This window comes from Diospyros lotus, chromosome 11 (assembly GCF_014633365.1).
Source record: "Diospyros lotus cultivar Yz01 chromosome 11, ASM1463336v1, whole genome shotgun sequence".
NCBI classification, from domain to species: Eukaryota; Viridiplantae; Streptophyta; class Magnoliopsida; order Ericales; family Ebenaceae; genus Diospyros; species Diospyros lotus.
Genome location: NC_068348.1, coordinates 5788601 through 5932779, shown reverse-complemented (window position 1 = coordinate 5932779; position 144179 = coordinate 5788601). Strand labels below are relative to the sequence as shown.

Below are 144179 nucleotides of genomic sequence, written 5' to 3'. Positions count from 1 at the left end.
GTCCTTGTGGTAAAACAAATCGAACACAATCTATTGATGCACCCAAATGAATTCGATAGTCATTTTGTGTTTGTTGTAATTGCTTCAAGAAAATTACTCGAATATCTTTCTCTTGATATATAAAGGCTTCAAACTTAATTCGAGATTTATTGTGTGGACTATTGTGACTTCCAACGTCCTCTTGAAATTTTTCTTTCATTTTTCAATTTGAGAACCCCCTCTCAACAAAAGTGTCACTACCTTCTCGATCCACAATTGGTTAGAAAAGATAACAATAGAAACAAAATGTTGCATCTTTTTTAATGCTATATTCTAACCAAGAAGAAAATTCATTAAACCAAAAAGCTTGGAAACGTCTGAATGTTGATTTTTCAATTTTTTGTCTGTGAAAATTTATGGTTACAAGGTTGACAAGGACCTAATTGTATGTATTGTAATACCCAAGAACTTTAGGTTATTATTTTAAGGGAAAAATAGAAACTAGGAGAAAAATGGTATCTGAAAAGCCTGAAAAATTTACCGAATCAGCCGAAGGGAGGACCCTAAAGTTTAAATGTCTAAGGAAATAGGAACGCCTCTAACGAGCATATCGAGGCATGATTTTTAGGACCGAAAGAAATGGAATCAGGAACCGTTTTTGGTACAGCTAGGAATTGGGTTTAAAAATTGAATTCTCGCAGGAGACTCCCAAAAAGATGATGGAAGCCTCAGGAAGCTTCGGTTTATCGAGCAGAACAACCCTTCAAAAGTTTCAGGAAGAAATGAATAGGTTTAGGGTCAAAACGAAGAAATAGGCCTAAGTGTAATTTTCCAAAGTTACCCGAGGGGGTTAAAATGTCATTTTTCCCAAAGTTTCAAAAGGAAAATTGAAAGATTTGAACTTGAGGGACTCAATAGCAATTAAGGAAAGTCCAGGGGTTGTGAGAAAAATGGGCAAATTGAGAAAACCAAAACAATTTGGGTCAAAGTGCAAAACAATGAAAACCTTGGCCATGGAATCCGACCAAGCCACGAGGGGTCGCCGAAAGCTTTTAGGGTTGCATGGGCAGTGGTCAGGGAGGGCCAATGAGTGATGATGAGCCGACAATGGCCACGGGAGTGGCCGGATTTTTGAAAACATCGGCCAAAAAAGTTGGCCGAAAAGTCAAGCCCTGCAACTAGCTTTTGCAGCCGATTATTGAGGCCTTTAGATCGATCTAGGGGTGGTGAAGAGTCTTAAGGCAATGGGAAAGGCGGCCAAGGCCATTTGGAGCTTCAACATCGCATATAAATAGAGCTCTTTGGTGGCAAAAAATTTCAAAAATGGGAGGCTCAAATCGAAGGTGTTTTTGAACGAATTGGCCGACCAAAATAAGGGGCTTTTGTTACAAATAAGGTAAGGATTATTTATGTGCATTTTGAAGCATTTTGGTTGAGAAATGAAGGGGTTTCGAGACTCGTCGGAGGTGGGTGGCAGACCGCCTGGCCGAGAGTTTGGCCGGCCTGTTGAGGGCCTTGCGGTGGTTCTTTCAGGTTGAAACCTATGCCATTAGAATTGATTCAGCATAGGCTTCATCGTGGTGTAAAAAGCCAAATTTTTCAGCAAGCCATCGCTAGTCTCACACGCCCTACCAAGTGCCGACACGTGCGGGCTTGGAATTTTTTGAATTTTTTTTAATATTCTTGAAAAAATATTTTAGAATTTTCTATGTAAAAATATTTTGAAAATCAGTGACGTAGGTATTTATTTTGGTTTATTATAGAGAAATAATTGAAGAAAAATAGGGAAAAAGGCAAGAAAATTAAAGAAAATAGGTTTTATTGATTATTTAAATAAATATGTTGCCTAGGGTGCTTTTGGACTTGAGGTGAAACATTTGGTGCAAGTTTGAAAGTTGGCACGCAAATTGAGGCAGTTTGCACGCTTTTCGAGATATCCCGATTTTCGTGTAAGGTGAGTGGTTTTATCCCTATAACCCATATTTTATATGATTACCTTTCTATGCATGATATTTACATATGTTATGATCAATTTCGTCATATTTGTTCATATACTGTTGCATGGAAAGTCGTGATATTCATATGGCATGATATTATCGTCATATTGAAACTCGTGCATGGGATTGGGATGTTGCCCTAAGAGTGTAGCGTAATTCCCCTAAGGCAATTGATGGAACAACGTTAGGGTTATCCTACAGAGGTTCGGGATTTTGCCTAGGGTTCCGTGCCGGGCTGGTAGGCCAGGGAAGTTACACTAAGGGTATCTGCTTATAAATGTCCATGCATCATTCATTCATTCCTGCCTATCTAACCCTCGCTTAGAAGATTTTATCTTCTAATATTGGACTATGTCCCTGGAATATTTCACATTCCAGGCTAGGCAAGCGGCCGGAAAGGCAAGGAGATGATCGAGGCCTGATCGCGACGAAAATTTTGTGGGTCCCATATGGGACTAGGACCATATATTTTATTCGGCTGTATTATTTAGATTTTAAATAAATGTGTTGGGTAAATGATGTTTATGAACCCATGTTATGTTTTCGAGGTTTCATGCAGGTTCTGATCTTGCTTCCGCTTATGTTTAAATTGTATAATTCATTCGCTATGGTTGAGAGTGTTATATATAAAGGTTATGTTGAGGATTTATTTTTGATTTGTGTTGGTGTATATTTAAAAAAAAAAAATATTAGCATATATTTTAATGCCCTGGAAGGCGGGGTGTTACTGTTGGTATCAGAGTCAAAGTTTTATTTGGAGATTTAGGATAGATCATTTAGGATCTATGAAACCGAGGTTTAGAAAAACTTAGATTAAGAAATCCTTATCTAGGGATTATGGACTTAAGTGTGCTATAGTGAAAGTACATGTCTAGGAAAGTTCTGGCTAAGGAAAGATTTGGTACTTAAGTGCATTCGTTTGTGACCCACCTCTCTTTCCTGGGAGCTTACCTGGTGTACTATCCATGTACAGACACTATGTGTCTACTATTCCCGGTGAATAATGGAAATCTAATCGGTTTTTCAATGTCAGAATGGAAGGAGATTACCTTGAGCAATTCTGGGTGACCCATTAGACCAGCTGATGGGTGGATAACGAACCAATAATGGTAGACATCTTCGCTCGCCTTGATCTTGTCGAAGGTATACTAAGAGATGTGCCGCCGAGCAGTTTCGTGCGGCTAACCCTGATACATGCCTAAGTGGAATTTTTGATAAATCACATGAAAGGGGTTTGGAGAGACCTCGCTGAATGACTTCACCTTCAGGGCAATTACGCATCCTTATACTTTTATTGCCAACAGTTTTGCGACCATGCCACCAACATGTATGAGGGGATTGAAGTAGAAGGAGACGAAATATTGGACTCAGATTGGGATTGGGATGACATCGAGGCAGTCGAAGCCAATATGATAAGGGCTGGCTACCTTGACTTGGATGATGAAGAAAAAGAAGCAACTGTGCACGACGACCTCGAGGGACTTGCAGCCGAGTTTGAAGATGACACAGCGAACGAAGATGCTTGGGTCTGGAAGTCAGCCAGCCCATAGGAAGAATCATGAACGATTTTATTTCGCTTATTAGTGTGTCAGATGTGTGATGTGTGCTTTTCTTAAACGATGTTATATATATCGTGTTTTGAAATAAAATTCCATTTTGAAGAAATTCTCGTGGAATGAGATTTTGTCTTGTCTTTCAGATGGTAATTACAAGACAACAAAGGAACATGATTCCTGTCAACCCCAATCGGGAAATCGAGGATGTAAGACACAATGGGAATCGCCGCTACAGTCACATCGATAGTAGTAGCAACCGGACTGAGGAACAAGAAACAGAATCAACAGTTCCTGAAGGACAATTGGATCGGATTGAGAAGATTTTAGAGAATCTCGTAACCTACACAACTAGGGGAGAACCGGCCAGACACACTGATAATGTGCCGGAACAATACTGACAATAGCGACCACCAACGTTCAAGGGAAAACCCAATGATGACCCCAGCATGGCCGAGTACTGGTTGGAGCAGACAGAGAAGTTGCTTCGACATATGTAGTACAATGATGAGGACAAATTGAATTATGCCACTTTCATGTTGGAGAAAGAAGCTGGAAGATGGTGGCAGACAGCAGAACGAGCTTTACAACGGTCCCACTTGAAGCATGGATCAGAATCCGATGAGACTCCGATATCAGTCTGGGAGGCATTTAAGAAGGCCTTCAACGATAAGTACTTTCCTCTTAGCTGGAAACAGGAAAAGAGCTAGGAGTTTACAAACCTAAAGCAGACCGGGGAAATGTCTGTGGCTCAATATGACACCCGATTCACTCAACTCATTAAATACGTGCCCATGTATGATGTCAATGAATGGCAAAAGGCACAGAAGTTTATGTCAGGGCTTCAAGTAGAGCTGTTGCAGGCTTTGAGCACTTAGTCGATCGACTTCTATGAAGAAGCCTTGAGCAAAGCTTTGATAACAGAAAGGAATCTTTTCCAAGTGAAGCTCATTAGGTCTGGTGAAACGAAGGGAAACCCGGAACAAAAATCGGGAAATAAAAGTTCCCAAACAGCAGGCAATGCGCCAAATGTAAGAAGAACCATCCAGGAAAGAAATGCTTGGCAGGGACATCTAGCTGTTACTCATGCGGAGAACGAGGACACATAAGTAGAGATTGTTGCAAGAGAAAAGAAACACCTCCAGTGAAAGACTTAACGAATGTGGTGTGTTTCCAGTGCAATCAACCAGGGCACTATTCCAGGAACTGCTCGAAGAAGCCGAAACTCGAACAAGTAGATGGACCAGCTAAAAGAGCAGGGGAGATGTGTGGGACTCGTCAGGGACGCATCTACAACCTCACCAAGGAAGATGTGGGGATAGATCTGGCAGTCGTACAAGGTACGCTCTTTATATTGGATACCCCTGTGCATGCATTGACAGACCCTGGATCAATGCATTCATTTATGTCATATGCTTTGGCTGAAAGTTTGGGGGTAGACACTAAACCTATGGAGTTTCCAATAGTAATTTCAACGCCCATGGGTAAAAGTGCAATGTCTACAAAAGTATTAGAGGGACGTGAAATTAGTTTAAGTGATGCTCAGTTTCAAGTTGATCTAATTTTGCTAGAAGTATATGACTTCGACATAATCTTAGGAATGAATTTCTTGTCTAGATACAATGCCAGTATAGATTGTCGAAGAAAAATAATGACCATAAAGAAAATCGAAGGTGAATGGGTTAAATTTCGAGGTCAGGGTGACCCTAAGAATGGGAAAATGATTTCGGTCGAGAAGGCAGAAAAGTTGATAACCCAAGGAGCCCATGGATGTATAGCTTATGCTCGTTTGGAAGAGAAAGAAGTACCAGAACTCAAGGAGGTGCGGATAGTACGAGAGTATGAGGATGTGTTTCTGGAAGAGCTACCAGGATAACTGCCACATCGAGAGATCAAATTCTCAATTAAGCTAATGCCAGGAACCAAACCGATATCAATTCCTCCATATCGAATGGCTTCGGCAGAAATGAAGGAATTAAGGAGTCAGCTTCAGGAACTAACAGATAAGGGATTCATTAGGCCGAGCACATTGTCGTGGGGCGCGCCGGTGCTATTTGTAAAAAAGAAGGACAAAAGTTTGAGAATGTGCATTAACTATCGTCAGTTGAATAACGCCACGGTAAAGAATAAGTATCCACTTCCAAGGATCGATAAGCTATTCGATCAACTGCAAGGAGCAAAGATATTTTCAAAAATTGACTTAAGGTTTGGATGTTACCAATTGAGGATTAAGCCTGATGATATTTCGAAAATGGCTTTTCAGTCAAGGTATGGCCATTTTGAGTATTTTGTGATGCCATTTAGGTTAACAAATGCTCCACCAGCATTTATGGATCTCATGAACAGGGTGTTCAAACCCTATTTGGATAAGTTCATAATTGTATTTATAGATGATATATTGATCTATTCCTCGAATGAGAGCGATCATGAGGAGCACTTAAGGATAGTGCTAGGAACTCCTAGGAAGCATCAGTTGTACGCTAAGTTCTCAAAGTGCGAGTTCTAGCTACCCCAAGTTGCGTTTCTTGGACACGTGATCTCTGCTGAAGGAATCTCGGTAGATCCGGCAAAAGTTGAGGGATGGAAGCAGCCAATGAGCGTCATGGAGGTACGAAGCTTTTTGGGATTGGCAGGCTACTATTGAAGATTCGTGGAGGGATTTTTGAAATTAGCCGCACCTATAACAAGACTTATTCGAAAAGATGTCAAGTTTGAATGGACTGCCAAGTGCGATGAAAGTTTTCAAGAGCTCAAAAATCGTCTAACCACAGCACCTGTTTTAGTAATGCCAGGTGGGACTGGAGGATTCGTTGTGTATACGGATGCCTATAAGATAGGTTTAGCTTGCGTGTTAATGCAACACAGACGAGTGATCGCATATGGATCGCGATAGTTAAAGAGTCACGAAGTAAACTACCCAACGCATGATCTAGAATTGATAGCTGTAATATATGCTCTGAAACTATGGAGACATTACCTGTATGGTGAAACCTTTGAGGTGTTTACGGACCACAAGAGCCTGAAGTATGTGCTCTTACAAAAGGAGTTGAACCTTCGACAAAGACAGTGGATGGAGTTTCTTAAGGACTACGACTGCACCATACAGTATCACTCGGGGCGTGCCAATGTTGTGGCTGACGCACTGAGTAGGAATGTGCCTATCTCAATGGCCGGGATGATGGCCCATGAGTGGCAGATGATAGAGGCTTTTAGCCATCTGACGGTGAGTATAGTGCCGAAGGAATCGTCCATTCTTATCGCTGGTATGGTAGTTTAGCTAGATTTGGTGAACGAAATACGAGAGGCATATGTGGATGATAAGCAAATACATCTATGGGTGAACGAGCATGGCCAACCTAAGAGATCTGACTTTGAAATCCATGATGGCATATTGAGATTTCGGGGAAGGATTTACGTGCCAAACTTGAAAGACTTGAGACAAAGGATTTTAAATGAAGCCCACATAACTCGTTATACAGTACACCTGGGAGTCACGAAGATGTATAGAGATCTCCGAGAAGTCTATTGATGGCCAGGAATGAAAACAACTGTGGCAAGGAAAGTAGCTCAATGTGATACATGCCCGAGGGTAAAGATCGAGCACCAGAGATTAGTTGGGCTCATGAGACCATTAGATGTCCCAGAATGTGAAATAGGAGCATGTCACGATGGATTTTGTGACAGGGTTTCCCAAGGGTCAGAAAGGTAACGATGCAATTTGGGTCATCGTAGATAGGCTAACGAAGTTAGCACACTTCTTGCCTACGCGAATGGATAGGCCAGTACGAAAGTTTGCGAGGCAGTATATTGGAGAGATAATCAGACTTCATGGCACACCGGTAAGCATAGTCTCCAATCGAGATCCAAGGTTTACCTCAAGATTTTGGGGAAGCCTGCAGGAGTGCATGGGGACCCAACTGAATCTTAGTATGGCTTATCACCTGCAAACGGATAGACAATCTAAAAAGACCATTCAAACACTATAAGACATGCTAAGGTCATGTGCCTTGGATTTTGAGGGTAACTGGGAAGAGCATTTATCCTTGGTGGAGTTCGCTTATAACAACAATTACCATAGCAGTATAGGAATGGCACCCTATGAGGCTCTGTATGGAAGAAAATATCGATCACCTATCCGTTGGACTGAGGTAGGAGAGAGACAAATATTAGGACCTGAGTTGGTTCAGCAAACTACAGAAAAGATTAAGAAGATACAAGAGAGAATTCAAACTACGCAAAGTCGACAAAAGTCTTATGCAGACAAAAGGAGGCGAGATCTAGAATTCGAGGTAAGAGATCATGTGTATCTAAAGGTATCGCCCTAGCATTTGGCAATGCGGGGAAAGAAGAAAGGTAAGTTGAGACACCGATTTATAGGACCTTATCTGGTCAAAGGACGAGTTGGACCATTGGCTTACCGTTTAGAACTCCCTATTAGCCTGTCCAACATCCACGATGTCTTCCATGTGTCTCAGCTTCGAAGACATATACAAATCCGACCCAAGAAATTCGTGTGGAAGTAATCAAGTTAAGAGACGATTTGACTTATCCAGAGTCACCCGAGCGAATCTTAGATCGGCGTGACCAAGTTCTGAGGAATAAGTCATCCCGTTGGTAAAGATTCAATGGAGAAATCACACTGAGGAAGATGCTACGTGGGAGCTCGAGGATACGATTAACGAAAAATATCCCCAGTTGTTCGAAGAAATATAACAAGAGTAGCAAAACTTTGTGGCTTTTGTATAATGTACCAAGAGTATTGTGAAATAATGGGATAATTTTAAATAGTACATTTACATTTGAGGAAATATAGACTATTATTGATGTATGTGGCCGATGGTAGAGAGCTACAACGGGATATTCTGAGCAAAAAAAAAAACCAATATGCCCGATAGGCATTATTTGTGTAAGTGATGCAATTAATATGTTTACAAAGGGATTAATGATAATGCTTAACTAAGAGATAAAAGTCGTTACTCTTATATGTTATTAGCCAGATATTGATAATTTAGTTGGTAAGAAGGTAAAAATTTCGAGGATGAAATTTCTTTAAGGGGGAGAGAATGTAGTACCCAAGAACTTTGGGTTATTATTTTAAGGGAAAAATATAAATTCGGAGAAAAATGGTATTGAAAGGCCTAAAAAATTTACCGAATCAGCCGAAGGGAGGACTCTAAAGCTTAAATGTCTAAGGAAATAGGAACGCCTCTAACTAGTATATCGAGGCATGATTTTTAGGACCAAAAGAAATGGAATCAAGAACCGTTTTTGGTACAGCTAGGAATCTAGCTGAAAAACTGAATTCTCCCAGGAGACTCCCGAAAAGATGACAGAACCCTCAAGAAGCTTCGGTTTATCGAGCAGAACAACCCTTCAAAAGTTTCAGGAAGAAACGAATAGGTTTAGGGTCAAAACGAAGAAACGGGCCTAAGTATAATTTTCCAAAGTTGCCCAAGGGGGTCAAAATATCATTTTTTCCAAATGTTTCAAAAGGGAAATTGAAATATTTGAACTTGAGGGACTCAATAGCAATTAAGGAAAGTTCGAGGGTTGTGAGAAAAAAAGGGCAAATTGAGAAAACCAAAACAATTTGGGGTAAAGTGAAAAACAATGAAAACCTTGGCCATGGAATCCGACCAAGCCACGAGGGGTCTCCAAAATCTTCTGGGGTTGCATAGGCAGTGGTCAGGAAGGGCCAAGGAGTGATGATGAGCCGACAATGGCCACCGAAGTGGCCGAATTTTTGAAAAAATTAGCCAAGAAAGCTGGCCGAAAAGTTGAGCCTTACAACTAGCTTTTGCAGCCGATTATTGAAGCCTTTAGGTCGATCTAGGGGTGGTGAAGACGCTTCAGGAAATGGGCAAGGCGGCCAAGGCTATTTGGAGCTTTAACACTACCTATAAACAGAGCTCTTTTATGGCTAAAAATTTCAAAAATGAGAGGCTCAAATCGAAGGTGTTTTTGAATGAATTGGTCGACCAAAATAAGGGGCTTTTGTTGCCCATAAGGTAAGGATTATTTCTGTGCATTTTGAAGCATTTTGGTTGAGAAATGAAGGGGTTTCGAAGTTCACCGGAGGTGGGTGGCAGACCGCCTGGTCGAGAGTTTGGCCGGCTTGTTGAGGGCCTTGCGGTGGTTCTTTCGGGCTGAAACCTATGCCATTAGGATCGATTCGACATAGGCTTCGTCGTGGTGTAAAAAGCCATATTTTTCGGCAAGCTGTCGCTAGAGAAGATGACCGGCGCATGGGCTTCACGTGCTAGTCTCAAACGCCCTACCACGCCCCGGCGCGTGTGGGCTTGGAATTTTCTGAAATTTTTTTTAATATTCTTGAAAAATTATTTTAGAATTTTCTAAGTAAAAATATTTTTGAAAATCAGTGACGTAGGTATTTATTTTGGTTTATGAGAGAGAAATAAGTGAAGAAAAATAGGAAAAAAAGCAAGAAAATTAAAGAAAAATAGGTTTTATTGATTATTTAAATAAATATCTTGCTTAGGGTGCTTTTGGACTTGAGGTGAAACATTTGGTGCGAGTTTCAAAGTTGGCACGCAAATTGAGGCAGTTTGCACGCTTTTCATGTATTTCGATTTTCGTGTAAGGTGAGTGGTTTTATCCCTATAACCCATATTCGATATAATTACCTTTCTATGGATGATATTTACATATGTTATGATCAATTTCGTCATATTTGTTTATATAATGTTGCATGGAAAGTCGTGTTACTCATATGGCATGATATTATTGTCATATTGAAACTTGTGCATGGGATTGGGATGTCGCCCTAAGAGTGTAGCCGTAATTCCCCTAGGACAATTGATGGAACAACGTTAGGGTTATCCTGTAGAGGTTCGGGATTTTGCCTAGGGTTCCGTGCCGGGCTAGTAGGCCAGGGAAGTTACACTAAGGGTATCTGCTTATAAATGTCCATGCATCATTCATTCATTCCTGCTTATCTAACCCTCACTCAGAAGTTTTCATCTTCTAATATTGGACTATGTCCCTGAAATATTCCACATTCCAGGCGAGGCAAGTGGTAGGAAGAGCAAGGAGGTGATCGAGGCCTGATTGCGACGAAAATTTTGTGAGTCCCATATGGGACTAGGACCATATAATTTATTCGGCTATATTATTTGGATTTTAAATAAATGTGTTAGGTAAATGATGTTTATGAATCTATGTTATGTTTTCGAGATTTCATGCAGGTTCTGATCTTGCTTCCGTTTATGTTTAAATTGTATCATTCCTTCGCTATGGTTAGGAGTGTTATATATAAAGGTTATGCTGAGAATTTATTATTGATTTGTGTTGGTGTATATATATAAAAAAAAAAATTCTAGCATATATTTTAATGGCTTGGAAGGCGAGGTGTTACATTTATGCTTTTCGAATTTCATCTCAAACATTAACATCATATTCTATAATTGGAATTTGTAGTCCAGGATCTGTAGGAAGTTGAGTAACACCAATTATATTATGAATATCTTCATCCCTAATGTCCATTTCAACCTGAATATCTTTTTCATCATGAATTTCACTTTGATCCCGAGTAACATTATTTTCTATGCAAATATCACTTTCTTATTGAGCAATATCAATTTCACTTTGATTCCCAGCAGCATTAGATTTCTTTGTATTAGCATTTTACTCTTCAATAGAAAATGGGGTTGTCTTTTTGAAAAATCTCTCCATAATTGTTGACATTAAATTTAAATAAAGAACAAAAAATCAACATAATTTCAAATACGTAATTGAAGGACTAACATGAAAACACAATCTCTAAGTCAATATAGTTTCAAATATGTAATTGAAGGACTAATCATGTGAAGACAACAAGCTGTTAATAGTGAAGCTATTATGGAAGCATTATCCACTAATCTCCCAAACACTTAGACTAAACACGAATTTCAGGTACAGATATTGATGTAAAAGGGAATATATGAATTAACTCCTGCCTTACCGAGTAATAACCACAGAACTAAGTCAAGAGTTAATTCTAAATTAAACTCATTACAAAATAATGTCATTTGCAATAAACACTCTTATTATTTTTGTTTCTTCCAATAAATGAGAAGTGGGCTTTAATAACTAACCCAACATTGAATCACATATGCAAACAAAATAAAATCTCACTGTCACAATCACAGGTTAAGAACCTAATGTGTAAAGTTTTTCCATAATTTTGTTTATGATGTTATGATTAAATTAAAATGTTATAATGCGTAAAGAAATATCTCAGCCCCCTTCGACCAAACCCAACGCACTCGCAATCGTCGCCGGCCACCATGGCTAGTGGTTTCCAGTGATCATAGGTAACCACCCGACACCCTTATCTCCATCGACCAACATACCAAAAAACTAACAAAATCCAACGGCCAAATCTTCGTAGATCTAAGCATAAACTTTCGGCCAAACCCAACACCCGCATATATACATATATATCATGGATTTGTGATGAAAAGACTTACCTCCTTGTAGATTGAGTCCACTTTGACGGTGAAAATACGATTGGATCGAAGATCAAATGTCGATTTGTGGTTGGGTTAAGGTGGGTTTTTGTTCTTACTTCAGTGCAATGCAGTGGAGCAAGAGAGAGAGAAAAAGAGAGATGGTGGAGAGAGAGATAGAGAGAATAGCCAAATGGGTGAGGTCGAGGAGATGCTAATGACCGGCGGTAATGGGGGCGTTTGACGGACCGACTATCCAAGTAAAGTAGGTGAGAGAGAGAGAGAGAGAGAGAGAAAATGAGGTTGGGTTGGGTGAGGTGGGGTGGTGTAATATCCCAATTTTAAATAAATAAATATGATGTTATTTGGTGAAATATTGTGCACTTCGTAACATTAAGAGAATTTGGGAGACAATTTAAAGATCTCAAATAATTGAATCAATAAGAGGGAATACCTCGATACGTGTATATAAAAAAAAAATAGATATCCATGACAAGCGTATTGAGATAGGATATTTAATGGCAAAAGAAACAAAATCAGAGACTGTTTTTGGTACAATTTCAATACAACTTAAAAAATCAAATTAGCGTAAGAGACTTCTGAAAAGACACCAGAACCTCAATAAGAGTTAAATTTTTCATAAGGAACAACCCTGAAAAGGGTTTGGGGTAAAATGATCAAGTTTTCTAGCAAATGTGTTTTAGCATAAGTTTCGGGCCTAAGTATAATTTTTGAATTTTGACTGAAAAATGGTAAAACGAAACTTGAAAAGAAAAGGGTGAGAGAGGAAGTTCTGGGGGTCGTGGAATTTTCAGGAACTCAACGAGCATCTCGGAAAGGCCTAAAAGAGACTTAGAAAATTTAGGGTGTTAAAATGCAAAAAAAGAAAAATAAGGATGGTGAAGCAGCCATGGCTGATGGTCACCACTGCTATCATCGGCCAGCCTTTGGTCGGCGTCGTTAAGGCCATATGGGGGTACAAAAATGGGTCCCACCACGTGGAGGGATGATTGGGATCGGATATGGGTCGAGATCGGCCAAACATGGCCTGATTTGACGATTTACGACAAAGAATGGTCACTGTTGCCGGAAATTCAAAGAAGGAAATCGAAGCCAAATCGTCGAGATGTGAGGCAGGATAAGGCCGTATCAGGCATTTAATGTTGAGATTAGACTGAGTATGGCTTGTTTGGAGCTCCAAATCGTGTATAAATAGGGGTGTTCGAGGTGGCCGAAATGCATCAAAATTAAACTTCGAATTTCTCGCATTTGAGAGTGATTTTGAAGTTTTGGATAAGGGGCTTTTTCTCTCGAGAGTGTGAGGATTATTTTTTGAAGATTTTGGGCAATTTTTGAAGTATTTTGAGGGGGTAATCGAGGGTGGTCGGAAGCTCAAGTGTTATTTCGGGCCAAGAAGGGTACTAAGGTGATCGACTGTATGAGGGCTTTCAAGAGGTGTAAGAGAATCCAAGATCAGAGCATCGTTGGCGATCGGAGCAAGGTAGAAAACAACTGACGTGTAGTTTTCACGCGTCAGTCAACATTCTAGGCCCGTGGGGGCGCATGTGAGGTTGGTATTTTTTGAATTTTTTTTATTCTTTTTAGAAAAATATTTTAGAAATTTCTATGGAAAAATATTTGGAGAAATGATTTAAAAGGTATATATTTGGGAAGAAAATAGGAGAAAAAATAAGAGAAAAATTTGAGAAAATTATGGAAAATATATTATTGAAAATGTTGAATAAATGTGATGGCTAGGGGTTATTGAGGTGTCAGGATTTGATCAGGAGTGTGGTTATTAGATCTCGACACGTAAACCAAGGTCATCGCGAATTTCAAGGTTTCAGTGATAAGTCGCGTTTGAGATAAGTGGTTCAACCCAAAACCTAATTTCAAACAAATGTTTTTTTATTATGTTGTCATGTCTTGGTATGTTATGCAACATGTAGAGTACATTTACATTTTCTAATGATGAAATATGTATATGTGCATGATGAGATTTTCGGTCATACGTAATATGGGTTTGAGATTAAGGAATGACGTCGTTATATTGCCAAAGGTGTACCTATACATCTCGATGTGACAGGGAGACTGTAAAAATAGCGAACAACAGTTGAATGCAGTCGACCCAAACATAGAGTAATGATAATATATTGCATTATATACATACATGAGCATTAAATGATGTATCTTTACTTAGATGATTTATCATCTATCATGGGCTTTGTCCTTGGAATATTCAAACGTTCCAGATAGGGTTTGCAGTGAAGGCACATAAATGGTTGAGATGTAACGACTCAAGGCATCATGAATTTGATGAAGTTATTTCTGCGTTTTGCTTCTGTGTAAGGATCCAAATATCTATCAGTTATGTTATATTTTCAATCATGTTGAGAATTTATGTTTTATTAGCGAATCATTTTGTATTATGGATGATATTTAAGGAATGTTCATGTAATGTTATTATGATTTGATGTATGCTTAGGTTCGATTTTTATTTCCGCTTTAATGAATACTTAGTCTAGTATATATGATGTGTAAGGAATCTATTATTAGGCAGGTAAAAGGAAATTTTGAAAGTTTATATCATGTTGGGATATTTCAAAAAAAAAAATATAGTCAAAATTTTTTAATCTATAACATGTCCAAGATAGACATGGCCAAAATTGAACCGGACCGGCGGTTCGAACTGGAACCGGACCGGCCGGAACCGGACCCGGAACCGGCCGAACCGGAACCGGACCGAACCGGCGAAATTCGGTCCGGTTCCGGTTCAAGGTTCCGGAGAACCGGAACCGCCGGTTCCGGTTCCGCGGAACCGGCCCCCCTCCCCCCCCGTGCGCGTGCGGCCGCGCACGGTGCACCCCCCCCTCCCCCCCCCGTGCGCGTAAGGCCGCGCCCCCCCCTCCCCCCCCCTCCCCCCCGTGCGCGTAAGGCCGCGCACGGTGCACCCCCCCTCCCCCCTAACGGTCCAAATTGGACCGTTGGACCCCCCTCCCCTCCCCCCCCCCCAACGGTCCAAATTGGACCGTTGGACACCCCCCCCCCCAACGGTCCAATTTGGATTGGACCGTTGGACCCCCCCAACTTTTTTTTTTTTTTTTTTAAATTTTATAATTCCTATCTATATATACCCCTCCCTCCCCCACTCATTTTTCACACTTTCTCTCTCTCTCTCTCTCTCTCTCAAGTCTCAAGCTATTATTCTCTCAATTTTGTCTCTCATTTAATATTTTAATTTCAATTTCTTCAATCTTCTCATTTTGTTATTTATCAATTTATTCAATTATATTGTTAATTATTTATTACTTGTTACTATATTATTTTATCATTATTATATTTTTTTATTATCATACTTTTTTCAAAAAAATGGCAAGTGAAGGTAGAAATGTTGAAAATGTTGAGTTTGAAGCTCAAAATTTTCAAACACAAGAGAGTGAAACTCAACAAAAGGGAGGTGGAAAAATTTCTACTTCTGATATTTTTAATATTCATTTCAAGAAAACACCAAAAGGAGATGGTAAATTTGATGTATCTTGTAATTATTGTAATCAAGTATACAAATTCAAGCAAGGAGGTGGATATGGTACTTTCGCCCGACATTTGCAAACAAAGCACCCGCTCAAGGTTGGATTGAGCCGCGATCAAACACAAATATCCGGGTTTGCTACCTCTTCAAACTCTCCTCAATTATTTCATTATAATGAAGCTAATTGTAGGTCTGGTTTAGCTGAAATGGTAGCAATTGATCATTTATCTTTTAGTTTTGGTGAAAAATTAGGTTTTACTCGATTTTGTCAAAACTTTGTTAATCCTAGTTTTAAATCAATTCCTAGAAATACTTTGAAAAGGAATTTGTTAAAATTGTTTAAAAACTCAAAAATTGAATTGATAACATATTTTCAAAACAATAATATTAATGTTTCTATTTGTAGTGATATTTGGAGTGATCATTGGCAAACTCATTCATATATGGGTATTACTTGTCATTGGGTTGATGAAAATTATGTTTTACAAAAAAGAATTCTTGCGTATCGATGTTTTGATGAAAGTCATAATGCTGAAAATATTTGTAGATTAATTCAACAAATTTTACAAGAATATAGATTAGTTAATAGAATTTTTTCAATTTCTTTTGATAATGCATCGGCTAATACTGCTTCTATTAATGAATTGAAAAGAATTTGCCAACCAAATTTTGGTGGAAGATTTTTTCATGTTAGATGTGCATGTCATGTTTTAAATTTATGTGTTCAAGATGGTATTAAGTCACTTAATTCTTATTTAGATCCAATTAGAAATGTTATTTCTTATATTTGGGTACACCCTCGAACTGCAAAAGCATGGGCACATTTTTGCACCTCCAATGGTCAAACCCCAAAACGTTTTTCAAAAGATGTCCCTACTCGTTGGAACTCAACTTTTAAATTACTTAATCAATCTTTTGAATATAAAGATTTATTGTGTTCTTTTGCAGCAAATTATATTCCACAATATCCTATTTTTCCAACTATGTGGAATGTTTGTAGTTCAATTTTGAATATTTTACGAATTTTTAATGATGCTACTCATACACTTAGTAGTGTTTATAAACCAACTTCACATCAATTTTTAATAGAAGCAATGAATGTGGCCGGTGTATTAATGGAAGGAATTAATGTTGAAGAAATTTGTCATGCTGTTTTAGAAATGAGAGAAAAATGGTTACGTTATTATCAATTTATTCCTGAAATTTTTCTTGTTACTATGGTATTTGATCCTAGGTGTAAATTTGATGGTTTAATTGAGTGTTTGTCTAACTATTATTCGTTGTTAGGATTAGAAAATAATGAAGAAATTGATGTGAATATTATAATTTCTAAGGTTAGAACTTTATGCAATCAATTATATGAAGCATATGTTATTGCTCCTAGTAGTGAAGAATCATTTCCATCCATGGCTCCGCATTCCTCTTCCTCCCAACCAATGAAATGGGGTCATAAATTTTTAGATCAAAGGAGGAAAAAACCTAGATCGAGCTCACATTCGGAGCTCGAAACTTATCTAACCACAGTTTTTGAGTTTGGTGATGATACAGGTTTAAATTTTGAAATTTTGGAGTGGTGGAAAAGGCACAAGGAGACATTTCCAACTCTTGCAATTATTGCAAGTCAACTTCTTGCAGTTCCAGCTTCAACTGTAGCCGTTGAACAAACATTCAGTAGTGGAGGCAACATTTTGGACGAAAGAAGATCAAGATTGGCTCCAGAATCATTGGAAGCTCAAGTTTGCCTCGATGATTGGGAAAGAGCTAACATGCGACGTCAAGAAGAACTTATCCATTCATCATCATCTGACGAATGGGTTAATGATGGTTCAACAACGGCGACTTCCGACTCCAATGAAGATGCGTAGGATCCAAGTCCATATTTTATTTTTTTTCACATTTGTAAAAATTAATTACTTGTATTACATTTTTGTTGTAATTATTTTTTAATGAAATTAAGTCTAATTCTATTTTTTATTTTTTATTTTTCACATTTGTAAAAATTAATTACTTATATTACATACTTGTTTAGTTGTTTTAATTATTTTTAATGAAATTATTACTTATATTTCTTCAATTTTTAGTAGTGTTTTTTTATTAAAAATATGGTTGAGAATATTTATATTTACAATTACATTTAACAATTAAAAATCGAAACCAAACCGAACCGAACAACGGAACAAGGACCAAAATTGAATACAACAATATTTAAAAAAAATTAAAAAAATTCGGTTTGAACCGGAACCGGAACCGTTGACCGAACCGGCTCAAACCGTTGACCGAACCGGTCCAAACCGTTGACCGAACCGGCACGAACCGAAACCGGAACCGAACCGTCCCAAACCGCCCTTGGGCGGTTCGGTTCAGGTTCAAAGATTTCTTGAACCGGAACCGGCGGTTCATGAACCGGAACCGGCGGTTCATGAACCGTGGCCATGTCTAGTCCAAGAAGGTGGAGTGCTTAATATTAAGAAAAAAATTAAAAAAATTATATATATAATAACATTTTTGAAAAAGCAGGGTGAGCAATTGCTTTTATAATTTTAAATTTTTTTTGTAATTATTTTATGATATTAAAAAAATATCAGTTCACATTTTTAAGAAAAATTTTCTAATTGCATATTGCCGCCTTCCTTCCTGTGTAATATAAATACACGCAACTTCTGCTAATGTCAGGTAAAAATGGGTTGGCCGCCAGGGCATAGGCATAGGTCAAAGCGGACATTGGTCCCGCTCAGAATTCAGAAAAAAAGGTGTGAATTGATAGGTTGAAGAGGACATTGGTCCCACTGAATTCAGAAAGCTAGGTCTACTGATTTGCATGGGAGATAGATAGGGGTGACAATGCAAGAAGTCAGCAAAGAGAAGCTAGGTCTACTGATTTCCTTAATTTTGTCTAGTTTATAAAATTGTTCTCATATCGAAATAAACACTACGAGAGCTTAATGGTGTTCTCAATGTTTTTTCATTATTTTTGGTTTTGATAATAATAAAAAAATTTAAAAAAAAAAAAAAGAAATATAAAGAACTGTGACCACTACTCACTAGCCCGAGTGGGCCAAGTATTTAAACCATTTGATGCCGCACTCACGGCCAAAGCTAGTGTTTTTGTTTGGTTCCTTTCTCTTTCCCTCAATGACTATCTTTCTTCTTTCGTTTTTGAGTGATCTACCTGCTCGATGTTGTTGTCGTCACACAATTGTTAGTGGTTAAAAAAAATGAAGAATAGTTTATGAATTTTTATAAAATTAATCATTGTTAATTAACAACATGATGTATTTGTTGGACGATAATTAATCTTGAAAGTAGGTAGATATTATTTTTAAAAATATAAGAATAATCGGTACAATTTAGATAAATCTTAATAAGGTGAGTAAAATTTACACTAAAATATAATGGCAACACAAAGTTGTTTAGATTTAAAATGAAAAATTAGTTTAAAATTAAAAACATGATATGATAGTTCGGTAATGTTTTGTATTTTTTTTGATAAAAAAAATGTTTATTATAATATTAAAATAATTATATTGTGTGTTACGTGAAAATGAAAATTAAAAATAGTTTTCGTAAAAGTAATTTCTTATAATAAAAATATTATTAATTTTTTTTATAAAAATAATTTCTAGAAGATTTTCTAGAAAACACCATTCGAAGCAAAGAGGTGAGCTTGGTGGATGTGGTGGTGGAAAAACGTGTGAGTGCTTTGTCCAAGGCCTTGTTTCAATCAATCCTCTTGTAATTATCACTCCTCAGACCAGTCCCTCGTGTCACGGCTGTCGTCTTCTTGTAATTAATCCACATCTCAAGGCTATTTGTTTGGTATAAAACTAAAAAGAAAAATTAAATAAATAAATAAATACTTCAATTGTAGCTTAATCCCTTGGTAAAATTTTATTTTTTGTATTTAAAATTAAAAACGAAAGTTTTAAGAATTGAATTCCTACATTTAATTAAATTTAGAATTTAAAAAATTAATTTCACAATTTACGATGGGAGAATAATATAGATCAAATCTTTTTAAGTATAATTTTATTTTAATTACTAATTAATTTTATTTAAATTATTATAAAATATAATATATTTAGTTAATTCTTAATTTTAGAATTAATTTTAAAATAAATAATATTATTTATCTAGACTGAAGATGAATATTCAGTTTAAGTGATACTTTTTTATTAAATAATAAAAAAATACATAATAAATATTGATATTTACACATTTTTATTATTCAATGAAAAAACATCATTTAGGCTGAACATAAATTTTTAGTCTAGATGAATAATATTATTCTTTTAAAAATTTAAGATATATGTATAATTAATTTTTTTTTAATGTTATGTCTCGTCATGTTTGTGTGTCTGTGTGTTTGACCCAAATTGTTAATTGGATCAATGGAATGGATGGGGGAAGAGAGTTTAGTTGCCCTCTCAATTGGGACCCCCATCCCTTATTTTTAGGACATGTCACCCACCCTACACTGCTCTACACAATAGACTATTCATCATATCATAGGCTTCCGTAATCAAGACTCAAATAAATGGAGGAGCGTCTTACTTGGTTTTTTATCTATTTGGACTATACTTTTGCATTTAATAACTTTAATCTCAATAATTTTTCCTACTAATTTGTTTGATCTCTTGTGTCGATCCAATGAAGAAGAAAATATTTTATATTCCATTTCAAATATTGGTTGTATCGCATTTGATAAAGAGTATTAAAAGATATGTTCAAACTTGCATAAAAAAATAATTTTGCTTTGTTGTTTCCTTAATAGTATTTTTAAAAAATACATAAAATAAGACAAATTGAAGAATTCTGCAAATTATGTCATTTGATTATAGCAATCAAATTAAAGAAACATAATTAAAAAAAATTATGTAATGCTAAATGACATTAGGAATAGATTAATGGCCATTTTTCCTTGTATTTGTCATAAAGACAAAGCAAAAACTATTTACTTTTTTGCCTTTTCTTTTCTAAGTTTGACAATCAATCACTTTTTCTTTTATTCATCCTCTTTTTTCTTCCTTAAGTTACGGGGGGTGAGAGTTTTGAGCATTGTGTGAAGAAAATATTAAATAAGTCAATGTATTTTTAGATTTAAGATCGTGTTAACTATTATGGTTGTTTCTTCTAGTTCAAAGGAATTGTCGGATGTGAGCTTGTAACAACAAGAAATAAGCTTCGACGATTGATCCGTCAAAAGGTGGCTGGCACTTGCAATCTCTCCGACGCTCAAGTCGGTAAGAAAGTAAATTAGCAGAATATCAATAGGCTAGAGAAGAACATACCTTGGCTCTTGGTAGAATTGGTTTATATAGAAGAAGGAGATGTCCTTTTACATGCATGTTTACATTGGACGTGGCAGGGTAATGAGATTGGATATCCGGCACCGACGGGGCTTTCTGACGGTGACATGGTGTTAATGGGATTCTCATTAAATGTGGATGAGATTTGTAATTAATGAAAATGAGATCCTTATTAATGAGAATGGGATCTGGAACAAGCGTAGGAGTATCTAGCATACAATGGTAATGATGGTTGCTGTAGACTAGCACAGCGTCGAAATCGAGCTGAGATTGGACCGTGGGCCGAGATTGGGACATGGGCCAAGATGGAGCTAGTGAGGCTTGATTTGGGCTAGTATAGTCAAGGGCGGATCCAAGAATTTAGAACGCAGGGATTGGAAATTAAAAAAAAATTATATAATAATATTTAGTTAGAGGCAAAGCAATATTTAGTTGGGGGTTGGGGTGCCTGATTTATATATAGATATATATATTTAGTAAAATTACTGTTCAGTTGAGGCTGGCACGCTTTGTGCTAGCCCCCCTACATCCGCCCCTTAGTATGGTCCAATGGTAATTATATTTTTAATAATATTTTATTTCTTTTAATAGCATTAATTTTATCTTCACTTAAAATAACCCCCCAGAGGCAAAAAAATGCCCAAATGGAACCTCAAATTCAAACTGGAGAAACTCTAAACACAGTTACACAGTTTGTATCTTCTTCAACCTATTTATAAAACAACAAATAGAAACTATAATGTAAAGTTGGCGTGAATTCTAAGGGAAGTCGTCATCTTTTATACATAATTATATATAATTAAAAAAAGACTTGTTTGCATCACTAATGTGTCCCTTTCATTGGTCGCATAAAGGAATAGAAAATAGTTGCTTACCTTAATCAATATATATATATATATATATATGAACAAAGTTTCTTAAAGTTAAATTTCGTTCCACCTCATAAAAAAATTTATTTTTTTAAGATAGCATTTGGATAGGAAGATTTTAAATTTTTTATTTGTTTAAGTCAGAATCCAGGGTGGAATTGAATCCAAATCTAAACGCTTCCGTTAATTATATAACCAAACAATAAATTTTAAATTTCAAATTCCAAATGACTAATAATGGGGACAAATGGCCCTATCCAACGCAACCTAAAGGTAATTTAGTTTTATAATTATTAGTAATTTTTAGACCCATAATGACTGACAAGCTTTGGTTGGCAATTAATTTGTGATGCAGGGGCTTGCTAGCAAGTAAAATGCATTAGACTGCAAAAGGGATTGTGAGTAATCTGATTTCCCTTATTGATGAACATGGGCATATATGATTGATTTTCATGTTGATTAGTAGGGTTGCAACAACTGCTAATATGGGTGCGTTGGAAAATTTGCAGCCAAACTCCTCTTCTGAGTTCAATGATACATGATATATACCAAAGGACTGATGATTTGGACTTTGTTAAGAAGTGTCTCCCAGCCTTGCTAAAAGAACACAAATTCTGGACTATACAGGTACGTACTTTCAGAGTCTTCAATATCTCATTTGGTTATTCACCAGCTTGTTCATGATCCTCAAACTGTATTTTGGTTTTTGAGAATTGAATTGTTTTCAAAAAATTTATTCTGAAACCTCAACTTCAAAAGCAAAATTAAGTACGGGAAACGATGGCTCTTGAAGTTACTATATTTTTTGGTTCCCGAAATAGTAGAAAGAAAGAAGAAACATTGAGTACCGTCCTCAGCTTAAGTTGTGTGCCTTTTGTTTTTTGGTTAGTTTCAGTGGCTTAAAATCCTTTTAGGAATACATGCTGTGACCGTGTATGATGCTCACGGGTTCAAACACACACTGAGCCGATACTACACGAAGTGGAATAGACCGAGGCGAGAATCATCGACCACTGTATGTCCTCTATACATACATGCTAATCTCCTACATAATAGGCTTTTTGAGTAAAGTGTGGTTTTCTATATCATTAAAGGATCTATTACATGGCCCACCACCAGCACAATCCACTTATTAACTAGACCACTGGCACAAAAGGTGAAATCTCTTATCTTAAGAGCCTTTCACACACTGTTTTACGTACGTGAAAAGAGTTAATTACAGTACACGACAGCGCATTAAATAGGAGGCACAGTGCATAATATTCACAAAGAGCCACCCCATACGAGGATGAAACTCTCATACTGCGACTGCCATAACTCGAACCTATATTCTTGAGTGCAATTTACTACTTGAGACCAACCGTGCTACCGCGTGAGGGCAACGAGACTACTCTCTAAATCATATATTTTGGGGGTGGGGGATCTTATTTGATGTCATGCATCCACAAAGCTAACATGCTAGCATCAGATTATATATATACATATATGTATGTAGTTCGTGTGCAACATCTTGGTGCATTTTGATATTAATTCTGAACCCTTTTGTCAGTTCATTAATCTTTGATGATGCCAAATTAAAACCCTTTTTTTAAGTATCAGGCAACTCACTCACTCCACTGGCTTTGGAGCTATTATTGGGTGATCAGTTTCCTCAATCAGTGCCCACTTTGGAGCAAATCAGGAGCCCTGTCACCACCTACAACCCAACACTTCGCTTCAAAATTTTATGTGATCTTCTGGAAATCGCATTTATAATCACAGCCTAATCTCTAACTAAGATATTTCACTATTATTGTCATTGTCACAATCTCTCCTCTAATTATTGGGCATAATGTTATCATCTTATAACGATAAGATTGTCTATCTGTAAATGAAATTAGATGGATGTGACTTGAATTGTGGTGACATCCTTATTGCAACCAGAAGCAAGGGAAAGTTTACCCCTACATGCAATCATTTCCTAACTCTCATATATTAGTTTTGTGCTCTAAACACACTTCTGCTACGTCAGTAGTGTTGAGGGCCTTGGAGTAGATAATGGATCTTAGATTCCAACATTTGGAATGACGTTTTAAAGAAATTGTAGATCAACTTGATGCTCTAGGAATTGTCATAAATAGAAAAAGGAATAAAGATAGGCGACAAGGAGAAGTAGCTCATTGTCAACCTACTGATAGACATGTTCCTGCACAAAGATGCTAGGCCTCCATAGAAGACTCTACCGACAATGAAGATTATAGATTCACTAAACCAGTAAGAAATATTGGTCAAAGAAGAAAAGCCAATAATTATGATAATAGAGAAATCAACAATTTTCGTTTAAAGGTAGATATTTCCCTGTTTCAATGAAAATTTAAGTATTAAAGATTTTCTATATTGGATTGCAAATATAGAAATATTTTTCGATTACATGGAGATTTCATAACGGAAAAGAGTGCAACTAGTAGCTTGTAGATTGAAAGGTGGTGCTTCTATATTGTGAGAAAGATTGTAAGTAATAAGGAATTGCAAAGGAAAGACACTTGTTTGAGCCTGGTGTAAGATGAAATAGCTAGTGATAAAGGATTTTCTTCCTCCTGACTATGAGCAGATCTTATTCCAACAATACCAACGCCGTCACCAAGGTTAGAAGACTATGCATGAATACACTACAAAATTCATGGAACTGGTAGAGAGAAACGACCTTAATGAGATAGAAGGCTAACAAGTGGCGAGGTATTGAGAGGGCTTGAAACTAACAATTAAAGATAAAATTGGTGTGCAAGTGTTGCAGACTGAGTTATACTATTTGGCCACCCTTAGTGCCACCTCGAGATTTATCGCGAGATATTGCGATATATCAAGATCAAAATATCACAATAAATTGCGAACAAAATAGCAGCCCTCCCCTCTACGAAATTCAAATTTCTGAAACCTCTCTCTCTCTCTCTCTCTCTCTCTCTCGTGTTGCAAACCCACTACCTCTCTATCAGGGCTCACTCCCGGATTTTTCCACTAGCATCGGAAGTCCGAGAGAATGTTCATTGAAAATGGATACAGATACTCCAAATTTTCAAAGAAATTTCTTTTCTGAATTTGCTCACCAATAATAGGAGCCAAATAAATTATATCACATTCATTACATCATCATCTTAGGCTTACCAGCCATACACTTTCAAAATAAATGGCACTAAGGCTTTAAAAACAAAATGAACCCTCTATTTCTTGCTCTCAACATCACACTCATGGATCTTGAGGCCGGGACATATTTGTACACATCTAACCAAATCTCGCCTCCAATATCTATCTTCCACTTCCCTAGAATGACAAAAGAAACAAAATGAGCCTCAAGACTCAGCAAGTATATAGCAAATGGAAGTATCCATAGAACAATATATGGAGGCATGAATAACTCAGAGTCAAAGAAAATCATTACCTAACATCTAGACACCCATTGGGTTCATGCCTTCTAGACTGGACAACCACATCCTCAAGAAAAAACACTTTCTTATGTTTCATCAAAATCCATATTTCAAAGTGAGCCATAAGGCTCGACAAGTATCATATATAACAACGGAAACCAGAATGAAGAGATGGATAACAGAAAGAGAGTACACCTGATTCCCAATACAATTTAACCCATCATTCAATTCCATTATTAATATCATTCCATGCCATCATCATTATGGATTTATGCAACATTTCATTTCCAATAATAACATAGACCTCCACACATCGCATTGGCCCACACGGCCTTCCATATTCATGGATCACCAAGGCTCTCAAAGCCGCTCCATTCACATGCATGAATGCATACATATATATATATATATATATAATCAACTTGCCATTTATCGGCATGAGCATCACCTACCGGGCTATATAGCCACCTTACCCGTGTCAAGCGTTCCATAGGATATCCTTTTCTTTTCTCACTTGCGGAACACAACCGCCACACCAAAATAATAGTAATAGGGGCGCAAATCATAATGCCATGCAATGCTCATGGGATCTCACATAAGTATAACATACATGCTTCATTATAGAAATGTACACACCATGAACATCATGCACATTTAAACATTTTGATAACATATTCACTCATGAGCCCTTGAATGCGCATATGCATATCTTCAATTACATCCTACCATTTTGGAGGGTTGAGTGATGCTAGAGGAAGCAATTTATAGTAACTTAGATTAACAATCATGCTTAATTTGGATTTAGAAAAGCCCTAACCAACTCAAATCATAACCAAAGTATATGATATTATATATCAAATCGAAACCCTCGAAATCTAGTTTATAACACTTCAAACGAATTCAATTTCGAATTCTACATCAAAAGTTATGGTCGAAATAGCGCAACAAGCGTAGTGTTGACAAAATTCACTAAGTCAACTTAAGGAAAAAATAAGTCGACTTATTTGAGAACAAGGAGAAAAATGATTGCAATAACTTAACCCATAGATAAGTCGACTCGACACAACTAGTAACCTACGAAATGAATACAAAACACCCCAAAAATTCTAATCTAGCTTTCTAACCCACAAATGCCATTCCATGAAAGAGAAATGGGCTAAATAAACCCCAATGAAACCATTTTCAAGACACCCAACAACAATAAAATGAAAACTCACAAATTTAGAAATTAATACAAGATAAATATACAACATTTACAACCAATAGAGAGAGACCCATTTTCACCAAAAAATGGACCCAACAAAAAAAATAAAATAAAAAGATCTTGCATCAAATGGAAAGAACAAGAGAAGAGGAATAACTTGCACAACCAAGGAAAAGAGGTGTAAGAAGAACTTGTCTTTGATGATGCTTGGAAGAAGAAAAAGCCTCCTCAAAGTTGTAACTTGAAGGTTCCAGTAATAAGAAAGAGAAAAAATTAAAGAAGAAAAAGAAGAAAAAGAAGATGAAAGAAGAATGGAGAAGAACATGAATGGGAGAGGAGTGGCTTTCATGCCACCTCCAACTACTCCCCAACTTCTCTCTTCCCATTTTGCCCCTCTAAACAGCACACACTCCACTAAATATCTAAGCCCCTTTTGGGCATTTGCCTCTTTTTCCCTTTTCTTTTCCCATTTCATTTTTAACCCATTAATACATATCCTTCCATACACATGGGCCCAAAGCCCATTTCACTAACCCAATTCATAATGGCCCAATGGGAAACCCAATCCATTTCATTTACTTAAATAGAATACCACACAACTTGCACTTGGACTTAACCCAATTTTAGTAGCCTAATCCACTTTAGCCCACTAAGTTGGACTTTTCAATCATTTTTATTTTCTTTCTTCATTTTCTTTATTTCCCATCTTTTAATCAAATATGATAATAACATTTATAATTTATTCACATAAGAAAAATATTTCCCCAACATTTAATTTAACAAGGGTAGAATTTCAAAAGCCCATAAATAAAATATTAATAACCTTCTAAACCCACTAACAGGTCGTTACACACACACACACACACTCTCCCACACTACAAACCCACTGCCTCTCTTTCTCTCTCTTTCTTGTGTTGTAAACCCGTTGCCTCTCTCTCTTCTTCTCCCTTTTTCCCCTTCTGGCCATGCCTTCTTCCCCTTCCAGCCGTGTCTTCTTCCCCTTTTGATCGTGAAAGTGAAGTTTGTTCGGCTCGTTCCAGCTCTCTCGATTGCAACCACGCACTCCTTTCGACCGTGAACGTACTCGTCTCTCTCTCTGTTGGTCGTGCGATCAAGCCTCCTCCATTGTAGCGGAAGCCGAGTCTTCTCCATTGCAGCAAGTTTGACATCTCTCTCAAAAGCTCTGTAAATCACTGATTTTGGGTATTCCAACTGTCTGATCTTCGATCCGAGTGTATTTTTACTGTGAAAGTGGCCTCGATCTACAAAAAGGTAAGTCTTTTAGTTTCATCAGAGATCATTTTCAGCACACATCCATGATATATATGTATATATGCATGATTTGGATTTGGTCCGAAAGTTTAAACTTATATCTATGGTGATTCAGCCATTGGATGTTGTTGGTTTTTGGGTATATGGGTCATTGGGGATAAGGGTGTCAGGTTATTGCCTCTAATCGCTGGAAACCATTGGCTACAGTGGTCAGTGGCGACTAGTAGGGAGTTGAGCCAGTTTTTCTGTTTAATGTTAAATATATTTAGTTTTTCTATTTCTTTGTTGGTTTAGTTTTTTCTGGCAGTGTGTCAGGTGCATTGAATTTTTTTTTTAATGTTATGTTAAATATATTTTCTAACTTTTTTTTTTTTTTCAGATTTAGTGGGTTGGATTGAAGGTAACTTATATTTGTAATTTTTTTTTTGTTCAAGTTGTTATATATATTTTTTATATTTAATGTTAAATTTATTGAAAACTTACTTTGATAGTCTTCATTTTAATGTAAATTTGTAATATTTACACAATTTTCATTGTAATAGTTTGATAGTCTTCATGTATATTTACATACTTAATAGTATATAAACTTATAATATTTAATAGTATATATTTACAATCTTTCTTTCTTGTGGTTTTTGTATTCATGGATTTGGGTCTTGGGAAACCTAGAGTTGGAGATTTGGGACTCGCATAAATTTGGGTAAATTTGAGGGCTTAATGGTGAGTAATGAAGTTAAAAAGAGTGTGATGATACTCTGTTGTTTAATCTTGTTCTCATGATTGTAGTGTTTATTTCTTTTAATGATGAAAAGGTGGTGCCTTTTGGATTAGTTTGTTCTGTGAATGATAATTAACTTGACTATGCATGTAATTGATGTAAAGACTTAAAATCCATCTTGGATCGTAACTTGCTATGTTGTCTCGTTTGAGGAGTATTTTTCTCCTCATAAATTGCTAAATAATTAATCCTATGTTTTAGTTAGTTTTGAATGTATTAGTAATTTTTTAACATACTTAATAGTGTATAAATTTGTATTGTTTAACCATGTTTTTTTACATACTTTTTTAGCGTATAAATGGGAGGATATTGATAGTGTTGAAACATTTCACGTATAATTATTTAATAAAATAATATTTTTGAAATTTAAATATTTTAGTTAAGATGACGTCCAATTTAAACATGAATGAAGTTTCAATCAACTCTTCAATCTCGCATCAAGGAATCATGTGTGAGCATGGTGTGCCTATTTGCTGCTATACTTCATGGACTAAATCTAATCCTGGAAGGAGATTTTTGCGATGTCGATTTTGGAAGATAATTTTTATCTTATAATGAAATAACTATTAATGATTTTCTTAAGATTGATTGTTGGATGGTTTGGTGGACAGGATAATGATTGTAAATGTTTCAATGGATTAATGATGAGCAAACTAGTCATGAGAAAACATTATGTGGAGCTTTGTTGGATAAGTTAAAACGTAACATGACAGAAATAGATGAAAATGAGAGATTATTTCAAGAATAAGTGAAGGCTCTTGAAGAAAAATCTTTAAGGAGAAAAGAAAAGATATTGAAGCTTCAGAAAAACCATAGATGTACAATAGAAGAGAACTTTCAATTGAAAATAAAGCTTCAAGAGTATAGGACGAAAGAAATGAAGTTTGTTAGGGTTCTAATAGTATTAGGATTGAGTTTCTTTTTGTTGATTGTATGGCTGATAAAAACGATAGTAATAGATTTAGGTATTTGGTTTTGGTATAAAGGATAATCTATGTTAGTAAAACTTTGTTTGTTACGTGCAAATTAATTGGCTATGACTTTGATGTGGTAAAGGAAAGGGCTGTCAAGATCTTTTGTGCTTTTGCTTATTTTTTTATTTTTTAAACTAATTTCATGTGTATTGTGGACAATTAGCATAAATGCTAATTTTTGTAGCTAATACATAGTAGCTATGTATTATGGTTTTTGAATAATTGTATGGATGTTTCATATGATGTAAGTGAATAATTAAATTGCTTCATTTTTTTTTTTTTTTGAATTACGCTCCATCATAAAGGGAAATATTGGGACAAGATTAATGAACAATGCAGGAGGAAGACTTACTCTATTGTGCTTGCTGACAAGAATGCATGAAATGAAGAAGTTTGGTCACGGATAACTCACTTTTATTTTCTTGTCCATTACCACATCGATCATTTCCACATCATTCCGAACAAACATTCAGAGATGGTGGTAACAAGGGTGGCTGAGTAGTTGGAGGCAGCACAGGCAGCAACTTCAGAGATGGAGGCAGATTTAAGAATGCTAAAGGTGCAATTCGACCAAGCAAATTTCATATGCTCGCTGTTGATTAGGAGTCTGGTTTGAGAATGTTTAGGAGTTGTTAGGTTGTAGCTTTCATTGGTTTCATTTTGTGGGATAACTATGCGTATTTTTCAGAAACTTTGAATGTTTGCAGTTGTTCATGTGGTATTTGATGTGGGATTTTTGTATGCTGAATGATATATACACACTTTTACAACAAAACAAACACAATAACGTATCTTACAACACTACAGACCATGCGTCAACCATGGCAACTCAATTTCTTGATACAATCATTACTTGTTTCTAATAGCTTACAATAAAACAAGCACTATTACTTATCTTTTCAAACAACTTTTTCATAAATGTCACACTAGTAAATTTCACTCAATCACTAACTTTTCCTAGAATTCCAATTCATTGGAATCAAATTGTCATATTGTTGCCTAGAAAAATACCTAAGACGCGGGTGAATAAGGTTTTTCAAAAAATAATAATTTTACTTATTTTGAAAACTCTTAAATTTGTGATCTTAATCTGTGGTGATTACAGTAGGATTGATAACAATAAAATCACATAATCACACAAAACAAGAGAAATTTATAGAGGTTCAGCTTTAAAGAGTCTAATCCTCTATCTCAAGATTTAGATTGAGGCTCTCAAGACTTAACTTGAAGTTCCACTAGGGAGAATCAACACTAACTTTTAATTGGAGCTAGAACTAGTATACAATCTCTTGCCTAAACAAAAACCATTAGCACACTACTAGCAAATACAATCGTCTCACACAATAAGTGAGTAGAAATAACAAACTTACAATCAGAGACAATTACAAACAAGTCTCCAACGGTTGAGAATTCCACCAGTTAGCACACTTTCAGCACTTTGAACCTTCTCACTCTTGTTTGAATGCTCTATTAAGTTTGTTCTACCTTGAACCTCCATACTTACCCTATATATATATACATCTTCCAAACACACTAGCCATTAAAGAAATGGTTAATATGAAGTTTGAAATTCAAAAAATGTTTAGGGTTTCTCAAACAATAAGAAAACACGTCTCACCTTTAATTTAAAATAAATTTACTTTTTGTATGAGAACTCAAGATTTGAAAATTCAAATATAAGTTTTTAAATTTTTAAATATAAGCTTTAATTTAAAAATGTTTAGGCTTTCTCAAACAATAAGAAAATATGTCTTACCTTTAATTCAAAATAAATTTATTTTTTGCATGAGAAATCAAGATTTAAAAATTCAAATATAAGTTTTTGAGACATAAATGATTAAAACAAGAAAACATGTGTAAAAGCAATCTCTTTTAATTCAAAATAAATTTACTTTTGTATGAGTAAAGAGAAAACATGTCTAAAAATAATTCTCTTTTAATTCAAAATTTAAAAATTCAAATATAAACTTTTGAGACATAAATGATTATAACAAGAAAACATGTCTAAAAGAAATTCTTTTTTAATTCAAAATGAATTTACTTTTTGCATGAGTAAGAGAAAATATTTATATCATAAAAATATTTTTATTTATCATCAAAACTTAATTAATATGAGCAAGTTAGCTCAGCACGTATGATGACTAGGGTTACAATAAACAACTCTTAGTCCTAGCAAGTCTTGCCAAACCGTAAACTTCAATGCAGATAGATGACAATTCTGCTAAGTTTTGTGTGTTGTCTAGAAAGAGAGAGAGAGAGAGATGCACTCCACTATCGTTAAGTTCAATATATAAGCTTCTACAAATCATTGGATGTCGTCTCCTTCCACAAGCTGAAAAGGATTAAAAGCTCCCTGGAATTTCTATTTTGCCAATTAAATGGTCCATTCCTGCATAAAAATGATGCATTAAAAAGAAAAATTCATTGGTTAGAGATTTCATACTTGAAACGTGTACTATTGCATGCACAGCCAGTAGACAACCACAAACATATGTGATCGTGCAAATATATGTCAGTTTTTTGTACTACGATTTTAGACAACAAAGATCATAATCAAGTAAATGCAGCATACCAAGCTAGTAGATAAATTTGTTTTCATTTTCCAATAGTGTACAATATAATCGAAATTAGAAATACAGAGAACAAAGGAATTTAGAACCCAAAGTAAACTCCCTGTTAATCAGCAATAATAACAATCACAAAGGTTGCATTCAAGGCTCAGATCTGGGTCAGTCCACGCACCACTTAGGCAACACTAAGAATGGGGACACCAAGCCACAAAGGAACCCAAGTTGCTAAAAATCGAAATAAAAAATACTTATCACTTAGGTTTAGGCTCCCCCCTCTCTTGAGCAAATGGGCGAGCGCCCATTTCTCCTCCAAAGAGAGGGTTAAGGGCTGATGGTCCGTCTTTTATATGGGCCACCAATAAATAGTGTTGGACTTTATTCACGGGCCAAGGCCTATGAAGTTTAGAAACACCCAATTACATCATTGCCTCAGGCCTTATCTATCACATCAATCACCTGCAAGATAAAGAGTAACATCATGAGCACAATTACGGGATATAGGGATATACCTTATTAAAAGCTACATTTTCAAAATATAGGGATAACCCAAATTGAATGCAAGAATGAAACAGAAAATACTTACCTCTGACTTCTGCCTACTAAAATCACTGCAACCTACTAAATTTACTTACTTCTATTTTGACAACCAATAAAATGCAAGAATGAAATAGAAAATAAGAAGAAAAAGAAAACTAGAACATGGAATGAAGAATCTCTCGATTGAATCAGTGAAGTGAGTAGAACTTGGAATGAATGCATCAAACATCTAGTGGGTTGTCATCGGTTTGTGGATGGGGTGCATACATCAGCATGAAAGGCTGAGTAATGCCAAAAGTAGACACCATATGCACTCCGTGAGCAGCATTCCATGTTTGATAGTCAGCAGCCTAAAACAAAAGAGAATGATATTGTGCTTCTTGTGATAAACCTTCATTGAATGCTTGAGTGTCTTCAACAGTGTGTTGTGCCGAGGTCTTAGCTTGTTTTGATTTCGAGGATCCCACCTAAACATCAAACAAAAGTAATAGCCATTACAATTGGGAATTCTAGCACTACATCTTGCTTTTAGGTAAGTAAAAAATAGATTAAAACATACTTTTGCTTTCTTTGAACTCGTTTCCAATAAACCCTTTTTGCGAAATTTCCTAGGGGCTCTTTTTGTTTGCGAGCATCTTGGATCCAAGATTTGCCCACTTGAAACTGTTGTTAGCTCTCCACAATCAGGAACTAGTTCTTGCACAATGTTCTCAGCATATTTATTACTACCATAGCTTGGATTTGCATTACATATGCCCAGTGCATTCATTTGAGATTCCATTCACTCCATAGTTGCTCGAGTACGTTCTTTGTCATCTGCAACCACATTTGTAATCTTGAAAAACTTATTGAATAGTTCACCATATCTTAATTAGATAGGAGTACTAATCCACCCATTGTAATTAATCTTGACTTTCATGTAGCCTCTACTTACATCTCTCTTCCATTGCCATAAGATATACCTCTTAGGAATTGTTCTGACACCATTTCTGATTAATAATGTGATAACATGTCTGCAAATTATTCCCCTACACTCAAACATGTGGCAACTGCAAACAAAATCGCATTTCTCTTTTTCAAAAACAACTGAATTTTTTTTTCCTTTACTATTTCATCAAATATTACATCTTCGCAGACCTTGTACCTCATACCAAACGATTCCTCTTCGGTAGACAAAACTTCACAATACATCTTCCCCGTGAACTCCTTGAATTTTGAGATTGTGTACACTTCCTGAAATTGTTTCTCCATGGGATACATCGAGACACATGGGACCATCTGAGAAAATGACTTAACGTCAGCCTGAAATTCCTTTTCGACTTTAGACTTCATTGTCTGCTCATATTGTTCAACAAATTGTTTCAGTGAGGTTTTTGAGTGCACATAACCATCGAAAGATGCATTCATGCTCCCACTTCGTTATGTTGTTGACATCCCAGCCCAAAAATTAGTCTTCAAGAAACATAGGACCCAACGGGATTTTTCTCTATAAAGTCCAAACAACCAATTGTTCTCATGCAGTGCATACTTTTCAATCATTAAAATTCATCCATGTTCGAATTCTTCTGGACCCTGTGATTCATTTATCACGTCGTGTACGACTGAAAGAATGGAGGCCTTACATCTATGGTTCCCAAATTTTTTCGGCAACTTCTTTAATATATGCCACAAACACCACCTGTGTTTTGTATTAGGTAAGACTATCTGAATTGCGCTTTGCATTACCCTATCTTGATCAGTAATTATTCCTATGGGAGCCTGATCCTCCATGCACTAAATAGCCACACAAAAGTCCTAGTGTCCTCATTGAAAACTAGACCACATCCAAAAATTGTTGACTGTCCATGGTGATTTACTCCAACGAATAGAGCAAATGGCATGTCATACCTGTTAGTGAGGTATGTGGTGTTAAATGTGACAACATCGGCAAATTCCTTATATGCTTCTTTGCACCTAGAATCAACCCAAAATACATTCTTTAATCGACACTCTTCGTCCAAATCGAAACTAAAGTAAAAACATGGACAAAGGGCTTGCATTCTCGAAAAGTATGCTTGAATGGAAGTAGCATTTCCTTCCCTAAGTCTTAACTTTCTCACTTTATCAATATAATTTCTACAATCCTTTTCCACAAATGTCAAGATCTCATACCCACCAGCCTCAACAACAGTTGAGTTATAAGTTTTCTGTAGTGAACTTCCAGCTATATCATTAACTTCAAGCTATCACTTCACATGTTCGATCAATTGCCTATTGCATCGATACAACCTAGATTTGCTTGGACTTGTTTCATGGTTATACTCAAGATGGACCTTGCTTATTCGCTATGTTCCAAAAACAACGAAAACGGCTGTGATCTTAGCTTTACACCCTACTCGAATAGTTGGTTGAGGCTTTAGAGAGGTGCTAGCTTGACTAGTTCTTCTACCTTCTCAACTACATACATAGGCCACATATCTTACCACCCTATCCTCACTCTTCTTTGAATTCATTTTTTTTACTGGAAACCTCACATAGTAAGCATATCTTTTATAAAATTCATAAATTTCATTCCAACCTTAGGGATAAGATCACTGTGTTCTCCTACCAGTTCGTCATTTAACGATGGACACTCATTATCTTGAAAAATTTCTTCATTATCTTCAAATGATTCCGGAAGCATACTATCATTTCCTAGATCATAACAAGGTACAATCATAAGATAATACAATGTTACCTATATAATTTGAATTATCCATAAATTTAATTTTCCTTGTTTTATATCATTAATTCTCTCATAAATTGAGCAAACCACATTTGAATAATTTTCATTTTTCTCTAATTATATGCGATCAAGTTACCATTTAGGGAAACAAATATATGAGCCTATCAAGCTATTTATACTCGCTTTTGTCATATGTCTAAGAAAGTAGTGCCATTTTTCATAAAACAATCATACATACCTATGTTACTCATTTTGGCTTTTCTTCGTCTTTTAAAATAGAGTTGATTATCTGTAATAAATTTTGAAAAATTATAGCAAGTGAATGCTAGAGTAGAAGTATATTGTGCTACATGAATATATAAAGAGACACTAGAGAAACAGAAAGGAGAAAAAGGGCTGCCATTTATGCTACATTATGCTAAATGGTAAGTTACATTATGCCATATTAAGTTACCATTTACCACATTATGCTACATGAAACTAAATATATTATGCTAAGTTACCAACTGAATATATTAAACTAAATATATTAAGTTACCATTTATGCTACATTAAGACACTAGAGAAACAAAAGTATATTATATGTGATCAAGTTACCATTTATGCTACATGAATATATTAAGTGAATTCAATGAAATAACATCATTTGAAATGTAAACAAAGGGCTGCCACAACTGGGCCAGACCCAACCCCAAACACAATAGGCTAGGCCCATGAACTAACTTGGCCAACCCCACATTCGGCGGTTGCCGACGACCATTGTTGGTGTCGGTCGGAGATTTCCACAATCAGAGCCTACTATTAGAAACACTAGGTCAATGGGGGTTAACATACACAAAAGTGGGCCAAATTTAATTGTTGGATTTTTGTAAATCGGATTTTTAATTTTAAAACCCACTGCCAGTCGCCACTGGCCACCGTGGCCGGAGGTTTCCGGCGATCAGAGGCAACCACCTGACACCCTTATCCCTATTATAACCCACATAGCCAAAAACCCCCCAACATTTAACGGTCGAATCTACATAAATCTAAGTTTAAAGCTTTCGGCCAAACCAAAATATCGCGTATATACGTATATATCATCGTTGTGTGCTGAAAATCATTGCTGATAAAACTAAATGACTTACCTCCTTGAAGATCAGGGCCAATGAAGACGAAATCGAAAGAGAAAGATATAAAGCAAGAGAGACGGCCAGAGTTCCTTCGACTCGTTATGGCTAATATGTCGTCACACATGCGGGAGAGATAGAGACCGAATGGGAACAAGTAGGGTGGCCAGAGATGCCACCAAATGAAAGATAGAAGCAGAGAAACGGCCAGAGCGGAAGCGTTAGAGAGAGAGAGAGAGAGAGAGAGAGAGAGAGAGATAAATCATGTAGAAATGAGCTAAACAGACGCGTGAGTTCAAAAGAAAGGGCTAAATTTTGGGTATTTAAATTCAGGGTATAATAGTCATTTTGGTTGTGGGTAAAATTGTAATTTGGTGCGAGATGGCATTGAGGGTGGCCGAATAGCATAACTCATTGCAGACCTTATTAAAAGCACAAAATATGCCAAGCTTGATGTCAGGACATGGCAGTGCATGTTTGTTGGTTATGGCCAAGATGTTTTTGGCTATAAATTTCATGATCCGATGAAAAAAAAAAAAACTTGTCAGAAGCTGTGATGTTGTGTATGTTGAAGACTATTGAGGATATTGATAAAGTTGAAAAACCAATTACTCAATATAGTTGTGATCCAAATGACTTAGAAATAACTTCTTCAATAATGGTGCCAGAACAAGTTGAAGAAAAGATACAAGATGACCAACAAGGTCTAGGTGATGTTAATGCTCCTATGCAAATTGAGCTAGATGACAATGATCATGATCAACCACTAGTATTAATGGATTCGCCCATTTGTTATACCTAGAGATCTATTAGAAATAAACAATGTTCTACTAGATATTGTAGTAGCCATTACACACTCTTGATTGACGAGGGAGAACCAAAGAGTCTCAGAGAATCTATGAAAGATGAAAACAAGGAGAAATTGATTGATGCCATGAAAGACGAGTTGAATTCCTTGCATAAGAATAAAACCTTTGAGTTGGTGAAGTTACCTAAAGGTAAGAGAGCTTTAAAGAACAAATAATTTAGCCCACACCCATGGTATAAAGCTAGATTTGTTGCCAAATAATTTAGCCAAGGAAAGGTATTAACTTTGATAAGATTTTTCTCCTATTGTGAAGATGTCATCCATTCATGTTATGCTTGGTCTAATAGCTAGCGTTGATTTAGAGATTGAACAGATATATGTTAAAATTGCTTTTCTTCATGGTGGCCCAGACAAAAAGATATACATGGAGCAATCAAATAGTTTCATGATAAGAGGAAAAGAGAATTATGTTTTCAAATTGAATAAAAGTCTTTATAGCTTGAAACAAACAATTAGACAGTGGTATGAGAAGTTTGAGTCGGTCATAAGCAAGGCTACAAAAAGACTACTTTTGATTATTGTGTTTTTATACAAAAAGTCTCTAATGATGATTTTATCATTCTTTTGCTCTATGTGAATGATAGGTTGATTATTGGTAGAAACACTTTTAGAATTGATAGCTTAAAGAAGTAGTTGAACAAGTCTTTCACCATGAAAGACTTAGAACTAGCAAAATAGATCTTTCGTATTTAGATCATTCTGGATAAAAATGCTAATAAGTTGTGGTTGTCACAAGAGAAGTGCATTGAAAAAGTATTTCAGATGTTCAATTAGACAAGGCTAAAGTGGTTAATTCTCCTCTTACTAATCACTAGAAAAAATCCTTCTACAGAGCAAGAACAATCAGAGATGGACACAGTTCCATGCTTCAGCTGTTGGCATTTTAATGTACTATATGGTATGCACTCAACTAAATACAGCTCACGATGTTGGTGTTGTTAGTTGATTTCTTTCAAATCCAACTAAAGAACATTAGGCTACAGTTAAATGGATTTTCAAGTATTTTCGAGGAACTATTAGAAATTAAAGAGAAGAAGAAATTGAGAAGCAATGATTGAGATGGCATGCAGAAGAAGAAGAATAAAATAAAAAATATTAGAATTTTGCAAATCTTTAGCCAAGATCAAGTGGTAATTTCAATTCAGATCTTGATGAAATTTCAATATCCAAGTACTATAAGGTGAACGTTTCCAATTGACGTCTCAACATTTTTTTGTGTGTGGATATCACTTAGTTTGGATGGGAAAATCACTTAGTTTTAGGGTCACAATCTGGTGGCTTGGAAATCAAGTAGTTGCTAAAACAGACAAATTGTTAGATAATGAATAGCAACAAATCTGCTTTAATTTGACACTGCTAATATATCAAGAAACCATGATTTTATGTGCATAATATGGTACCTGAGTTATAGTTTAATGGTAAGTAATAACGCTAATGAATTCAAAGTTGTGTTCAAATTTAGGATTTAAGATTTTTTTTTTATGTGAATTTCGTGTTTGTTTCTCACAATATAATCCCTTACTAGAAGTTACTATATTCATAATATGTTTTGGGTCCAAAAGGCAAGACCCTATTATTCATTTTACCTTAAGGCCGCCCCCTTTTGAAATCTCTTGGCTTTAATTCTTCTTCTCTTTGGCTTAATTGAAATCTTTTTTTTATTCAGTTATATCTAACAAATTTATTTAAGAAGAAACATATGTATTAATACTCTTTGCTCAATTGCAGTCAATCAATCCTCAGATCTTGAGGCCTAATCTAAAGGTTGGAGCTTGTTGAATTTTGACTTAGTAGCTGTTGATATGGTTTGAAGAAGTCAAAATAAATTAGGATTATCCATAACCAATAAATTAGCAAATATCTGATATTGTTTGTTAGTTGTTTTGGCTGGATATTATGCCATATTATTCTCCTCTTTATGCTCATTTCAATTTACATTTTAGTTGTATAAATTGGAGTTTACGATTGAATAAAATATATGACTTTCGCTTTGGTATTTTTTCCCTTTCATTTTCTTCTTTCTTCATAAAATACTAACAAATGGTATCAGAGCCCTTCTTCTTGAGGGACCTGTGAGATTGGGTGAACCAAAAATGGAGGGCCCAAAGAAATATGCATTTGTAGATGCTTCTCTTGAAGAAACATTACAAAAGAGTTCTTTTGGAGGTTTTGAGGAAACAACTGCGTTAGAATCATCAAAGAATGCTGAGGTTGTGGACCAAGTTTCTCATAATGGAACTGCTTCTGCATCTGAGGTTGGTGTTTCTCAAGGTTCTTCATCTGCCCGGGAAAAAAGTTCTGGTTTGTCAGTGGAAGCTTTGGAAAAAATGATGGAAGATCAAATTGTGCAGAAGATGGTTTATCCATATCTGCCAGAAGAGATGAGGAATCCTTCTACATTTAAATGAATGCTGCAGAATACACAATACCGTTAACAACTAGAAGACATGCTAAATAATATGAAGGGAAGCACTGAATGGGATAACCGGATGTTGGATTCCTTAAAAAACTTTGATCTATCCAATCCTGAAGTGAAGCAGCAATTTGATCAAATTGGGCTTACACCTGAGGAAGGTATTTCAAAAATTATGGCCAACCCTGATGTTGCCATGGCATTTCAAAATCCTAGAGTTCAAGCAGCCATCATGGAGTGTTCGCAGAACCCTTTGAGTATAGGCAAATATCAGGATGAGGAGGAGTTATTTTAACTCTACTTAAAATTATATTCATACCTATGTCCCAAAAAATGCCTATGCCCCATAATCATACCTATGCCTCATAACCATAAATCATAAAATACCCCCATAACCATACCTATACCTCATAACCATAAATCATAAAATGCCTATATGCCTATATCTAAGACATGCCAAAATTTACATTTGCAGCCTCAAAGTCAAGGAGGAGTGTTGAATTTTGACTTAGTAGCTGCTGATGTGGTTTGAAGAAGTCAAAATAAATTAGGATTATCCATAACCAATAAATTAGCAAATATATGATATTATTTGTTAGTTGTTTTGGCTGGATATTATGCCATATTATTCTCCTCTTTATGCTCATTTCAATTTACATTTTAGTTGTATAAATTGGAGTTTATGATTGAATAAAATATATGACTTTCACTTTGATATTTTTTTCCCTTTCATTTTTTTCTTTCTTCATAAAATATCAACAGAGCCTTTGCTCCAAGGCTGAAGTACCTCTCTGCCTTGCTCTGTTTTTGTAGGACTTTTCCTTCATCTCTTGCTATGATCCCAGGCTTCCCAGCAAACATTGTTGGATAATATAAGGGGTTTATGTTGCTTAGGATGAGATGGGATTGGATAAATACATAATAAAATAAGAGAAATAAAGAATACAAAAGTTTAATGTAATCCCGCCTTAATGCCTACATCTACTATACAAAAGCTCTATTGAGTTTAGTCCAAGCCTGTTTGATTTCGTCTAGATCGGAGATTACTGTGCCATCTTTGTTCATTCTGGAAGAGTGTCCCTTTTTCTAGATCTTTTTCCAAAGGACTGCTACAACTATTATAGCCTCCTTCTTGAAATCCTTCTTTCTGTACCAACCATCTGGGCATTAAGCATTAGGGTCATCCACTTTGTGTGTGTATGTATATACACACACAGAAAGACATACACACACACAAAGATCAAATACCTTTCCTAATGCAACTCTTTAGCTATGAAAATCATTTACAATCTAGACTGCATCCTTATTTTCAAAAAGATCTCTCAATCCCACTATATTTTATAGTTGTTGTCGTCTAGAGCCCTTGCCATGTTGTCTTAAAATTTATTTTTGAGCAATATTGGGATGCTCAATGACACTGTCTTGTTATGGCCATTTACACTGGCTAGACAAGGAGATAAGAGGTCTAAGCCTAGTACCTAGTTGTATGTTCAAATTCTTTATATCCTCTTAAATCTTCACTTTCGTCATTCATTGTTTCATTAAAAGGTGACAAACCATTATAGTAGACTCTAATGGCTCAAGCCATACACAGATGAAAATGTGAACCCATATCAATGCATAGGGATGTAAATGACTTATGCCGTTCGTGAGCTATTTGAAACTCGAATTGATAAAAGTTCATTCAAGCTCGTTTTTCAAAACTCGTTTAATAAATGAGCCAAACTTGAACTAGGCAAAACTTAGCTCAATAAGGTTCATGAACTGCTCGATTATAAGTTCTTGAGGTAGTTTATATACACTACAATAAATTTTGGATTAAGAGGCATTTAAAAATGCCTTAATAGATAGTTTATTGGGGCATTTTAACTATTATGGCACTAATAATAATGCCACGTGTAATTATGCCCCCAAAACATATTGAGGCACTTACAAATGTCTCAAAAACAACTATAAATTTAAGTTTGTTGTGACACTTAAAAATGCCTCAAAAATCACTATAAATTTATTTTTCATATCCCTCACAAGGCCTTCTCTTAACTCTAACTTATCTATCCCTCAACTCGAATCCTGAACCTTTCTTTCTTCTTGCACATGTATGATCACCTAATATACACATCATCTTATTAATATATGTGCCTATGTTTATTTTATAATATATCTAAATTTCATTAGAATTATTCTATTGGGACACTTAAGATTTGTCTATTAGGGCACTTTATTTAAGTGTCTTGTTAGAATTATTTTAATGGGGCATTTCAAAAATTCTGCCCTATTAGATTTATCTATTAAGACACTTATATTTGTCTATTAGGCCATTTCATTATTATGCCTCATTAGAATTATTTTATTAGGGCACTTCTTTAAATTGTGGCTTAAAATGATATTTTATAGGGCACTTAATTGTTGTGCATCATTAAAGTTATTATATTGGAGCACTTTTTTAAATTGTGCCTTAAAATAATATTTTAGATGACACTTTCTAAAAAATGCCCTGAAAAAGATGTCTCAACAAATCATTTTTGTTGTAGTGATAAAAATTTATGAATAATTTGATATATATTTTAAATTTTTTATATATTTATTTAAAATATTTACAAAATCATATATTTTAAATAATTTTATTAAAAAATATATATAAAATAATTATAATGCTTCATGACTTCATATAATTATATACTAAATATTGAAATTCTTAAATAAATTTATCATTAGTTTAATTTATTATTTACTTTATTAAATAAAATTAAAACTCGATAAGACTCGATTAGACTCGTGAACTTAATATGAGGCACAAGATATTTGGCTTGATTATAAATGAATTGACTCATTTATAAACGAGCCAAGTCTAAGCCTTTCAAAGTTTGACTCGACTCGATTAAAGTCTTATCAATGAACTCATTTGAAATCCAAACCATAGTAAAAACAAATGATGTTTGTGAAAAAAAATATGATTATGTTGTAACCCTATACTATATGATCTCTTGTGTGTGCTCTTTAATGAAATTGAGTAAAACTTGCTTGATTTCAATTCCATATAATTTATTTTAAGATGCAAACAATTACACAAATTTCATACGTGAAAGTAATTCACCTACACTAACAATATGAATCCCTAATTGTTCCCAAAAGCAATCAATTTCTCTGCTCAATTGCAATCATCAATCTTCAGTTCTTTAGCCCAACCAAACTCTTCCAAGAATGACAAGACCACCCCATTTGACCATCCAAAGCCCGTCTGTGTTGCAGGAAAGCCAGGAAAAGTTTTGAGTCAGTTAAACAACATAACACAAAGCCCCTTTCTTTCAAGCAGGAAATCAATAACTTGCATTAACAAATAAGTTGAGAAATACCCTAATAGGTTCTGGAATACCCAATTCTAACCTGATAATCGATAACGAAGATTTGAGAATATTCCGAAGAGGTTAAAAACTAACTTTAGATGCTCCTACTTAAGAATAACTCGTGGTGTTACAAGTGATATTTAAAGTGACCCAAAATCAAAATCAAAATCAAAATTTGAGCAAGTTGAGATTTGCAACTTGGTGAGGATGCAAATGTCAAAATTAGGAAAATTTGTCACAAACCAATGTCCTAATAGTAATTTACAAGAAAAATAGAAGTATATTATATGGTTTTAAGAATCCGAGAGTTACTTCACCTAACATTTTTAGGAGAGGCCAAAAAACATGAAGAAAAAGGGTAGAAAATGTTACTTACAAAGATATACTAAAAAACAAGTTGAGGAAATTGTATTTTTAATAGATAAAAACAAAATGAAAAGCTTGAAAGGAGGCCAAATGCCAAAAACATTTAATGAAAAGAAGACATGCCTGGACGGCGGAACCAGTGTAGGCCCAGTGAGGGTGGCCCGCCACTCATTGAGGCCTATATTTACCTAAAATTTTTAATAGGCCATCACTCATGTTGAGCTGGGTTTTTAATTAAGCCCAACTACTTTAATTATAAATAAAAAAAATTAATTAGTAAATTAAAATTATAAATTCTGATAATTCAATTTCAAATTCTTGCAAAGAACTATTGTAAGATATTAAATAAAGTATGTTAATTTTCAGTATATTTATATTATTATATTATTTTTTATTTTTTTTAATAAGTTTTTCCCTCACTGAAAATTTTTTCTGGCTCCGCCCCGGCTTGGACTGCTATATCTTATCTGTATATTTCTTAGACAATTATGGTAGCTTTTAAACTATATGTGCTTCTACAAAAATCAGAAACCAAAACTGCAGCAATAGTGCTTAAAGATTATAATAGCTCTATGAGGCTAACAAATCCATTTCTCAGAAGCCAAAAACAAGACACTCCTAAACAAGTTTCTTGTTTTTTTTACTTGCCAATCCTAATAATGAGATGACGTGACACGTGATACAATGGCCTTACATAGATAGAGATGATTGATGATTTAGTTGAATTCATTGACCTAGTGGGATAAAGGTTTGTGACGCTGATATCATTGTTGTGCTGTTATCCTAAAAATGAGATGGGAACAGTCCATTACCTGGGGAACGTATTCACCACCACCTCCAAATTCTCCACATTTCTCAACATCATATTTCTCATGCATTGCTCCTGATTTCTTGTAAGCAACATAGTTGGTCCTGATCCACCTCACAGCAATGTCCTCTGCCAAAGCACTTGCCTCCTTCGATCCTGACTTGACCAAACCTTCAACAATCATATGTTGAAGTGGTGCCCAACCATTTGGAAAGTCCCTTCACAAAACAACATAAATAATACAGAAATGATCTGTTTACACTAGAACTGATTTGTTTGAGATTCAAGGTAAACAGGTTGGTAGCTAAATGCTTACCATTGTTGTCCAGAATTGGTCAAAGTTGTTGCAATACCAACTGCACGGATCAGCCCAGAACTTTGAAGGCTCTGCACGGCTCTTTCCACCAACGCACGATCTTTACAGATTTAGACACAAGCAGTATTCTCATTATAGCTTGTCAAAGTATGGGGCTTTATGCTATATCATAAAAGCAAGCCCAAATGACGATTATTCTTGAGTGTTCATGGATAATTAAGGCCAAAAAAGTAAGGTAACATCACTTTCCTTATGGCAACTGGTTAAAGGTTACACTTCTGTTCTTAGTTTGCAATTCCATCTACCTTTCTTACACACAAGTTCTTACGAAGCACCAAAATTTAAACCAATCAGAGTTGTAACACTTGTAAAGGGAATCAAACTTATCCATTGTCTCTTGATCAGGCAAGTTTCAAGAAAATGAGCGACTCGAGACACTTTCAACTTTGCTCATTGACTAGTCTAAACTTCATGGTAGTCAATACTGTAACGGAGAAGGTACCAGATTTCTCATTGGTAGAGCACAGTATCATCATTGAACGCTACCAGGTTCTGTCTCAGATGTATTGACATAATAAATTCATAGTATACATCATACAAAACCATCATTACTGTAAAAAATATGTTACAAAAAAATAATTTATTTAACACCACAGTATAATAGTGCCCCCAAATCAGCATACAAATTATACATTGAGGTAGATAATACAATTGATAATATAACATATATGAAGACAAAATAAATAATTTAGTTGTATGAAAAAATGTAAAATAAAGTTGTAAAATAAACAAGTGCGCAGCACTAATACAGTAGGTGTTAACTGGCATTTTGACCGAAACAAGCCAAATTATAAAATAGTATCGCTTTGTTCCTGATACAACACATACCAGCCTATACATTACGGTATTGACAATTATGCTAAACTTAGCTTTTATGTGAAGCATGAATTTGGAATTCCGTTTTATTATCAACTAGAGGTGATTACTGTTAAGCTAAAGAAATTCAGTTTTTTGAACAGCAAATATAATCCAACTTTAAGTCAATCTAAATGCGAAACAAATTGAAACAACCTTCCTCTTTGTAAAGCCTAACTGTTCTATAAAAGACCTGCACATCTTTAGAAACCCACTACAATACCAAGAAGAAAAAAGAAAAAAGGAAAGAAAAGAAATGAAAAACATGCTACAAACCTGAGTGAAACAAGTCAATCCACAAAGGAATGAAGTTTGAGGCAAATACATTTTGATTTTGGCTCGAGTGCTTCCATGGGTGAGCACCCTAAAAACCATTAATAAGAAACAAATCAGATATAATGGGAGAGCTATTGTCTTCATGAAGCATGCATTCAATAAATCTAGGTACTGGCCTGGCATGTAGTTCCATTGCTGACCCAATAGTCTAGCCATTGTCCCATCTTTGCATTCCAAAAAATAGTGTTCATTGAATGTTTTCTTGCTTGAGCAAATTGTAGAAATTGTCCAGCAGTTCTACTATCTCCAGTGGCCATCGCAAGGAAGGAAATGTCAAGTTCCATCTGAAAAAAGATACTTTAGCTAATGCCATATACCATACAAACTGAAGTCAATTCAACCAAAGCTTCAAAGGGAAAACTTGAATCTAACCTTGAGTATGAAAGAATTTAAGTCGACAGGTAAGATTGATATTGTATTCAATGTAGTGAGGTCAGAGGTATTCCTGCAATAAAAACAAGTCGCTGAATATAGAATAGTGCATCCTAATTAAGTCCCAATTTGAGAGTTGAGCTTATAAGGCCATCTTTTAATTACTCTAAGCAATCTCATTAAAAGGCCTCCTAAAATAAAAAAAAACAAGATACTATTATACATCTAAAAACTAAATCCAAACACCCCTTGAATACTTTTGAAGTCACAAATCATGTAAAAATTAATGAATTGAAAACGATTACCTATGAACTGTGCAAAAAAATGACTGAATCAGAAGAGATTACCTCATCCATCTTGTACTGAAATCCCAGCCAGATTCAGCAGTTGAAGCTAGCTGTCGGTAAAGGAGGTTTTTGTCAGAATCATCCGACAGCTTGGAAGCAGTTTCCTTGTCCTGGGAAAAGGATTACATGAATTCAGCATTTCATCGTGAATCATTCAAATGAAAACATCAGAACTCAGAAACTTATCCCTTATTTATGGGATATAGAGGACATACAGTGGTCGATGATTCTGGCCTTGGTCTATTCCACTTTGCATAGTATCGGCTCAGTGTGTGTTTGAACCCGTGAGCATCATACACAGTCACAGCATGTATTCCTAAAAGGAGTTTAAGCCAATGAAACAAACCAGAAAACAAAAGGCACACAACTTAAGCTGAGGACAGTATTCAATGTTTCTTCTTTCTTTCCGCTATTTCTGGAACCAAAATAACTTCAAGAACCATCGTTTCCGTATTTTTTCTTTTGAAGTTGAGGTTTCAGAATAAATTTTTTGAAAACAATTCAATTCTCAAAAACCAGTTCACCAAGCTTATCTAGTTCAGAAACCAAAATACAGTTTTAGGATCATGAACAAGCTGGTGAATAACCGAAAGAGATATTGAAGACTCTGAAAGTACCTGTAGTCCAGAATTTGTGTTCTTTTAGCAAGGCTGGGAGACACTTCTTAACAAAGTCCAAATCACCAGTCCTTTTGTATATATCATGTATCATTGAACTCAGAAGAGGAGGTTGGCTGCAAATTTTCCAACGCACCCATATTAGCAGTTGTTGCAACCCTACTAATCAACATGAAAATCAATCATATATGTACATTGCTCGGAATTCGAACAACAAAATTCCTATAGTACCCAACAAAGGGCACTTACCTTCTGTTAGTGTAATATGCCCTTGCACCATTAAGAACATGCCCAAATTCATCAATAAGGGAAATCAGATTACTCACAATCCCTTTTGCAGTCTCATGCATTTTACTTGCTAGCAAGCCCCTGCATCACAAATTAATTGCCAACCAAAGCTTGTCAGTCATTATGGGTCTAAAAATTACTATTAATTATAAAACTAAATTACCTTTAGGTTGCGTTGGATAGGGCCATTTGTCCCTATTATTAGTCATTTGGAATTTAAAATTTAAAATTTATCGTTTGGTTATATAATTAACGGAAGCGTTTAGATTTGGATTGAATTCCACCCTGGATTCCGACTTGAACAAATAAAAAATTTAAAATCTTCCTATCCAAATGCTATCTTAAAAAAATAATTTTTTTTATGAGGTGGATCGAAATTTAACTTTAAGAAACTTTGTTCATATATATATATATATATATTGATTAAGGTAAGCAACTATTTTCTATTCCTTTATGCGACCAACGAAAGGGACACATTAGTGATGCAAACAAGTCTTTTTTTAATCACGAGGCCGACTGGAGGTGATTCTGCCATAATTTTCCTTCCCCAATTTTCTCAGAATCCAAACAGGTTTGGGAACTTTACCTGATCACCCAGTAAGAATCCCAGTAATACACCTCTCTAAACCTGGACCCCGGAATTATCATCGGCTTAGGCAACGGCAACAGAGTATGAAACTCCGGCAGGTGAAACACCTCGGCCGCCTCTTTCCGGCTCAGATTCTTCCAAAGCGAGTGCACCTCCAGAGCCCAATCCCTCACCTTCCGGTTCACCACCGCCGGCAAGAAGCCCTCCGGTTCCCGCACAAAATCAGCCGGTTCAACCACCACCAAGCCCGCCTCGGGCTTCTTCAAGTACTCCCCGATAAACCCGTTCAGATCGCCGGCCGGCACTGCCCCGTCCGACGTATTCGGAAGCTTCTCGAAGGCTTCTTGGGTGACCGACAGATTGCGCTTCAACGACAAGTCCACATAGAACTTGGGGTCGAAGTCGTCGCCGCCGAAGGCCTTCAGCGCCGCTTCCTGGACGCGCTCGAGGAAGGCGACGAGCGGGGTCGTCGGCACCACCGGGCCGGAGTCCCCCGCCGTGCACGGCCGCGAACTCTCCGCCATGGCTGCGAAAAGCAGGAAGACGAGAGAAAACAATAATAGGGAGGTCCAATTCAGGTTTATGCGACTGGGAGTCCCCATTGTTGGAGTATAATTGGGGAAGGCATAGTGGGAAGATTGTATGTATATATATATATATGCGCGGATCTGTGTGTGTGTGTGTGGAAGATCTGACTGGGTAGAAGCCGGCGGTGAATTTCGACGATGTTTCTAGGGAGCAAATGTATAAATTGGTGAGAGTGACCTGTTTGTATCTAACCTCTGCGGCCGTTAATGAACAGTCATCCTCCTCCTTAATTCTTAATGCTTCGTTGCTTAATTATATATAATAATTATGTATATAAAAGATGACGACTTCCCTTAGAATTCACGCCAACTTTACATTATGGAATCAAATCAAATATATCCTTATTAAAGAGCAATTATATATATGGCATCTAATCTAACCTAAGGTATTGATACTTAAAAGGTGTTCTTTAAAATATGTTTCATATATATAAGCTAAAGCTTTGATCCACGAAATCTTTTATTTTGGTTTTCACTTTCACTTGCGATTTAGAGACTAACACTCCACATTATGAGTGATTCAAGCAATCATCATTATTTATAGTTTCTATTTGTTGTTTTATAAATAGGTTGAAGAAGATACAAACTGTGTAACTGTGTTAAAGAGTTTTTCGAGTTTGAATTTGAGGTTCGATTTGGGCTTTTTTTTTTTTTTTTTGCCTGTGTGGGGTTATTTTAAGTGAAGATAAAATTAATGCTATTAAAAGAAATCAAATATTATTAAAAATATAATTACCATTGGACCATACTAAGGGGCGGATGTAGTGGGGCTGGCAGAGAGCGTGCCAGCCCCAACTGAATGGTAATTTTATTAAATATATATATATATATATATAAACCCAACAACCCAATTCTCTTTTTTGTAACTAAACATTAATTTATATATATATAAATGGGGGTGTACAATCGATTTTAACTGAATCGAATCGCCAAAAAATTGTGAACCGAACCAAATGCAATAATCGAACCGACCGACCAACCCCAACAAACCGAACCCTAAACCATGCTAACCAAACCGAAACTAAAAACCGAATTGAAAACAAACTAAGAGACCGGCTTTGCTGTTGCTGCCGGCTACCTAGCCAGCCGGCGATTTAGATGATCGGAACCGATCATCGGATTCCCCCAACCACAGTGACCCACATACCCAAAAACTAAAAGCATCTAATGGTTGAATTTTAGTAAATCTAGGTTTCAAAATTTCAATGTAAAAGAGAAATAGAATGCAAACTTACTGAAAAACTATTTGCGCAATCTTCGTCTTCGTCTCTGGCCTTCGTCTTCTTCTTCGGCATCGACGACGGATGGTGGAGGGAGAGAGAACAGATGAAGAGATGAAGTCAAAAAGCCTTCGGCCAACGCCTAATCCACGAAGCTTTGAAGAGCCTTCGTCTTCCCCATCGCCTTCAAAGAGCCTTCGTCTTCCCCTTCGCCTTCAAAGAGCCTTCGTCTTCGTATTCGCCATCGCCAGATCTGTGAACTCGAAATCGAATCAAGATGAAATGCCAAGACGCGAGAGAGAGATAGAGAGAGAGAAGAACGAAGAACAAAGAAATGAAATGTCGCGCCCGCGTGCGTGACTCGTGAGGGGGGAGGGAGTTCGGTTCGCTGGGGGGGAGGGGGGTTGTGGCCGGTTCGGTTCAAGTGAGTGAGGCTATGTTTTACAAGTTCGGTTCAGTTCGAGTTTTTTGGTATTTTTATCAAAATAACCGAACCGAACCGAATAACCGATTTTTAAACAAAAATATAACCGAATCGAACTATTATTTTTGAAAAATCAAACTGAATCGACCGAACTTTTCGGTTCAGTTCGGTTAGTTCGGTTTAACCGAACTTTTGCTCACCCCTATATATAAATCAAGTAATCTAGCCCCCAACTAAACATTATTATATAAATTTATTATATTAATTTTTTTAATTTCCAGCCCCTGTATTCTAAATTCTTGGATCCACCCGTGACCATACTAGCTCAAATCAAGCCTCACCAGCTCCATCTTGGCCCATGTCCCAATCTCGGCCACATCTCGACCCAATCTCATCTTGATCCCAGCTTTGCGCTAGTCTGCAGCAATCATCATTACCATTGTATGCTGGATACTCCTACGCCTACTCCAGATCCCATTCTTATTAATGAGGATCTCATGTTTATTAATTGCAAATCCCATCCACATTTAATGAGTATCACATTGACACTATGCCACCGTCAGAGAGCCCTATCGATGCCGGATATCCAATCTCATTACCCTGCCACGCCAGATGCAAACATGTATACAAGAGAACGTCTCCTCCTTCTATATAAACCAGTTCTACTAAAAGCCAAGATATGTTCTTCTCTAACCTACCGATACTTTGCTAATTTACTTTCTTATCGACTTGAGCGTTAGAGATATTGCAAGTGCTAGCCACTTTTTGACGGATCGATCGCCGAACCCCATTCCTTGTTGTTACAAACTCACATCCGACTATCCCTTTGAACTGGAAAGAATAACCATAATAGCTAACATGATCTTAAATCTAAAAATACATTGACTTATTTAGCATTTTCTTCACACAATACTCAAAATTCTCACCCCCATGACTTGAGGAAGAAAAAAGAGATAAAAGATGAGGAATAAAGAAAAAGTGATTGATTGTCAAACTTTTCAAAGCAAAAAAGTAAATAATTTTTGCTTTGTCTTTATGACAAATACAAGGAAAAATGGCCATTAATCTATTCCTAATGTCATTTAGCATTACATAATTTTTTTTAATTATGTTTCTTTAATTTGATTGCTATAATCAAATGACATAATTTGCGGAATTCTTCAATTTGTCTTATTTTATGTATTTTTTAAAAATACTACTAAGAAAACAACAAACCAAATTTATTTTTTTTTATGCAAGTTTGAACATATCTTTTAATACTCTTTATCAAATGCGATACAACCAATATTTGAAATGGAATATAAAATATTTTCTTCTTCATTGGATCGACACAAGAGATCAAACAAATTAGTAGGAAATAATATTTAAATATTATTATTTTTTTAAATTATTGAGATTAAAGTTATTAAATGCAAAAGTATAGTCCAAATGGATAAAAAAACCAAGTAAGACGTCGTCCATTTATTTGAGTCTTGATTACAGAAGCCTATGATATGATGAATAGTCTATTGTGTAGAGCCGTGTAGGGTGACATGTCCTAAAAAATAAGGGATGGGGGTCCCAATTGAGAGGGCAACTAAACTCTCTTCCCCCATCCATTCCATTGATCCAATTAACAATTTGGATCACACTCACACAAATATGACGAGACATAACATTAAAAAAAGAAAAAGAACAAACAACACACACTTCACTTGGAGTCCAACAAATTAGACATTTTCAAGAAAATTAGCCATCCAATCCAAGGATTAACACCAAAACAACACAACACATACCTAGAATGATGTTCGGGAAAAAAAAAAATAGAATTAATTATATATATTTTTTAAATTTTTTAAAAAATAATATTATTTATCTATATTGAAAATCTATCTACAATCTAGATGATACATTTATATTAAACAATAAAAAAATCACTTAAATTGAAAATTCATTTTCAGTCTAGATAAATAACATTACTCATTTTAAAATTAAAAATTAACTAAATATATTATATTTGATAATTTAAATAAAAATAAATAGTAATTAAAATAAAATTATCATTGAAAGGATTTGATCTGTATTATTCTCCCATAGTAAGTTGTGAAATTCATTTTTAAATTCTAAATTTAATTAAATGTAGGAATTCAATTCTTAAGACTTTAGTTTTTAATTTTAAATACAAAAAATAAAATTTTACCAAGGGATTAAGCTACAATTGAAGTATTTATTTAATTAATTAATTTTTCTTTGAGTTTTGTACCAAACGTATAGCCTTGAGATGTGGATCAATGACAAGAAGACGACAGCCGTGACATGAGGGATTGGTCCGAGGACTGATAATTACAAGAGGATTAAAACCAGGCCTTGGACAAAGCACTCACACGTTTTTCCACCACCACAGCCACCTACCTCACCTGTGTGCTTCCAATGGTCTTTTCTAGAAAATCTTCTACCTACCAGAAGAAGAATTATTTTTATAAAACAAATTAATAATATTTTTATTATAAGAAATTACTTTTACAAAAACTATTTTTAGTTTTCATTTCCAGGTAACAAACAATATAATTTTTTATTATTATAATAAATATTTTTATCAAGAAAGTACAAAACATTACCGAACTATCATATCATGTTTTTAGTTTTAGACTAATTTTCCCTTTTAAATATTCTTGTATTTTTAAAAATAACATCCACCTACTTTCAAGGTTAATTATCGTACAACACTTTCGTAATGCTGTTAATTAACAACAATTAATTTTGTAAAAATTCATAAACTATTCTCCCCTTTTTCTATTATCTTTTAAATTAAAAAAAATACAAAATAACATCACCACCAACAATCAACCTTTGGCATCTGTCAACCGTTAGCAATGCCTATCGTCGACCACTATGATGCCATTTGCCAATTGTTAGTAGTGAGAGAGAGGGATTGAGATTGAACCTAGATCATTTATAGAGAGAGATATTGAATCTAATTTTGTTCGAACCCATAAATCTAGGTTTGATAGTTCGAAATTGATCTAGGTTTGATGAATCCTTATAGGTTAAAAGCTAGGCTCACAATGATTTCCCCTTTGAGAGAGAGAGAGAGAGAGCAACTAGTGCATTTTCTTCATCCTTTTTAACCACCAAAAATTGTGTGACGACATCAATTAGGTAGATCATCCCTCCTTCTACCTTTCTCTTTCTCTCAATACCTATCTTTCTCCTTTGTTTTTCCCTCAATACTTAATCGTATGAGTAATATCTTATCTAAGGAAGCATCATAAAAGGGCCATAAAGGGTAGCAGGTAAAGAAAATAAGCATGAACCTCGAAAGTCAAAAAGTTTAAAAAAGTCAAAAGAGACAAAATCATTATCAACCCTCCGTTCCCTTTCTCTCTCTCTCTCTCTCATAAATTGAGTCGAGACTAAGACATCTTTGCCTTAGAAGCTTCCTCTCCCTTCAACTTTACACTTCCATGAAAAATAAGGGATTATGTTAATTATTTTTTAAGAATAATAATTAAAATATAATACATTTATTTAATTCTAAATAAAATATATTTATTGTATATTATTTTTAATTATTAAATAAATTTACTAATTAATAATAAATATATCATATTTTGTAATATTTTATTAATCAATAAAAGTGTTTAAACTTAAAAATAAGGTGTAATATATGTGTATTATTTAAAAAGAAGATATAATTATTTCATGTTAACTATTGGCCTTAAGACAATGAGACATAGAAGAAATGACATATCCCTATATTTTAATTAAAAATTTATTACCAATTAAAAAAATATGGTGTAATTACAAAATTTATAAAAAACTTAAACTAATATATATGTAAATATATAATTATTTACTCAAAATATATTTGTATACAAATTCAGGCTAAATATATATTTTTTCTAAACAAAAATACAAACTAAACATATTCTTTTTAAAATATCAAGTATATCTATATTATATAAAGATTTAGACATATAAATATAAAATTTAAAAACAAAAAACACATTATAATGTTTCAAAGTCGATCACAACTCGTAGCTAATTTTTCTCAACCCTATGACGTTTCTATCCTATGTTGTATGGAAACACCTCATAGGAGCGTTTCTGTATTTTTAAAACGTTTTTTATTCTCGTTTCGGACTCTATTTATGTCTATTTTTAAAAAAAATATATTTATTTCTACATTTCTGTTTTATTTCGAAAACGTTTCTCGTTTCCGTGCAACATAGTCTCTAACAACTATTCTTAATCCTGATGATTTGCTTGACTAAAAAAGGGATAGCAAAGCTTAATTCCATGGTGTGTCCTTAGAAGAACACAAAGTCAATCAATTTATTTAATACTTGTAATTTGTAAAACATTACATGTACCTATCAATTTATTCAATATATATCTAAAAATAATAACTATAAATTGTCATCAATACCAAAAGAATAAAAAAAGTCCATGTCAAGCACTCTAGAAGTTGTTTTGGTTCTCGAAGAGTAAAACATGTACCCATTATCTAAAGATGGGATTGTCTCGAAGGTTTTGAATAAAAATTATCAACCCCCTCCCTCCCTCCCCCCCCCCCCCCCCCCCCCCCCCCCCCCCCCAAAGTAAAATACACCGACCAAAATTTAAGACCCCAAAAAATACAGCCCCCAAGTAAAATACAGCAGCCAAAAGTTGGACCCCCAAAAAATACAGCCACCCCCCCCCCCCCCCCCCCCACACACACACACACAATAAAATACAGCAGTCACTTGAGAGAACAAATTACCTCCCCTTAAAAAAAATAAATAAATTGAGAGCCTCCAAAAAATATGCCCCACCCTCAAAAAAAAAAAATTATTTTCGCCTAAGGCCCACCTTGGGCCGGCCCTGGTTTTGAGTATTTTAATTTTAAAAAAATGACTACATATATTCACGTGCATATATAAACTAGAGAATGATAAGGTTAGGTAAAATTACCTCAGGCTTTGTGTTGCATGTTGACATAAGGGAAGCCCCGCATAAGACAGACTGTTATTAGTGATTTCGCTTGCACAAAACAAAAACAAGAAACAAATACAATATGAAATAATTTTTTTTAAATATAAAAACAAAAACATAAAAAAATGTGTAAATAAAAAAATAATTATTCAATCACAAACATAAACATAAATTTCATCATTTATTTAAAAATACATAAATAAAAATTACTTCTCTCTATCGTAACCGTCGAGAAATTAATTTCATCTTTAATATGGTCCTGAAAACTAAACACATTTTTAATATTTTTTTAATATTATAAAATTACCTCAAAATATTTTTAAAGTAACAGAAAAAACCCAACAACGTTTTTCTGATATTCTTAAGAGTTTCGAGATTAAAAACATTTCAAAAATGTGAAAGAGAATTGAAATGAAATATGCTCCTCAGTTGTCCCTTCAGTTCCACATCAAACTATTATCAAATTAAATTATGATCTGACAAAGCTTTTTAGATATTGGAACGATATCAAGTTTGGTCAACTTCATCACCGGAGCAATTTTCTCAAGAGGACATTCAATGTTCAAGTACTACTCCGACTTCTCAAAGTCAACTAGCAAGAGATAAGACCAAGCCTAAAAAAATAAAAAGCAAAAGAGGAGGGAAAAAAAAAAAAGAGTCAAACAACCAACATACTTCTAGAGGGATTGGATTAAATTTCCCGCAAAGTCAACAAATAATAAATAAAGCCAAGGCATTTGACCATAACTAATACAGGTAGCTGAAAAGACACAGGCTACGCTTGCCTACATGCATGGGATTTGCAAGATTGACAACACATCAAGACATGTCATGAGATAAAATAAAAACTACACTATATAGAAGCAAACTCAAATAAGTAACTTCAACCACAATCATTCTTTAACATCTTATTATTAATTGAAGTCGATTATTATATCTCGTATTACACTTCCTGTACCTCCACTAAAACCAAACCACTAAAGTTGATAGGTTCGTGGTAAGAGAGCTAACAGACATCACCTTGCAAGTTTTAAGATTGAGTCGTTCTAGCTAGTTCTTAACCTTGCTAATGTATAAGGGTGCCATCCAATAACTTAGAAGATAAGGGACTAATTATAAAATCAATGAAAGTTCTAGCGAGATATAAGTTTTGACCAAATTAAAAGAGGCAAAAAGCAGTACCTTTCGGTTTGTAAACGTTTCTAGACAAGATCACATCGTGTCAACTTCCTGCCAATCCTTGGTATTCAGCGTTCCCACCTTATCCACTAGAAAAAAGAAATCCACAGAATTAAATCGCCATCCACGTCTCATTAATCTCTTGAAAAAAGATGACAAAAGAATAAGACATATAAACAAAGCCTAGAACCCAGGGTTCCTATGACTTTGACCGAATTAAAACAAAGATTAGATTAGAACCGTCCAAGGACAATTGACAATAATAGTTCCAGGACCCATCTCAAAATAATTATGCCAGACGTAGAGAAAGATAGGAGACGAATAAGCCACGGGATCCGGGCGGGAGTAATGACAATGATATTGAGATTTTTGGCAGGCCGAGTTGATGGTTTTAATTGGCGAAATGTTTAATACCTCCGTAGATTAATTTTAACAATCATAAATCAAATATTATTGAAATCAATGCAACAGCTTATTAAACAATTAGTAAAAAATGGAACTAAAGATCATTACCCTAACCGGAACTGAAAGGAACTTCTATTTCTACATCTCCATGTGCAGTATTGACATTAAAAGAAAGGTCAACCAAATTGTCAGAGCACATTTCGGTTGTTGTATCCTGCAAATGAAAAGTTGTGGTTAAAAACAAAAGCTACCAACCCACTAGCTAGGAACCAAACAAAAACACTAGCTTTGGCCGTCAGTGCGGCATCAAATGGTTTAAATACTTGGCCCACTCGGGCTAGTGTGTAGTGGCCACAGCTCTTTATATTTCTTTTTTTTTTTAATTTTATTATTATTATCAAAACCAAAAATAATGAAAAACATTGAGAACACCATTAAGCTCTCGTAGTGTTTATTTCCATATGAGAACAATTTTATAAATTAACCAAAATAAATTGTTATCTCACAAAATTAAGGAATTTTATAAATTTTTAAATACATTCTTTCCAATTAGTTCATTCACTAAACCAATTCTCTTCGGTTAGGTTGCACAAAAATAAAAATGAAAACATATACGACACAAAACAAAAACAAAAAAATAATATTTTTCAAAAAAAAAAAAGTAGGAAGTAGAAATGTGGAAAAAATGCATAAATAAAAAAATAAAGGAGTTTTTTTTAAATATAATTTTTAATATAAAGATTATAAAAAAAATTATTCAATCAAACATAAATATAAATTCCATCATCAATTCAAACAAACATAAACATAAGTTACTTTTGTCTGTGATCATTGAGAATATGAGATAACAAAAAAAAAAAATTACTTTCATCTCTAATGTGGTCATAGAACAGAAATTAGAAACGCATTTCTAATATTTTTTAATATTGAGAAATAGCCACAAAATGTTTTCATAAAATAAAAAAATAACCTAAAAATGTTTTTTTTTTTTTTTTTTTTATGTTTCTTTGTATTTCCGGATAGAAAACACTTTAAAAATGCCAAAATAACACCGTTCAGTGTTTCCGTGCATTAGAGCTCTTATGTTCCTCCAACTGTGAAATAAAAAAAAAAATTGAAAAACATAACCAAATGTACTCTTATTTCCCAAACTCATGGTTTCTTGTAATTGTTTCCAAAACACATAAATGACTTAAACCATCACCTTCATTCTCACAAAGCCACTCCACCAAGTCATGTTTTGTAAACACATTTATGAGACCACATCGACCTAGAAAATAAAATAAGTCACATTGGTTTGGAACAGCTATGTTTGGGAGTTATGGTGGGAGAAGATGGATTTATAACAATAATAAAGGGAAGGGAAGGGAAGGGAAGGAAGGAGAAGTAGAGGGAATTGTATTTGCTTTGGATGTTTAATGAGAAAAAAAAAAAGAAAATTTTATTTCCCTTATTTGGGAGTTAAAAGAGAAAATGAAAAGGAATAAAAGTTCCATACACCCCGATTTGGGGGATGAAAATTTGGAGAATGGAGGGGTGCCCTTCTCCATTCTCTCAATTGAAACATAACTGGCTTTGTTTGAGACGAAGTTACAAACGGAATGAAATAGAAATACGTAAAATAGACAAAGTTACAGACCCAATGAAATAGAAACGAGTAAAATAGAAAACAGTGAAATGGAATTTAAAATATTTTTTTCTTGTTCTGAGAGAGTATAAAATAACAAGTAAAATAAAATATTTTTCTTTGTTTAAGAAAATAAAGAAAAAGGATGGGATGGAACGGAAGGATATTCAACAACAAATAACCATTAATAATACATTCTTAATAAAAAGATATAAGGCTATTTAGTAAATCACAAATTTAAAAATTTTAAAAAAACTATTGAAGTAAATATTCTCAACTCAACAGATACAATTAATATTCCAACCACTTACGGTTCTCCCCAAAAAATAGAGAAATCTCGTCTATTTATTTTCATCAAATCTCCTCTCCCAATTCCCAAGCGTATGATGAGGCATTTGTCTCACACGTGCAACCTACCAATTCTCAAGCGCACTGTGCAAGGCATATGTCTCACGTACATGCAAATCAACAACTCCATTGAAGCAGGTGAAGATGGTGAAACTTACCTCAGCATGATTGAAACCAATTCCTTAGTTCCAATGGAATTGAAATTCTAATTAGTTTGAATGATTCCAATAAAATTAGATATCAATTATTTTATTTGAAAAAAACATTAAACAAGATGGAAACAAAATTAAATAAGTAGTTTGACCATATAGCTTTAACAACCCAATAGATAAAGTTAATATGCAACATCAAACAATTAATTTTAATTTTTAAATGTTCTCTATAAATAAATGACAATAAATTGCATAATCTTGTATTATAGGAAAAAATAATTAAGATATTAAATACCGAAAATGGAATTGCATAGTCATCACATATATAACCATGACATTTTATCATTAAAAATGTTATAATCAACTCAAAATGCCAACTAAGATAATGTTAAAAACATGATTTTAACTAGTATTTTTTCACAACTTCAAAGATAAGGAAATTAACATCACAAAGAAAAGAGAAAAGGAAAAGGAGGATATAAACAAATCCTATGAAGGTGAGAAAATCCTATATATAGAATAATAGAATAGGGAAGGGTATTTGTGGAAATAAAATAAATAAATAAATCAGCCCTAAGGATCTAATTCCTTTTTAACAATTTCGACCAACTTTGATTGGAATTCTAGAGTTTGAAGGTAAATTGAATTCTAATTCCAAAATTAGAATTCCAATTCCAGAATTCTTGAGGACTCCAAACAAGCTGAATGCTCGCATAACAGAAATAGGGTGGGGCACTATCCCTCCAATTCAGTTTAAAACTCGTCGGAAAGTGGAAAAGAAATGAAAACAGTTCCAGTGGACCATTGCCTTTTTTCTAATAAATCCTGGAAGTAGACATTAGGTTCAGGTGACAACTTACCTGGAAGTCCGGACATTATGACTGGTTGGCAGAAGACAGACAGCAGTTAGAAGCAGATAACCAGCACCCCTGGTTCACTCCTGAAGCTTTAGAGAGTACAGTCCAATTTTTAAGGCAAGTACTTTTCCCAACCATTAATTACTGAATCCAAAGAAAACTGTTGCAATTATTAACCCCCAAAAAAGTTTCCACAATTTAGCAGGAAAGGTTCTCTATAAGATGAGAGACAAAGAAGAAAGGTCTGTTGCGTAGGAAAGAAAATTAGGATAAGGAATCCTTTTTTAAGTCCATGGAAGCCTCTGCTTCTTCCCAGCAAAAGCGAGCCAGAGGTCAGGCATCTACAAAGACAAGTCTCAAGGAGAAAAGGGCAAAGTTGTATATCATGCATCGATGCATCTGCATGCTACTTTGTTGGAAGGAGCATGGAGATTAGCAATATAGGTAAAAATAAAGACCCATGTCACTACAGTTTTGTTCTAAGTTCAGAATATAGAAAGATTTAACAGTTGTCCATATGAAACTAGAAGTCTAGATTGTATACAAATGACAAGCAGAAGCAGAAGCTAATGCACTTCCATTAATGTTTCAGAAAACACCTGCAAATTTAATCTTTCTGTGTATCCTTTTCAATTTCTGAGATAGTGATTTTATCAGTGTAAAATTTAGGTCACAGATACAGACGCAGAAGAGAGGAAGAATCCATAAAATGTTTCAAAGATATCCAAGGCCAGATGAATCATTAATGTGATTTTTTTCATGCATGCTCATGCCTTGCATTTGAACTCTCTTCATCAGACAATTCAGACAGTAGTCCACAAAGCAATTAACAATAAATTAATTCCAGAACAATGCAGGACAGCAAATATAGCAATCATGCAAGTGACCATGATTAATCTAAAGTAATTACCTAAGTGGCTCCGGAAAAAAGGGTTATACACGTAGTTGTTAGTATTGTATGATACACGATATGTATCATACGATTTGATATGATACACATCCCCATTGATACGAATCAAAGAATGAATCACATTTTGCTTTGTATCACAACTCAAATTGCATGAATCATACAATACAAGATGATTTGGGGTATCACATGACTCGAGCAAATAAAAAGAATAACGTTATTTGCATTCTAGTCAATGAAAACAGTTCTAAAAAATGCAGCTGAGTTTTAAAAAAATTAGTTTAGTATTCAAACAGTCATGCAAGATTGCAAATGTGAAGTCATGGTAATCCGAACAGTCATATAAGATTTCTGAGCAAATTATTGCTGATTACTGAGTTAAAATATATAATCAATAACCAGGTTAAAAATGAGAAGAGTCACATTCTTTTTTGAGTCGATGCATAAAAAATATACAGAGTACAGAAAATTCAGCAACAGCATATGGTTATACAAACTTGTCTTTGCCCAGCAGCAAGTGATTTCTCTCCAAGACAGCTCTGAGTCGATAGAACTCTTTTCTCATCATTTTAAGACTTTATGACTTATGCAAGACTGGACTAAAGTACAATGGTTAGTTTTGGAATCTTGGTAGCTTATTTTAGTACCATGCTTGATATTAATATTTTTAAACTTGGGTTAAAATTACTGTTTTGAGTATTTTCTTCCTGTCATAGGTATAAACATATTTTATATTATGTTTTTGGTCTAAGTGCCAAACAAGCCATTGTACTTTAGTCCAAGGTCCATATTAGCCACTATACTTTAAAAATGGCAAAATAAGTCACTGCATTTTCATACCTAGAGCTACGTTAGCCATCATAAAAAATGTCATCTTAATATTGTCCAACAACATTTTAATCCTATTAACAACATCAAGTCTATGCCCAGTTGAACTGTAATTCAACAATTAGACCTAAAATTATATTCCAAACGCACTAGACAGGAGAGTATTCATGGTTGTGATCTAGGGTTCCTGGGTTTTGAGGCCACTGGGACTGCATGCGATTCTTTGAATCTCAATTGAGTTCCATGAATCTTGATTTTGTGTTTGATTTGGGCATCTGAATATAGATTTGGTGTTATATTTGGATGTTTGCAACTATGTGGAGTTCTTTGAATTTGGATTTGGGGTTTGATTTGAGCATTTACGACTATGTGGGGTTTTCTGATTGGGGATAGAATTGACATGTTCATGGAATTAAAACACCATTGGCCAATGTTAGGATGGCATCTACCATAATGGCTAAAATGGCCCTGGGTCTTAAAATACAATGGCTTTCTTGACTCTTTTTAAAGTACAACAGCCAATTTGACCCCCAAGCCAAAGTACAATGGCTTATTTGGCACTTCAGCCTATTCTTTTTAAGCTATATATCAAATTGTTATGGTATCATACAATACAACATGATTCACAATTCAAAAATTAGGCCTTCCAATGCAGGATAAATATATCGATTTGACAAATGCAGGGAGAAAGAATGACACATCGCTGACCTTGAATTATGCTTTAGGACCTTCAACTTGACTAAAGTACACATTGAAGTTAGCATCTGGTGTATAAAATAAATGCATAAATAAGGAAGACAACAACAATGAAATTGGCTTGTAAGAGAAGCATTTAGGAATATTCATCAATAATTAGAAGTTTGGAAGAAGGTATTTCACTTGTAGTTGCTTGGTCTAGACTCTAGAATTTAAAGATTTATACCGTCACTCTGTCATTCAATCTATAAATGATAAAAGCCCTTGAAAGAAGGGTATCAAACATCATCCGTAATCAAGTTTAAACTAAAGGTCTTCCTAATTTAACCAAGACACCAACCAAAGGAGATTCATTATTTATCAACTATGGTCCATAAAAGCTTAACTTCACTTCTAGAATACAGGCTTAAGACTGTAATACCAAATAGGGACAACTATGATCAGAGTAGCTGTAATGAGCTGGCACAGGTAACAATGCCTAATTGTAAACATATGATGAGTCTAAACAACTAATAGGAGAGATCCAAGTCCACCGTACTGATAATGAGAAAAAAAATGCCTAAATACCCACCATCACTAACTTGAACTTGGCAACTCAAGCATAATTCTGATATAAAAGTGGCAGCCAGTATTGTCAATGCAATACTTCATCATGTAGTTTGAGGACAACACAAATGAAGGGAGAAATGAGTGCCAAATGTAACCATTGAACCACCAACCAACACACAAAACAAAAGAGAGGCTTTAAGGCAATATAAATCTTCAATCCATCATACAAATGGGTGAGTTTTAAGGGAATAAAAAAATTCTGAGCCAACAAAATTTCTGGAGTAAACCTACAAAACTAGCAACACAAAAAAGGTGACTACATCTTATTAAAACCATAGGATAAAACAAAGCGAAACAACAATAATACCAACATTCAATCTTAATTGCACTAGGTGAGCTTGGCTCTAGAAACCGGCAGACCAATTTGGATGGTTGGAGAAACTAATCAATTCAACTGTTTTCTCATTTATTTTTTTCTTTTGCTTTCTTTCTTTTATTTCTTAGATCTAATTTGCCAACTCCACTTAATGAGATTCACGCTTGCAATTGTTGTTGTTGTTGTTGAATTTCTTAGATCTAATCTATAAGTATTAATTAATTGTTTTAAAATCCCATTCAATCCTAATTCAATCATAGACCCTTGACCTTTCCTCCTTACCAATTTGATACCTCAGTCCAATTTTTGGAACATTGGATCAGTTATGAATTTTATCTAGACTACCATCTCTACTCATAATTATATTTTCTGTAAAGACATTACATCTCATAAGTCATGCAATGCTTAAAAGTTTTACAACAAGGTTTATCTTTTTTATAATTGAATTCCTCTTTTTCATTAAAAATTTTTCTATTTCACTTATTGTCCTCACAAGTAAACTTAATGTTTTCTTCTTATATGTTCAAACTACGTTAAACACATTCTGATTATTTTGCCTTAAATAGACAACACTCTAATCTTTATACTAATAACATTATTTTCCATAATTGTAGTTCAAGGTTCAGCTGAGGGTGCCTTGCTCTATGAGGTGCATGCCTAGGCACTACGGTGTGCCTCACCCTGAGGTGCAAGGTGCACACCTTTTGCTCCTATATAATTTCTTTTTGTTTTTTGATGGACTAGCTAAAATCATACCAAGGATAACCAGAAAAAAAAAAAAAAGAAGTAAAAAACAGAACTTTGAAAAAACAATAAACACCCCATTATTAGTTATATACTGTTGGTTATCTCTTATTTATGATTTTATAAGTCTGCATTTACCTCTTTAAAGGTACATATTGAAAACGATGATGTATAAGTATTTTTATACAGATTTTTTAAATATGCACCTTGCATCCGAAAGGCTGGCGGCTGCACATTGCGCCTCAGTGCACCTTGAGCCTTTGACAACTATGATTATTTTCCATTATGTCTGTTTCTACATGATCATACATCTATTATAGCATTCTCAGAGATTTTGCAATCACTTCTCCGCTTTAGCCATCTTACCTCAATTCCGTGAGTAACATTCTCTGTAATCTCCCCTCGAATTTAACCATCCCGCTTTCTTTGCTTGTCTTTCTGCCAAATGTGTGTGTGTGTGTGTGTGTAAAGGTTTGAATTAAACTGCTAAAATAGGTACATAAATTACATGTAGTGGCATAATTTACCATCATGCTTAATAAGCTAAACTCCAAATGAACTCCGTCAAAGGAAGCAGGGGAATACAAGTTCTACATTAGGGTTCAGGCGCAATTAATATGAGTTTGAGCTGCGAAATCAGCTGGTTCTCCAATTGGTCAAGAAAAGATAACATTGACACAATGAAATCAAAAATAACTGAAGAATATGAACCAATCTCATCATAAATTCAACAATATGCTGTAGTTAGGGCATCTATTCATGTTATACAATCGCGCATTTCCCCCACTTGTTGAAAAACAAATCGAAAATCTAAAAACCAAAGGTACTTGTATTATCATTTAAAATCATCTTAAGAAGCTAAATCACTTACATGTAGAGTTGAGCCAATAGAGGGCAGACAACTGCCGATTGGCAGGTTCAGAAACGGGCAAAGCTAGGGAGAAACTAACACCGACTCACAACCAGGTTTAACCGCTGTTTGCAGGTAGATTTTCCAGATAAACGGGGAAGGGCCCGAACGACGATGCTTGGCTTCGCCAGCGACGCCGCACAGACCGAACGCGTCTGTCTTTCCCGCTCGTCATTGGCACTGCGAATGAAAGAGACGAAAATTGGATGCTATAAATACGGTAAATTTACCGGATTACCCTGTCTGATTATCTACATATTTTAGAAAATAACATACATTTTTTTTAAATTTTATAAATATAGATTACTTATCCTTTTGCTATTAACAAATTGGTGTTATTTTTTTTTAAATTTCTAAAATGCCTCACCGTCATTGTTATTTTAGAAAAGCCAAAAAAAAAAAAAAATTAAAGGTGGTTGGCAATGGCATTGTCAATGACCATGGTCGATATTCATTAAAAAAATGAATTTAGAAATGTGTATTTTTCATATAGAATATAGAAAAACTTAAATTCTTTTATCCAAACAAATTTTTAAGTTTCTTCAGAGAATCTAAGTTTAATCTTCGATTAAGCCCTAAAAAATATATGTTCAAAGGAACACAACTTTCAATGTTCAAAGCAAAAAAAATGAGAGAGATCATTGCACTAGTGATAAATTAGATTTCATCAAAAACCCCATTAATTGCTAAATCAGCTGCAAAAGAGAGAAAAAAACATATGAGGTTTTATCGAAAGCCTTATTGCAACCGATAAGATTTTGAATGAAAAAGACATGATTTTTAGTAAAACCTCATCAATTTTTAAATTGAGAGAGAGAGAGTTGTGACTAACGGGGTTTTCAATGAATTCTTATCAATTTTTATGGAATAGATTTATGTAGGCACTGATTTTGATTAGGCACAGGGGCGGATTTAAATGTTGGTTGCCCTGGGCTTCAGCTGAGGGCAGCCCACAAAAAAATTAAAATTCTAATGTAAAAGTCTAGCCTAAATTCATTCCAACCCACCCTACTCTAAATTGCTGGATCCGCCCCTGATTAGGCAACTACTTTTTCATGTATGTATGCAAGTGCGTGCGTGCATATTAGTTGCCCATGAAACTTATCAATGGCTTCTAGTTGCCAAAGCCTATTGTTGATGTATTTGAATTTGTATTTATATTTGTAGGGGATCTCATATAGGCATATAAGGTTTAAAAGTATTCACATCTCATGTGTGTAGTGAAAATATATACAAAAAGTCATATGATCTTAGATCTTTTAGCAATATGCAATCATCATAGAACCAAAATTGAACTATTTAGTAAAGAGTTACCTCTTGAAGAATCAATGTTTGATGTAAAAGAAGTTTCACAAGTTGACCTTATCCTCCTCAAGTGTGAAGAGCTTAGTTGGTCCACACCAATCTATCTTCCAAAATTCCTTGAAACTCCTTTAATGCTAGCTAAAAACTACAAGGGTATGTATTGGCTTGTAGCTCTCCTTAGTTTCAAAAACCAAAAACCAACTCTTGAGGAATTTAAGAGAAAAAAGAAGAAGAAAAAAGCTGGCAAGAAGAAGGAAATGAGCAAGTTGTAAATTCCAATACCATAATAACAGTTTTCTTCTTTAATCTCTATATTTATATGCATTAGTGGAAGGATAAGTAGTAGATTCTAGATTAATCCACTCTAAAACCATGCAACCTAAGAGAGTGGCAAGTGGCATAGGAGTTGGAGGACATTCTACTGACTCTCGAACCTTCCACACATAATCTACTAAATAGAAACTATTGAAAGTATTCATCGAGCAATTGATTGTTTTTAACTTTTGAAAAATCATTAACAATTCACGAAAAGAGTCGACAGTTTAGTATTTGTTGCTACAAAACTCTTACTCAATTATATACAAATATGTTATTAACTCTTAATGACAATCGAGCCTTTCATTAACTCTTAATAGCATTGAGAACATAGTATAAGCCTCACAATTCTTATTCCAGTCACTTTGTTTTTAGGTGTGTGATTTTTTAGGTTTACTAACAAGTAGCAATTAGGAAATATCAAACTCTTTTGATGTCGATCGAACTCTTCAATCTATTTTGATAATCTCTCTATTTTCTCAAAATACCTTAACGATCTTGAGTGATGTCTAGGAACATATAAAGATAATCTAAAAGGAAATGAAGTCAATTTAGAATATAGTGACACCCCTTTCCCGAGGCCGAAAGAAATTTGGATGAGGTTATAAATAAATTTAAATACATATCCACTTTGCATATTTTTTTCCCAAAGATAACTATAAACAAATCCAACTCTACACCCAATACCCTTTATTACGTATGACTAGTTTCGCAAATAAATACCCCAAAGTGTCGTTTATCACGTAACTTTATTACAACCACGGAATTTGTAAATTTAAAAATGATTTATGAATAAAAGACTCTTTAGGGTTTCTCAACCACATCCATGGGCGATACTTCCACAAACATTGTCTTTCCTTTACTAGAGTCTAAGCTATCTGTATGATTAGTTAAGAGGGGTGAATCCTAAGACTCAGCAAATGCAATATATATAAAATAGTAAATCACAGTTCATAACAAACATAAAAAATAAAACATGAAATGATTTATGCATGCAGGCCCATCTATCTCATCCATCTTGGACTCGGTAGCCCAATATGATTTTGCATGAACCCCAACACAAGCTTTATTTTGTCCCCAAAATTTATAGCTTCATGCCTAGACAGTTTCCTGTCATCACATGCAAGTTATGATTATCAAATTTGCACATAAAATATATATTGACCCTTACTATTTACTTTTGATGCCTTGATAAATCTCTTTGAATAGATTCTTTTAAGTGTTGAAAACACCATTGTCACGTGTTAAAATTCTTCTAATAGAAATTTAACATAATAAGTTAAAAGAATTATTTTAACTAAATATTACTAAAGCACTTTTAAATATGATATTTAGATCTCATACCTTAAATTATGAACACAACTTTCTGTCTTGCTCTACTATTGCCTCTTAGTCTGTCTTCTAAGTTTTTGTCCCACAAGCACTTGTTTTTCATATAAGTGCTCTATTTATAGAGCTTTTCTTTTCTTAATTTTTTACTCTCATTCCTCTCCCTTTCACTTGCTATAATCATTTAGCTTGTAGAACTATCAAATCAATTTAATTCCATGCTCAATTCACATTTTCATTGCATACTACGTGTCTCTAATTCACAAGCTAATTTGACAGCTAAATCCAATTTAATCCCATGCATGCTCCTTTAATTCATCAATCCCATCTCAATTTAATACCCTTTTCACATATTCAATTAATGTGTTACTGCTCTCACTTCCCTCAATTAATGCTTTTTCATTCATCACATCTCTTCAATTTCTTGTGGCTGGAATTGCTTGCAATTGGAAGAAATCAAAAAGCTAAGGATTTCAAGCAACATTCACGTGGCAATAGTAAACAACCCAAGGCTTCTAGGTGGGGCCCAAAATGGCGTCATTTTGGCACCCCTCCTTGGCTAGAAAAATTCTAGCAAAATTCCACTCCCGTGCATACGCAAAGCTCAAACTTGCGACCATAACCAGTCCCTTGCGCACGTTGAAAGAATCCGTGTAGACAAGCACAACAGAATTTAAAAATTTTAATTCACGGATTTCCTTAAAAGACCGGCTCCTGGGGAATAGATCACGGAATAAGGATAAGATATTACCTTTTATAGCACAAGTCACCGAAAAGTATGATAGCCTTTAGCTACACAATTGCCCAGCCTTTAATATGTAATCCACGCAAATAACACTTGGAACCTCAATGGGAGCAGCTTCCCTAGAGTATCGTGGAGTGCTAGCTCAATAGGATAGTGGAATTTTGAAGGCAAGAGATTGCCCTTGAGTATGGTAGAAAATCACACTCATAATTAGGGTTTTTGGCAATCACAAAGATTATTAATTTTTTACTCTCAACAAGGGTATATATAGAATCTTAATGAAAACCCTAGCTTGTGTGGGCTAAAGCCCATGAGTGTGGCCCCTTTTTCCTTTGAGCTTGGCTTTATTTAAATATTTTAAACTAGTCACTAATAGCCCAAATTAAATTCCTTAATTCAACCCATTAACTTTAGGTAAGTGGTAAATAAAATCAACCAATAATTTGGACTAAAAAATCACCAAACCCTAAAGCCCAATAAGGATCAATATCCAAATTAGGGTTTGCATCTTTGCCAAGGACATTAAGTGACTTTAATCCCATATTATTAGGAGCATTATTTACATTAATTTCCTTAATATTAATCTCATTAATATTTAGAAAATTCCAACTCTTATACTTAGGTTTACTCACAAAACTTATCGAGCCCACAATTATCTCACCATGTTGTACTATTGTGTGTGACCCATTATAGGTTTCTACATATGTTGCCAATGATTCTTTTCCCTAAAAGAACCATAGACCTTGAGCGAGATTTAGCAATCCATCAAGGCCCCCAATTTGTAGAAGGATCATTAACGATCACTAACCTTTCAGTGGAAACTACAATCATGTATATGTAATGTTATCTATTTATCGGTTTAAAGTGTCTCAACCAAATAGAGGATTGGATTAGGTGTCACCTAATCCAATCCATCAAGGCCCCCAATTCTAAGTTTGGTCTTGCTATCTTTGATATATCAAAAGGATAACTTTAAGAGTATTTGATTTAAGATCTAATCTCAAATCAAATTCTCACTTGTACACAGATTTAACAGTTACCTTTTCATCAAATGGACCCAAGAGACATTCTCCCATTAAGGTCGATGAATCCTCTCTAGATTACTCACAACCTTCGTATGCTTCATGACATACCTAATCATCGTCGACTTCATAATGGAGTCAAAGTATGTGAATCCTCACACAAGATAGTATGGTGAGCACAAGTCAAATGATGACTTTACACAACCATCACTAGGGTTTTCATAGGCACCTAAAAACCTTATGAAATCCCATGTTGAGTCATGTCCAGTGAACTTGTTCTCCAACAAACACCCATACACTTGCCTTGGATCCCACATTGCCAGGCTTGTAAGATTGGTTGTTGTCTTCTTAAGACAGAGGCAACATGTATATCAGTCTCACATGCATCATTGATATCCCTTCTCATTGACATCTTGACCAAGGACTATGTTTTAAGGTACTAACCTTTTGGTGTATGTGTTGAGTGCTCTTACAATTAAAGTCATACTTTAACTACTCTCCACACAGGTTAGTCCTCGGGACTTCATTTAAGCATTTATATACAATCAAGTACAAAGGATGAATTGTGCGTAATTTATTTTATCATTGCAACGATCACTATGTATCTTTCACTAAACCACCGCACTTGGTTTGTGAAGCCTACACTGACTTACATCTTAGTGTATCATTTATGAGCTCACCACACTTGGCTCATAGGGCATGCACTAACACATGTGTGCTAGCCAATCTACTAGCCTGCTCACTTATTAATATGCAATCATTAAATTTATACTAATCTTAGTTTCAAGTTTTCAAAATTTCATTGAAACCCTAGAAATTTTAAAAAACTCTTAATCATCTCCCTATTCCAAAATATAAAAATTTTAATTTCTTCCATTAAATTTCTCAAATCCAAAAATCATCAATAAATCATAAATAATTCATCTCAATTACAAGAATTATTTTTTTTTTCGAAAATATCGAGATGTTACAAGTACCATACAATTTAATCATTCCATTACTAGCATCCTAACTCAGTAATAGACATGGACTAATCAAACTCACTAACTCAGTGCTATGTAATAAATCTCAATCGGTATGATGAAATGACATATTGAAAACTCTTTTTCAATCATGTATGCCTTGGCCAAGGACTTCTCTTATCACATGCTAGTAGAAGATCGCATAAGAAGTTCGCTTCATGTTGGAGGTAATGGATCTTATTTGGCAAGCATCTATCTCCATATACAAATGAAATAAAATTACATAGTGAACATTCTCATATTGCAATTAGATAAGTCCATATTACAAGCAAATCTCACACGTTAATACACAAAACAATCGTGTTGCTTCAAGTTAGAGGATCGGTTACACAATCGCAACTAATAACAAGTCATTAATTCTCTTAGTCATGTGATTTGTTATTAACATCATGTTCGATACTATATTCAACTAACAACCACTCACGTGTTTACTATAAGCATCTCATACTTTGTGGCATGTAACTTATCACTCCTTATTATTAGTATTTCATACTAATCAAACTATAAACATCTGTATTATTCCATACTTGCTTGATTAAAGGCCTTGTAAAAAAAATGTATGAGTGCACACCTAAGAGGGAGATGGTGAATTGGGTATTTCAAAACTTTTTGATTTGATAAAACATTTGTACAAAATTGTTTTAAACACTTTATTCCTCTAAAAATTGATGTTGTAAATATGAAAATTAATGTTGAAATTGTAATATGTGGATGTTGAAAATAAAACTTTGCTAAAATATAAAATAGAATAAATAATTTAACACATAATTGATTTATAGTGGTTCGGCAGAAACTGACCTACTTTACTACTTTAGCTCCTTACTAAGAATTTCAATAGTCCAATAACTGTATTAGCTTTTTTAGATTAAGCTATAACTTCAATTTTTATAGGCTTAGCTGAAACCTTCATTTTTACAGATTAAGTTAGAACCTGTACTTTTCAAGCAAAATAGTAATCTTTACAAACATTTTCATGGAACGAGGCAACAACCCTTACAAGAAGTTTAGAGAGGAAGATAATTGAGCAAAAGCTCATATTGAAATACAGAAATAACCCTTACATAACATGAATGAAAAGCTCATGAGAGAATAACCATGAACATTTTTAGAATTAAACACAATAGTCCCCGTTAACAAAGCAAGGACTAGAAAAATTTAAGATTTATTGTATTAAATAATCTCGTTATCATATTCTTCATAACTTAAGAAGAAGATCTCTAATATGAAATATAAGGATTCATATTCATACAAAATTGAAAATCATGAATAATGATAAATTAACTTTCATTTTATTATGTACAAGAACACATTAAAATGCCTACTTAGATGTCATCTAAATATAGTATTAAGGTATATTAGTAATTATATTTTGATATTTCATTGTTTATTTTTAGTTAAACTTAATTTAACTTAGTTATAGTTTAATTAATGTCGTTAAAGGCAGAGAGGGTGTTTTAGCAAAAATTGAAAAACCACTAACATCTCCAATGCTATTTTTAAGCCATGGGGCCTCTGTGCAAATGACCCAAACCCCAGGGGCTTTGGATGTAATTTATGCATTTAAAAATTTTATGCCTGTTTAGTAATAGAAATTATTTTTTAATTTTTAACTCTAATTTTCTATTGAATGGTTAAATCTTTAATTAGAAAATAGATAATTAGCTATTTTATTTTCAACTTTATACCATAAATTGAAAAATAAAATTATTTTTTTTTAAATGAATGCTACTACCTTTTGAAATATAAAATATTAAATTTCCTATAATTGAATAGGCCACTAGATTTTAATGAAGATATGTTGATCTTTTACTTAATTAATAAGCATGTTTTTTGAGACAATATGTATTACCTTTTGAAAAATCTAAGTAGCTTATAAACTTTTTGAAGTTAGTCAAATTAGAATGTATGAATATATATATATATATATATATATAAGTTTTAGGGAGTTTATATGTCAAACAAAGGGAAAGAAGAAGATGGCCTAGTAGGAGGTAGAATTTTTTATTTATATTTTGTTTGTACTTCGAATAATTCTCATAATGTTTGCTATTTTTTTTATTATTATTAAATTTAATATTTAATTTTTCATTTTTCACTCTAAACAACATTATGGCTATACTATGATTTTTTTTGCTTAATTCTAAAATTTTGTCTAAATTGCTAGATTAAGGGGATTCTATGAGAAATAAAATATATTCTTTTGACCTTGAGTTCAATTTTCAAAAAAAAAGAAAAAATGTCCAATTTTTGTGGTAACACACTTAAAGAATAGGGTGTTACACAATATGCCTACACCTAAAAATAATATGAAACAAAATAAATAAACAATCTAATGCTTAACCTCAAAATCCCATCCAACCCAATCTCACATCTCATTGAGATTCCTTAAACTTCACAACTCTCTACCCTTTGAATATATTAGGGGTTATTATTTATGGTTAAAGGATATATTAAAAATTCTGAATTTATTCGAATTTTGATTGGATATAAAAATTCTCTCTTTATTTGAATTGAGTAGATTCAACCCAAATTCAAGAAAATCTAAAAAAAATTCCACATTGACTGAAATTCCATAAACATGGTGAATAGAAGATAACTATCCACTTTCTCCATTATGTTATTTTCTTCAACAACTAAAATCTGTATAAACAATCTAGAGGGGCTGACATTATAGCATCTGGTTCTCCCTTTTGTTCTATCAAGCCTTTTCATATTAGGCTTATGGGCCCATAAGTGAATTAGTAAATTAAGTTGGCAATAGATCAGTAAAAGTAACCAACTATTGGTTAGTAATTCATTCCACATGCCAACAATTTATTTTTCAAACACATTTAAGAGTAGTCAACACATTTGATGGTGACCATCCAAGCAAAGACATTTGAGTAGTTTGTGCACCATAAAAGTGCAAAGAAAAATGTAACAAATGAATATTTCATGAAATAATAGGTCAAGAAGGAGTTAGCATATAATCAATCTTCTTCTATGAGAACTACTATACAATGGAGTTTGATGTGGCATTACCTAAAATTATAAGAATATCCCTACGTGTTAGTGGCCTCGCTCGTCACGTGGATTGCCCGAGAGACTGACACGTGACAAATCAACAATTCAGTGCGGAGTCCGAAAGATCTGGGTCGGACCGCGAGACCCATTCTGTCTTGATCAGGGTCCTCGGGAGTCGTGCCCACCCATCTTGGGTTTTATCTAGGGTACCTTAAAGTGGGCCCACCTATAAAAAATAGAGGCCCTCATCAGGTATAAAAAGCTCACCAGCTCTTACATTTATGATTACTTGCATTTATTCTACTAATTTGGGCGTCGGAGTCCACCCCGAAGGACCCTAGCCCCGTCACTCTGTTGTCTTGCAGATTATATCATCGAGATTTGACATCGCCAAGCCCGAGATCCTATTTCCGAGGTCCATTTGCAAAGGTGGCACATGGTGGTCGATCCCAAAAACCATTATCAGAGTTACTTTTGTTCTTATTACACTACAATCGATTCCCATGATTGCCTCTTCAATGACTATAAACTTAACGATCGTCTTTTGAATTTCACCATAAATAATCTATGCTTTTTGAAGGGATTGATATCATTTGTTTGTTTTTAGCTGACAATAGAGTTTTCATATCTAGTTCTATTATGAGCTAAGAACAAATAAACAATATCCACACCCTTAAAAAAAAAAAGATAGGCTCAATATGATGAAATGCTAAGGCAACTAAGAGACAATAATTGGAAGTGGTTGTATTTAGGTAAAAAGAAAACTTAATTCCTCTTAGATTGGTTCTCAAAGAAGATGAAGCACAAATTGCTCAATTACTTTTGTGGTGATGGGCAACATCAAATGTGTTAAACACCTCTTTTATAGGGTTGAGAATGAATTTTTTTGCCTCATTGAATTAATTAAAACAAATAGTTAGACGGTTATACTATCCAATTGCCCAATTTACTTTCTACTTCATCTATGGTGCATAAGCCTAATTTGAAAATGCTTGAAAAAACAAAACAAAGAAACACACGTTTCAACATTAACCCTTTAAATTGATTAGATGGGATTTAACTGATGAAGAAAATGACATATTTGAGAAGATGGATGTTTTACTTGTATTCATTATTTATGTTTATGAAATTTTAGTCAATATGAAAAATTCATGACGATGTAAGAATTAGTCATCAATTGAATTTATAGAACTTATCAACGTTCAATTTCAGCCGATCATGATTCGTTTTGGGCCGCTGTGAGTAAGTCTAAAGTGCCAAGAAGAAGAAAACAAAAATTTCAAACGTGAGTCAACACCAGAATTTTTACATGGTTCGGTCAAAATGATGCCTACTCCACGACCGCACTCTGATTATTCTTTCAGAATGGCGGTGTATGATTATTCTCTCTGTCCTTGCCCCTCATGATATCTCCAATTCTTATTTATACCGATGAGCCTTTTCAATTTAGATAACATATAAAAATACAGTGATTACATAATGGGGGACAAACAACCCTTATCATCTACACAAAATCGAGAGTGAAATCCTCATTACGAGAAGTATGGGCTGTTGCAGATAAAGTAAATGGTCCCTACCTTTGACTTCCCAGCAGTTTTACCACTTATGCGAGCTCGAGGTTTTAGGCCAGCGATCTGGATGGTCAGCGAACTGAAGATTTTACTAGGAACTCGTTAGTCGACTGTTGAGAGCTCACTAGGGGCTTTACCAGGAGCTCACAAGGTACTTGCCTTACGGGTTTCGGCCTTCGGTGGTGTATAAATTTCCTTTGACGAGGTCGCCTAGGCTTTTTGGGCTCTGGGTGATTGGGTCAGCCCATTGGACTAAGCCCGGCCCATGAGGAGTGAAGCGGGAATGGTGTATAACATAACTTAAGTAAGAGCTAGACCACACGCAAGGTTGATCTCAACTAGGATGATGCCACTTCGATGCTTAAGTTAGGTAGGAGTTTCAAGAAAATTAAAAGTTAAAAAAATAGCGTTCAATGTCCTACCCTCGACCCTTAAGGTCTTTTTATATCTTTTGGGCAAAGATTTATGATGAGAATGAGTCGAACTCATCCATGCCATAAAGGATTAGTTTATTCCCTTTGGTTTCTCGAGTTCTAGATTGAGATGAACTAGAATAGCTGGATGAGTGTGAATTAACTTGACCTAAGTTTATGGAGGTTAGGATATGTGACATTTAGAAGACTTGAATTGCCCATCTCTTGATTCTTCCTGCTAGATTTGAGTTTATCTGTTCCCTAAATCTTAATAGATAGGTATACAAAATCTTCTCCACCTTGGATTGTGTTCGTAATGGTAAGTGGATAATGACTATCTTTGTCTCTTTAGAGATACTTCAGTGTTTGTCTTGTGCCTGGTTTGGGTTCCTTTACACTCTTTATCTTTGAGAAATTTGGGGATATGCTTCGTCTAGAGTCCTAACACAACATTGACTTCTAATGTGGCTCTGGTGATGTGGCCCTTTCTTTGATGTATATTTTTTTTTTTTTCCCAACATCAGTAGGACTCCCACTTAGTTCAATATTGTTGTTTTGAACTTAGGAAGTTAATTAAATGATTTGCCAACCATGCTCATTAATTCTAAACCATCAATGGGAATTTATTTGAATTTGGACACTTCCCCCACATTGGCATAAATGTCCCTAATGATTTTTCAAATTCTCATACATAGTGACATGATAATGCCACCTCTGCCATCATTCTCGCCTTTTAGGTTTCTTACTTTTTTGGCTATGATTTTCTCTAGGAATTTGTACCTTCTTCTTTTCCTTCTCGCGTGTATATATATGTGTATCATTTCTGATCTAAGAACGTTTGTTATTTTTTTGCCTAATGTTTTTCTATTACTTTTTGCACTCCGTTGATTTCTTTCCATCTTGTTCTCCATATCTTCTTTTTTTTCCCTTATGTCAAAATGACACTTGGATCAAGAAAATTTAATGTTGCTAGAGTCAAGCTAGTCAAGTACATGGCAATGTTTTAAAAATTGGACTGGAGAGCGAACCGATCTCTTAATTGGGTCACGGGTCAGTTGGTCCGACCGATTAGACCGGAGTGGTCCGACCGGATGATGTCATATATATATATTCTATAATTAAATAATATATATATTAAATATATATTTGAAATACTAATATTCTATATATTATTATGAGAAATGCTATTATTAACTAATATACAATTAATATTTTATATATAATTGTTATATATGTTATTAAAGAATTAATTAAGAATTAAAAATTTAAAAATAAGTGAGAGGGTGAAAAAAACTGGGGTCAACCCGGTTCCTGGTTCACCGATTCGACCGGATTTTGACCGATTTTGACCAGATTGAATGAGATTTGAATTTTTATGTCAAATCGAACCGGATAGGCCATCGATTCCCAGTTAAACCGGTTCGATCGGCCGGTCCGGTCCGATTTTTAAAACAATGGTACAAGGTTCATTTGGCGTCTCTTGGAATGACCATCTTTGTATGGTCTTCAATGTTAGTGTCTTCGATTATGTTAGAAGAGATAAATTGTAAGTTGGGTCTTTCAATTTTTGCGTAAAACAAGAATCGAATTTGTAACCCACTGAATTAACAGTAACACATTGCTCATCCGACCGCTCGATCTATACTCTGAACACTTCATTTGACATCACTTTTTATGATTGCATGTGATGGCGATTCATTTTCATTCATTTTTCAAGGTTTTTATTTTTTATTTTTTTTATCAATTTGGTTTGTACAATAGGTTTTTACTCAATGGGAAATCTCGCGGTTCCTAGATGGCTACTTGGTCACCCAACCTACACTTGAGACAAGTCCACTGCCTTGGTTTTGGGATAATTTTCTTTTTAAGTGGTTAATCTAATTTTGCATTTTGTCTTATTTTTTGATATCCCGTTACCTAAATTCTCTGACTTAACCTTTGTAATGGTGAGTATACCTCATCCTTGGTTGGATTTTATAGGTTTAGATTGTGGTTTGGGTGGCTCATATTGTCTCATAGGCTTTTATGCTCTTTTGGTTGACTAAAGATCCATTTTGAATGACAGAAAATAAATTCATTGTCACACTCTGGTTAACCAAACTCACCAATTTAGTTTACTAAAGTCAACCAATGCGCTTTGCGCCTTCACTTCCACACTTTGGTTGACTAATTATGTGCCCACTTGATGTTCAAATGATGTTAAGTTTCCACAAAAATAATGATTAGTTCAAGAGTTGTACTGCCTCTGAACATCTTTTGTTCTGTGTGTTGGTTGGTGGTTTCAATGGTTAGATTTGGTAATGGTTCTCCCATCATATTCTTCTTTGTATTTCAGCTGGCTTACTGAATGCCATTTATTACCCTTCTCTCAAGGGCCTTCATCATTTACAAATTGAATGGCAGAATGATGGTATAAATATCAGATTCTACATTCTAGACTTAGCATCCACAGGTGCTGTACTTTCTTCCAAACTTCTAACCATTGATGTATCTTTCTATAACCTCGACTCAGAACAAAATACTGTAGTTGACATATGGGTTGTGTGCTTTTACCAACATTCCTAATTCCCATGGTCCTTCCAACAAAGTAGCATGCAGATGCATCGATGAATGATGTACAATTTGGCCCTTTTCTCCCTGAGAATTGTCTTTGCAGACACCTGAGCTCTGGCTTGCGTTTTCTGGGAAGAAGCGGGGGCTTCCATGGACTTCAAAAGGGTTTGCTGCTCCTGCTATATATTTTTGTTTCCTATGCAACAAATGAAGCTTCTTTCAGTTCGTTTGTGTCTTTCTGCTTATAGAGAACCTTTGATCCTAAACTTTGGAAACTTATGGTGGGGGGGGGGGGGGGGGGGCAGTTGCATCAGTTTTCAGTAATTTATGGTTGAGAGAAGTGGTAGCCTTAATGATTGGTCCGGGCTTCCAGGTATGCTGTCACCTGAACCTATTGTCTACTTCCAGGATTTATTACTAAAAAGACTTAAGGGTTTACTGGAACTGTTTTCATTGTTTATCAACTTTCAGGCAACAGTTTTAAACTGACTTGGAGGGACAGTGCCAACACAACACCCTGTTTCTATTATGCCAGCATTTTATTCAAGTTAGCCATCTTCACTCACTTCAATGACTTCTCCTTTTTTACTTTTTCATGTAAAGGGAGAGGACACTTAAGCAAGTCAGTTCCCGGCCGAGTCTTGGGGAATGGCTTTCAGATCACATAGGGTCCATGTCTTAGTCTACCATAGAAAAGATTATTTAAGAGATTAATTGGATCGCTTTTTAAGTTTCGATGGCAGTGTCATTAGTTCTTTTACACGATGATATTGGATTGATCACTGAGATCTATCTCGAACCAAGTATTTGTAAGGGACAGATTTTATTCTCTTGGGAGGACTCTGACACTTAAGTTATTAAAAAAAAATACTCGAAATGAAAAATCACTCAGTTATTAGATGTCTATACTTGTAGAGATTGATCTTTATTTATAAATGATGTGAGACAAATGCTTTAGAGAAGTCATTTTCCAAATCAAGGCCACTTATATTTTATATTCTACATAAATGTGTGTTCATTAAAACACAACTTCAAGTGGGTTTGCATGAATGGGAGTGTCATGTTTTAAGTCATTGAAGCTGTGCTTCGGAAATATGACTACAAGATATCATATTGTTTTAAAATTTTTTAAAGTAAGATTTTATTGAAAAAACCCATAAATAGTCTACATTAAAAGATAGCATAACTGTACATTTAGTTGTTGTGCCTAAATGCTCCCTATAATTACGCATTAAATAAGGGATGAAATATTAAATTATTTGGTAGTGAGGAGATAATTTTGGGATATATACCCAATTTTGATCCTGCGATTTGTAATGAATTTTATTTTCTTATTTTTAAAAAATGTTATTGTTGTTGCTAATGAGTTCGAAACTGGATGACAACAATTATAATATATGGCACTGAAAAACTTAATACTTATTAGATGGACAAGTTTTTTAGAAACTCTAACTAACAATGTGGCTGAGCTAAATAAAAAATCTCTTACATATGAGACAGGACTTTTAGCTTACCAAACTTGGGATAAGAATGATGGTTGTGTGTGCTTTACAATGTTAAGCAACATGTATAATGATCTTATTGAAGAGTTGGAATAATACAAAATGGCAAAAGACATGTGGATTGCTTTGAAAGCGAAATATGGTGGTACAAGCGCCATCAAGTTGCAGAGCTCGACTCAAATTTGATACGTGCAAGATGTCAATAGGTGTGACCATGTGTGAGCATCTAAAAAAGATGTCAAATATGATTCGTGATCTAAAGGTTGTTGGAAACAACTTTACTTATGAGTAGAGGTCCTAGTTGTCATCCAATCTTTTTCTTAACTCTTAGGATCAAATAAAGCTCACGTTGATGCGTGACAAGAATATTAAAACGTTTGAAGGCATCTCTTGACACCTTGAAGTTGAGCACCTAGAAGCAAAAAACGATCACACTTTTCTCGCAATCAAAATCACATAAGGTATCTAGGTTTAAGCAAAAACAATTTGGGAAGAAATGCCTTGAAAGATAAGGAAAATGACATGTTCTCAAAAAGGATAAGTTCACCAAGGACCATAGGAGGAAGCATGGTGGAAGGAAAGGGAAAGCAAGAGAAAACTTGCTATAATTATGGTAAGCCTGGACACTTTCACTCGTGATTACATTGAGCCAAAGAAAGAAAGTATACTTTTTGACCCTGTCTCTCATGTATCTATTTTTATTTGTACAAATGTGTTTGGGGCTCATTATTTCCATGGTTGGATGTAGACACAAGATCAACAAGTGCCATATTGAGAGATCGTGGAGGGTATGTGGAGTATCGCTAACTTCCAAAGGGATAAAGAATATAAATAGGGAACAACACCAATGAATCTTACTTAATGGGTATGTTAATCAGAAAGCCCTTTGGAAGGGCACAAAGAGCATCCACCACCCTTATAAGGCTAATTCATTCTGACATCTATGGACAAATGTTAAGGCATAAAATGATAGTTTATATTTCATCAATTTTATTAATAATTATATGCACTATGAAATAATTTACTTAATCTCCCAAAAGTCCAAAGCATTGAATTGCTTTAGACAATTTTTAAGTTTGGTTGAGAATCAATTGAACTTGAGAGTAAAAACTCTCTGAACTAATCACGGACACGAATATGTATCACATTAGTTCAAAGATATTTGAGATGAAAAAGGATCACTAAGACAACTAACTTTACCAAAAACTTCACAACAAAATGGTATAGTTAAAAAAAATGAATAAGACCTTATTTGAAATGATTAGATTAATGATGACGTAAACAAATCTCTCAATATCTTGTTGGGGTGATGCGTTGATAATTGCATTCTACATACTTAACCAAGTGCCTAAAAAATTGGTGACCATCACTCCCTATGAATTGTGGACTAGGAATAAACCCAATTTAGAACATTTGCGCCCTTGGGGTTTGGCAACAAATGTCCATAATTCTTTTCATAATTATGGGAAATTAGGCCTTGGAGTGAATAAATCTATCTTTGTTCACTATTTTGAAACATTAAAGGGTTATGTGTTAATTGGTAAACACGCTGATGGTATACTGATTGAGATAAAATCTAAAGATGTGGATTTCATTGAGGATGATTTTCCCAAGAAAGATGAAATAAACAAGAGTCAATTTGAATTCTATAAGATAAGTGAACATCTAATGAGCACATCAAATCCACTTGGGAGAGAAGATAGAGAATTCACTATTCTTGATCTATCCATATTGGATAGTGAGAGCGACTTCACTCAAAGTAAGAATGTGTTATATTCTAGGAGTGGACCAGATAGTGAGTGTACTAGACTAGGAAAACACAGAGGGTTCAGATGGTCCTACTCTATGTAGAAATGCACAGAGTCTAGTATATCATCATTGTTTTGAGATTGAGAAAGAAACACTAATATACACTCTGATGGATGATGAAGAGCCTAAGAACTGCCAAGCTATTATTTCATCACCCTTTGGCAACAAGTGGATAACTGATATGAAAGAGGAAATAGAGTCTATGAGGAGAAACCAAGTCTGGAACTTGGTAGACCTCCCACCAAACAGGAAAAACATTGGGAACAAATGAGTTTTCAATATTAAAAGAAAGGCGGATGGATCCATAGATAAATATAAGTCCCGTTTGATAACAAAAGATTATACTTAGTTTGAGGGTATAGATTTGAGAAGACTCTTTTACCTATTGTTAGATTTGTCTCAATTCGCTTAATATTAACCATTATAACTCAAACTAGACTTGGAACTTCATTGTGCGGTTCAAATGAAGAGAACAAAGGATGTTAGTCTACTTGAGGTATAGAAAATGAAAATAGAAGTTTAAAATACATTAGTCTGATGAGGCAAAAGCATAGATGCGAAGGCACATGATGGAGGTTGTGGTATGCAACAAAGGACATGTAAGTAACGCCTTGCGCAACTACGTAAACCCAAAGTTAATGAGAAATTCTAATATGGGAAATTGGATTTATTGCAAGATTATTATTGGCGGAATCCACCATAGCCTAGGCACCAAAATTTGAGGCCAATCACACTACTTGTCTTGGATCGTCTTAAGGATTAAGCTCGAGATCCAAAGGTTGGATAAAGAGTGGAAAGTACAAGTTGTTGAGATTCATTGGTTAAAAGGTATTTCAAGTTAAATTACTACCAAGACTTAAAGAGATATCCAAAACCTTAAGAAGTAATGGCTATCATCAAGCGTGAAGACTACCAGAATGATCGAAAACCCAATAGGACTGGTTTCGAGGGGTGGGTTTTAGCCAAAGGAATCGAGTATGCCAAAAGGACCTTAATGATAAAGTGTAAATGTGGTATATGGCTTAGTGTAAAATGGAACTAAAATTGTATTTCCAATTTTGAAATGGGAATGCATTAGGTTGATGGAACCCTAAGTCTGCTGCCTAAAGCCATTTCTCACTGTCTCTTCCCAACTTTATTTTGCTTCAAAATTGCTCACTAACCGATTACATATCTAAACTCTTAGCATTTCCTCAATTTTCTCTATCCTTCGAACCTTAAATAAGACTTCAATACTGCTTACTAGCTGACATTAATTAATACTATTTGTAACATCACTTCTAGAAAATACCACAAGAAAACAAATGTCTATGTTTTATTTACTCGTCTAATGTCAAAATCTTAATGGCTTTCCCAACACAGACGGGCTTTGGCTGGTGGAACGGGGTCGTTTTAGCATTCTTGGAAGGGCTTGGGTGGCCACCAGATCTGAAGATCGATTACAATTGAGCAGCAAAGGAGGACATTGAAGGCATCAAATCATTTACTTTTGGACATCATGAAAGTGTTAATACACATTGGTTTTCACTAAATTAGAGGATTCGTGAGAAATTTTGTAATTTTTTTTATCTTATATATAACTTATTATATATATATATATATATATACACACACAAAAGCACTTTCTATAATTGGCCAAAGCAAATCCAAAAAACAGGATATTAGTGAGTCACCACTCACCAGTAGCCTGCAAGGAAAGAAAGAAGGCCATTAACGAGAGTCATATATCTTCAAGCAAGCAAGCATGCATAGATGGGAAATGAAGAGAACATCCACACCCACACCCAACCCACAAACAATTTGGCATTGCATAAAAAAGCTTCCCCCCCGCCGTAACATTTCTTAACTCAAAATTACAGAATCGAAGCTGCTTGCTGCTTGCTGTATGTGTATGTGGGTGTATATAAATATAATTAGCTCTACTGCATTTCTTTATATTCGGGAATATTCCCAAGGAGCTCTCTTATACATCATAACCGAGCAAACAATGCACTGTAATTCTTTCGTTCTAGGCGGATTGAAGTAACTTCTTGTAGTCCTGGAACATCCCGTTGAAGGGGTTCACCGTCCCTTCAGAAACCACCCACAGCTGGTCCACGCTTCCAGATATAAGATGCTCGTCGTGACTTACCTGCAAGAAATACGAAGCGAATGTGAAGCAAGACGTAAACAAATTCTAGGCCACATGAGTCCCGTTTCTCCATCGTGCATCGATCAAGAGTTAAACAAGCAGCTAAAGCCAGACACAATTCGGGAATGTTGACAGTGTTACTACTGCAACAGGAAATCAGAGGATAGAGGCCTACCATCAGAACCCCTCCTTGGAACAGAACAAGCCCCTGAATTAGCGCCTCCACAGCATCCAAATCCTATATTCCAGTAATATCAATTTAAATTAGATCCAGGATGAATGCAACATGGAGAGAGAGAGAGAGAGAGAGAGAGAGAGATTAGATCGATGCTATGCAAAGAGCCTCAAATGGCTAAATTTTAAAACAATCCCATTCAGAAAGCAATCAGGTGCAATCTAGAAATTTTGGATCACCATAACAGGACAGTACCCCCAAAGCACATGACAATATGGCTTCATTTTTACATTCCTCTAATATTCAATATCCTACGTATGATGTGAAGTAGTATATTAAGAAAAAACAACTAACATATCCGGTCTTAATCCCACACTAGGTGGGTTCAGTTACACCAAGTTCTAGCTTATCAACCATCTCTATCTATGATTATTAGTATATTAACAAAAAAAAAAAGGAGGGGGGGAAAAAAAGTTTCAGAACTTACAAGATGATTTGATGGCTCATCAAGCAAGAGAATGTGAGGTTTCGTGAAAGTTATCTTCGAGAATGCAACTCTGCTTTTCTGACCACCTGATACATTTTTTAGTAGCTTAGATTAGCATATATGCCAAGAAAGAAAGAAAAAGATTATATGCAACCGGTCATTACGCAGGTTATTCAATGATTACACACATTAGCTTATCCATTGCAATCACTTAATTACTTGATTTTACATAGTGACAGCTAAATCAATATAGTATCCCAGTGGTCCAAGTCCAACCATGGTTTTAGAGTTGAAATCCAGTCCCAACCCTACAACACTGAAAATAGAAAGAAAATTAGTAAATGTACCAGATAATGTGTACATGGGCTGAAGAGCAAGATTCCCAGTTATGCCAAAAGAACCCAAGTGACCACGAAGCTTCTGTTCGGGCACCCCCTGCAAGAAAAAACAGAAAGGAAAAGAAATTGCAAAAATGAAGGGAAATCAATATCCTGCCATACAGATGCATAAAAGACATAGTTCTGCCCTCAGACATGCAATAGATAAAAGCAGTGCAAATCTCATTAGAAAAGAAAATTTTAAATAGACTTTTTATTATTTCTGACGCAGTGTGCGCTGTGTGTGAAAAAAAACACACCAAAATAAACCCTTGAAAGAGCAAACTTCAATGACCGAAGCTTGGCTTTCAAGAAGACGCAAAAATAAGACTGTTTTGCTAAGAAAACCCAAATAGATTGCTGAAATTTGATTGATTAAAACTTGATTACAAACTCTAGATCCTAGGCATATTTATAATATTTGGCTAATCCAAATCCATCTAATATTTGTAAACAAAATCCAACTAAAATCCTAATATAAATAAATCCTAATCCAACATGAAGTAGAATCCTAAATCAAGTAGAATCATGAAATTGAATCCTAAATCAGGTAGAATTCTAAAACTTAAGAAGTATTAAAATAACATAAAGTAGAATCCTACACCAAGTAGAATTCTAAAACTTAAGAAATATTAAAATATTGTTCCGACGTGGTCGGGTCAGCTTTGGGCCGGGTCTTGATTGGTGACCGCATCATTCACCTCCACATGAGAAGAATTCGTCCTCGAATTATGATCTGAGTATGATAACTCAACGTCCGGCAAATACAAAGAAAGATCAGCAACATTGAACGTTTTGGAAATACCCATATGATTTGGCAAATCCACAACATAAGCATTATCATTGATCTTCTTTATAATCTTGTAAGGATCATACTTCTTTGGCTTGAGCTTGTTCTGTTGTCCTGTAGGAATCCGTTCCTTCTTCAAGAATATCATGACTTCATCTCCAACCGCAAATACTTTGTGCTTCCTATGCTTGTTAGCTATTGCCTTGTACTTCTTATTCGTCTCGTGCAAGTTTTGCTTGACATCTTCCTGAACTGCTTGAACATGTTCGGCTAAGTCACTAGCTGCAACACTGAAACCTGGTACCTTTGGCAATTTTACCAAATCCAATGCATGATTAGGAACTTTCATGTATACGATAAAGAATGGTGATCTTCTGGTTGAGCTATGCACGGCGTTGTTGTAGGCAAATTCCGCTTGAGCTATGACTAGATCCCATTGTCTTGGCTTATCTTTGCAAACACTGCGAATCAGATTTCCTAAGGTACGATTCACCACCTTTGTCTATCCATCAGTCTGGGGATGTGTTGTGCTGCTGAAATTCAAAGATGAATCGAACATTCTCCACAAGGTAATCCAGAAGTGACTCAAAAACCTTGTATCACGATCCGAAGTAATAGTTTTAGGGACTCCATGTAGTCTAACAATCTCCTTGAAAAATAGTTTGGCTGTAGCTACTGCATCTGCCGTCTTCTTACATGGGAGAAAGTGCGCCATCTTGGAAAACCTGTCAACCACTACAAAAACAGAATCCATACCTTGTTGGGTTCGCAGTAGACCCAACACAAAGTCCACAGACAAATCTTCCCAAATAGCATTAGGAACAGGCAATGGCGTTAGAAGAGTGCCCCTTAGCTGTTTGACATATATAACACCTCGCCACAATAATAGAAACATCTCTCCTTGCTCTTGGCCAATAATACCCCTTCCCATAGCAGCTTCAATAGTTTGTCTCTGCCAAGATGCCCTGCTAAGCCACCACCATGCAAATCCCGAATAATTTTCTCACGAAGAGATGTGCAAGGGATGCACAATTGATTTCCCTTAATGAGAAACCCATCATACACAGAAATCTCCTGACGGTTGCTGTGACATGCATTATTCCCACATGTTTGAAATCCTCGTCTATCGCATATAATTCTTTCAAGCACTCAAACCCAACAATCTAAACACTAAGGGTCTTGATCAAATCCACACACCTACTCAAAGCGTCCGCCACTCGATTATGCTATCCCGACTTATGCACAATTTTATATGAAAATTTATCAATAAAAGCAGACCATCTAGCATGCATATCACTCCTCAATTGCCTTTGGCTACTCAAGTACTTAAGAGCTTGGTGATCCGTGTAAAGAACAAATTCTTTGGCAATCAAGTAATGTTCCCATGTCTTAAGAGCCCTCACCACTGCATAAAACTCCTTAACATGAGTAGACCACTTTCTTCTGGCTTCACACAACTTCTCACTAAAAATGCAATTGGTCTCTTCTCTTGGGACAACACAACACCTATACCCACTCCACTCGCATCACACTCAACCTCAAACAATTTGTCAAAGCTTGGCAAAGCTAAGATAGGAGCGGTACATAATTTCTCTTTTATCAAGATGAAACTTTGCTCTTGTTCTTCACCCCAATGGAACTTTCCTTTCTTTAAACACTCAGTAATTGGAGGCATAATACTACTAAAGTGTTTGATAAACCGCCTATAGAAAGTTGCTAACCCATGGAAACTTTGCACATCATTGACATTTTTAGGGATTGGCCACTCTCTAATAGCTCACACTTTTTCTTCATCTACCTTTACGCCCTCTTTGCTTATAACAAAGCCCAAGAATAACAAGCTCTCACTCATAAAAGTACACTTCTTCAAATTAGCATAAAGTTTGTTTTCCCTCAACACACTCAATACATCTCGACTATGCCCCTCATGCTCATTAATAGACTTACTGTATATCAAAATATCATCAAAATACACCACAACGAATTTACTAATGAAAGGGCGTAATACTTGATTCATTAGTCTCATGAAAGTGCTTGGTGCATTGGTTAGTCCAAAGGGCATGACTAACCACTCAAACAACCCATCTCTCGTCTTGAAAGCTGTCTTTCACTCATCTCCAAGTCAAATTCCGATTTGATGATGACCACTTCTAAGATCAATTTTGGTAAAAATCACAGCCCCATCAAGTTGATCAAGCATGTCATCGAGTCTAGGAATTGGAAATTTGTACCCAATAGTAATTTTGTTGATGGCTCTACTGTCAACACATATTCTCCAACTCCCATCTTTCTTTGGTGTCAATAATGCTGGCACTGCACATGGACTCATGTTAGTCTGAATGTGCCCTTTTCTCAACAATTCCTCTACCTGCTCACGCAAAATCTCATTCTCCCTAGGACTCATCCTGTAGTGTGGTAGGTTAGGCAAGCTAGCACTAGGAACTAAGTCAATGTGGTGTTGAATATCTCTCATAGAAGGTAGCTCATTAGGCAGCTCCTCAGGAACCACATCATGAAATTCCTCCAACAATCCCTGCACCTCCACTGGAATTTGATTCACCTTCAGTGGCTCACTCACACTCTCTCCCTTGATAACCAATAAGTGAACCTCTCGAGTATCCTTACACTCCCTCGCAAACTCAGTGTGTTTATGTGTAATGGTAAGAAAATTTCGCCCCTCCATTTTAGAAGCTTTGGTTTGATTCTTTTCCACTATGGGTAACAAAGTATAACGCACATCTTCTTTCTCAAGCTGATATGTGTTCTTCTTACCCGAGTGCTTAGCATCCACATCAAATTGCCAAGGCCTCCCAAATAAAATATGGCAAGCATCCATATCAACAATATCACAATAGACTTCGTCGGAGTACTTACCAATAGAGAAAGGCACCCTGCAATGTTCATCCACATGTATGCCACCAACTTCTTTGATCCATCCAATCATGTAAGGGCTTTGATGTTTTTCAAGAGTTAATTGCATCTTTGCCACCACGTCTCTTCCTATGATGTTCTCCTGACTTCCACTATCAATAATCAACTCAAAGATTTTTCCTTTCACCGTACACCTCGTGCGAAAAAGCTTATGCCGTTGAGTAGTATCTTCATTCTTTTGAGATAGCATTAACTTCCTCAATACACAAGTATATTCCCCATGTCCATAACCTTCTTCGTCATCCTCCCCATCAGGCTCGTAATATACTTCCTCTTCAGCAACATCTTTCTCTTCCCTTTCTACAATACTGTTTTTCTCCTTGGGCAATCACTAGATCGATGTCCAACCTTATTGTACTTGAAACATTTTAAAAGAATAGGCTTTGCATAAGGATTAGGGGATTTTGGAAGATTAGAAGTAGTACCTCGAATGTTTCCCGCCGTTGTAGCCTTATTAGGGTTGACTGTATGGGGTGGATTGGAGGGTTGTGCTCCTTGAACCAACTTGCCTTTATCAAAAACTGCTTGTTTATTTTCATTCCCACTATACCGACGATAGTTATCAATACGAGCTCTCTCACTCAACATTAACTCAGCCTTTAAAGATAAGTTCCTTGCTTCTTGCACACTCAGAACCATCTGAACCCCAATTTTATCATGAATAGAAGGCTTCAATCTATTCAAGTAACGAGCTGCTTGTTGATTGTCACTTTCTAACAATTGGTTTCTCTCTGCCAATTGCAGAAACTCAGAGATATATTCATTCACACTCTTCATTCCTTGTGTACATCTTTGATAAGCTTCAAACATATATTGTTCATAGTCAGGGGGCAAAAACCTACCTCTTAACAGCTGCTTCATTCGTCTCCATGTCTGAACTGGCTGTCGGCCTTCCCTCAATCTCGTTTCTCTTAATCGCTCCCACCAAACAAATGCACCGCCCTTCAACCTGTAAGCCACTAACTTTACTTGTCGTTCATCTGGGATCTCCATGTATTCGAAAAAACGGTCAACCTCAGTGATCCAATCCAGGAACCCCTCAATATCAAGATCTCCACTAAAGGTAGGAATATCAATTTTTAGTTTATACTCACCATTGCCCCAGTGGTTGTCCTGATGCTCATTCCTCCTAACCCCTCTACTACCAGGGTTAGCTATTGCTCGACCAAAATCATCCTCTTCATCGCTATCTTCAATCACTGGTCTTCTAGGATTAACAAGGACATGATTAATGGGTGGTCTTCCCGCTCCGGCTTGATTCACCCCATTATTCAGGTTCCTGTCATCATCAACTCATAGTAAGGTGCCCAATTGGTTGCTAAGTTGCTCCAATCGTTGCTGGATAGTACGAGTTACTTCCCGCTGTTCTTCGATTGCTCTCCAAACTGCGGACAACCCCTAATCACCGTCACGAGGCTGGTTGCTATCGTTACCTTCAAGATTGGCCATCTGATTGGTTGATTAACCGCTCTGATACCACCTGACGCAACGTGTAGCACGCATGTAAAAAAAAAAACACCAAAATAAACCCTTGAAAGAGCAAACTTCAATGGCCGAAGCTTGGCTTTCAAAAAGACGCAAAAACAAGACTGTTTTGCTAAGAAAACCCAAATAGGTTGCTGAAATTTGATTAATTAAAACTTGATTACAAACTCTAGATCCTAGGCATATTTATAGTATTTGGCTAATCCAAATCCATCTAATATTTGTACACAAAATCCAACTAAAATCCTAATAGAAATAAATCCTAATCCAACATGAAGTAGAATCCTAAATCAAGTAGAATCATGAAATTGAATCCTAAATCAAGTAAAATTCTAAAACTTAAGAAGTAATAAAATAACATAAAGTAGAATCCTAAACCAAGTAGAATTCTAAAACTTAAGAAGTATTAAAATATTGTTGCGGCGTGGTCGAGTCAACTTTGGGCCAGGTCTTGATTGGTGACCGCATCAATTTCCATGAATAGCCTTTATACAGCATAAGGAAATAATACCCATCTATAGGTCAACAGACCAGATATCATAATACTCCTCTAACTTAAAAAATTCAATTCTAGAGTGAAACATCTAGAGCATCTCCTGATCCCTATTAGTTTGACATCTTAATATGACAGGGATAGCAACAAGCACCCCCCCCCCCCCCCCCCCCAAAAAAAAAAAAAAAAAAAACCCCAAGGCTAAATAGTCAACACCCTTACCCACCTCCCTTTATCCACATACCCTAAGCCCAAATAATGTTTGGGTTAATTAATGATTAGATGGACTCCAACACCTGAAAGTGCACCTCACCTTTGTTAGAATGCAGAAAGCTCCCCTAGCCACGATGACCTAATGATCAACAGCCCTGCCACCTCCTTAGAAGACAACCAAAACCTTCCTCAACCCATACATAACACCTAAACCTAATTCCGGTCTGTTAATTTATAAAAGTTTTTAAAGTCTGAAGCAGAGGGTATAACAAAACAGCTATTTTCATAAGGTTAGATCGCTATGAGATAAAATTGGATCCTATTAGTTTTTCTAGCAATCTTACCCCCTCAATTTACAAAGATGTCTAAATGCGTCATTCCTTATTTTTAATGTGATTTTCACACACTGAAAAATAATTCTCCATTAAGTAAAGGTTCATAATTGAACTACCACCAATACCTAAACAAAGAAAATAAAATCCAAGACAGAAAGAACTCACTGGGAAGCAGCGCATCATATATAGAAGGGGATTTGAAGATAGGTCAAGCCCGTCAACGTGATGCTGACTAAACACAGCAATCCGAACCTGTACAGAGAACGATATTAGAGAAAGCAAATTGAGGTAGATGACACCACAAGAACTCCAGAATTATGTTTAACATTCTTCAGTAGCAAGATCCAGAGAAAAGTATATAATGTAGCTCAACTTAAGATTATAATGGAAACAGTAGGAAGCCTAAAAAACAAACATGATCCAGATGAAGAGAATTGCAAAGAACACTACAATGGCATGGAAGATACAATTAGAAAATCACCATCAGATATCACAGGGTAACAGTGTAGTTGCACCAAAAGATGGGCCCCCCAAAATTTTAAAAGACTAACCAAATCTCAAGCTGAAAGCGAACAATACAACTTGTATGACCACTAACACAACCCTCCTGTGAAGTAATTAGAATAAGGACTCTACCAAATTCCATCACAGTGCATAACACTCCCACCATTATGGGATTAAGAGGACAAATGCCATGCAGTCTTACCTCTTTTTAAGAGAGGCTATTTTCATGTTTCTAATCTTTGGCAGCCATCACCCAGTGCATTGCTGCACCTAGGACCAGCTCCTCAAGAAGGAATACTAACTGTTAAAACAGAATGTTAACCTTCATTCATACTTCTGTATGTACATTTACAAGTCCTCTTATAGAGATGAGGATTATACAACATAGGAAAGATAAAAAACAAAGGAAAGATTGACTATACACAAATAGGAAGTTTCCTAAACATGAATAGGAAAGTTCCCTAAACATGATTTTAGAAATCTCCAAAAAACAAAAGATCAGCTGCTGAATTAGGACACTTACTAACCACTCTCTTTGAGAAGCTAGTCCAAGATATCCTTAACTCCTTCAGGAATTAACACTATTAGTGTTAGTGCCTTAATATTAGATTTAGATGACGTTTAGCAAGTATAAATTAGGACTAATGATGTAAATCTTGCAAATGTAAAACATATTTTAAGGTATATATATGAATGAGTCTTTAGATTTCATAATAAAGGTCATATTCTTAAATGTTAAGAATATATGACAAAGACCTTTGGATTTAGGATTTCTTAAAGTGATTCCGAGTCCTTAGATTTCTCAAAAGGAGAATATGAGTAATTGATTATGGATTGGCACATGGCCTACTACTTTTGATTATGCAGAAATTATTTAGGGAGAAGAATGAATCATTTTTATTCATTCGAGTGTGACCTATATATACAATTATAGGATATCTATGCTATATACAAGTCTACTCTATCTACAATTACAACATATCCATGTTATCTCTAAATTTTAGGAATACAATCAAATCTAAATGAGATACTCCGCCTAATATTCAAACTAAATTATCTCCTTGAATTTCGAGACCTTATCTTGATTGCATTCTTTGATTTATATTTATCCTTCTATCCTCCCGATTCCTTCTCAATTCTCCGCACTCCCCCTCAAGCTGGGCTAAATATGTTATTCAGGCCAAGCTTGTAGCTTAATTCATCAAATGTTCTCCTCGGTAGAGCTTTAGTGAGAATATCCCCAACTTGACTGTTAGTAGGAGTGTAGGAAAGCTAAAATACTCCTTCTAACTTCTCTTTGATGAAATGCTTGTCGATTTCTACATATTTTGTTCGGTCATGATGAACCGAATTTTTTACAATACTGATAACCGATTGGTTATCACACAACACCTGTACTGGTTTAACAATAGTCATTTGTAGTTCTTATAGTAATCTTCTCAGCCATATTCCTTCACAAAATTCTTGAGCCATAGCTCGAAATTCAACCTCTGCACTGCTTCTAGAGACCAACAATTGTTTTTTGTTATGCCAAGTGACTAGACTTCCCCATACAAATGAGCAAGATCCGGAGCTTGACCTCCTATCAAGAATTAAGCTAGCCCAACAGCATCACTATAAACTTCTACCCCTCGGTTTGTTGTTTTTTTTAACATTAACCCTTTGCTTTGAGTCAACTTTAGGTACTTTAGGATGCGGTAAACTGCTTCCAAGTGTTTTCTTTAGGATCATTCATAAACTAACTCACAATACTTACAGAGAATCCTATATCCGATCTAGTATGTGACAGGTATATAAGCTTCCCCACCAAACGTTGATATCTCCCTTTGTCAAATTGGTTTAGAATTTAGTCACACCATGGAGAGACCAATCATATTGATGTTAGGAATATATTCATTAGAAAAAGTCCCTTGAGGAGGAGGATAAATCCTAATTAGAGTTGCATGTATAGGATATGCAGCTGGAAGTATTGTTCAAGGTGATCCATTGTTGAAATTTACAGCATTGTTTTGATGTTCTTAATGTTTGTTGATGTTGATTGTTTTGATGGTCAGGTTATCATGTGGGAAACCAAAGGAAGAGCAAGCCAAAGGTTTTGATGGATGAAAATGGAAGGTATCACACTCAAGACAATGGTGGAGATTTGTTGAAGATTGTCTCGAGTTAGTGATAGGTTAATATGCAGTGTTTTGTATGCGGTTATGGGTTAGTTGATAGGTGGGTGGCTCTCTTGTAATATTAGTTATTAGTGGAGGGAAAATCTGGAAATGTTATAACCGGCCCTAAAAAATATCACCCTATGTTCTATAAATAGGGGAGGGGTGCTGAGGGAGAGTCAATCACATATACTCTTTCTGTTTTCACGAGAGCCTAGAGAGTGAGAAAGCTGTGAGTTAGAATAGTCTTGTTCATTCTTGGGAAGGCTTGTATCGTGGGAGAGAAAGAGGAAAAGACTTGTTGTTATCCATCAATAAAGAAGGTTGCTCGGTGGTGGCTTCAAGGCTGGATGTAGTGCCATTGACATGGCATGAACCAGGATAAAATTCCGTCTCCTCGTGTGGTTTGAACATTTCATTTCTTATTCTATTTATGCTTTGATTTATGTTCTTTTATTGACTGTTAATGTTGTGGTGTATTGGCTAGTGATTTGTGAGTGATTGTGAGGGGTGTGTGATTAGTTTCTTGAGAAGATTAAAGACTGCCAGTGCTCCCAATTTATAATAATGTCAATGGCTGATGAGACAGTGTCCTATGCTAAAGGGGAAGAATCAGCCTATATAGTCTACCTGCATTTAAGATCTGTTCTACATGTGCCTAATTTAAAGTGTAACCTATTATCCATCACTAAGCTAACAAAGGATATGAATTGTAAGGTGACATTTCTTCCATCTCATTGTGTTTTTCAAGACCTAACTTCAGGGAAGATGATTGGCAATACTAGGGGAATGGAAGGTCTTTATTACGTCAATGGAGCAGCCTGTACTCCTACTTCATCTAGGTTACATAACAAATTCTCTCTTTCTACTGTCTTAGATTGCAATATACAGCTATGGCACAAACGATTAGATCATCCTAATTTTAGTTATTTGAAAATCTTGTATCCTCATTTGTCTATTAATAAAGGGAGTGATTCTTTTCAATGTGAGTAGTGTATATTTGCTAAACAAACTAAAGTCTCACATCCCATTCATCCTTACCATCCATCCAAGCCATTTTATTTGTTGCATAGTGATGTAAGGGGACCAACAAGAATTCCTAACCTAATTGGTTTGTCACCTTCATAGATGAGATAATCGTACCAAGGTTTGTTGGGTTTTCTTAATGAAGGAAAAATCTAAAGTTCGTGCAATTTTCAGAAAAATCCACCAAATGGTATGCAATGTTTTTCAAGTTGCAATCCATATCCTTCAGTCGGATAATAATAGGGAATACTTCTCAAATGAGTTTAAAACTACCTAGGTGAACATGGGATTATTCATCAAAGTACTTGTCCCTATAATCCACAACAGAATGAAGTGGCTAAGAGAAAAAATCACCACCTCCTTGAAACTGCTCAATCCTTGATGTTTACAAGCTTAGTTCCTAATTCCTATTGGGGGGAGGCAATCCTTATAGCTGCATATCTTATCAATAAACTCCCTACCAAGGTTCTTAATTTTAAGACTCCCTTAAGCACTTTTCTTGCTAGCTACCCACTTCATACTAGAATGCTTAATTCACTGTCACCAAGGGTATTTGGTTGTACAACGTTTGTGCATAATTACTCCTCATTTCACTCCAAATTGGAACCTAAGTCTATAAAATGTGTGTCCGCTGCCTACTCTCCAACACAATAAGGCTACAAGTGTTATTGTCCTAACACTAGAAAATTTGTTGTCTCGTGTGATGTCTCTTTCCTTGAGAATCAATATTTTTATTCCCCCATATCTCTGTAGGAGGGAACTCCTAATCCTAATGTGGAGCAATGCTAGGATACTTCTTTTTTTTTTGTCCTGAGGCTGTTACTATAGTTACTCCTACTCCAATGTCACGACCTAGGGTTTGGATGGAAAATTGAGAAGAGTATGGGGAAGAATTAGATAGAAATGAAGGGAGACAGCAAGAATAGAAGGAGATCGAGAGGGGGAACAAAGAATTGGGAGGGAAATTAGAGAGAATTTGAGAGGGAAAATTAGAATTCAATTCATTCAACAACATACCTTCCCATCCTCTAGTTGTGGCTTATATATAACCTAACAGCCTCCCACATGCACCCATGTGCAGTACAAACGATAAGCATAACTGCTTATAGCTAAGGACAAATATCTATAACAGAAAAGGAAATAAAATTACAATTACTGCCCTAGGTACGTGACAAATTTCCTCCCTTGAAGAAATGTTTCTCGTCCCCAAGAAACTTATTACCATTGAGCCATTGTTATTCATCCAATCCCAGCTTTCTCTATCTGTTTTATTCTTCTTTCTTTCTTTCTTTATCCTTTTAGGCTTTTTCCTCTTTTGTTTTACATTCCTGTTCTTTTGCTCTTCCTCTACTAGGACCAGCACCAAAGACTGATCGTCTGCTTCAGCTGAAATGACAACAAGATTATCCTATTGCTCAAAATTAAACATATTCATAACAATAGAGAGATAATTTCCTACTGGAATTTTCGTCATCATCTTGACATCTGATTTAACCAAAGCCAAGAGCAAGGGAGCAATCTACCTAGGACCTTCATTCTCAGGACTAGGCCTCTCAAGGTTCCATTCCTAGACTATAGCTGATTCTTTAGATATTGGACTAGACACCAGGGGTAGTTCAATGGGCGTTGCTTCCTCTGCCAGTCCATTGAATAATTCCTCATTAACAGGTTGACAGCTGAACAATCTGTCAATAGGCACATCTTGTTTTATCCACTCTTCTTCTGGTCTATTGACAATTGTAATCGAATTCATTTCAACAAATTTCTTTCCATGGAGCCCAAATAACGTCTCCAATAGCTGCCATTCCTTCTTCGTCATCCTGGATTGTCTGGTCCAATTCAAGTCTTTCCTCAGTTGCAATAGAAGAATTCCAAACAGACAAACTGCCTTCTGAAACTTTTCTTTTTAAGGACTCAGAATGTTCCTTGGAAAAACATTCAGCTAGAATACTAACCTGGAACTTCTGTGAAAACAGAATCAGTAAGTCATCCAACTTGTGTTTGAGGTTAACAAGTTGATTGCGTCCTTTCAAGATTTCTTTTCTTGTTGCAATGCGTTCTTCCTCGAGTCCTTTTCTAATTGTTGCCCATTCTTCTCGATAGCAACTCATCTCCACCTGAATCTGACCTAAAGCCTAAAGATTGCCTGCAGATCGCTTGACTCACAGCCGAGGACCGATCAAAAATCAACCGCCTAAAGTGTCAAGAAGCAACGACCAAGTACTATCGGAAATTAATAGTCGAGGAGCATCGAAAATCATCACCAAAATTCGCTGGGATCTGCTTCGCGACTCACCACTGAAGTTTGCTAAAATTAGCTGGCTCGTCATTGATTTTGGAATTCACTGCATTGGAAACATCCGCATCTCGAGAGTTCAATTGGCTCTTGTTGCAATGTGAATCACCTATTCTTAGTTTCACTAACTCGCCTTTATCACATACAGCAACTTAGATCCAGCTGCTAGGGAACAACAACCAAAATTAGCCTAGATTTGCTTTGTGACTTTGTCCAATCGGAATTGATAGAATCGCCTCAAGCTCTGCTTCTTGAATTGCATAACTTCATGTTAAACTCTCTTGCCTAAGTCGCCTGAGTCCATTGCAGTTGCCAACGATCAATTGCTATGAATCTGCTTTCTCAATCGCAACTTCCTGAGAATCGGTTGGACGTTGCTTCGCTAAGACCGCTATGGTATCAGTTGAGAAGCAACCAGAATCACAACCGGATCCTAAAATTGATCGCCCTTGTTAAATTCCCTTGCAATCAGTTTCCGAGGATGGCCTCGCTCTGATACCAAATGTCACGACCTAGGTTTTCCTAGGGTTTGGATGGAAAATTGAGAAGAGTATGGGGAAGAAATAGACAGAAATGGAGGGAGACAACAAGAATAGATGGAGAACATAGGAGATTGAGAGGGGGAACAGAGAATTGGAAGGGAAATTAGAGAGAATTTGAGAGGGAAAATTAGAATTCAATTCATTCAACAACAACCCCTCCCATCCTCTAGTTGTGGCTTATATATAGCCTAATAGCCTCCCACATGCACCAATGTGTAGTAACGGTAAGCATAACTATCTATAGCTAAGAACAAATATCTATAACAAAAAAAGGAAAGAAAATTATGTAACAAATCAAGGGGGAGAACAATGGGTCCAAGCTCTTGAAAACCACCCCTGGTTTATTCTCAAAGATCTCATGACCCAAAGCAAGGCCAATCATCACCTCAAGAAGCAGGTCTAGTGCCTATAGAGGATGAAAGGGGGATACCTAAAGTGATTAAAATGAGGGTAGTACCAGAAGGACACAGGACAATACCTACAAAACCCTATGATCTAGATATCCCAATAGCCTAGTGGAAAGGGATAAGATCATGTATAAAGTATCCTATATTTAACCACCTGTTATATTCCAGATTGTCTCCACAATTTAGGGATTTTACTACACAGGTTGATGAAATTCAAATTCTTAAGGATATCCATAGTGCTTTACAAAATGCACAATGGAGGACCGTTGTAATGGATGAAATGTATGAGTGGGAAAATAATGGCACAAGAGAGATTGTGACCTTACCTAAGGATAAGAAGGTGGTAGGCAACAAATAGGTATTTGTTGTTAAATATAGATCTGATGGGAGTCTTGACAGATACAAGGCTAGATTAGTAGCCCAAGGGTTTACTCAAACTCAAGGATTAGATTATGAGGAGACCTTTGCTCCAGTTGCAAAACTAAACTCCATACACGTCTTGCTCTCTCTTGCAGCTAATTTGGATTGGAAACTAAACAAGACAAAAGAACCTAAGTAGGAATATCTTTGGTATAATCGGAGATGAACAAAAAACTGTTTCACTACTTGTATTGAACTTAGATGAGGTATTTATACATGAGCAAGCCTCGGTTTGCTCCTAGAATATAAGGATACAAAATATAAATTTTAGAGATGGCAAAATGGGCCCGGCCCGGGACCGGGCTAGGGCCAGCAGTTTGCTGGCCCATTTAAGGCCGGGCCGATTTGGCCCGGCCCGCCGGCCCGTTAATCGCCCACAAAACCCCCCACCCTCAGCCTCACCTCTCGCCCTCGCCCTCGCCCTAACCCTCTGCCTCGCCCTCGCCCTCGTCTCGCCCTTTGTCATCCTCGCCCTCACCCTCTGCCTCGCCCTCGCCCTCGCCCTCACCCTCACCCTCGTCTCGCCCTCTGTCATCCTCGCCCTCACCCGCGCCCCTCGCTCTCGCCCTCGCCCCTCGCTCGCCCTCTGTCTCGCCCTCGCCCTCGCCCTCGCCCTCGCCCTCGCCCGTGCCTGCGCCCCTCGCTCTCGCCCTCCAGAAATTATGATATCAAACAAAAACAAAAAATTGGGCGGGCCTGTTTGGCCCACTTGGCCCGCGGGCCCGTGGCAGGCCGGGCTAGGGCTAGCAATCTGCTAGCCTGTTTTTAAGCGGGCCGATTTGGCCCAGCCCGCTTGGCCCGCGGGCCACTTGGTGGCGGGCCGGGCCGGGCCAGCCCGTTTGCCATCTCTAATAAATTTCAATATGGTATAACAAATAAGATAGGAGTAGGATTTAAACTTAAGTAATAGTTCTATTCTATCTTTATGGAACTATTTTAGCTATAACTTCTTATCCCTTCTTTATCGTCTCAGCTTTCTTTAATTTTAAAATCTTTCAAAACACTTCTTATCATCCTATCTCCTTTCGGTACAACAGCAAGTATTCTCGTATCTTTTCTCTTCAGCAGGAACTACACTAACTTGATATTAAAAATGCATTTCTAAATGGTGATCTAGAAGAGGAGATCTACATGAGAATTCCTCCAAGGTTTGGGACAGAAGGCAGGAAAGGAAAGGTTTGCAAGCTAAGAAAGTCCTCGCATGGACTTGAATAGTCCCCTAGGGCTTGGTTTATATGTTTTAATACTACTTTAAACCAACTAAGGTACAATAAAGAGCAGGCCGATCATACTTTGTTCATTAAACATGCAGCAGATGGAAGGAAAATTATTCTAATTGTGTTTGTGGATGATATTATTATCACTGGTGATAACATCCAAGAAATATAGATGCTTAAAGGATGATTACGGCAAGCGTTCAAAGTAAAAGACCTAGGATAGCTGAGGTATTTCCTAGGAATGTAAGGAAGGTATTTTCATCTCTCAAATGAAATACATATTGGATTTACTAAAGGAAACAAGGAAGCTTGGCTGTAAGCCAACTAGCAAACCGTTGGAACCAAACTGGAAGAATAAAGAAGATGGAACAAAGAGTCCAGTAGACATAGGAAGATACCAATGGTTAGTGGGCAAATTGAACTCCCTATCTCTTACACAACCTGATATAGCATATGTAGTGAATGTATTGATCCAATTTATGCATTTACCCACTAGCAAACACCTCAATGCTACTTGTTATATTCTTAGATAACACCTAGGAAGGGATTGCTGCTTAGAAAAACTGAGGACCGAGGAATAATGGGATTTGTGGATGCTGACTGAGCTAGATCTATTGAGGATAGCAAATCTACATTAGGATATTATACTAAGGTATGGGGAAACCTTGTTATATGGAGAAGCAAGAAACAAAATGTGATTGCTCGAAGTAGTGTTGAGGCAGAGTACCGAGCCAAAGCTCAAGGTGTGAAATAATTTGGATTGGAAAACTAATGGAAGGCCTAAAGATACCTACAACTACTCCTATAAGACTGTACACTAATAGAAAATTAGCAATAAGCATTGTGAATAATCCGGTATAACATGACCAGATAAAATATGTGAGGATTGATTGACATTTCGTTAAATAGGAAATAGAAAGATGGAGAGATCGCCCTTACCTATATCCCTACTAGTTCACAAGAGGCTAATATTCTTACCAAAGCAATGACTAAACAAGGGTTTGAATTGATTAAAGGCAAGTTGGGACTGAGAGACATCTATTGACCAGCTTGAGGGGGAGCGTTGAAGGAAGAAGATACGAAAAATATTTATTGTTGTATGCCGAAAGGAGATAGGGTGATAAGAAGTCTTTGAAAGGTTTTGAAGTTAAAGAAAGATGAGATGATAAAAAGAGGAGATGAGAAGATATAGATAAAAGAGAAAGTAGTTCCATAAAGATAGGATAAAACTATCACTTAAGTTTAAATCTTATCTTATCTGTTGTACCATATTTAAATTTGTATTTTATATCCCTATATTTTGGGAGCAAACCGTGGCTTGCTCGCATATAAATACTTCATTTAAACTCAATACAATTTGTGAAAACATTTTATTTGTTCATCTCCAATTCTACCTAAGGTATTCCTACTTAGGTTCTTTGATTAGTCAGGATATTTGTGTTTGGAACCCACCTAGTGCACCTAGGGCTTAACTGAATGGATGGTTGAGGATGATTGTCTACATAGCCCACACTATGATCATGAATGCAGGCTGATGAGCAGCTTCAGATTTGCACCAAAAAGATGGCCCAATAAGAACCAAATATATATCTATATAACAGTTAGACCATGCATCAAAATTCTGATTAAAACAAAAATTATCCTAATTATTAATTTCATGCTCAAATGTTCATGCCAAATTTTAAATAAAGGATAAACACTGTATGGGTAATTCTCAAATGTTGGATTTTGTGTTTTGAATTGTTTGATTAGGTTGGTGTTACTTATTTAAAGCGGAAGCCAATTATTGCATGGTATTGGCATACAAGCTTTTGTGTATCTTGTCAAGGTTGGGTAGAAATGCATGCCCGATGTTGCATTTGCAGCTCCTATGATAAACTCTGGACAGAAACACATGTTCGTATTAAGGCCCCTTTGTGCTTATTTATGACTGCAGGATAATGTGCTGTTCAAACACAAATATTGACAAATTGGGGATGTAATCAGCATTGATATAATGAGAAATTATTTTGTAAGTCTGTGAACTAAGCATAGCTACACTATGAGGAATCTGTCTACGCTCTGTGGTTGTGTTTTGCTGTGATCAGCTCTGGTTCTCTACTTCAGCTGCCATTGACATTACTAAATGTTAGCTGCAGTTCCTTGAATAATGTGGGAGGGAATTCCCCCAGATCAACCCCTTTGATTTCTTTTTTTTTTTTAGCTCAAGGCATGTTAAAGCACATTCTCTTACTGAGTAACCATTTTGTTGATGTGAAAACGAACAAAATATTGGGAAATAAAATCTAATCATTATTAAAGCAAGCACAAGCCCAATGTCACCCGGAGCTTATTATCCAATGAAGGCAAGAAAAAAATACCTTAGCTGAACGGAAAACTGTTCCTGAGCTTGGCTGGAGCTCCCCCGCAATTAATTTGAGAATTGTTGATTTCCCGATACCATTTGGACCAACCACTACAAAAGCATTTGTATGCTTCAAAGTTTAAAATGGAGAGCAAACACAGCTATCAACATGAAGAATATGTCATGGTTATCTCACATTATCCTTCTCAATTTATGGCCCCAAAAAGATAGGGTGTAAAAACCTAATCCTTGGAAATGACACAATCAAAGAAAAGAAAAAAGCATGATTACATAATAACCACTGAAATTTCTTCCAGATTATTCACAAAAAGCATAATGCCCCCATCCTGCCGGACATGTTATTAAACCATATCCTTGGAATATTTTTTTATTGACTATTGGTTCCTTTCTAATCAATTTCCCTTTACCCTACTAGAGTCTTCTTAACCCATGTACTTCCAATACATAATCTTGATTGGGTTACTTTCAATTAGGTTTAAATAATAATCATTTTATGTAAAACTAGATCAAACCTCATTGTCAGAAATAGGGCCTTCAGCCGATTGTAACAACCTGCCTAGTCGACTGAAACATCTCTTAGTCAACTGGGTGTCCCTTATCAGTCAACTGAAAGTGACCAGACACCCATTTTAGTATTCTGCCCCAAGTCAACTGAGTCCTCTTATTCAGCGAACTGAATTGAGGCAGTGAGCTTTCCTCAAGTTTTATTCTTTCCAATCATGTTCCAATACCCCTGTTTGTACAATAAACCCATCACCAACACTTAACCAATCATTTCTCAACCTTTATAATCAACATAAAACACATTATCTAGCAAACACTTATAAACCATCTAGCTTAGGAACCACAAGGGAATATTAACGTCTTTCTACCCATTTAACATTCAAGGTCTAAGCAAAATATACCACATACATCACCCCAGTTTACCCAATAAACCCATCACCAACACTTAACCAATCATTTCTCAACCTTAATAATCAACAAACACATCATCTAGCACACACATTTAAACCATCTAGCACAGAAATCACAAGGGAAAATTAACATCTTTCTACCTGTTTAACATTCAAGGTCCAAGCAAAATATATCCAATACATTACACCAAATTGTATATGCAAAGGTGTTACGGCATAAATATTTTACCAAACATACATGCCTCCATGGAAAACCCCTTTTTGACATGATTTATAAACACGAAATACCCTTTTTCTTTCAAATATATCCTTTCGAGATGCTTGAGCTTCATGAGTTCACCTTGACCTTACCCATTGAAGTACTTACAATATCTACATGTGGAACATGTGGCATGAGTGGTGAAGCCCAGGAAGAGTTGAGAAAATAATTTTCCGTACCATACTTCTCATGATAAATGAATGTTTTAGCATGAAATAACCAGACTTTGTCTAAGGGAGGAGCCAAACGAAACCCTCGCCAATGTTCATCACCCCTTAGGACCCGTGTCTAGATGTGGAGCCTCACACTCCCAGGTTGATGTAAATCAACAGTGATGAACCAAACTCCCAAAGAACCACGAGCAACACATGCCCAGGGCTTCATGTAATGTGAAGAAAACCAACTTTAATGCACATTCGAACAACTTTGGCAAGCTTTCGTGTATCCATTCTGTCATGCAACTCAAGAAAGAAAAACATATTCATTTTCACGCTAGTTCAAATTCAAATGAACTCTCACATTATCTACCAGCACTTGATCTATCTTGAGATCACTTGATCTTTGCTAGAATCTTCCTCCTTTCTTCTCTTTTTCCTTCCTCCTAGTTGAATGCCTTCTCTCCTTCCTCTCTCTCACTCAGCTGCCTCTTCAAATGAGGTCTAGGTTCTCTCTTCCCTATATATATACATATATACACACACACACACACATTTGCAAGAACACATCTTAGCCCTTGATTTCTTTTCAATCTAATGGCCCAAAACATTTGGGTTGCAAATATTTTTTTGTGAACAGAATCAATTTAGTCAACTATGTAACCTCAGTCGACTGAAGTAATATGGGCATTGAACCCAAACCTTTCTACCCTGTTTAAGTCAACTAAAAGTGGTTTTGAGCTGGCATAAACAAAATTCAGATGACTAAGAAGGCCTCTAAGTCAAATGAGTAAGACCAGAGAGCCGAAGGAAAAGCTCAACTGAAATGGCCAACTTTGCACACTTGAGGGTCAAACGAAGTTGGATTGATGTGACTTCAGGGCAGCTCTTTCAAAGAGGATTCCGACAAGATATTACTTACAATTTTTGGATAAGAATTGCTTGGTCAAAAAATTGAATCAAGGATAAAGCATCCTAAAGGGATTGTATTCTAGAAACTGAATTAATTGGCTAAACTTTTTTGCCTCAAATCACACCCTAGCATCCCCAAGACATGTAAAACTCCCTCTAAGTCATTCTAATACACTCTACAACATATCCAACACTACTATCTCATTCCATTTCATATCCAAATTTAAGGAAAAATAAACATATACAAAGATTTAGGGTGTTAAGAAAAGGCCCTTGGTACATAAGCAGTATATGCTAACCATTGATAACACGAAAAATAGATAGAGCATGCAACTTGGGAATTACATCTTTATTTAGGAAGCAGAAAACTAAATTATTTAGATAATCATCCTTACTTGCTATGCGGCTGTCAAGATCTATCCCGAAATTCAAATTCTTAAACAATGTCGGTCCCCCTGGATATCCAAAAGATGCATCACTGCAACCACATTTGGAAAAGATTAAATGATTACAATATGCCGTTAATCTTATAAGCAATAGTACTCTTAGAAGAGACAAGGGAAAATATTTAACGTTAGTATATGCATTGAACAAGGAATTGAGCAAGTTGTTGGGTGTTACTTCTAAATCCCATAATGCTTCTGCAGGTGGACATCAGTTTCTTGATGCCATCTTGGGGGCTAATAGTTGGTGCAAAGGTCTTATTTGCTAGCTAGACACTGAGAAAACTTATGATAATGTCAATTGGAGTGTTTTTTCCTTTCATCCTAAATAAGATGGGATTTAATTATAGGTGGTGCAGTTGGATTTGTTTTTGTGTCCCTGTATCAAATTTTACATTCTTATTAATGATCTCCTAAAAGGGTATTTTGGGACATCTAGGGATCTAAAACAGAGGATCATATTTCCCTTTCACCCTTATCCTAGCTGTGAAATTCTTAAGTTTTATGTTGCAACACATAAAGGTGGAGTCTTTGGGTGGGTTAGAGGATTCAGGTTAGTAGGAATGGGTGCCCTTTTGTTTCATTCTCACTCCTCCTTTTGGCGAAAGACACTGTTGTAACATTTGTATTAGATTAGGTAAAATGTATCTTCTGTTTACTGCATATATTTTCTGTTGTATGGTTAGAAATAGCTGATCTTCTAGAAGGTATGTTTCTAGAAGAAGTGCCAGCTGTATGTTTTTCTGTTAGGCGGTTAGTTGGTTTTATTTTATCCCATGTATTCCGCCACCCTTATATCCTATAAATAGGGGTCGTGGATAGGCCAGAGAAAAATAGCGTGAGAGTCTTAGTGTGCCAGAAATTGAGACGGTTTTGTTTCAACTTTCTGTCTTGAGTCGGGATTGAGTGCGAGAGGTTGGGAATAGCTGGTTATTAGCTTGGTTTCCCATTTTCCCTACAGCTTTCAGAGTATATGGGCGGGAGGGATTAAGTTCTCGTTGTAATCATCCTTGGTTGACTTCAAGATAGTGGACTTGATTGGCTTCTAAGCAGTCTGGATGTAGGTCTTGGATTTCAAGACCGAACCAGGATAATTCTTGCTGTTTTCTTCTGTGATTGTGTTGTTTCTTTTGTGTTCTATAATATCAGTTTATCTTGAGTAAGTTAGGAAGCTATTTGGGTTGGGAGAATAGAGTAGTGTGCTGTGAGATACTCTAACAACTTGGTATCAAAGCCAAGAAGTGTTCTTCGGCAATCAAGATTCTCAAGAAACTCAAGGAATTTCGCTTCCTTCAAGAATCTGATATGGCTCCCTCAACCTCCAGATTTGACATCGAAAAATTCGATGGATCAAATGATTTCAGCCTATGGAGGATAAAGATGGAGGCGCTCCTCTGCAGTCAAGGACTCGAAGGAGCCCTGGAGCAAGAAGTAAAAGCTACAGACGCATCCACTGGAAAAGAAGTTCCAGTGCTGACGGAGGAACAAGAAACAGCCAAGAAAGAGATCAACAAAAAGGCCTACAGCGCTCTGATCCTAAGTCTAGGCGATAAAGTCCTCAGGGAAGTCTCTAAATGGAAGACAGCCGCGGAAATTTGGAAAAAGCTTGAAGACTTATACCTCCAAAGATCGCTATCCAGTCGCCTCTTTTTAAAGGCCGGGTTTTTTAATTTCAAAATGCAAGAATCAAATAAATTGCTTGACCACATAGATGACTTTAACAAACTGTGCCTAGACTTAGAAAATATAGGAGTTAAGTATGAAGAGGAAGACAAGGCCCTAGTTCTTCTATATTCCCTGCCAAAATCCTACGAAAATTTTGTAGACATTCTTCAACATGGTAGAGATAAACTTTCATTAGAAGATGTTATAGGTGCCTTAAATTCAAAAGAACTTAGGTTCAAAATGAATGAGAAAACCACTTCAGGAGATGCATTATCAGTAAGGTCCAGAGGCTCTAAAAGGGAAACAAGAAGAGGGGTAAATCTAGGTCTAAGTCTAGAAATGGGAAAGGCCCGATAAAGTGTTATTACTGCCAGGAAGAAGGACACATCAAACGGCTATGCCCAAAGAGAAAGAAAGACTTAGCTGACAAGGGAAAATTAGGAGATGGTGGAGCAAACTGTTGTGACTCAGGTTATGACAGTTCCGAAGCTTTAATAGTTAGTGAGCTTGCAGACAACCAAGAATGGGTGTTAGATTCTGGCTGTTCTTTCCACATGACTCCAAGAAGACTGTGGTTGCAAAATTTCAGAGAAGTTAATGGTGGAAAGGTCTTGCTTGGCAATGACCATGAATGTAAGGTTCAAGGAGTGGGAGACATTAGATTAAAACTTCATGATGGCTCCACAAAAACTCTCACCTCAGTCAGATACGTCCTAGATTTAAAGAGAAACTTAGTTTCTCTTGGAGAACTAGATAGAAATGGTTATAAGTTTAAAGGAGATGGAGGATCTTTTCAGATTTCTAAGGGATCGTTAATATGCATGAAGGCAGTTTTAAAGAATGGGATTTATCTATTGCAGGCCACCACTTTATGTGGTGAAGTTTCAGCAGCCAGCAAAAATTCCAGATCCAAAGCAAGTTTGTGGCATTTAAGAATGTCACATATAAGTGAGCAAGGGCTCAAGGAACTTGCTAGCCAAGGTATATTAGACATTGGACAGTCTCTAGAACTATCTAAATATGAATCCTGCATCCTAGGTAAATCAGCAAAAGTAAAATTTAACAAAACTGCAATCCACTCTTCAAAAGCCCCCTTAGATTACATACATTCTGATTTATGGGGTCCAGCCCAAACTGAATCCAATGGAGGTTCTAAATATTTCCTATCTATAATAGATGATTTTTCAAGGATGTTGTGGGTGTATATCCTAAAATCAAAAGATAACACTTTTGGAACTTTTAAATCATGGAAAAATATGGTAGAAAATCAGAAGGGTAGATCAGTTAAGGTTATCAGAACCGATAATGGATTGGAATTTTGCAATAAGGAGTTTGATCAAATGTGCAAGGAAGGTGGTATAATTAGGCATCTTACAGCTCCCGGAAATCCCAAGCAAAATGGGGTTGCCGAGAGAATGAATAGAACCCTTTTGGAAAGGGTAAGATGTATGCTATTCCATGCCCAATTACCCAAGTCCTTTTGGGGAGAAGCAGTAGCTGCTGCTGCCCATGTTCTTAATAGGACACCCTCAAAAGCTATCAGCCTTCAAACTCCCTATGAAAAATGGACCGGCCATAAACCTAGCTTAGCCCATCTTAGAGTATTCGGGTGTCTAGCATATGCGCATGTAAAGCAAGGTAAGCTAGAACCTAGGGCTAAGAAATGCATTTTTATTGGTTACCCATCAGGTGTCAAAGGCTACAAACTATGGAATCTAGAATTAGATGGCCCTAGAACCATAGTTACAAGAGATGTAACCTTTGATGAAGAGTCTACCATAAAAATAGGAAGCAATGAACCTCAACAAAATCAGATAGAACCTGACAGATCAGTTCAGGTGGAGATCCCAAGTGAAATTCCAAATCCGGTTCAGGAAACCTCAGATTATGAGCAGATTGATCATGAACCTTTAGATAACCAAGATCTAGACCAAGGATCCCCTCAAATAGAAGAAGAAGAATGTGACAGTGAAGTAGATTCAAGCCTTAGAGATACTGCAAACCCTGACAAATACAATGTGGCTCGAGATAGGCAACCTAGATCCCGTAGACCACCCCAAAGGTATGGTTTTTCAGATCTGGTAGCCTATGCCTTTAACAGTGCAACTAAAACCATAGGAGAAGAACCCCTTACCTATGAAGAAGCAATGGCTTCTAAAGATGCAGAAAAATGGCAAGAAGCCATGAGATCTGAAATTGCATCTTTAAATAAGAACCACACCTGGAAATTGGTTGAAAAACCAAAAGGGCAGCGAGTGGTAGGTTGTAAATGGCTGTATAAAATTAAAGAAGGATCAGGAGATCAATCCAAACCTAGGTTCAAGGCTAGGCTTGTGGCTAGGGGGTTCACTCAAGTTCAAGGAGTTGATTTTAATGAAGTATTCTCCCCAGTTGTGAGGCATACTTCTATAAGAATACTCCTTGCTATCACTACTCAAATGAACTTGTATCTTGAGCAAATGGATGTCACCACAGCCTTCCTCCATGGGGACCTAGAAGAAAGGATTTTTATGAGCCAACCGAAAGGTTTTGAAGCTAAGGGAGCGGTGGAGAAAGTATGCTTGCTTAAAAAGTCCTTATATGGACTTAAGTAGTCCCCAAGGCAATGGTACAGAAAATTTGACTCGGTTATGTTAGGCCAAGGGTATTTTAGGAGTTCCTATGATTGTTGCATCTACTTCAAACACCTATCTGCTAGTATTTCCATATACTTATTGCTCTATGTAGATGACATGCTTATAGCAAGTCATTCTTCTCAAGAAATCCAGCTCCTCAAAGAAAAATTGAGAGCTGAATTTGAAATGAAAGAGCTGGGTGAGGCTAGAAAAATTCTAGAAATGGAAATTACAAGAGATAAGCCTCATAGGAAGATATACCTTTCTCAGAAATCCTACTTAGAAAAGCTCCTAGTTAGGTTTGGTATGGCTGAAGTTAAAACTGTTAGCCTACCTTTTGCAGCACACTTCAAATTATCCTCATATCAGTCTCCTAATCTTGAGGAAGAGAGAAGGGAAATGGATCGCATTCCATATGCTAGTGCTGTAGGCAGTATTATGTATAGCATGGTGTGCACCTGCTCGGATCTAGCCCACGGAATGAGTGTCATTAGCAGATTTATGGCAAATCCAGGGAGATCTCACTGGATGGGAGTGAAATGGATGTTTAGGTATATTAAAGGATCTATAAGAAACGCTTTAACCTATGGTGGAGCTAAATTAGGAGATGAAGCCAGCATCCTAGGATTCTCAGATGCTGACTATGCTGCAGACCTAGACAAAAAAAGATCAACAACCGGCTATGTCTTCCAACTGTGGAATTCAACTATAAGCTGGAAATCAGGCTTACAGCATGTAGTAGCCTTGTCCACTATAGAGGCTGAATACATAGCTGTAGCTGATGCCTTAAAAGAAGCTATATGGCTCAAGGGTCTAGTTAGTGAGCTCCTAGGTATAGATGTCAAAGCAACTTTGATGTGTGACAGTCAAAGTGCAATACATTTGTCTAAAAACCAAGCCCATCATGAAAGAACTAAGCATATAGATGTAAGGCATCATTTCATAAGGCAAATTGTTGAAGATAAAACTGTTTTACTAACCAAGATTGCAGGAGAAGACAATGCAGCAGACATGTTTACAAAACCGGTCCCTTCAGCAAAGCTTAGACACTGCATGAAGATCCTTCAGATAGATCCAGGAGGGCAGTGTTGATTCCAAGAAGTGAAGGTCTAAGATAAAGCCTAATCGAAGTACAAATGGGTGGAGATTTTGTTGTAACATTTGTATTAGATTAGGTAAAATGTATCTTCTGTTTACTGCATATATTTTCTGTTGTATGGTTAGAAATAGCTGATCTTCTAGAAGGTATGTTTCTAGAAGAAGTGCCAGCTGTATGTTTTTCTGTTAGGCGGTTAGTTGGTTTTATTTTATCCCATGTATTCCGCCACCCTTATATCCTATAAATAGGGGTCGTGGATAGGCCAGAGAAAAATAGCGTGAGAGTCTTAGTGTGCCAGAAATTGAGACGGTTTTGTTTCAACTTTCTGTCTTGAGTCGGGATTGAGTGCGAGAGGTTGGGAATAGCTGGTTATTAGCTTGGTTTCCCATTTTCCCTACAACTTTCAGAGTATATGGGCGGGAGGGATTAAGTTCTCGTTGTAATCATCCTTGGTTGACTTCAAGATAGTGGATTTGATTGGCTTCTAAGCAGTCTGGATGTAGGTCTTGGATTTCAAGACCGAACCAGGATAATTCTTGCTGTTTTCTTCTGTGATTGTGTTGTTTCTTTTGTGTTCTATAATATCAGTTTATCTTGAGTAAGTTAGGAAGCTATTTGGGTTGGGAGAATAGAGTAGTGTGCTGTGAGATACTCTAACAGACACTTATTTTTTGTGAAGCAATTGAGAATGAATTAAGGTGTATGAGGGGTGTCTTACATTGTTTTGAAGCTCTTTTTGGCATAAAATATAATTACCCAAAAGTGAGATCCTTGAGGTGGACAGGTTCAAGACTTTGAGGCGTTGGTAGCTTCTTTAGGTTGTAAGGTAGGTTGCCTTCTAGCTGTCAAGTTCGTAGGGTTTTAGTAGGGTAGCAGTTTACTTTGTTTGTTAGTAGTAGCAAATTATTTCTATAGAGGATCAGTTACAACCTGTAACTGATTTGTAACTATTGATTGGTTAACTATATATAAAGCTAACCAATCTGTTTGGAGAATCAATCAAGTACTGAATTCAGTTTCTCATTTCTCTCTCAATTTTCTCTCTGTTTTCCTCCACTTTCTCTCTCTTCTCTCTCCATTTCTTTCTTCCATTCTTCCTCTCAATTCTATTCTAAAAAAACCACAATTCAAGACAAGGTCTTGACACTATCTACTTATATTGGTCTTTGTTTTTAAGTGGTGTCATAAAAGATTAGGGGTTGTTCTCTTGGTGTTTCAATTTTCAACTTTGAGTTTTGAATTCATTTTCAGTTTTGTGTTTTGAATGTTTGTTTTGAGATTGCTAAAAACGTATTCTTTTTGTCAGTAGCATTTTTTGCATTTTGGAAATTTTGAGCGTATTTGTGATGAAGTCAAAACGACTTTTTGTTGTTTTGAGTTTTCTTTATTGAATTTTTTCTTGTTTTTGAAAATGCATTTTTCAAAATATGAAAGTAAACATGTTTTCACTATTTTGGAAAACTAAAAACTAAAAATGGCCTGAAAACAGCAAAGAAAACAGAGCCTTAGACTCCTGAAAATGCCAATGACTTTCCAAGGGAGCTAGAGTTACTTTTCTTAAAAGTTCCCTATCAAGTGCCCCTACCAATACCTTTTCCTTGCTTTTGGCTCCTACTTCTAACATTAAGAGGATGGAGAAGCTCCACATAGACTGACTTCATAATGGTTTGTGTAATGACTTTAAGTACCATCTCGTTAGTTACATAGATATGGTTTCCCTCCCTTATAACAAGGGTTGGGTATCAAGAACTTTATTACCTTCAATAGGTGGAAAAAGTAGCCTTTTGGTTGTGCAGAAGATTGCACAAAAGGTTGGTGGAAAAAGTATAGGTGCATTATAGGGGTGTCAAAACAGGTAAATAGGTCGGGTTTGGGCCGGCTCATTAACGGGTCGTGATTTGTTAAGGCTCAACCCAAACCTCATATGTTAGTTTATTGTGTCAACAACCCTCAACCCGAACCTGGACATGTTAACTAAACAAGTAAACAAGTTAACATCTTAAATACCTATTAAAGTAACATGTTACATGTATAGATCAAGTTGACGCTTTAACCTATTTAAGTACCTATTTAAATTTAAATACTAACCAAAATATTAAAACTAAAATAAAATAAAGTAACCCACAAATTACTAATTAAGTGATTAGTTTTGTTTTGATTCTTCTAAACAATCCACAATAGTTAAGACATAAACTATGAACAATACATCCATCATCCATGATACAACTTGAAAAATAATCAAAATATTAAAGTCTTGTATGAAAAATGACTTGGCAGAAAGTGAAAGAATGGAAATTGGAAAAGTTGTTGAGGGTATTTTGGAAATTAATAGATATTTTAATTAATGGGTCATGACGAGTCAATTTTGATTCCAAGTTTCGTGTTGACCCATTTAAACCTACCTTATTATAGGGTCAGTTTTGGTTTCTTTTTCTTTTTGGGTTGACATGTTATCAACCCAAACCCAATAAGCTCTTATCAAGTCAACCCAATAACGACTCAAACCTGTTAAGGGTCAACCCAAACCCACTAATTTCGTGTACAGTTCGGATTGGATCATCGGATTAGGTGATCTATTGACAGCTCTAGTACATTGAGAGGAATTGGTTCTTTTTGGCCTAGGATTTGGAAAGCCATTAGGAAAATTCAAGGAGTTTTCTAAGGATTTTTCTAATCTTATTTGCTTCCAAGTGGGTGAAATGACGAGGATTAGGTTCTGGACGGACAAGTGCATAGAGATAGATCCCTTAAGGATAGTTCTTGACATGTTTGCTCTTGCTTATGTCAAGGAGGTGCCTATTAGTGAGTGCTTCTGTTGGGTTTTTGCATGGAGGATTCTATCTAGAAGATGAAGAAGGCAGTAGAATCCATTAGACAAATGAATGCGACTGGAATTTTCTAAGTTAGAGAGTAGTTAACTTAGATATTTATTATAAGGGATATTTTAGTCTTTGTGTAGGCTAAATAATAGGCTCTGTAATTAACACCCCTATGGTCTATAAATAGGAGGCGATGGCTAGGCAGTCGGACATAACAAACTTTATTCATTTCTGTCTCTGAATACAAGTGAGATTGCCGAGAGGAAAGAAAAGGCTTTGAGAGTGGGAGAGTCTTTGTAATCTTTGTTAGAGGGCAGTGTACTTGTGTGATAGAGAGTGGAGGGTTCTTGTAAACTGTTTTTCTCTGGTTTCTAGTGGATTGCTCTCGGGATATGTGGTTGGATGTAGGACTGATCTTTGATCAGTTCGAACCAGGATATATCTTGCACCTTCTGATTGGTTTGGTTGTATCTCTTTCATTATTTCTTTGTTTAATTCTGTTCTTTCATTTCCAGTTTATATTTTCTGTTGTGGGTTGATTTCGGTTGAGGAGTGTTGAGAGATTTGGCAAACAAGAAGTATTGAATTGAGTTTCTAAGAGCTCCTAATCCTAACAACTTCCCACTTGACTAAGGATGTAGTGTGGTCTACAGGACTGTAAAAGCTGACTCAATGACTGCTTCTTGTGGCTTGCTTAATGACTATACCTTGACCAGTTGGCTTGGCAAGAATAGGACAGAATGGTTTGGTGCCTTTTACAAAGGGGAACTTTAGAGTTCATTCCTTCTACGGGATCTATGTGACAATGGGAGATTCAACTTCCCTTGGAAAGCCACCCATAGTGTGGATGTATCTCCATCGTTGCCTTCTTCATTTAGACAATTGCCCTAGATTCTATTGATTAGTGTTTCATGTGCAAGGAGAACAGTGGTTTCATGGATCATCTCCTCCTCCATTGGTGGGTGGCTAGATAGCATTGAGTTCTGCATACTTGATTTCTTGTTTCTATGTTGTGGAGGTTAGTTTCACAATATCCACTTTGTAATAAAACATGACCATATCTATTATCTTCACTCACTAACATGTCATGAAACTTTTCCATCCAAAGATGGAATTGGAACTTTATCTCCCCTCACTAGAGAGTTTTGTCAGTAAGGGCATCAAGTGTACAATTATGCCACATTGTTCTTTTGCATGGGTTTCTATTGTGAATGTTGCTTCTATAAATCAGTCACATTATGAATGTTGTGCCACTGGCACTCACCTTGTTCTGAAAAGGTGCAGTTGACGATGATAATGAGTAGGCAATGCTAGGTCCATGTTGGATTTTTTGCATGTTGGAGGTAGAGCAGCCCATGGATCAGCCAGCATATAGTTTGGGCTTCACTTCTTTTCGCTTTTTGTGTGCGCGTGTATATCATGAAAGAAATAGGAGAGCTTTTGAGGCCATAAAGAATTCTCTTTTTTGTTCAAAGGCATATATTCTCTCACCCTTTTTCTCTTGATTAGAGGTGGACTCTTATTTCCTACATCCTCCTTTTTGCAATTTAACAATAAACTTCTAGTTCTACATCTTCCTTTTTACAGGATTTTCCCCTTTTGAGGCATTTCTGTGTTTTATACATTGCTATTTAGGGAAAAAAGAAACATAATATTGAGTAGATGCTGAGACATTATACATATTTCAGAAACTAAATAGATTCATGTAACTTGAAGTCACCACATGATTTCGTTAACAATCAGAAAGCACCAATTATAACTGCAAACCTGAAACTTATTATAGGTGGACCTGGTCTGTCATCTGGACTTGGGAACTCAAACTTGTAGCTGCAAATCAGAAAGGCCGAAATTGGTATATTCAAACAGATATATGGGAATTAGAAGAAATAATCAACCAACTAAAGAATAAAATTAATTTAGGGGGGGGAAAAGGATAATCGAAATATGCATCCCTGCAAACTTGCACATGAATGCATAGAATTAAGGTAGTAATTCATACTCAGGGTCATTAACAACTGCATCCACATGAGCCATACGATCCAATGCCTGGCGAACGAAAGGGAAAAAAATGCAACCTAAGTTAAAATTATAAGCCAGAATATCAAGTGTACTAGAGAAGCTAACTAATTGATAGAAAACAAAATATATAAAATAGTACAAGTTCATAGATATTAGAATAATATCATAACACAATTAATCCAAGAAAAAGCCAAACAGCCAATGTCTGTTTCAGATTGTTTGAACTACAAAATATGGGTTCAAAGATATAAAGCAATACACTAAGAAGTAGAAATCAAAGCTGATCATAGCAGGCAACAATGATACTCTTGGAGCAAGGTTCATATGTACCTTAATTCTTGACTGGACTAGAGATGCACGCTTTGCATTGTAGCGGAACTTGTCAATAAAAGACTGCAACATACCACATATTACATCAATAAGTTTTGCATACACTACAAAATGGCCTTATAGTTTAGAAAAACATGACAAAGTAAGTCTTTAACTTTGATATCCGAAACATCTGTCGCAATCAACAACTAGCATGTCAAATCACAATCCATACAACTTCCCTCTTATAGTTACTGGCAGAAGCCAACATGTAAAAATGCACAGTAACAAAGGCTCCATACATATATTGTTATTTCCTCATACTTATCGTTATAGTTCTTCAGCCAACATCACACCACACCCCCCCCCCCCCCCCCAAAAAAAAAAAAAAGAAAAGAAAATATAAAGAGAAAAGTAAACTTCATCTGGAGGTTGCCATCCTGTAGTTGGATAATAGCATCTCTTATAGGCCAATCATACCAAAATCAATGGAAGCAAAACTCAGACAAATAAGTCCATACTACATCAAAATATTAGCTACACATTCAGTTTTCTAGAAATGGATCAAATTTTTCTCCACACAGGAGTCCGTCTAGATATGGGTGGAGCTGCTCTTTTGGTGCAATTAATTGCTAAAATATCGAATGGTGATAATGGCGAGAAAAAGGATGATGAGATGAATAAGCAGCATTACATGAAAATATAGCATAATAAACCAGCACTCTTTTATTTCTTGGGAGCACAAAGCAGCAATTATTGAAAATAAGATGCAGGAAATCATTGAAAATGACTTGAGCTGTGCAGTGAAATCCAATGAATGGATCACAAAGAATTAATTAATCCGATACAATGCTGCCATGACACATGAATAGCCAATTAAAACATGAAAGGTAGCAAACAAGAATATGCGTGACAGTAGGGAGCAGAACATGATTGAATTAGATCTTTTAATTGATTATATAGCTTCCGGAGAAAGACTGACTCCAAGATGATGCCAAAAAGGCCTGCCTTGTATTCTTAGGATGAACTCTAGAAAGATTGAAACATAGGCTTCTCTTTCAGCAGAATCCACAATGTTTTACACTGCAATAGTCCTTACACTAAAATAAAACAATAAATGGATAAAATAAAACTGCAATCTGAATTATAATAAACATCAACTCAATGTGATCAAGATAGACACCAGCGAAGGAAAGGAAAACAAAAGAAGAAAAATATATATGCAGCTTCAGGAAGTAGAATGAAGCAATAAAATCAACCTGCATATGGGACCTTGCACGTTCACTTGACTCAAATGCTTTCTGTTGGTTCTTAAGCTGCTCTTCTCTGGTCCTCTCAAAGGCATCATAGTTTCCTTTATATGCACTCAGTTTTTGTCCATGCAGATGAAGAATATCTGTGACTACCTGATATGTGAAGTTGGCCAGAGAAGGTCCAATTAACTATATAGCACAAAGTGTAGGCGCTAAATAACACTGAACAACAACACTAAAATCCATATAAGATATGCAAGAGATTAGGAGTGTACCGTGTTTAAGAATTCTCTAGCATGAGAAACAACTATAAACGTTTTGGGCCATTTCACAAGGTAAGCTTCCAGCCAGAGGACAGCATGAAGATCAAGATGGTTCTGCCACAAAAGGGATGAGAGTGACTTAATCCTAATTCTGCTGAAGATATGCAAGTCATGAAGTGCACACAAACCACATTCACTGTACCGTGGGTTCATCTAGTAGTAATATATCAGGCTCAACAAATAATGCACGGGCAAGTGCTATTCGCATTCGCCATCCTCCAGAAAAGGTCTTTGTAGCCTTCTTCTGCATATCTGTAGAGAAACTGAGACCCTGAGACGTGGTTCAGGAAACAGGAATAAGTGAGCGATAATAAAAATCTTTAAAATCAAGAACTCTCATTAAACTGGGAAATATAGTATGCAAAGAATGAGATTCCAGAAAGCATACTATCTTAGTAAACCAGCCATCAGCTTTGTAATATAATTGAATAGTTAGTAGTAATACATCAACCAGCCAGATCTCTAAGCTCTCTGATTAAACCATATGCCTATGAAGTATTTCATGGGAATGAAAGAAAGAAAGAGGAAACTGCACAATAACCTGAATAAAACCATTTCAGTTCTCTAAGCTATGATATATAAAGACTGCTAGAACGCTAAATTTTTATGTTCTGCTTCACAGTTGAAAAAGTTTAAGATAGCAAACCCCATTCTTAGTCAATAAAACCTCATTCAAGTACAAGATCTAAAAATGTATCAGATAAAAGGCAAAATTTTGAAAATTAATCCTACATTGGAATGAATGAAAGAAATACTAAACCTCAAAACCCTGGATGCCAAATGAAATAAACCAGTTCATTAATCTCACTGAGATATATAAACTGGTAATAGAAACTTCACATTGTGTTTCACCTAGTGGAAAAGATTAAGATAGCAATCTCTGAATCTCAGCCAATGAAGCTGATAAAACCAACAATATCTGAAAATGTATGAAAGAAAGAAAAAATTTGAACATGTAGAAGAGAGTTTCTATCCATGACAGCAAAGGAGTTCATTTCACATACAAGAGAAACACACACATAAATATGCACAAACTAGACTTCTTTTTCTCCCCTATTCTTTGATCCTCTTCCTGGTTATAATTTCAAATTCACTTTTTTTTTTAATTTACTAACACTGCTTTCCTATTTTCAAGTAGAACAAATACAGCTGCAAATCAAAAGATGCATGAGATGCCAACTTTAAGCTATAGCTCAAACTTTGATTCCAAGCAGGTACAAGAAATTAAAGCTAGCTGACAAAATACAAGCTCATAAACTTACAGCAAGAATGGAAGCTGCTCGTGCCTCAGCAGAATCAGCATCAATATGCTCAAGCCTCTTGTATATCTCTTGAAGCCTTTGCACAATAGCAGCTTTGTCCATCCCTGCTTTTATCTCCTCTTTAATCTTTCCAGATTCAAAATCCATCTCCAATTCTCTCTTGAGTACCATGAAAAATAAAACTTATCAGTGGGCCTGATACATGGGAAGTTGGCACAGAATCCATCCACAATAATAAAAAACAACAAAATAAAACCAACAAAACAGAGACTGCTACTATAACCAATATTCTTCACTAACAATGAAGAGTTGTTATGCCCAACCTGTAATGCAAGTAAACGAACTTCTTCTTCCAAAAGCTGAGTTCTTTCAAGATCAGCATTAAGAACACACTGCAATGCTATTGTATCATCACCAACCACTTCCTGCTCCACATGTAATATCTGGCAGTTACTAGGAATACCTTCAATAGCATGCATAGCCATATAGCGAAGGAAAGTTGTTTTCCCTGTTCCATTTCTTCCCACCAGACCTGTATAATAATAATAGCAGCACAGTGCCAGACATCAAAAGGTAATACTTTGCACTTCAACCTATCTACGTGCTCAAGGACAGTCTCAACTGAATGTCAAAAGAATTTAGTGCCTAAATATACTTCGCCATAGATTAATGTTTTGCCATTTTCAAAACTACATGCCATAGCATAGCTGTCAAAGCTGCAATGCACGCTGAGGTGGAAAGAATGCTAGGAGCTAAGGCATGTGCCTCATAGATGTGAGGCGCTCATTTATTCATAATGTGTCTAAAATACTTACATACCATTATTTTCAGTTTAATACTATGAATAAGTAAAATCATAAGATCATGAATGACAATTTTCCTAAATATTATAAACAATGTAGTCAAAAGAAAGAGTGGCACCTGGACGACACAAGGCACCATGGAAGCACCTCGCAAACTGCCAGGCAAGGCTCCTTCATGTAGGAGCCGCCTAGCGTACGCCTCTATGAGGCATCAAGCGTCGCAGATCCTCACCTAGGTAAACCAACGGAAAGCACTTTAAGTTTTCTTTTGATTTCTCCCATGTTTCTTACTTTTCTGTAGTTGTAATGGCCACCATCTTGTAGATCTGAATGAGGCAAGGTTGAGAGAAGTCCGGAGGTCATTGGAGCCATCACATGCTGAGAACCCTCGACATGCGACGGCACGTGGCTGACCCTTTTGGCGACCATGCTTCACCGCCTATGACTGGCGACCCTCCAATGACCATCCCTCCTCTAACATGCCTCTTGAATATAGCCAGATCTGCTGTGGGTTTTCTCAAACTGTCAAGTGCAACTTTCGTTTGTCCTTTTTTCTGGGTTGAACTTCAAATGAAGCTTTCATCTCACTTCTGTGTTTTTGTTTTTGTGTTTTTGTTTTATATTTTGTGTGTTTGTTGCTGAAATAGAGTTGAATATAATATTCAATATTGTTTATCGCTTAAATTAGTTCGCAAATATTGAATGTTGTTTATTGATTAAGAATATTGAATATTAAGTTGAAAATTGTTTGTTTGTATTTGAGAATATTTTAGATATTTTAATATTAAGCATCATTGATTGCCTTTCATATTAAATATTTCTTTTTAAATTTGGCTGCTTGCTTTGCTCAGGTGAGCACCGTTTTGGCGCCTAACGCCTTGGGCAATACAATGCCATAGTGCCTTAAGGGTGCCTTTTACCCCTGACTAACTAGATTATCAAAAATAAATAAAAAAAATTGGCTTCATAACAACATAAAAAAAATAGACAAGCACCTAGTAGTGCATTAGTTTAAAAAAAAAACACATTAGCTATAAAAAAAAATAAAGAACTTACAGAAAAAGTATAAAACAAATTTAAACATATGAAATAAAACAATTTAAGTAGTTTATCTAAAAAAATTACCATACATTAATTAAAAAATAAACAAAGAAGCTTGTAAATCAACTCCTTGGACTGTCAAACAGCTAGTAGCAAGAGAGAACCAACAAGCACCAAGAGGGAGAGAGTGAAGAGGGAGGACTAGCCAAACAAATCATTGGAAGAGAGCAACAAAGAGAGAAGACACCCACACTCTCCAGATCAAAACTCGCCACTAGAGTGTGTGCCTACCTCCGGCAACACTATCAGTGAAGAATAGGTCACTAGATGAATCACCACACATCCCAAATGGGACTTCAGCACATGAAACTCAGTTGCTGCAGTCTCTTGGGGCGTAATGACTCCAGCATACCTCTAATTAGCCTCTCCTAGCTCACCTCTCGTAGATCTATAAGAATCATCTCAATGAACAGAAAAGGCAAAGATGGCAAGCATTCAAACAAATTAAAAGGAAAAAAGTGTTCCTCTGAAGCTTTGGTTGTGATTGATGAGGGTTCTTTGTTGCAGTTGACTAAAGAAGCTTTGGTGGTTGTCTTAAGCCCAAATAAATGAGGCTTATATCTTGTATCTCACAAAGCAAATAAGGTGTGCACCTCATCTGCCTGGGTGAGGGCCTCAGGAGGTTCCTCACCTCACTTCAGCAGAGTTGCAGCCTGACAAACATGGCTATGACTGAATCTAATGGATTATAATTCTTATTTAGTGACAATTTTCAAACCCTAGTCTTTCTAGGGGTGCAAACCTCGGAGGTAGTGTAATCCAAATGCTGAACTCAGTTTACTTTCTTTTTTGTTTTTTCTATTTTTCATGAAAATAATCACACCAATTTCTTTTCAATCTACAACAGCCTTTTTTTTTCTTTTTTCTTTTTTTTTTGGCTCGGCACTCTAGAATGGCTTTACTATCATGAGAGTTCAACCAATGAAGTAAGTAGTCGAAAGTGTCCCCCCCGCACCATCTAATTTCATCTAATCATAAGAATACATCAAAGTGAAGGTATTGGAAGTAGAAGGATCAATTCCTCGCTCTTCAACAAAAAAGGGGAGGAGAAAAGACCAAATACATTGAAGTGGCTGCTTGATGTTCACATTAATGCAACGAATTGATTGTAGAAGCCCTACATGTTGAAGCACCTAAGATATGGTGATATCTGCTGTGGGCAAAATAAACCCTACATGTTGATGAAACATCTAAGATAATTGACTTGATCAACCAACATGAGTTATCACTAGCTGGGAAGTGTAGCAAGTAGGTGAGACAGCAAATAGATTGCTCTTGATAGAGATACATCAAATTTTTTTATTTCTTACATCAGTTCTAGGGAAAAACAAAAAAACAATCTTGAAGATTAAGCAAACTTACCATAATGTCTTCCGAATGAAAGTGTCACAGTACCATCAACAATAAGATCCCGACCACCCACCGAGACATTGAAGTTCTCCATATGGATATCCTTGACAGCTGGTGCGTCACCATGACTTACACATACAACAGGCATTCCGGCCTTGGCAGCTTCCATTTCTGCTAAATGCATTTGGTATTGTGCCTGAATAATCAAAAGAAAAATGGTGAGAAGCATAGGAATAAAGCACCATAATGCCTAATTTAGAACAACACTGACAAACATACAGGAAGCGGCTCATTTATATCAATATTTCAAGAACCAAGCCAAATATCAATATTTCAAGAACCAAGCCAAACACAAAACCAATCTTTGACTGGTTTGAGAAGAACTTTATCATATAATCATACAGCAATCTCAACTGCAAAATCATGACAATAGTTACTGATACATTGTTTTATCTTTTTTTTTTTTTTTAATGAAACCTTGCTTGTGGATTGAGTAATCCCCTCAACACTTCAAGTGTTGAATGTGTTCTTCCTATTTAAGTCAATCCCAAGCTTGGATAAAAGAGGGAATATTGTGTTAGCTGGCCAACAGACACCATAAAATTCATTGGATCAAAACATTATCAATGGCAAAATGAGAAAATCATTGGAGTGTGACCCTCTTAATGACACATGGTATTGCTAGAGTGCAATGAAGTTATGACCCTAGGGTTTGGCTAGGGTTTAGATGGAAAATTGAGAAGAATTCGGGAGAGAGAGAGAGAACTTGGAGGGAGACAGCAAGAATAGAAGTGGAATAGAGAGGAAGGGAAAGAAGAGCACAAAGATGCGAGAGAGAAATCTTAGAGAGAACTGAAAAGAGAGAAGCATTCAATCAATTATTACTTAATATCCTCCAAAAGAGCCTCTCGGGTAGCTTATATAGCTACTCTCATTGTTAGTGCTTTCAGTTATCATTTGTAACTGAAAGTATTACAACTTCTCATCTAAAACAGAAATGTAACTAAATGAATACAAGAAAAAATACAAATAAGTAATTGCCGCATGCTTAATGACCGTTGTATCCTAGGGTCATGACAATCCCCTCTCCTTAAAAGATTTCTTGTCCCCAAGAAATCACAGCAAGGCTCTAAAATGATTTTGGTCATTGATTCTCCATGCCTCCCCTCAGAAGAAATTACTTCATCCAATTCCCATCTTCACTACCTGGTTTCTCCTTCGCCTTTTCTTGTACTTGGCTCTTGGTTTCCTTTTCCTTTGCCTTCCCATTTCTTTTTCTCCAAAAACAATAGTACTATGATTTGTTGCAACACCTAGTTCAACCATCCACCCATGCCCTGCTGCTATCAAAATTAATTTGAATTGACTAGTCATACCTTCCACCGTATCATCTCCAACAGTATAGAGGGATTCAAACTGCTCTGCAAGCCAAAACCAAAATTGATGCAGTTGCTCTCCCCCAAAAATTTGAACAAGCACAACAGCAAGAGTCTTGTTTTCCTCGACAACAAATTCCTCCACCGTCTTCCCAGCATCTGTTCCTTCCTCATCTTCAGTAGGGGTCTCCTTCATTGGAGTATCTCTTACTTCCTGCACATATAAACTGTGATTCCCACCGACATCCTTGCTCATTCTTTCCTCCTTGCTGGATTTTTTTGTTACAATTGGCTGGTCCCACTCCAAGTTTTCCTTAGATTCGTGTTCGATCGGATTTGCAGCTATAGAGACTCCTTCAATCTGTTGGCTGCTCTTAGTAGATCTGTTAGGCTGCAACTCATTCTTTCTAAATATGGCTTCCAAGGCTCGTTCTTGATCCCTTGCTTTCTCAGCCACTTGTTTCACAGTTGTAGGCATCATCATCTTAACCAATTATCTCAATTTGTCCTTTAGACCTCTAATAAAATTGGAGACAAAGTATCTCTCCGTTAAGGCAGGTTGCAAGGTCAACATCAAAGACCTTAATTCGTCAAACCTATCCTGATACTCCATCACCGATCCGACCTGTTTAAGTTTGTGAAATTCGTCAATCGCTTCAGTCATTAACTTCTCTCCAAACTGGTCACCTCGATCCTCCACAAACTCAGTCCGATTAACCTCCATTTCAATTGAAATACTGACCCGATACATCTTAGCAAGCCGAACCAGCAATTCGTCCATTCGATCCAGCATTTGCTTGAAGTTGGTGCAACTTTTCTCCCATGATTACACATCATTTTCCGCAGCTTCCTCAGTTCCTCTTGAGTTGAATCCAGCAAATCTTCCCATAGAGAAATGCTGAGACTGCATCATAGATATACTATTATCATGAAGCTGTTCTTTTTGGTACAAGTCCATGGCATAATCAGCATTGCCACCTATGAATCCTGGTAAAGCCGGAAAATCTTCATTGCTGAACTCTTGGTTTTGCTGAACAATGGGGCTAACTCCAAGGTCTTGTTTACAAAGTGAACCCAATTGTCCTTGAGACCCTCCAGCAGAACTAGGATGGCTAGTTAGCTGGACACGGTTCTGAGATAATGGCCCCCCAACAGTTGGATAGGAGTTTCTTAGTATAGAGATCACCTGGGAAGAAGCTTGTTGAAGTACACCACTGATTAGTCTGTTAGGGCCTTGAATACTTAAATTTCCAGAGCCACTGCTGGCAGCTAAATTAAGGCGAGAAGCAAGACCAGGCATAGATAATCCTCCACCAGAACTCATGCTTCTCCTGATGCTTCCTCCACCTACCCTATTTCTCATTGAACTGGTTATTCGAGGACCAACATTTCCTAGAATTGGAGACACTCCAAGTCCTGGAACAGCACTACAGTTACCCATCACTGCAGCAGTTGGCAGAATGCTAGGAATAGAACCACCAACTCCATTATTGCTGCTACTAAATCCAGGGCTTCCAACAACACCAATTCCACCTCTATTTGTCATGCTTGAGTGATCGACTCAAATTCAGCAACCTTAGATTCCAAAAGGCTGGATCTGAATCAACTTTTAGTTGCTGCTGATGGCCTCCAAATCAATTACCCTTCAAACAACCTACTGGCTCTGGTTAATTTCAGAAGACAACCTGTCCTAATCAGCTTCGAAAATTTGCCTACAACTTCTGAAATCAACACTTCCACTGCGCAACTCTAAAACCACAAATTCAGAAGACAACCTGTTCTAATCAGCTGTTGATTGAATCTGTTCGGTCTCCAAATTCACTAGAATTCAGTCACTGAAATTGCTTCGATAAATTGCCAAGACCTACTGATAATCGATCGCTTCCAATCCACAACCTTAGCAGCTTCAAGTTTAGCCAATCTAAATTCACTGGAATCTAAATTCAGCAAACTACTCCGCCTCGATCACTGCTAAGATCGCTTGGGAGCTGCCTAACTCACCGCCTAGGGGACGATCGACTCCGTTACAGTACTTCAAAGTCGCCTCCAGATCTCAAATGAAAGTCACCGTTGGAAATTAATAACAGAGAAGTATCATTCCACTCGCCGGAATTCCGCCAGATCGCCGAAATTAACCCCTGGACCGTTTCCAATCGCACCTTCCTTCCCACCTCGGTCACATGCAGTGACCTAGACCTATTCCGAGAGTCGCTTGCCTTGCGTTGCCTGCAATTCCGACCCTTACTGATCTGCCGAGGGCCATCGGATCTGTTGCAGCTAAGTTGTCATGATCCTACTTTGTTGCAGTCTTCCTAAGGATACGATTGGTTTTGGCGGCTGCCAAAAATCAATCTGAATACGTTGATCACTGTCGAAACTCTCCCGACCTACATTGTCTTCAATTCCGAGCCGAAATTGCTTTGATCGGCTTCGCCTTCCCCATCCGAGTTCAACTCCAGCTTGCAACTGGTCGCTATCTACTCACAACCAACGCCAATTAAGATCCGCAATGGATTCACCACCCAATCACCGTCCACTTCAGCTTGCATCATCGAAAATCGCTGCTTCTTCCCAAACTTACTGCCGAGGATTGTCGGAATCACCGCCACTTCCGGAAACGCCTACTGCCTTGATCAGTTCTGCAATCTATCGTCTGAACTCACCTGCTGCTACCGGATTCCGTAGTAGCCTTCAAATTTCAAGAATCAACCTCCGCGAGACAGCAAATATCGATCCGTTAGAGATTAATCAATAAAGAAAGCCGCCGAGAAATGGTGGCTCTGATACCAAATGTTATGACCCTAGGGTTTGGCTAGGGTTTAGATGGAAAATTGAGAAGAATTCGGGAGAGAGAGAGAGAACTTGGAGGGAGACAGCAAGAATAGAAGTGGAATAGAGAGGAAGGGAGAGAAGAGCACAAAGATGCGAGAGAGAAATCTTAGAGAGAACTGAAGAGAGAGAAGCATTCAATCAATTATTACTTAATATCCTCCAAAAGAGCCTCTCGGGTAGCTTATATAGCTACTCTCATTGTTAGTGCTTTCAGTTATCATTTGTAACTGAAAGTATTACAACTTCTCATCTAAAACAGAAATGTAACTAAATGAATACAAGAAAAAATACAAATCAGTAATTGCCGCATGCTTAATGACCGTTGTATCCTAGGGTCATGACAATGAGCTAGGGAAGGTGCATCAATGTCAGGATGTAGAGATTTTGACATTTTTACAGACAGATGTGAGTAAAAGTTAGTCAAAGATCATAGATTAATTATTGGATCATGGAACATCTAAACTTGGATGGTAAAATCTACGCAAGGGGTTAATGTCATGGCCATGTGGTTAGGAGAAGAATTCATATTATGTGCCTCTAAAAGACAAAGTGGGTTGGAATTGGAGAGAGGGATAAAACATTTATAGAGTTTAGATATAGACTTCAGTACTCAGGGAAGAATTGTGTAGGAATGGAGTAGGGATTATATGGATAAGACTTTAAAGGATAGCCTAGTGGATGTGAAGAAAAAAGGGGCAAGATTATTGCAGCTAAAGGTGTTCTAAGAGAAGAAACTATGGATATCATTCATACATATGCACCACAGGTTTAGTTAGGAGAACAGCTAAGAAAAGAGATTTAGAGGGGTAATTGCAAGGAATACCCAGAGGAGAGAAGATCATCATAGGAGGTGACTTAAATGGTTATGTTGCAGAGAAGTGAATGGGTATAGAGATGTACATGGGGGTTATGTATTTGGATTTTGGAAAAAGAAATAATAAGGACAAAGATATTCTGAATTTTGCCACGACATATGAGCTCATCATAGCTAATACTAGGTTCCACAAGCAGGAAACCTAAAGACTTTTACAAGACTTTTACATACATGCCACAACGAAGAAAACCTAAAGAGAAATATTTTAGAAAAGAAAAAGAAAAACCAAAAACTTTTGAAAAACCTATATCACTGACTTCGCAAAAACCTATATCACTGACTTCACACAAAAGATGGAGAAAGATATATACATATATATATAAGCCAAAAGCCTAAAACAAGAGGAAGATGTTGTATCATATTTTTTGGTATATGAGAAAATGTTTTTGATGCAAAATCTATATTTGTGAAAATCATGTTTCGAAATAGGCTGTCATATTTCGAAACAATGCATAAGTAGTTTTTAGGCGCGAATGCTTAAATGTTTGAAAGAATCCAAATGCATGTATGATGTTTTGAAACCAAGTGTCTATGTTTCGAAACACTGTTCTTATATGTTTCTATATATGTTTCGAAATGGTCTTGGTCTAGGTTTCATTGTTTGCTAAATCTGCATATCATATTTCGAAACCTATCTTGAATTTTAAGAAGTATATTTCGAAACCCACCCTATCATGTTTCGAAATCTATGTCTCTGTTTGGAGAGCATTCAATCGTTTTTGAGTTGCAAATGTTTTGAAAGAAGTTTTCGAAGTATGTTTCGAAACCTCATATCTATGTTTCGAAACCTCTGACTCTATGTCAGCAGAATATTTTCAAAACCAAGTAGCATGGGAGCTGAATATTTGTTTAATCAAAAAAAAGCATCTAAATGTCTTTTTAAAGTAATTTCTCCATGCCCTGCAATCTCATTTGTTAAATGACTAAGTGGAGACTATTTTATATCCCAATGGCCATAAGATTCCTCAAGGATATTGTCTCCCACTTGTCTGTGTCTCTAAGTGCTTTGTCCAGCTGGAAGCTATGATGTTTCGAAACCTAATGTTCATGTTTCGAAACCTTGGTCTATTTCTATAATGTTTCGAAACACAGTATGCATGTTTCGAAACCTACTTTTCTGATCTTGTCTCTAACGGCTATTTTCAATCAGAACTTTGTTTCTTAATATATATAGCAGTTCTTTAAAGATGTATAAGACATACAACACCCAAGAACAAGAGAGAGCAAGCACTTATTCATTCATACTCTCAAAAGACACAAGTTACACTCACAAGCACATGTGAAAGAAAATAGTTGACAAGCATCCAACGAAGATCCTTTATATCCATCTTCAAGTGTGCTGTGTGAAGTGAAAAAGGAGAAGCAAGCAAAAGCATTCTTTCATCTAAGCTCTCCTACTCTCAAACCAAAAAGGTTTGTACAGCTGTGTTTTGGTAAGTCGTTTCCATTACGTAAATCCATTGGGCTGTAAGAGGTAAACTTCATTTATCTCGTTTAAAGTTGTAAGGTTTGAGTTAAGCCATAAAAACTCACCGTGTAAGGTTTTAGGGTGAACCGTGGTAAAACCCTTAGTGTGTTGATCACTAAGTGAAAAGTGATTGTGGTTGAAAATCCTTCAAGTGGGTAAACTTGAAGATAGTGGAGTAGGCGGATGCCGAACCACTATAAATCTCGTGTGCAAGTGTCTTGATTATTTTCTTTGATTATTGGTGGTGTCTGTGCATTCAAAAGAATCAGTTTTCAAAAGTTAAAGAAGTTTCGAAATAAGCAAACCTAGAGAGCAAGATTTCCAAACATACTATAGTAGGTTTCAAAACACACCTTCCAGTAAGTAAGATTTCGAAACATACTCCTTCAGGTTTCGAAACCTAATATCCTGCTAGCTAAAGTTTTTCAAGTTTCTGAAAAGAACACCCGAATCCCAATTCACCCCCCCCCCCCCCTCTTGGGATATATTTGCCATTATATAGAACTAACAGAAGAGAGATTTGAGGTTAAGTGAAACACATAACCAATGATGACGACGACAATCACAAGCCTCCATCCTACTACATGGAGTTGACTCCATGAATCTAGACCTCCAACCATTTCTATCCATGATCACATCATCTATAAGGCCATTATAATCCATGTTAACCAAGGGAAATAGATAAAAGACAAAAATCGAAAGATTCTAGTAAATGACAGGGCGATCAAGGAGCAATGGAAAGAATATTTCTTGAAGTTATTCAATTAAAGTGGAGAAACAAGTGTTATGTTAGGGCACATAAGTAACTTTGGAGATAGCAATTACATGTTCTATAGACTTATTTGCCCAAATGAAACAAGGCAAGCTATGAGAAAGATGAAGAATAGGAAAGTAATTGGACCAGATATCTCGATAGAAGCATGGAAATACATGAGAGAAGAGATCATTTTTTGGTTACTGAAATTATTTAACATGACCCTTAAATTCTAGTTGATGAAAATTATTTTAATGGGAGATGAGAATGTTATGGTGGATGTGCAATCATACAAGCCAAGACAAAAAGAAACAAGATCATACGGCATACGGATAAGTGACACTTATTGAAAGACGAGATGCGGGCATCATGACTAAGATGGTTTGAACGTGTGAGAAAAGACCAATAAAAGCACTTTTGAAGCAACTGGATGAAATAGAGAATATCTATAGAAAAAGGGGGATAGAGAGGGAGAGAGAGACCAAAGAAAACTACAGGGGAAAACCCTTAAATATTACATAGAATGTAATGGTTTTACAAAGCATATGGCCATAGATGGAGGTCTGGAATACACATAGCAAACCCCACCTAAAGGGATTAAGGCTTGTCCCTATTGTTACTATCATCGTTGTTGTAAATGTAAAACCACACATTCATTTCTGATAAGAGACAAGAGTTGCATCCGAGATTTGGTGCCCCCCCATAAACACACTTTAGAATCAGAAACCAAGCATATACAAATAACCTCCTAAATTGAGAAGTCAAAAGACTTCAACCAAAATCTGGTATATACTACTGCCAGATTAATAAGCCTGAAGTCTTTTAATTCTAGTGCACCCTTTTCACAAGGATAAAGGCAATGAACAAGGTGTCCCTAGTGCAGAATGCTTCCCCTATAGGAAGGTCAAGAGAGGTTCATTTTTTAATGTAAAATTACCCATTGTAAAGAGCTAAACCAGCAACCTTCCAGACACACGAAGCAACCTCACTATTGCTACCAAGACTCTCAAAGGTGAGGAACAAATTATTTAAAATTTCTTTAAATTTAAAGGAACCAAAAAAAACTCTCTCAACGCATCCATCAAGTCCTTCCAAAGATATCCATATTGACATACTATTTCAATAACCACCAAACATCCACATTTCCAATTATTAATATATATTTCTTACCACCCTTTGGGTTTTTGATGGAGAAGTTCGGGCATGCAACAAATACCACCTTGTGTGGAGGATAAGGTACACATGCTCATGTCCATGGAAGGCGGTGCTTTGGGTATAAGATGGTTGGAGCTTTCAACAAGGTTTTTCAAGGTAAGTTGCTACTTTCTTTCTTTTTTTCTCTTCTTTTCTTTTCTTTCGTTTTTTTTTTTTTTTTTTTTTTTGGCAAGACTAGTGGTGGTAGGAAACTATATGGTGCAAAGTGCTGACTTTCTTCTACTTCTACTAGAAGGCCACATGCATGTACATTTAGACAGGCCTTATCAAGGTGAGAGATTATTTCTAGCAAAGCTTAAATCACTCAAGGAGGACAATAGTAAAAAGTTTGGTTGAGTAGTTGGTGCGGATGGACATGTTCTATTGGTGATATATTTAAAATCTCTCAGACAAGGCTAATGGTATAGATTTCTCTGCAGATAGTTTCTTTTTTTCATTTATTTTGGTCAGATTATGTCGTCCCAATACTCAAGAAGAAATTTTCAAGATATGGACTATGTTTCCATCTTAACAAGTTTATTGACTAACCAACCAGCAGGGAGGGAAAGGACTTCCTAATGTGGAAAGCGTCCAAGTGCTACTTTATTGTCTGCTAGTTTTATTGGGCATTTGGAAGCTTTGAATTAGCTCTGGTTCATGTACTCCTAAGATGGCCTTTTCTGGTGCAGCAGTTTCCTTGGTGATTGATCAATTGGTGCATAGACTTTGGAAGAGGAGGATGGTTATTTTTTATTCATGTATATGTGCAGAAAGACTGTTTTATTAGTCAATCATCCCCTCCTTCATTGCCTCAGGGGTAGTTATGAAACTTTATCTTCTTTCCTTTTGGAGTACAATAGGTTATGCCATCTTCAGTTGTGGAGTTAATGGAGTGCTGGAGTTTTTACCCAAGGCAAAGGGAGGAATGGCATTGAGAAGTGGCTCCAGTCTGAAGTGATGTGGATGGAGCACTAAGAGGAAACAAATGATAGGGAAGAATTTGATTCATAGTTTTACCAGAATCTTCTTTGTTTCCCTATCCAATCAGATGGCAGAGTCAGTTTCTTTCTGGCCTTCCATTTTTGAATTTTGTGAAATGTATGTGTACTTGTGGATATAAAGCTTTGGGGGGTTTTAACATGCATTTTTGTGAAGACTGCCACCCACTTTCAATAGCACCTTTTATTCTGTGGACTTTTAACTTATTCGCGAGAGAGAGAGAGAGAGCAAACAGAACAAAAAAAATTACCTCCCTTTGGCGTTCCTCCTTCCTCTTCCTTCTTTCAAGCTTCATTTTGTCTCGTTCAGTCAATACAGGGCCGTCTATCGGCTCTGGTTTCTTCTTTGGAGCTTCCTCCTCATCCATTCCATCATACATTCTCAGTGGTGTCGCAAGGCTTCTCACGGTTGGTTTATCCTTCACCAACCCATGCTTGCCAAATTTTTCAGATAGCTTACCACAAACCTGCAACAGAGTTCCATGGCACATACAAATTTCAGATAGAGAACGTGAGATGGACCCTGAAACTTGCTTTGCCTGAATTCCAAAAAATAGAAAAGTAAATTGACTCCAAACTTGGCAATTTTGCATAAGCAATTCATTTTCATTTCCTGTATGTGTATGAAATAATGGGGAACTAAATTATACAATCTAAGAGTGTCAAGAGTTTTTCATACATTGAATCCAAAATAAACGGAAAAAAAAAATCGCGTTGTTAACCTCGATAATCAACATAACATTCTTCTTTGCGTTTCATTGTTCTCTCAGAACAAATAAATAACCAAATACCCCCCTTAAGTAGAAACACAATCGCCAGATTCTAAAATTTTGATTAAAAAAAAATCCATTTAAGTCATATACTCTATAACGAAATTGAACTGACAATTATCCATTGAGATTGAATGGAGAGTAGAATAAATGCAGAGACTGATTAGCCGGTTACCAGACGACATTCAGAAGGATCGCTAACGCAGCCGGAATCGACCAGAAGCTCCCCGATGGCCTCGAAAGCGCCTTCTCCTTCTTCGCCGAAATCGAAGTCTTCATCGGCGAGGACATTGACGATATAGTCGATGATCGGCTGATCGACGTCCTGAGCTCTTCGACCTAACACTTCGTGTACGACAGTACTCGCGACCTCAGCCATCTTCTCAAAGCGCAGATCGAGCGAATGAGTAGAAGGGATGCAAAGAAGAGCAATCTCCGGAGAGAGTCGGCCTTTTTCGCCCGCTGCTCCGAGCTGAGCCGCCGCTAGGGATGAAGAGGCGGTGATGAGATGAGTAACGAGTTAGGGAAATTTGCAAAAATAGGACTACCGGCAAAGAATTTTGCAGAATTAAGACTTTTGAGAGTTGAATAAACTAAAATGTCCCCGATTTAAATTAGCATACGATCCCTTTCGTCTTCTTCCTCTCGCACGCACATCCCCAATCACCCGCCGACTAGAACATCTCTCTCGCTCGTCCTCTGTTCTAAGCATCTAGGGTTGCTACTTCTTCGTCAGTCTTCGCCTTCAACGCCATTGTAAGTAATTTCAGAGTATTTTACCCTCTTCGATGCATTTTTTGTAATGACTACGTAATGAGTATGCAAATGAACCTCGCTCTGGTTCTGCATTCTAAAGCTCGATTGAGCGAAGGTTCAAACTAGAAGCACCCCAAAAATGTTTTATATCTGGTCGGTTTATATATCGGTACCCAAAAATGTTATGTACCGGCATCATGTATCGGTATAATTATATCGATTTTAATTTAATTTAAACCGACACATAGTAACCGATATACTTCCTCTTTCAACTACTATATCGGTATAACTATATCGGATGCAATTTTACATCTACTGATATATAATGTATCGGTATATCCGATTCAAATTTAATGTGTACCGATACATATTAACCAATTTACAACCAATAACAAATAATATATCGATATCGGTTTAATTTTACGTAAACCGATATATAATAACCGACATATCCTTGCGCGACCGATATTGTGAAACCGATATAACCGATGATAACTAACTTTTTCTACTTACATCCAACTGATGATTTTTTATAATTTACAAGAATGGCGGCTCATAGACCAATATTTGTACCTGTGATGTATGGAGGTTGGTGGGATGTTGATAGAGGGGAATATAAGTAAGTGACCGATAAATGTTGTTGTGTAATACGTGTGCATCTAGGCTTCACATTCGACCAATTGGTAAGTTCCGTATATAGAAGGTTCAATTTTAGTCCTGCTGAGAAGTCAGTTGTGATGAAGTACAAGTTTAGGACTCTAGATATATCAGCACCACCAATGCAGATTCAAAGTGATATGGATGTTGAGTGCTTTATAGTTGAATGCTCTCGGATAAAATCCAGAAGCTCATTGTGTGTTGATTTTGTGGACAAATTAAAACCGAGTACAGAGCCGAATGAAGAGGTTGCAGAGAATCAAGGATGCAGTAATTTGCCGGTGATACAGTTGGGCAGCGATAGTCCAATATGGTCGAACAACGAGGCCACAAGGAACATGAATATGGATGGTTTTCACCACGATGTTAATTGTGATGATCCTGTGGATGGGAATGGGCTTGAAGAAGTCAATTGTTATGATGGTGGACATGGTGTTGAAGATGTTTTTAATTGTGATGATGCAAGAGCAAGGTCTGGAGAAGTAGAAGTTTTCAATGGGATTGATGTTGAAAAATTGGTCCATATCGATGTACAAGTTGGTGATGGCGCTGAGCAGCTTATTTTTCTCCCATCTTCGAGATTATCAAGGGTTAGTTCAGGAACATCGTCCCAGGTGTCAGAAGTTGAGTTAAACCAAATTTTTGCTTCAAAATCTGAATTGCATCAAAGGATGAGTTTGTTGGCATTGAGAAAGAATTATGAATACAAGGTGGTAAAGTCAACTATAAAGGTATTATACATGAAGTGTAAGCACGATCAGTGTCAATGGCGGTTGAGGGCAACAACACTTGGCACTTCTTTTGGTTGAGTAGTCAGGAAATATGTAAACACTCATTTATGTTCATCTTCAATAATGCGGCGTGGTCGTTGCCAAACGAAGAGTAGAGTAATTGGTTCTCATGTAAAACCCTATTACATGGATGTGAAGCGTATTCATAAGCCTAAGAACATTATCAACGATGTTCGCAAGGAATTTGGGGTGAACATAAGTTATTCAAAGGCATGGCGATCGCGGGAAAAGGCTTTGGACATGATTCGAGGGGGTGCGGAGGAATCATTCCAGTTGCTACCATCTTATCTGTACATGTTGATGTTGAAAAACCCTGGGACGATTGCTGAAATCAAGAGTGACAGTGAGAGCAGATTCAAGTACCTATTTATGGCAATTGGTGCATGTCTTGTCGGATTTCGTAGCCAAATGCGACCCATAATTGCAGTTGATGCTTGCTTTCTGAAGGGTAAATATCTTGGTAGTTTGTTTGTTGCCACATGCAAAGACGGTAACAACAATGTATATCCTATAGCATGAGGAGTAGGAGATTCCGAGAATGATGCCTCATGGGAATGGTTCTTCACTAAATTGCGATCAGCAATTGGCCATGAGATACCTGATTTGGTATTTGTGTCTGACAAGCATAAAAGCATCAGTAAGGCGGTACTGACGGTTTTCCCTAATGCACTACACATACATTGTATATATCACATTAGCCAGAACGTTAAAGCTAAATTCAAGCATGAAAATGTGCATGCTTTGTTCTATAAGGTAGCGAAGGCTTATCGAGAATCAGAATTCCATGAATTGTTTAACGAGCTCGAGCGATATGATCCAGCCGTCGGGACCTATCTAAGAGAGGCCGGCTTCAGTCGTTGGGCACGTGCCTATTCGGATGGGAAGCTGTTTGATATAATGACGACAAACATTGTAGAATACCTTAATGTAGCTTTGGTGGATGCACGTAAATAGCCTATTCAATGTTTGATGGAGTATATTAGGAATATGCTGCAACAATGGTTTTATGAGAGATGGGGTCACGCTAGTAAGATAGGTGGACATCTCACCTCTTAAGCTGAAGCAGAAATAGTCAAAAGATTTGCAGTATCCCAATATTGGCTGTCAGAACCGATTGATATGTATAGATTCAATGTCAAAAATGGTAACTCCGGTGGCATAGTAGACTTGAAGGCGAAAACTTGCACATGTCGGGTGTTTGATTTCGACAAATTGCCATGCAGACATGCCCTGGCTACTGCACGTTCACGTAATATTGACCCATACACTTTGTCGTCCGCATACTACCAAATAGAGGCTCTGTTGTGTGCCTATGCCGATCCGATTATGCCAGTGGGCAGTCAGGCCGATTGGATCGTACCGGACGAAAGTGCATCTGTTAATTTACTACCTCCGGCAACTAGACGCCCATGTGGAATACGCAAGACATGCCGAATTCCTTCAGCCGGCGAAGAGAAGAGGAGGGTAAAATGTGGTCGTTGTGGTCAAATTGGCCACAATCGCCAAACTTGCTCAAATCCAATAAGTCTGGATGAAAAAAAGGAAGGCAGCAGTAAAAGTGCAAAAGTGGATCACGTTTGACTCGTCTGACACATATGCTTGTATTGAACCCATATATTTGCTTCTTTCACCAATGTTGTAATAAATATTTAAATATACATTCAAATATTTAACAACCATGGAGCAGGTATCATTGCAGTATTTAAAAATAAATTCTATGGTGATCGATATCGGTTCTGACATATCGGTTATCATCACCATTTATGTAAACCGATGAAACAAAATTCTGTATGGAATCCGACCATCGGTAACCGACACAATATATATGGAATCCGATATATTAGCATTAATATCCGATCTATATTAACCGACACATCCATGTTTAATTTATAATTAAAAACCAATATCGGTTATATACCGACATGCAAAATTATGTAATAGGGTATCGGTTCTTATGTATCGGTCACGTTACCGACGTACGATAATCGATTATGATGAATGAGGAGGATATCGGTTTGTGTGAATCGATCATCGGCCGATATTTTGCAAACGAATACCCTTTTGTATTAGGATATTGCTTCATATAACCGACGTATGTAAACTGATGAAATAGAATAAAAAAGATATCGGTATTTGGTCGATATGTTGAATCGATATCGATATAGATGTTTATTACCTACTTTGGTTTCATAACCGATATCAGTGCATGTATATTTAAATTCTCCAATCATATTACAATAATCTAGATGCATTTATAATTGATATTAAATTTAAATTTTTATTACAATAAGGTAAATTTACAGTTATAATACAACTATGTTCAACGAATGACAACAATCATTGCAACTATTCCAATAACCTGTACACAATATGTACTATGCAAAGAATGTAAATTTACAAGTAAGTACAAATATAATTGTTCAGTTTTTATTTCTCTTTTTGTCTGTTTTATCTGCAATCTTGGCTGCAAAATCCCTTGCATCCAATATTGCAAACGTATAAAACTCCCAAGCCATTCGAGTTCTGAATTTTGAAGCTTTTGACTAGGTCATTTCTACAATTGGTTTGTTGTGGGCTATTAATTCCATCCACTTCAGAACAAAAATCCCACAATCACCACCCCTGCCAATTGTAATCAAGTTGCAAAAATCAATAGGCATCACAATCAAAACAATTTTAAATAATAAAATTAAATTAATGTTGCTTACCCAGTTTGCTGCGGAGCGTCCTCAATCTTTAATTCCCATTTATCCTTCAGAATAAATCTAGGTTTCAAATCTCCGTATCCACATTTTGTTAGAAGTTTTGGTATCATCTCTACCATATATTGAAACTTATTTTCATAACCAATGGGTTTGGTAGAGGAGTAAACATGAACATGTTGAGCGTCCAAATCAACCCTAACCAGAAACCAGTGATTATTATCAATGTTTGCAGGACAAAGCACGTTATCCGCGTTCAAAAAAGGGTTGGAGTAACCTGTCTCAGCCAAAAAAAATACAACAGGGATGTCGTGATCATCCCACATCTTCCATTTGCCAGCCTTATAAAGATCCCAATCACTTTTCAAGGCTTGCTGTGAGAGGTCAAAACGATAAATGGTTAATTTCCAAAATAAACAGTTAATCCCATATAAATATTGGGATATATACTAATTTTTGTATAACTTACGGCAAATGTTGTATCAACCAATGTTAACTCTTTATTGTAAGTATGCGATTCCTTCATTCTCTTGTTCAGCATGTACACGTAGGCGTCCATGTGCTACAAGAATTTAAACATAATATCATAAACACATATCGGTTATAAATAAATGATCGTAACAGATATCGAATACCGATATATAAATACCGATATATGAATGTCTATAAAGGTGTCATAACCGATATATACATAGCAATACAACCGTTGGTAACATATATCGATCATTAACCGATGTATGAATACCGATATATGAATGTCGATAAAGGTGTCATAACTGATATATACATAGAAATACAATCGTCGGTAACATATATCTGGTCATTAACCGATGTATGAATACCGATATATGAATGTCGATAAAGGTGTCAACCGATATATACATAGCAATACAACCGTCGGTAATATATATCGGTCATTAACTGATGTATGAATACCGATATATGAATGTCGATAAAGGTGTCATAACCAATATATACATAGAAATACAACCATCGGTAACATATATCGGTCACACACCGATATATGAATACCGATATATGAATACCAATAGCAGAATTACTATACAATTAGAGAATTACTTACCTCAGATTGGAGCCACTTGTCCAGTGTGGTGAATGTCTCAAAAAAGTCCTTATTTATTGAACAGCAGGTTGCGATTATAGTTGATGTTCGACTATTTGGCTTTTTCATATATTTTTCAAAGGACTCCCAAATAATACCAGTTGGAGCACTTATGTCTAGGGGGCTCAGCTTGTCAAGCTTGGAGGTGTATGTAGGTGGTTCTTTGTCCTCCGTTTCAGCATCGGGCTTCAATATTGATTCAATTAGCATTTTTCTTTTTCGCCCCTTCTGCGTACGTCTCTTTTTATACGTCGCCTTAATAGGACTTGTTAGACTGACTATTTCTAAGGACACATTCGTCATACCCTCATTTTTCTCCTCTACATTCTCCGTCTCCTTCTTCTCATTCTTCACCTTCTCCGTCTCCACATCCTTCCCCGTCTCCACCTTATCCCCCTCCTCCACCTCCTCCACCTTCGGCCCCTCCATTTCTAGCATCGCCTCCACATCCTTCCCTACCTCCACCTTCTCCACCTCCTCCATCTTCTTCTCCAACTTCTCCACCTCCTACATCTTCTTCTCCACCTCCTCCACCTTCTCCACTTCCTCCACCTTCGACCCCTCCATTTCCAGCCTCGCCTCTACATCCTTCCCCTCGTCCACCTTCCCCCCATCCTCCACCTTCTCCACCTCCATTTCATTCCCCTCCATTTCCCCATTATTCCTCTCCCCCATAATCTCCACCTTCCCCCAGAATATTTTTAACAAATCCATAATGTTACCTATATCCCTCTTCACCCCCATCTTCATCATTCCGATCTCTCTATTCATCTCCATTTTCATCACTCTGATCTCCATTTTCAAATCATGAACTTCCCTACTAACTTCCCCAACTTCATTCTTTAAACCTTGTGAATAGTTCTTTAAAGTTTTTATTTTCTTCGGCTCTACATGCATTTTCTTTGATTCACCACTTCGTTCTTCTTTTTTTTCTGCTTCAACCACATTTTCATCCCTTCCTTCTCCTTCAACGATATTTTCTTCTTCTTCTTCTTCTTCTTCTTCTTCTTCTTCAACCTCCACATCATGTGCGTTGTAAAAATAATCTGCACGTATCTCCTATTCTGTTGGCACCATATGGATAACATTTTTTTTGAAAATTCCAAGCTCCGTAATATCTTCTTGAGAGATCTTCGAAGAATAAAGTTTCCATTTCTTTATTCTAGGAGCTTGAGGGCCTTCTCTTATTCTTTTCACAATTTCCAAGTCAACCAAATGTGGCATGACCTCAAACAAAAGTATCTGCAATTAAAAAAAAGGAACGATTTAAATTAGACATATCAGTTATAAATATCGGCTAGTAAACTACATATCGGTTAAATAAATCGGTCAATTATCGATATTGCATAACTGATATCCACATTTGTATCGGTTAGTCCACATCGGTTCTCGACAGTATATACATATATATTATAAATATTGGTTAACCAAGGACATATCGGTTAAAAGAATCGGACAATTATAGATATAGTATAATCGATATCTACCTTCGTATCGGTTAGTACACATCGGTGTTCCACCGATATATCGGTTAGTCCACATCGGTTAATAACAGACATATCGGTTCACATAATCGGAACAACGACACTAAATCTCTATATCTCTATATCACATAATAAATCAATACCTGTATGGTAAGTGGGAAACCTCCAATGGAATACGTCTTCTTCTTAGCATTCTGTTTGAACCCATTCAATATGCCTTTTCTGGCACTCTCTGTAGTTGTGATAAAGGAGTCGGTTGCCCAAGGGAATCAGTTCAACTCATCCCAATGAGTGGCCAGGTGAAAATACCTGATATCCACCTTCGTGGCATGAGCCTTGGAATTTATTTCCCACATCATCATCAGATATGACATGGATAGGAGCTCATCATCAGAACACTCCACCTTTCCGCTAACAATATTCTGATGAAACGCCTTCATTAACCTCGACCCTGAAACCCTTATCTTTTGGTTGTAATCAGGGAAAAACCTGGCAAATATTTGTGAGGGCTCCTTCAACATGATTTTTCGCTTCGCTACTTCGCTGTTGCCAAACTTCAACCCCGTGATCAGCGCAAACTCCTCCCTCCCAAATTTTATTTCCTGACCTCTGACCCTGAAGAACAATGATCCTTCCTCGTCTGTCTTTTGCAACAGGCTTAACAATAGCCTGTGGACTAATTGAATGCTCCAAGTTATTCCATGTACCCCATATACAATCTGGCCAAAAGTAGATGCCTTAAACTGTTCCTCCAGGCGAGGATTCTGCTTCAGTATAGTCTGAATGCCATCAACGGTGCCTTCAAAATGATCATTTCGCGTGACTCTGGCGGTGAAGTACTTGTTGACCTCCAAGTCCTTATCCCTTGCCGTCTTCTTCTCCGTGTTATTCGCCAAAGTTTCCATCTTATCACTGTTGTTCTTCTCCTCAAACGACACACAATGTGAGCGCGCCATCAGAAGCAAATAATAGCAATGATCCTTATCGATGTAACCTCTTCAGAACTTCAATATCAGGCGCAAATGGGAAGCAAGAGCGACGTCGATGTAAGCATAATGGAGCAGTCGAAGTGCAACCAAGATGATGAAGAGTCCCGTTTTAGCGGGAAGGGCATTTGTGTCTAGTAAAAAAGTAGTACAAGCGATGGGTGCATTGGTCAGTGCATATGTCGGAAAAAATTCAAATTTTTTATTGATATCAGTAAAACGTATCGATATCCAAACCGAACCGTCTTTACCGATATAATATAAACCGATGTGGCTATTAGGATATCGGTTACGATATATTGGTAAAAATCGATGTATGTCGCCGATATCGTTACGCCGATATCACAAAGTCCAGCGATGCCGGCAACGTTTATGGATTACAAACCGATGTGGTTTAACCGATATTGAAATATTTAAGTGAATTTAATATTAAAACGGTTCACTTCCCAATGTCTGCACCGATAGGACACGTTGGCGACTGGAATTAAATGCATTCCTATCTATACTCAACAGATATCAATAATGATGCCTGTTGCAGACTTCCCAATACATAATATATAACCAATATAATATCAGTTACTTGTATCAGATTTAAACCGATACACCATAACCGATATATCAGTCGATATATGATGTATATCGGTCACTATGTTCGGTTACTTAACCAATATGTATACACCGATATTTAAATGGTTATTACGAAAAAATTAAATATTTGTCCCAATGTCAGCACCGATTGTACATGTCTGGTCTATAAATATCGGTCACCGATACGACAATATAGAATGATGTCGGCAACATGTATCGATTATAAACCGATATTGTTTAACCGACCTCCTTCGTACATGTTACTATCGGTGCGAGTATATCGGTAACTTAACCGATATTTAGACACCGATATTTAAATGTTTAATGACGATTTTTTAAATATTTGTCCATTGAACTTCCCAATGTCAGCACCGATAGGACGGACTGCTCTATAAATATGGCTCTCATTACGTTTGAGAAGAACAAAATCGAGAATTCGGGAAGACGGCAAACCTTTCAAAATGTTGTTCCCCAATGATCTGAAACAAAAGCCATGGAAATAAATCACTTTCTTCGAGCTTCTCGGAAGCTAGAGCCAGGTTCATTAACAAACAGTTAGTGATTTTTCTGACCATTCTGGATTCTTCAACCTCCAAATACATTGCCAAGGTAATACTTTGGCAATGTATTGGGAGGTTGAATAATACAGAATGGTCAGAGCGATCACTGTTTGTGAATGAACCTGCGCTAGCATCCGAGAAGCCCGACAAAAGCGATATATTTTCTGGCTTCTGTTTCAGTCTCCCAACCATTAGCCTTCTACCTTCTGTTTCACCCTGAAGACGTTGGAGATCAACTTGGATAAGGTTAGTGATTGCTCTAACCTTTCTAGGTCCTTCAACCTCCAATTGCCAAGGCAATACTTTGACAATGTATTAGGAGGTTGAATGATTCAGAATGGTCAGAGCAATCACTGTTTGTGAATGAACCTGCGCTAGCATCCGAGAAGGCCGACTCTGTAGAAGAGGGACCTGCAATAGAGCGAGACAATTTTATTATTATTTATTTTTATTGAATTAATAATTTGTTAGTCCTTCTGTAATGTTATTTGTGTATAAATATGAAGTTTGTGTATAATACGACATTAGTCTTTATTGGTCACGTACTTATATGTGCCTCTATCAGCATTATATTCCCACCGACCTCCATACACACATGAGCTCTGTAAATTAGAAAAAAAAAACATCTGTTGGATGTAAGTAAAGAAAATTATCGGTTATATCATCGGTTATATCGGTTTCACAATATTAGTCGCGCAAGGATATGTCGGTTATTATATATTGCTTTATGTAAAATTAAACCGATATCGATATATTATTTGTTATTGGTTGTAAATTGATTAATATGTATCGGTATACATTAAATTTGAATCGGATATACCGATACATTATATATCAGTAGATGTAAAATTACATCTGATATAGTTATACCAATATAGTAGTTGAAAGAGGAAGTATATCGATTACTATGTATCGGTTTAAATTAAATTAAAACCGATACAATTATACCGATACATGATGCAGGTACATAATATTTTTGGGTACCGATATATAAACCGACCGGATATAAAACATTTTTGGGGGTGCTTCTGGTTTGAACCTTCGCTCAATCGAGCTTTAAAATGCAGAACCAGAGCGAGGTTCATTTGCATACCCATTACATAGTCATTACAAAAAATGCATTAAAGAGGGTAAAACACTCTGAAATTACTTGCAATGGCTTTGAAGGCGAAGACCGACGAAGAAGCAGCAACCCTAGATGCTTAGAATAGAGGATGAGCGAGAGAGATGTTCTGGTCGGCGGACCATTGGGGATGTGCGTGCGAGAGGAAGAAGATGAAGGGGATCGTATGCTGATATAAATCGGGGGCATTTTAGTCCATTCAACTCTCAAAAGTCTTAGTTTTTCAAAAAAAAATTAAGAGTCTTATTTCTGCAAAGTTCTTTGCCGGTAGTCCTATTTTTGCAAATTTCCCAATGAGTTATGAGGGAAATTTGCAAAAACAGGAATTTCGGCACTGAAATTTTAAAAAATATGACACTTCAAGAATCTTTGTAAAACTAGAACATGTGAATGTGTATTTAATAAAATTATCCCTACTTTTTAATTAGTTCTCTTCTTGTTCTTCTTTTTAGCGACGTTTCTTATCAGTTTTAGATATCAGTTGTAGATATTTGATGTAGATATCGGTTTAACAATATCGATTATTAATAGATATCTGATGTATAAATCGGTACAACAATATCGGTTATTGATAGATATCGATTCAAATTTATCAGCTATAGATTTTTGTCGTAAAATAAGATTGTCTTAGTTATTTGATATAGATATCAGTTCAATGATATCGATTATTGATAAATATCTGATGTAGATATCGGTTCAACGATATCAGCTATTGATAGATATCTGTTGTAGATTTATGTCTTAGAATACGGTTGTCCAAATATATTGATTGTAGATATTTGTTATAGATATCGATTGCAATAGATATCGGTTGATTAAATATATATCCATAATAACGAAAATTGCATAAAAACATGAAATAGTTTCTATTATAAAGTTGGAGTGTCCCATAAAAGTGAAGAACAAGTTGCAGAAAATTAATATCTACATCAGATATCTATCAATAACCATTATTGTTGAATCGATATCTATCAATAACCAATATCGTTGAACCGATATCTACATCAGATATCTACGACAACCGTATTCTACAACAGAAATCTACAACCGATATCTATTAATAACCGATATTGTTGAACTGATATCTACATCAAATATCTACGACAATCATATTCTGCAATAGAAATCTACAACTGATATCTATCAATAACCGATATTGTTGAACCGATATCTGCATCAGATATCTACAACAACCATATTCTACGACAAATCTACAATTGATATCTTTAAATCGATATCTATCAATAACCGATATTGTTAAACCAATATCTACATCAGATATCTACAATCAATATCTGAAATTGATATATTTGGACAACCTTTATGCTTGTTTGATGGAGAACTTGTAGAAGGTGAAGAAATAAAAAAAATAGAATAGAATAGAAGCTTAGGTGGATAATGCAAGACGCATAGCCGTTGTGTGGCGGACTTTGAAAAAATTTTCAATAAATTAATCAACAAAAAAAGAAAGAAATGCCATTGAAAAGAGTAAAAAAATAGAATAAAATAGCAGCTTAGGTGGAGAAAACAAGACGCACAGTCGCTGTGTATAGCGAACTTTGGAAATATTCTCAGTAAATTAATCAACGAGGAAGAAGAAGCGTCATTAAAAAATAATAAAAAAATAGAATAGAATAACAGCTTAGGTGAAAGAAGCAAGACGCACAGTCGCTGTGTGTGGCGAACCTTGAAAATCTTCTCAGCAAATTAACTAATAAGGAAGAAGAAGCGCTATTAAAAAATAATAAAAAAAAATATAATAGAATAGTAGTTTAGGCGAAGAAAATAAGACACACAGTCATTGTGCGTGGCGAACTTTGGAAATCTTCTCAACAAATTAATCAATGAGGAAGAAGAAGTGCCATTGAAAAGAAAGAACAATGAAAGAGCTAATTGAAAAGCGGGAGTATTTTTGCCAAATACACATTCAAAAGTCTTAGTTTTGCAAAGATTTTTAAAGTGTCATATATTTCAAAAGTTCAGTACTGAAAGTCCTATTTTTGCAAATTTCCCAGTATATGATAGCAGTGACTCTACTAAGTGCAAACATTGGCAAACGGCATCGTGTCCTTCCCGTAAAGCATATTTCAAGCTATTTTTTCCTTATCTTTTAGGAGGGTCACAAATGAACTCGTTAGCAGCTCAGTATTCGACTCAATAAAATTTCATTTGAATTAGTTCATTAAAGTAAACGAATCAAAATTGAGTCTAATTTTAAAACTCAATTTATAAACGAGTCGAGATTAAAATTAATAAAACCCAACTCGTTAGCTCGCGAGTTTACTCAATTAAAAACTCGCAAATAAGCATTATTAAAAGTTTACCATTGG

At 36.2% G+C, this 144179-nt stretch overlaps 4 protein-coding genes and 1 long non-coding RNA gene across 5 annotated transcripts; 2 read left to right on the top strand and 3 right to left on the bottom strand.

The window, feature by feature from the left end:
- The first annotated feature begins 39175 nt into the window (after nt 1-39175).
- Nucleotides 39176-39805, top strand: LOC127813500 (protein TIC 40, chloroplastic-like). The gene is given in 1 exon segment (XM_052354501.1): nt 39176-39805. A coding segment is annotated over 1 exon segment (615 nt). The 5' UTR covers nt 39176-39190.
- Nucleotides 39806-42516: 2711 nt separating this feature from the next.
- LOC127812964 (probable trehalase) lies at nt 42517-48579 on the bottom strand. The gene is made up of 11 exons (XM_052353585.1): nt 47806-48579; nt 47181-47300; nt 46932-47047; nt 46530-46630; nt 46315-46424; nt 45968-46040; nt 45712-45879; nt 45536-45623; nt 44345-44444; nt 44033-44246; nt 42517-42748 (listed from the first exon to the last, which is right to left on the bottom strand). Exons 1-11 carry the CDS (start codon nt 48408-48410, stop codon nt 42659-42661), a joined length of 1785 nt encoding a protein of 594 aa, XP_052209545.1. The 5' UTR covers nt 48411-48579; the 3' UTR covers nt 42517-42658.
- A 15778-nt stretch (nt 48580-64357) lies between these two features.
- LOC127812962 (uncharacterized) lies at nt 64358-68483 on the bottom strand. The gene is made up of 2 exons (XR_008026025.1): nt 68274-68483; nt 64358-64753 (listed from the first exon to the last, which is right to left on the bottom strand). It is a non-coding gene; the product is annotated as an uncharacterized LOC127812962 (long non-coding RNA).
- A 14471-nt stretch (nt 68484-82954) lies between these two features.
- Nucleotides 82955-131611, bottom strand: LOC127812937 (ABC transporter F family member 3). Its single transcript, XM_052353540.1, has 18 exons — nt 131255-131611; nt 130561-130776; nt 120826-121009; nt 117883-118091; nt 117560-117718; nt 116440-116568; nt 116250-116351; nt 115981-116127; nt 114743-114805; nt 114393-114439; nt 114161-114220; nt 104148-104230; nt 101508-101602; nt 90745-90831; nt 84303-84390; nt 83956-84041; nt 83469-83531; nt 82955-83293 (listed from the first exon to the last, which is right to left on the bottom strand). The coding sequence occupies exons 1-18, from the start codon at nt 131456-131458 to the stop codon at nt 83171-83173; spliced, it is 2145 nt and encodes a 714-aa protein (XP_052209500.1). The 5' UTR covers nt 131459-131611; the 3' UTR covers nt 82955-83170.
- A 1735-nt stretch (nt 131612-133346) lies between these two features.
- On the top strand, nt 133347-134864 carry LOC127813499 (uncharacterized). The gene is made up of 3 exons (XM_052354500.1): nt 133347-133773; nt 133864-134229; nt 134392-134864. The coding sequence occupies exons 1-3, from the start codon at nt 133347-133349 to the stop codon at nt 134862-134864; spliced, it is 1266 nt and encodes a 421-aa protein (XP_052210460.1).
- The last annotated feature ends 9315 nt before the right edge of the window (nt 134865-144179 follow it).

Coding starts and splice junctions, on each gene's coding strand:
- LOC127812964 (XM_052353585.1), bottom strand. CDS start 48,410: ATGGGGACTCCCAGTCGCATAAACCTGAATTGGACCTCCCTATTATTG. Junction 45,880..45,967: donor TAAATTCTTTCATACTCAAG/GTTAGATTCAAG, acceptor ATCTTTTTTCAG/ATGGAACTTGACATTTCCTT. Junction 44,445..45,535: donor GATTGACTTGTTTCACTCAG/GTTTGTAGCATG, acceptor AAATCTGTAAAG/ATCGTGCGTTGGTGGAAAGA.
- LOC127812937 (XM_052353540.1), bottom strand. CDS start 131,458: ATGGCTGAGGTCGCGAGTACTGTCGTACACGAAGTGTTAGGTCGAAGA. Junction 118,092..120,825: donor TTCATTCGGAAGACATTATG/GTAAGTTTGCTT, acceptor ATTATTATACAG/GTCTGGTGGGAAGAAATGGA. Junction 117,719..117,882: donor TTCGTTTACTTGCATTACAG/GTTGGGCATAAC, acceptor ATGGTACTCAAG/AGAGAATTGGAGATGGATTT.
- LOC127813499 (XM_052354500.1), top strand. CDS start 133,347: ATGCGGCGTGGTCGTTGCCAAACGAAGAGTAGAGTAATTGGTTCTCAT. Junction 133,774..133,863: donor TGTTGCCACATGCAAAGACG/GTAACAACAATG, acceptor AATTGCGATCAG/CAATTGGCCATGAGATACCT. Junction 134,230..134,391: donor TGTAGCTTTGGTGGATGCAC/GTAAATAGCCTA, acceptor ATTGGCTGTCAG/AACCGATTGATATGTATAGA.